This window comes from Gigantopelta aegis, chromosome 8 (genome assembly GCF_016097555.1).
Source record: "Gigantopelta aegis isolate Gae_Host chromosome 8, Gae_host_genome, whole genome shotgun sequence".
Lineage (NCBI taxonomy): Eukaryota > Metazoa > Mollusca > Gastropoda > Neomphalida > Peltospiridae > Gigantopelta > Gigantopelta aegis.
This window is the reverse complement of record NC_054706.1, coordinates 61,363,249-61,507,427: the sequence shown is the minus strand read 5'-3', so window position 1 is coordinate 61,507,427 and position 144,179 is coordinate 61,363,249. Positions and strand designations below refer to the sequence as shown.

Sequence of the window (144,179 nt, the reverse complement as noted above, 5' to 3'; positions counted from 1 at the left end):
CTTTAAAATCCATTATACATGTAAGTACAGTATATACTCTACAGAATTAAGTAAGGGCCTATAGATATTTCAGCATTTTCCTCAAAAATATGGTAAAATTATTTACAGATTTATCTGTTGTAACGTGACAATGTTGTGTCATATGTTCTTAAACTTAATGGTCTAAGCAACAAGTTAGAGTTAATAAAATGATAATTATGTGTATGCATGTACCGTTGTGAAGCAAGATGTAATGAATCCTTGCTGAATGTGCACTTTGATACTAATTTTCATAATCCACCGTGTGCAAGATGTACACATGTAACACAGGACACATTTGACTGTAACAATGTTTAACAATAAATACATAAAGTTTGTGTGGTTTAACACGGCATCACTACGGCACAGAGATTATTAATCATCGGCTGCTGGATGTCGTACATTTGATCATTTTTAACACAAAGTTTTAGAGGGAACCTGTTACATTTTTACATCAGCGACAAGAAATCTTTTACATCAAGTTCCCCCGGAGACAGGACAGCATAAACCATGGTCTTTGATATACAGGCACCAATCCACTGGTCTAGGATGTGGGGGAGGAGGGCAGAGGGAGGGGGGGGGGGGAGCATGTGCCCCTCACTTTTTTTGATCCAGTAGCAGCACCAATGGTTTATAGGGTGTATACTACCAAATCAAATCCCATAGACGACAATAGTAACATATGTGGCTAAAACTCCTACCTGCAACGTATCAACTGACATAAACGCCACAGATATAAATACTACCACCTCTCACACTTAAAGTGAATCAGAAAAAATTGGGGGTCAAGCTGCTCGTTTCTGAGATAACGGGTAGCATCTATGACTACCCTGGTCCCGCACAAAATTCGAGTAATTTTTTTTACAGGTACCCCATACATGTTTCAAGCACCAGGCTACTTGACACATTGGTACTAGATGAAATAAAATTGCATATTTTTTTTAACCCAGATGAAACTATTATTTTTTACAACCAACACACTCACATTTATAACCAATCACAGGACTTGTGGTGTTCACTTCTCTATCAAAAGTTCGGTGCACCTCGAACTTTGACCCAGCCGGAAGTTATTTGGTCTAGTACTACCTATATATATATACACACACACACACACACACACACACACACACACACAGAGTTAAACTCCTCTAAACTGGACACCCTCAGTACCAAGTAAGAGGTATCTGTTTTATAGAGGTTGTCTTCTGTACATATATTTAAAAATGGGCCGCAAAAAACAACGTCTGGATTTCAGGGAATTCCGGTTTACAGAGGGTCTGGTTTTGAGAGGTTTCACTGTATATATGTGTGCCCCCACGTTTTGGCATGGGGCACTAGTTGGGACTGATGAAAAAAACAACAATCAAAGAATGGTTCCACTGAGGTGGTTCGATCCTATGATGCAAGCACTTCAGGCAAGCACTCTACTGACTGAGCTAGATCCAACCACAATGTTTAGAAGTCAATTGCGATCAACTGCTAAACTAATTTTACACTAGCAAAAACTTTACAAAAGGTCTACTGTCCCTCAATTAACATTGTTCAGTGTATGTACTGTACAGATTTACTTGCTAAAGTCATCAGAAAAAAACAAAAAAACAAAACAAAACAAAAACAAACAAAAAAAACAAACAAAAATAATCACAACTAAAACAAAACATTTCTTTAAACTGAACTTCAGAAAGTACACATTCATTTCAGTATATATAGCCAATGATCAAAATAAAATTCCTTTCAAGTGACCCGTGACCCCATTCTCCCCAAATGTTTAACAAGCAACAGCAAGGAATAAATGCCTAACTGCAAAGCCACAGATATATTTGACTTAAAGTCTCGGTGGGCTACAAGCTGTATAACACCATGAGATATAAATATCTAAGTACATGGCTATAGATTCCTGCGAGATACCACCTGCTTTTATACCTACATAAACAAAACCCAACGCACAGGTATTTCTGTATACTATGTACTACATGTATAGGTCTATTATTAAATCCTAGTGGCTGCAAAGTGGCAAGGGCTGTTTCCACAAAAATAACCACAGGGTGGAAAGGGGGTGGAACCAATACCAATATTCACTAACGACAAAATAAACACAAAATACAACAGAAAGCATGGTTTCAATTTTAGAAATTGTTAATAAAATAAACAGATTTATGAAGCAGATGTAAAAAAAACAGAAATGATAAATTTTGGAAATCAGATTTTCCCCTCCCCATCCTTAATCACCCCGTGAGGTAATTTCTGGACCCACCCTAAAGGGGGAAAGTGTTCCAGAGCCAAGTCAGCACATTCCTAAGAAGGTCAGTGACACACATTCGGCTGATCCGGCTATGTATGTAAATTCAATGTATGGTGAACAAGTGACCTGGCACTATAATACCTGGCTGGGCTTGGGGTCTCTTATCTGAAAGGTGGAGCTTTACAAAAATACAACTGTGTTATTTTAAAAACACTAATATTCTCCCAATTATCTCTTCCAGGGGGGTGAAAAGTTTATAACAGTCACTAATTTTTTTTGTTTTGAGAATTATTGCTTTCCTTTTCAAATGAACTCTGTGCCACAGATATTAAATTGTTTTGTGGTTTATGACCTGTCTTGAAATCAAATTAACCCAACAAGATGAGAGGTAAAAGAACTGTGCCTCTTCCAGGGGTCGAAATTAGAATAGTTCAGCTGGTCCATGACCTCAGAATGTTTTGTCAGACTAGAACATTTTGATTATAGTGGTTGGAAAGTATAACATGATAATAATAATACCTACACACATGTAAAGTAGTTTTGTTTATTAAGTGTTAAAAGTGTTTTCAAGTTTATTGTGTGTACATGTAAATTAGTCTTGTTTATTAAGCGTTAACAGTGTTTTCAAGTTTATTGTGTGTACATGTTAATTAGTCTTGTTTATTAAGCGTTAACAGTGTTTTCAAGAGGTTTATTGTGCGTACATGTTAATTAGTCTTGTTAATTAGTCAAGAGGTTTATTGTGTGTACATGTTAATTAGTCTTGTTAATTAAGCGTTAACAGTGTTTTCAAGAGGTTTATTGTGTGTACATGTAAATTAGTCTTGTTAATTAAGCGTTAACAGTGTTTTCAAGTGTATTGTGTGTACATGTTAATTAGTCTTGTTAATTAAGCGTTAACAGTGTTTTCAAGTTTATTGTGTGTACATGTAAATTAGTCTTGTTTATTAAGCGTTAACAGTGTTTTCAAGTTTATTGTGTGTACATGTAAATTAGTCTTGTTTATTAAGTGTTAACAGTGTTTTCAAGTTTATTGTGTGTACATGTAAATTAGTCTTGTTTATTAAGCGTTAACAGTGTTTTCAAGTTTATTGTGTGTACATGTTAATTTTGTACAAATACAAACATTGAGATTGGATTAATTTAGTACATTCTGGAATAATTGAAAAGAATATTTGCTTTAACTTACTTCACCTGCCATGTTAGGTGTACCTTGATATACATACTTATATGTACTTGAAAGCATATTTTCTTTTAATTAAAAATCAATAGATCTTTTATTTTTTTTTATTGTGGCTGCAAAAAGAAGTCAAGTTAGATGGCAAATGCATTTTATGATTGCTTTTGGTAAAATGAATGTTTTCATAATCAACAAAGTGCAGTTCCAGCATGTTTACAAAGATGCATGAAGAAAGATTAACACTTTTTTAAACAAGCACTGGTTTTGTCATTATATGAACATTTTCCCCAACCTCCAAATAGCTTTAGCACAAAAATTTATAAATAAACAGTAACAAATCAAAGATTCAACAAGGCCAATCATAAAACAATTATGTTCTGCAATATAACACAGTAATGTACCAAGAAAGGAAATGTTTTATTTAATGACACACTCAACACATTTTATTTATGATTATATGACGTCAGACATATGGATAAGGACCACACAGATATTGAGAGAGGAAACCCACTGTTGCCCCTTCATGGGCTACTCTTTTCGATAAGCAGCAAGGGATCTTTTATATGCACCATCCCACAGATAGGGAAGCACATACCATGGCCTTTGATATACCAATCGTGGTGCACTGGCTGGAATGAGAAATAGCCCAATGGGCTCACCAACAGGGATCGATCCCACACTGACCGCGCATCAAGCGAGCGCTGTACCACTGGGCTACTTCCCGCCCCCAGTAACGTACCAAGACTTACTTTATATACTTTAACTCATCAGTATTTTTTTGCTTTCTTCTTGAAATATAATTTAAAAATTTAAATACCTATATATAATGTATTCATGTAACTATCATGTAACTATCTGAAATACTACATGTAAGCCCTATAAATTCCTGTAATTTCTCATTCCAGCCAGGCTGTGGTATGTGTTATCCTGTCTATGGGATGGTGCATAGAAAAGATCCCTTGCTACTAATGGAAAAATGTAGCGGGTTTCCTCTCTAAAACTATATGTCAAAGTTTCCATATTTAACATCCAATAGCTGATGATTAATAAATCTATGTGCTCTAGTGGTGTCACTAAACAAAACAAACTGTTCCTGAACTGTCTAGCCAGTGCACCACCACTGGTATATCAAAGACTGTGGTATGTTCTGTCCTGTCTGTGGGACAGTGCATATAAAAAATCCCTAGTGGAAAAATGCAGAGGTTTTCCTCTGTAACATACATGTCAAAATTACCTAATGTTTGTCTTACAATAGCTGATGATTAATAAATCAATGTGCTCTAGCAGTGTCATTAAACAAAACAAACTTGCTATTCCAAAATTGCTCAATACATGTACATGTATGGGTGGGGTGGGCGACAGTTAATTTTATTGCATATCCGCCATCACAAAATTTGTATTTAACCCATGTATGCATAGAAAACAAAACCTGCCTTATGGTGGTGCAGTGGTTAAGCCATCAGACTTAAGGCTGGTAGGTTCTGGGCTCACATCCCAGTACTGGCTCCCACCCAGAGTACATGTACATGTAAATTTTAACGACTCACGAAGGGTAGGTGTATGGCCACTACACTGACATCTCTCTCACTAACCACTAACCCACTGTCCTGGACAGACAGCCCAGATAGCTGAAGTGTGTACCCAGGACAGTATGCTTGAACCTTAATTGGATATGAGCACAAATATAAATATAAATGAAAAGAAAAGAAAACAAAACTGCAGCAGAACCATCTCGCATAGAATAATAATTAAAGTAGCAGGGGCTTAGCATGGTCTGGACCTGGAGGGTGGGGTGGGGTTGGGTGGGGTTGGGTAGGGTTAGGTGGTGTGGGAGATCAAATATAAACCTAGCGGGCTTTTTTGTAGGGTTGGGTGGGGGAGATTGAATATGAACCTTGTGGTCCCTTTTGTCACCATTTCCCTTTAACACCTACATGAATAGCCTAATATTGAACTGTAAAACATGTTTTAGCCTCACCCCACCCCTTAACCCCAACATCCTATGCCCCTGAGTACATCCCACCTTCCTCATGTGATCAATCCTGAAACACCCCTAAAACACTAAGATTACTACAAAGAAGCTGAGAAAACCAACAACAAAAAACTAAATCAAATCTAACCAACTCCCCCTAGCCTATTGTTGAACATACATGTCTATGGCCTAATTTATTCTGTAGCGTATAACAGTACATGTACACGTATGTAATGATAATACAGGATGAAATAAGAGGACAAGAATGTCAAAGTGTACCTAAAATTCCAGTAAGATTCTATGATGACACATTCCACGATCAGCCAAGACCCACATCAAGTGACATCATGACCGCAAAGCCAACAATAGCTCCCCAGGAGGCCAGCTTACCATTACCCCTGAAACAAAAACAAATAAACATGTCAAGTAAATCTTGGGCTTTTCCTCAGGTCTCGTACATGTACATGTATATAAGTTTTAAGAGAAAATTGTTAAAGGGACATTCCTGAGTTTGCGGCATTGTAAGATGTTTCTGACTAATAAAACATTTCTACGATTAAACTTACATATTAAATACATTTTCTTGTTTAGAATGTAAGCATCTGTATATTCAATGTGTTTCTGGTTGTCTTAATATTTGTAAGAAGCCCAAACTGAATGTTGTCTTCAAATAATTTCATACATATAAAAAAACAATATTTTAGGAAATAAAAGGAAATTTAACCTAGTACAAATATAAGAATGATCAGAAACACGTTTAATATACAGCCACTAATATTTTATGCAGAAAAATGTAATTACAATTGTTAAAAAGTCTCTGTTAGCTGATAACATCTTAAAAATTGCAGCAAACTCAGGAATGTCCCTTTAAGGTACCTACCGCAGAAGAAAAATAATTATGCCACATGGGAACATTTTACGACTGTTTAGTATCTAATATACATGTACTAGGTGTAACCATGCTATTAGAATGAGAAAGTTTCGATGGATTGTGATGGGTTTTTCTCCCCAAATACATGACCACCATGCAGATAACCAGCCTTCATTAGCCATGGCTGTATATATACACTGATGTTAAGTGACAAAGCTGCCAGCTTCCATTGCTGTTGTATTTATGGAATTCATCTTTGTACACAATATTTAGCATGATGTGTGTACAATAGTCGACTACACGTTAGTGCATGAAGATCCTTGCAGAGTGTGGCATTGGGTAAGTATATAAAGAAGGCTGTCAGCAGTGCAGATAAAAAGAGAAGCAATACAAATGATTGGAAACAGTTAAAATGACCTTGAATATTATATTATAGATTTCAACATTTAGTCTAGATTGGGAAAACCTACTGCCACCACATAAGCTACTCATACTGAATAGCAGCAAGGGATCTTTTATATGCAGAGACAAAAGTGGATTACACAAAACAAAACAAAAATCAAAGAAAAAACAAAAACAAATGTAGAAATTTTAATATTTGGTGGTCAGGTACTGAGGTTAACACTACAGTTAGGGTTGCACAATGGTTTAAAGTGATGGCCCCTATCAGAATGAAGGCAAAGCATTAGCTGAAACCATATTGTAAGTTTTGAATGGAGAATATGCCAGCAGTTTTAGACAAACAGTGAAAAATTATATACAGATGATTAAAAATCTGGAATTCCAGATAAATCAGAACTTTCATCTCTGTATAATATATGCAGTTTGCAACAGACAGGGCAGCATATACCATGGCATTTGATGTTCTACTTGTGAAACAATGGCTGGGATAGGGGAAAACCCAATGTGTCCATCAAGGTTAATTGATGCTATGATCCACTGCAACTTCAACTTGAAACTAAAATTCTATCAGCCCATGTCCATTCCTCCTCCATATTGGATTCCTATACAGTTATCCTATTGTGTATATCTCATCAGTGGACCCACTGGGCTATTTCTCGTTTCAGCCAGTGCTCCACAACTGGTGAAACAAAGCGCGATTGTATGTATACTGTCCTGTTTATGGGATGGCTCACATAAAAATATCCCTTGCTGCTAATGAAAAAGAGCAGCACATGGAGTGGCTACACAGTGTTTGTTTGTTTTGTTTATCAACACCGTGACTAAAGCACATTGTTTTATTAATCATCAGCTATTGGATGTCAAACATTTGGTAATTTTGACATATAGCCTTATAGAGAGGAAACTAATTTTTTCATGAGCAGCAAGGAATCTTTTATATGCACCATCTCACAGACAGGACAGTATATACCACAGCCTTTGGTATACCAGTCGTGGTGCACCGATACCAAACTGACCGTGCATCTAGCGAGTGCTTTACTACTGGGCTACGTCCCACCCCTTCGGAGAGACAAGGACTGGGATATGGAGGTGGACAGCAAATCAAGTTAAAAGATCAGGAAGAAATGAAAGCATATTCAAAGGAGAGAAAGAAAGAAAAGAAAATCAGGAATATAGACCCATCCCCAAAACAGATGGAAAAAATAGATTGGCCTAAAAGTGACTTATTGGTTGACAAATGACACATTTTACTTCAATGCGCATAAATTATGATGGATTAAATATTTCACGAATAATGCTATGTAAATTGAGATTGAGAAATCTGGTAGAAAAAGTGCAACGTAACAGCTAGGTTAACGTCGGTGACAATGCACATTGTGATCACATGTCTGTGATACAGACATAATTGTGAGTATTACTCATCTATTGTAAATAGGTGAATCTCTAGTATTACAACACTTCCTGTCCTGGACAGAAGAGCTGGCCGAGGCCGGCTCTTGTGCCCAAGACAGGCGTGCTCTACAACAGCTTGCTCTGAATGTGCACATTAACTTCTTTGCCAATTGCCGAGTATAACACATGGGCAACAGTGACAGATTCAAGACTCAACCCTCTTCCTAGCCATGTTAGCTAATTACTTTTGTTTGTTTAAATTGGCTGAATGAAATGTACATGTACATGTATCTGGCTAATAAACAAAAATGCATCAATTATTTTTCCAGAAAGTACTTCAAATTACTAAATATTAAACCAGTAGCAAACTTGGACAATTTATAAAAAGCAAACTAAACAAATTTATATTTGGTTAAAATAAAACTTTGCCGTATGTCACTGTATGCTTTTAAAACAGAAAAAGGTTGATTAAATTATTTGTAACATGTTAGAAAATCAATATTTTTAATGTACGGTATGCTTTTTTGCAGGTAGGGAGAATAGAATAATAAAAAAGCTCCACAAAAAAACCCCAACCCACCAACAACATCCCCCATCTGCAAAAAACCCCACTCTTAATATGTTTTGTGAAGATTTTGACAACTGAAAATACCTAGAAATTTGACTAAAGCAAAATTCCTTCAAGGGTATGCCCTGCTAAACCATACTAACAATGTCTGATTTGATATAAAAATATTTTAGTTTGTGTTATAATCTCCAACACTCCACTCCTTTATTGGGATTTCCCATGCGAAATGAAGCCCATGGGTGTAAAAAATTAGATATTTCACAGTATTTAAGCCTACGGGCTTCAATTCTGATATTTGTCAACAGGAATCTCCCCTAGGTTACAAAAAATATCATATTTACTATTAAAAATATATGAAACTTTGTAATAACAAATTTTACAACTATCTAAAATTAAAGATGAATTATCATAGTTGCTAATGTTATATTTCATTTAGTGATGTTCCAATGATCGATTATAATTGAAAATTGATCGGATTGGCTTTTACGATGTGATGATCGATTATAAAAACCCATAATCGATTGTGTGGGAAAATGTTAACTGTAACTGTTCCTCTAGTTTTGATGATAAAATTGATGTAAATGTACAGTGGTTTGGGTTTGTTTTCATGTGCACATAAAGAAAATAGGTATAAAATAGTTAATAAAGGTACAATTAGCCATATGCAGGGTGCACACGACAGTAGGTACTTGGTCCTTATAATTCAAAACCTTGTTATGGTCATGGAATTCTAACCGATTGTGTAATTGAAAGTTGATCGATTGGTGCCAACCGATTATAACTGATGATCGATGATGAAATCCCAACCGATTCCCATCACTAGTTTCATTATCTTTACATTTAACTGTGATAAAAAATATTAATAATAAAACAAAATAATAAAAAAACCCCATCAAATTATAACAAACATCATATATATACATGTACTGCTTATGTATTTAAATAACTTGATAATATAAAAATTGTAATTTATTGTGCTGCATGGCACTCACTTTGTCAAGAATCTTTAGCTAATTTAATATGAAATTACACATGCAGTAAACATCATGTATCCATTAAAATAACCTTACATGAACAGTTACATTCATAGGTGTCAGAAGCAACATTTTTTATACCCCCTCTTCCCTTTCCTCAGCTATGAAAATTAGGTAGATAGAATGTATGCATATTGCTACATAGTCGATTAACTAAAAAGTCGATTTAATAACTGCCACCTCCTCAGTTATATTCATAGGTATTGGAAGCACTCTCCTCTTCCCTTTCCTCAGCTATGAAACCGAGGTAGATAGAATGCATGTACATGCGTACATATGCATTGCCCCATCTCAATGAAAAGTCGATTTAATAACTGCCCCATCCTCTGATATTGAAATGTTTTGCATGTGACTAAGGTTGTCATGAAATAATCCATGTAATTATTATGGTATGTATTGTACTCAACTGCTGTCCTAACTTACATGTACACCTTTTGTCTTTTAGTTATACAGTGAAACCTGTATAAACCGAATCATGCCATGGGGACCTAATATTTATTTAATTTAGACAGGATCCATTGTTTAGAGCATCACGTTTTAGAATTTAGAAAATTCTTCACCATGAAACTTGGCCGGTTTTGACAGGATTCGTGTTTGTCCAGTGTCTTGTTTTGACAGGATTCCTGTTTGTCCAGTGTCTGGTTTTGACAGGATTCCTGTTTGTCCAGTGTCTGGTTTTGACAGGATTCCTGTTTACTCAGTGTCTGGTTTTGACAGGATTCCTGTTTGTTCAGTGTCTGGTTTTGACAGGTTTCACTATAGTATACATTTTTTTTTTAAACTTCTTAATTTAAGTCCTGTGCCTACAAGTAAATGTAATTTAAGATAAAAACTTTATTTTCTCCAAGGTGCTAATACATTTTCTGTATTTAAGCCCAAGGCTTAAATGCAGGAAATCCTGGTATGTTGTGTGCATTGATAACATATAATTGATGTTGACGTTTCTTCACATATTACAGTATGTAACTTCAAGCATAGTTACATTTTTCATGTGCAACCAAGCCGAATAACTTGAAAGAACAATGAACACCCTGTTACGAACTCCATAACACTGTGATGGATCTTGCACCGATAGCGTGCACACCTCCATGCTCTACCAACGTTTAAAAATAACTGGTTCTTTCATTATTATTCAGCTTAGTTAATTCCATTCATCTTATTTTTTTGAAAATCCATTCATTTTTAAAATCCTATTCAGCAATGTGCTGTAATAATATACATGTACATTCACACAGGTCATGCACCTTTTAACAAATACTGGTTTTTGCTGACATTGTAATGAAAAATACATATACATATACAGGTAGGCCATGCTTGACAAAATATTGGTTAATACGTTTACAGGCCATGTACCTTTTAAAAATATTTCACTGGTTGGTTAGTGTTTTTATTATTACCGGCATTTAATAAGGATGAAAATGACACAGGTCAAAATATCAAAGAAGAATTCTGTGGAACTAAATCACTTATCCTACGATAAATGTATTTGATGTTGCTGATACATGTAGTTTCATCCAAAAAAGTTCATCCCCCAAAATATACTCCCCCCCCCCCCCCCCCAATTACCTTAATTTTTTTAATTTAATTAATTTTAAAATATTTTTTCACATACATCATGATGAACATCCATAGAGGCTACATGTATAAACAAAGTTACGTGATGTACGACTAGGGAGAAATATATCTATACATGTGTAGGGCCGAGTTTACAAAGACTGTTTACATCTTACATGTGTGTAACTACATATATTTACAATGCTTAAACACCTGCGTAAATTCAGCCCATTGTTTTACATTTGGATGTTTTATATGCAGTTCCCACAGACAAGATAGCATATACCACTGACTTTGATATACCAGCCATAGATGCCTGGTTGGGATGGGCTGTGTTAATATCACATATATATAAAGTCACTCTGGGAACAGCACACTTATTGTTTCTTATTTTTAAAAAAGAAAAGAATGAATGAATGTCTTTAAAAAACTAAATAAATGAATAAATAAATGATTTGTGTGTGATCGGTTTGGAATCAATCACTGTTGGTGGGTCCATTGGGCTATTTCTCGTTCCAGCCAGTGCACCATGCATGACTGGCACATGTATATCATAGGCCATGGTATGTGCTATCCTGTCTGTAGGATGGTGCATATAAAAGATCCTTTGCTACTAATGTTGCGGGTTTCCTCTCTAAGACTACATGTACATGTATATAACAAAATAACTAAATGTTTGACATCCAATAGTTGATGTTTAATAAATCAATGTGCTCTAGTGGTGTCATTAAACAAAACAAATGAACAAACAAAATAAAGGATTTAAAAATGAATGAATGAATGGTTTATCATCATGGCCTGTATGAACAAAACACTGTCTATATTGGATGTCCAACAAAGGTACGTGTACCCATAATTTTGTATTTAAGTCAGCTGGATTATGTGAAAATTATATATACATTTTAAGGCTTGTCCCACACTATATACATGTAAGTAAGTGACCCATTTTGTGACATCGTATCTCACACACACACAAACAACACACACACCTTTCTTAAGACTAGTATCCCATGCCCTGGCTTGACCTAGAATGTCGACCAGCATGAGTCAGTGGGTAGGTATGTACAATAACATGCTCTTTTTCATACACTACCTGGTCGGCTTGGACAGGTGAAAGATATACCTGTACGAAACCTGCGACATTAACAAATAAATAAAAAGAGAAAAAAATCTCCTGCGGAGTTACGTGACATTCACGAACAGGGCAAAGTTTGTCTTTGAGTGAGTCTCTCACCTTCTTATGTTACGTCTTACCTTAACTGATCATGCCAACATGTTAGACAGGTAAATCTCTCATATTAAAATAATACCTTTAAAAAAAAAAATTAAATACCTGTGAATAAAATGCACTTCCACACTGGGTATTTTAAATACATTTGTAAATATATCAATACAGCAAATTCCATAATAATCAGGCATCTAGTTTGAAGGGGGACGAGGCGTAGCCCAGTGGTACAGCACTCGCTCGATGCGCAGTCGGTGTGGGATCGATCCCCGTCGGTGGGCCCATTGGGCTATTTCTCGTTCCAGCCAGTGCACCAAGACTGGTATATCAAAGGCCGTGGTATGTACTACCCTGTTTGTGGGATAGTGCATATAAAAGATCCCTTTTGCTGCTAATCGAAAAGAGTAGCCCATGAAGTGGCGACTGCGAGTTTCCTCTCTCAATATCTGTGTGGTCCTTAACCATATGTTTGATGCCATATAACCATAAATACAATGTGTTGAGTGCGTCGTTAAATAAAACATGTCTTTCTTTCTATTTTGAAGGACCAAGCAGGGTTGAATCCAAGATTTGTCTTGAGGTGTGTGTGGGGATGTGTGTAGGGATGTGTTATGGAAGGGGAAGATAGGACTTTCAAAATCTAACAGGGCCTTTGCTAGACATCATATAACCTACCCTCTGGATCTACCCCTGGACAATAGGTTAGTGGTTAGTTGTTAATGGTTAGTGAGTAAGATGCTGGTGTAGTGGCCGTACACCTATCCACTGAACCATTAAACTTGCTCTGGGTCAGAGCCCATAACAGGATATGAACCCAGTACCTACCAGTCTTAAGTCGTATGGATTAACCACTACACCACTGTGTTTAAGCATTGTATATACATGGTGTTACACACATATAAGTCAAAAACAGACTTAAAACTCTAGTAGAAAGAAAGAAAGACATGTTTTATTTAACGACACACTCAACACATTTTATTTACGGTTATATGATGTCAGACATATGGTTAAGGACCACACAGATATTGAGAGAGGAAACCCGCTGTCGCCACTTCATGGGCTACTCTTTTCGATTAGCAACAAGGGATCTTTTATATGCACCATCCCACAGACAGGATAGTACATACCACGGCCTTTGTTACACCAGTTGTGGAGCACTGGCTGGAATGAGAAATAGCTCAATGGGTCCACCAACGGGGATGGATCCTGGACTGACCGAGCATCGAGCGAACGCTTTACCACTGGGCTATGTCCCGCCCACTCCAAGACTCTAGTAGGGTCTGAGACTAATGCCATGGCAACACCATACAAAGTGTATATGTGTGACGTCATTAAAGATTTGAGCCTGGACTCTAAAATGTTATAATCACAGGCCATGGTTGGGATAGGAAACAACCTGGGTACATTGAGAATATTAATCCTATAGCCTAACACACTTTAGGCATATGTTCTACCAGATCATGGGTGGGTGGGAGGTGGGGGGGGTGGGGTGGGGGAAGAGTTCTCATGAACCCCCTAAAATTATCAGAATTATAAACGTGTTCCAGAAACACACCCCTTCAAACTGCACCCAAATGTGAAATAACCCACAGGACTTCTAGATTATGGTAGCCCCACTCCCATGGCTAGTGCTATTCAATGTTGGGCTAGTAAATAACTACTACTGCCATGCCCAACGGCTAGTGAACTTTTTTGGTCAAATGTTGCAGTTAAGCCTATTTTGTAAATATGAATATACTGCCCCCACCTCAACCCACCAATGTTAGTGTTTTTAAGATGTATCTCCCTTTTTAGGTGACATATCTGATTATTATTATTATTATTATTTAGTAAAATTTTATCAACTTAAAGAGAAGTAGGGCTAGTGAATTTTTAATCATGTCTAGTACATTTTTTAAATCACCGATCCCATGGCTAGTGGATTTTATACAAATTCTAGAATCCCTGACCCATAATCCTACATACCAGTACATCTAATGTATATATGGAGGGGTCAAAGATAACCCAAGATAGTGAAGTCAACAGAAAACATTTGCTTCCACACTCTATCACACAAAAATCACAGAAACCCTCTACGTGCATTTCGAGATCCACTATACCTGTATGATCAGTTTCCATATGGTACTGGAATATGAATCAAGCACCAACCAGCCGTTGATGACTTATTAATGGCGTTACAAAAGTTAAAGTCTGTGTTGTTTAATGACACCACTAGAGCACATCATCGGCTATTGGACATCAAACATTTGATAACTCAGAGGAAATCTGCTACATTTTTCCAGAAGGAACCTTTTATATGCATTTTCCTACAGATACATGTAGGTGGGGGGAAACAGGTCGCCTGATCCATTGGGTTATTTCTCATTCCAGCCAGTACACCATGACTGGTACATCAAATAGTACATAGAAAAGATCCCTTGCTACTAATGGAAGGAAATGTTTTATTTAATGACAAACTCAACACATTTTATTTACGGTTATATGGTATCAGACATATGGTTAAGGACCACACAGATATTGAGGGAGAAAACCTGTTGTCGCCACTTCATAGGCTACTCCTTGCGATTAGCAGCATAGGGATCTTTTATATGCATCATCCCATAGATAGGATAGCACATATAACACAACCTTTGATGTACCAGTCATGGTGTATTGGCTGGAGCGAGAAATAGCGCAATGTGCCCACTGACGGGGATTGATCCCAAACTGACCGCACACCAAGTGAGCACTTTACCACTGGGCTATGCCTCGCCCCCCTTGCTACTAATGGAAAAATGTAGCAGGTTTCATCTCCAATAGCCGATCACTAATAAATCAATGTGCTCTAGTGGTGTCGTTAAACAAAACAGACTTTAACTCCTTCCCACAGATAGCACAGCATATACCATGGCTTTTGATATACCAGTCATGGAGCACTGTTTGGGACAGGGGAAATAAAAAAACAATCGGAGAATAAGTCCACTGAGGGGGTTTGATCCTAAGACCTAAGCACCTCAGCCTTTAATGACCTGGTGCACTGGTCAGGACAGGAAAAATCCTTGGTCCATCGATGACGATCGTTTCCAAGGTAATCGCACCCAAGGCGAGCACTCTATCGACTGAGCTAGATCTTGTAGCCCATCCCTCACCCCCCATGACTTAATTGCCGACTGAGGCTGGTGAGTATTAGTCATGTCGTATATAGCAGGTCACTTGATTGTGACTGGAGGAATCCGTGACCACGACTGAACTAACGGCCCTGCAATGTGACACTGGCACCACTTGTCTCTGTGAGTGGGCTAACTTGGGCCAAACACAATGAGATGTCGGTCATCACATGACCCCCTCTTACAACCCCCTCTCCCCCCCACACACACCTTCGTACCCTGATCAGCTGATCAAGTGGCCACTTGTAATTGTAGCTTTGTGGTGGGAAGGTTTACGTCTTAGGTTTCCAGAACAGTGTATACACATATATACTCTTCAAAACAAGAAAGTTGACATTCATAAAAATAATGCTGTTGGATTATTTTTACAGAATCAAAGACATCGTAAAGACAATCAAGTAAGCGAGCGAATGGTGATGCAAAAAGACTATAAAACACATTCGATTCCCATAGTCAACATTTGTACTGAAATGCAAAAGCGCAATCCTCAGAGAAGCACGTCCATCATGAAGTTCTGTAACTTTGCATGCTGAACCCCCCCTCCCCTGTTGGTGGGGCATAAAAGGCCACATTGTAGGTAACACAATAATGCCAAGATTGACGTCATCTCAATGCAATAATGTCACTGGGAGATTGCAAGCAGGGGCAACTCAACAAGCTGTGGCAAGGCACTTTGGCATCTCCAGACAGACCATCTCTGCTTTATGGGAATGGTACAACACTACTCAAAGTGTTAATGACAGGCCAAGGTCAGGTCGTCCCAGAGTAACCACCGCCGCTCAAGACCAGTGCCACGTAACGTTTTGACCCCACATCACTTGTGGTGCCAGTAGAGGGTGAGATGAACACGTGCCAGGTGGAGAACTGGTTTGTTCTCAGATAAGTCTTGTTTTCTCCTGTGACGTGCTGATGGACACACACGTCTATAGACGTGGAGGGGAACGATATGCTCCAAACTGCCTGCAACAAGTCAACCATTTTGGTGGTGGCAGTGTCACGGTGTGTGCAGGAATCCATCATGGTGGTAGGACGGCTCTTGTGCATGTGGCAGCTGCACTAACAGGCATCATATATCGAGACAAGATCCTGCAGCATCACGTCATTCCGCACATGAACATCAACGGTGGAATGTTTCAACATGATAATGCCAGACCACATGTTGCACGTGTTAGTCAGGAGTTTCTGCAGTGCCACAATGTCCAGACATTACCTTGGCCTGCCTGTTTGCCAGATTTAAACCCAATAGAATATCTATGGGATGTACTGGATCAGCGTGTGTGCCGGAGAAATCCACCACCCCAGACACTTCCGCATCTTCTAACGGCACTGCAACATGAGTGGCAAAACATTCCACAACGTGTTGTGCAATGTTTGATTGCTCCATGTATCACCATTGTCAAGCTGTCATTAGGGCTTGTGGTGGTCATAACCGATACTGACATTTTGCCCACCCCTATGACACACATATGCCTGTGTACATGTTTCATGTGGATTCCCAGAGATACTGTTTCGGACATGTACAGAGTAATCCCCTTCCCATGGCGTCTTGATCTTTAGTTGCTTGTATCAAGTCTACCAGGTTTTTTTAATTTTTTTATTATTAAACTTTGAAAATCAATGTCATGTTTCTTTTTTTGAAGAGTATATACATATGTATACAACATGTATATTACATCATACCCTCAGATATAATGGTATTAATTAATACAGACCAAGGAGGTGAACATTTCAATAATTTTAATAGAGCTGGTTAGTTATGTAAGATGTATGCATGCTAATTAAGTGCATAGTTCTATTGTTATAATATCAGGGTTAATCTGAGGGTACCTGATAAAAACAAAACTGACCGTAAGTGCCCCTACTAGGTGGTTATATATTTGAAATGTTTTAAATTTGACCACTGTATTTTGTGCGCTTTGACACAATTTTAAACAGCAGTTCTCTTACTATCATTCAGCTGAAAATCATAAAAACATATAAATTAATTTGCAAGATTTTAGGTTATGTAAATTTTTTTTATTTTTTATTCCACTGTCCCATTTCATTTTACTCCTTTAAATTCTATCTCATTTCTTCCCGACCTGGTAACTCCTACTATCTTTCGCTGTCCACCTCCTCATCCCAGTCCTTGTCTCTCAAACTGTGACAGATGCTTACGTAATTTCACCCTCCAAACCCTCTTGCGGAAATGCTGAGTGTATGTGATCCAAGCACCTCAGGTGAGTGCTCCACCTACTGTTAAATTTTGTTTAACGACACCACTAGAGCACATCAATTTATTAATCATCGGTTATTAAAGGAAATGTTTTATTTAACGACGCACTCAACACGTTTTATTTACGGTTATATGGCGTCAGACATATGGTTAAGGACATCGGTTATTGAATGCCAAACATTTGGTAATTTTTACAAATAGTCTTAATGATAAAACACACTTAATTTTTCCATTAGTAGCAAGGGTTCATTTATATGCACCATCCCACAAACAAACACCGGCCTCGGTGGCGTCGTGGCAGGCCATCGGTCTACAGGCTGGTAGGTACTGGGTTCGGATCCCAGTCGAGGCATGGGATTTTTAATCCAGATACCGACTCCAAACCCTGAGTGAGTGCTCCGCAAGGCTCAATGGGTAGGTGTAAACCACTTGCACCGACCAGTGATCCATAACTGGTTCAACAAAGGCCATGGTTTGTGCTATCCTGCCTGTGGGAAGCGCAAATAAAAGATCCCTTGCTGCCTGTCATAAAAGAGTAGCCTATGTGGCGACAGCGGGTTTCCTCTAAAAAAAGGTGTCAGAATGACCATATGTTTGACGTCCAATAGCCGATGATAAAATTAAAAATCAATGTGCTCTAGTGGCGTCGTTAAATAAAACAAACTTTACTTTTTTTACCATCCCACAAACAGGATAACATATACCACGGCCTTTGATATACCAGTTGTGGTGCACTGGCTGGAAGGAGAAACTGCCCATTAATGAGCCCACTGATGGGGATCGATCCTACGCCAACCACACCTCTGGTGCATATCACAGCCTTTGATATACCAGCTTTGGGACAATGGTATGGACCAGAAAACAAACTTAACCTGTTAGTCAAGGGGCATCGTGGGTGTCTGACCCTATGATCCTTGTACCTCAGGTGTGCACTCTACCCACTCCCCCACCCCCCCCCCCCCCCCCCCCCCCCCCCCCCCCCCCCCCCCCCCCCCACTGTCAGTGCCACTAAGTGCAAGTGGCTGATTAACCTGCCATTAACAATGTACTGGAATCAAGCTAGATGAAAGTGCATGATTCACCACCTAACATGGCCATTATTATTAATAATTTATTCACGAGTACAATGAGATGTCATAACAATATGTTACATTTATTATAGCAGGCATAAGTGACGGAATTTTACACCTATTTTTTTTTTGATGTTGTTGAAGGAAGGTTTGAATTTATTTCTGTTACATAAATCGAAATGAAAAATGTTATTTCGACCACACCTAACCTAGCACAATGATTAACCAGGAAGTGAGTGATGTGTACAGTGTGGTGGTATAGAATAGATACATGTAAAGGCATATCAACTTTGGTATTACATTTTTGATTTGGTTCCATTTCTCACAAACTTTAGTCCCAGATCAAATTTCATGGTTTCTGTAGAGGGTAAAATGGGTATGGCGCCATATCCAATTTGTTTTGAAGATTTTCTATTTTTAAATTGACCTTTTGACAAAATTAATTACTCTTATCATCACTGTAAGATTTTCTTAACCCTATCCCTAAACCTAACCCATTTCCTTTCCTATACCTTCTATCTACTGCGATTGCATTTAGCACATTCATTGTAAATATTCAATTTCATAGCATCATACCCCAAAAATTTCACTGTCAATGAAACTTATGTCAAGCTTACACCTGTAGATGTCTGTCTTAATAAGTGATGAATGAGTATTAATATATTGCAATTTGTTAACTTTTTTTTTCTTTTTAAAATACTCATATACATGTATTTATGACTTTAATTATAAAAAAAATTAACTCAGAAAGTAAACAACAGAAAAATAATAATATACCAAACCAGTGTTCGAAATAAGCACTTATCTGCTTGTCCAGACATGTGAAAATGTATTCGGACAAGCAAAATGTGCCTCGGTGGTTGTCCAGTGGACAAGTAGAACATTTCAATGCAGTTTCATTTTGAGCAATCAAAAACATCATCCTGGTACTTAAATAAGACAATCCATTTATTTGGACAAGTGAAAATATTGGCAGACAAATAAGATTTCTATAGATGTATTTGTCCGGTGGACTAGTAAATGTTTTTTTCTTATTGCTATCAATGCAAACCAATTTACTGTTAACAGAACATGAAATTCTCCATAAAGGTTCTTTCTTCTCCTTGTTTCTAATACATGTACCTACATGTTTGAACATACAGACCAACTGCCTGGCTCTCTGTTCACGAAGGAAGGAAATGTTTTATTTAACGACGCACTCAACACATTTTATTTATGGTTATATGGCGTCAAACATATGGTTAAGGACCACGCAGATATTGTGAGAGGAAACCCGCTGTCGCCACTTCATGGGCTACTCTTTTCGATTAGCAGCAAGTGATCCATCCCACAGACAGGATAACACATACCACAGCCTTTGTTACACCAGTTGTGGAGCACTGGTTGGAACGAGAAATAGCCAAATGGGTCCACTGACGGGGATTGATCCTAGACCTAGATCAAGCGAACACTTTACCACTGGGCTACGTCCCACCCGTTCTCTGTTCAAGACGACCCTCTAAATACTGGATCCTGTCTAAATTGTATAAATATTACAGGTCCCAGTTTCAACAGGTTTCACAGTGTGTAAAACTAAATTTTGATGTTAACTGGTAAACTCTATCAACCTGTTCACCTGTATATGTATATAAAGAGAGAGAAAAAGAGAGAGAGAGAAAGCTTGGTTACCATACATCGTTGTGTGTTTGGTTGACTTGGTGGAAAGATATACTCTTTATTTTGCCCCTCAGTATTTAGTATAAAAAAGTTGATAAGAAATACAAAGGCGACTCATCTTTTAAAGGGACATTCCTGAGTTTGCTGCATGTTTTTAGATGTTATCGATTAACAGAGACTTTTTAACGATTGTAATTACATATCAAATATATTTTTCTGTATAAAATATTAGTGGCCGTATATTAAACGTGTTTCTGATCGTTCTAATATTTGTACTAGGTTAAATTTCATCTTATTTCCTAAAATATGTTGTTTTTTTTACGTACAAAATTATTTGACGACAAAATCCAGTTTGGGCTTCTTACAAATATTAAGATGACCAGAAACACACTGAATATACAGACACTGATATTCTAAACAAGAAAATGTATTTAATATTTAAGTTTAATCGTAGAAATATTTTATTACTCGGAAACATCTTACAATGCAGCAAACTCAGGAATGTCCCTTTAATTGAACCGGAGATGTTGTTGGTCTGACATTCACAGGCAATTCCAGTTTTGGTGAACCAATCAAAATTTTAATATTGTTATTTTAATAAAGATTTCAAGATATACATGTATGAAAAACAATAAAGATGTTTGTAAAGTGATCCCCTAATGTGGAATAAAAACAATTCTGTTCATTTTATTTCCATCTTCATCAAATGATATCGCCAGCTGATAAAAAAGTTGTTTCGTTTTTGTAAAGGCAGTGTATATATTGATAATAATGATAAACACTACCACTTCCGTTGTTTTTATAAGCGGTGATATCCTCCCAAAAACGAAAAGTTTATAATATTTTATAAAGAATTGCTGAATAAACAGAACAACAAATATTACAGAAAGTAAAAATCATCAGTTACAACCAATTAAATCTGCAATTGAGGACAAAATATCAGACAATAGTTAGTGGAAACAAAAGATAGAATGACCGTTCTGATCATGTGACACATTTGGCACCCAATAAGTAGTTTTTCAGTTGGAGACTGCCGAATCGATAAGAAATAAAATGTTTTCATTACTCAAATAAAATATAACTTTTATTGTGTGTATCAAATATACAAATGGATACGGGTATGGGACAACATAGAGGCTGTTAAAATACTGTTATGTTATGGTAACTGTCGTTAGCGGTAACTGTGGTAAGCTAGTTAAGTTTTTCGTCAGTTGCTTTCTCGTACACACAATGCAGCTTGTTTCCTTCGATGTCCAATGTGCAGACTGATCAATTATATTTGTGGAAAAAAGTATGCATTTGGAAATAGTGGGGATAGGTGCTGTAAAACATAAGAGGGTGCAGCAAAATAAAGACGGGCACAGAAAAATAAAGGAAGGTGGCAAAATGCTTAAATGGAGCAGCAAGAACATTGTATTTATGTACGGTACTATATATATATATTTAAAAAAACTATTAAAAAAAATATCCGTATATATATATTTTTTGTTTGGTTTTAAACATAATTTTTCATGGACACTCAGTTTGTTTAGAATATTTGTGTCAAACAGGCTTCACATGTACATGTAGCTGAGAAGGATCCCACTACATGTAATTGTAATTTTAAATTATTTCAAATTTCTTATTACTGGAAATTTCATAGGGATATAAAGTGTATTTATGAAAATGACTCAGTTTACTTAAGACCAGAGATTAACATTATTTTAAATAAAGAAGAGAACTAAGAAAACCCCCAGCAAATAAGCAGGAGATATCACATCTTTATAAATAAACAAAGCCAAGGTCTTGAGCCTGTTCATACATCTACCACCAACTGAATTTAGGTAATATGTTTTGTTCAAACCAATCCTGAGATACAAAAGTTGATTCTGACTATTTGCAAATGAGCGAATCAATCACTGGTTTCAGATATCAAACATTTGGCAAATGTAATAGGCTTAGGAAAAAAAGAAAAAAGTTGGAGAAAACTTGAGTGTTTTTCTCTTTTATAGATACATTACCTGTCCTCAAACAAGGGCACCTCCCGCCCCACGCAAGTGGTCTGGTCCGAACATCCCAACAGCCAATGGGATGGCCTAAATTCTTCTACTGCATACTGCTCTCTAGTTCCGGTCACATGACTGTAACTTCCTTCTTTTTCCCTGAGTGCATCGCACGGAGAACAGGAAGCGGGGAGGCCCGGGCGGGATGAATCTTGAGGACAGGTAATGTATCTATAAAAGAGAAAACACTCCAAGTTTTCTCCATTTCTTTAGACATTACCTGTCCTCAAACAAGTGCAGCATTCAACAGATGGTGGTGGGTGCCGAAATCCGTAGATGCTTGTGATAACTCCCCAACCGGAAAGAGGCTGACTAGTGGAAGAATAAGGCCAACCTTGGTAAGCTCTCCTCCTAGGGATGCCCGTCACAGACCAATGCAGGTGATGTTAGTAACAACAACCAGAATGGTGGCATCGGTCAGCAGTGGCAGGTACGGCTCCCAGAATAAGGACCAGGAGGCGGCTGCCACATCTCATGCTGGTTCTGACAGGTGGGAAGTCGTAGCCACCAGGGATGCAGGTGTTAGGTAACCCTCACGTATTGAAGTGTTATTTTTTTCAATAACAAGCGACAACCTAATGAGGTGCATCCGTCAGAACACTGAACAAAACAAGACCCCCGAGTGTTTTCTGTCTAGTACACCAAAGATCTGTTAGTTCAATAACGACAACCAATAACCACATGCAGTGCAGGGTAAAGGTTATCGAGACAAAAGTTCCGGCACCAGTACGTGAACTGTGCAAAAGAACAAAAGTCTAAGCAATCCTCATCTGTCGATTCGATGGACATCTCGGTATGCAGCCCAGAATCAGACAGACATCAATGGCGACGAGGACGGCTTGTATTCAACAGAGTCTGTGCAGCAACAACCGGACCCAGATGATGGAACCCCTCAACGTCTTCTGTGGAGACATCCCTCAGATAATAGTTGGCGAAGATGGAGTCCGTAGCCCAGAAACAACCAGTGATAATGTGCTGAATGGATGTGTTGCAGTGCAGGGACATCGTGGCAGCCAAGGCACGGAGTTCATGCGGATTAGAAGCAGACGGAGCAGGTAAACCCTCCTTCTGAGAGGCGGTCAGGATAGAAGACTGGATCCAGGTGGCCACCGTGTTCTTGGTAATATCCCTCAACTGACTCTGGTTACAGGAGAGGAAAAGTCTTTTGCGATGTTGTCGAAAAGATCTGGTCCTCTCGATGTACTGGTGCAGGGCTCTAACAGGGCACAACGCCAAGTTCTCAACGTCCGCTGGACCAACGATAGAGGAGAGGGCCTGCACAACATACGAACGAGGCGCTTGGTCTGGTAACTGATTCTTTGGAACAAAGTTCATGAGTAACCTCAAGTTGACTGCACGCTGATCTCGGTGAAAACGTACCAAGTCTACATCAAGAGCATGGAGTTCTGAGACACGGGCAGCCGTGGTGAAACCGAGTAAAAACACTGTCTTCCGCGTCAAGTCTTGCAGGGAAGAGGATTCGATCGGCTCATACGGTGCGGTCGATAACGCTCGTAACACCAGATTCAGGTCCCATCTTGGTGGCCGAAACCGGTGTACTTGATCTTCAAGGCGAAACCCTTTGATCATCTTATGGATCTCAGGAATACCCGATAACTTCGTTCCAGTAGTGACATCACGAACAGTAGTGACATCACGAACAGTAGCGATGACCGAAATGTACCCAGCGATGGTAGACCCCTTCAATCGTAAAGTGGTCCGCAAATACAGCAAAAAATCAGCAAGATGAGGTATCTGAATCGTCTGAGGTTTGAGTTTTTGCCGGACACACCATCGGTGAAGACAAAGTCATCTGACGTTGTAAGCCGCAGTAGTAGATGATCTGTGCGCTTTCAAAATGGCCGCCGTAGACTGTGAAGAAAAACCTTTCTTCCTCAAACTCTTGGAGATAAAGTCCATGCGTGCAGTTGGAACAACTGCGGATGTGGATGGTATAGTCTTGACGTGGGATGCAGCAACAGATGATCCCAGTATGGCAGTGATAAAGGACGTGGATCGGCAAGACGTATTAGATCTGGATACCACATCCTGGATGGCCACATCGAAGCAATGATTAACAGGCGACAATGGTACAGCTGAAACCTCTGAAGCACCCTTGGTGGAGGAAAAGCGTATGCATCCATCTGTTCCCAGCTGATGGCCAATGCGTCGAGATCCAGAGCTTCGGGATCCGGCACCGCCTCAGCTGATGGTTGAATCATGTGGCGAAAAGATCGATGTTTGGTGTCCAAAGTCTGTCGCACACCCATCGAAACACTTCGGGATGGAGCATCCATTCCGTCGGCTGTGGTGACAACGGCCAAGACAGTGCGTCGACTAGTACATTGGAAACCCCTGGAATATGGCGAGCCCGAATTTGCAACGGAATCTCGTCAACCAGCTTGTAAAAACGATAAGTCAACTGCAGCAGACTGCTGGAGTGGGTTCCGCACCGACGGTTGATATAAGCCACTGCGGTGGTACTGTCTGTGGCTACCATGAGAGAGGCGCCTGACAGCATCTCTCGCCAATGAAGGATGACGTAACTGCCAACATCTCCAACAGGCTGATGTGTAGATCAGCTTCATCTGGAAACCACAGCCACCAACAGGGACTGGACTGCAAGGCGACTGGTAACCGGATCAGCAAATCTGCGTTATTGTACTGAATGCATGGATTCAGAAACAAACTGGATACCGCGACCTCTAAGCATAAAATGTTGTGCCGACGTCAAAATTACTCTTGCAATGATACTTCATGAAACAGTAATAGAGTGATTCAGGAATCAAGACATCGGAAACAGCGACCCCGTGATACAGGCAAGAGCCAAGACAGCGTAGCAACTCGCTACGCTACATGCCCGATATACCTGGAAGTGAAGCAACGCAAAACAGCAACCGGCTAAAATCCACGGTCGTCACACCACCCGGTGCAAAACAGCAGCAGAGACCATCTAGACAGCATCGGTCACGAACTCTGGCGGTAACAACAGTGAACGTCAGTGAGTTGATAAGCCGCAATGAACCATAGGAAAACGGTGATGATAAAACCCCCGTACCACATGATGGCAACTGGATAACTTCCGGAACCAGCGGAAGTAGCGACTGTCTTGCATCGCCACCGGATATATAGAGAACGATCTGCCGAATGTCGCTGAACCTTCCTCGAACAAGAGAATATCGGTGCACGGGATCTCAACACAAGTGACCGGACCAGTAGACTGTCTTCATCACCAACCCGGAACGCTTGTAACGTCGAACCCATTCATGGCAAAGAGCCGTATGTAGACCACAGGTCTGCCAAGATTACCGGCTTGTGCTGAAAGTCGAGAATGGATCGCTTCAGGCAAGTTGGTTGATGATAGTGTGCAATTGTAGTGCACATCGACGTCACGGAAGATATAAGGTAGACCAACATCAAAGTCGACGGCTAGAACAAGGCATATCCTCTGGCATCCTGCACATGAGGAGTTATGGTCGCCATGTACATGTACGCTGAACTGAAGCCATCGACAGGACGTGCCAATCTGTAAGTTCTAGGAAGACGTCTGGTCCCGCCGGAAACAGCGTCATCCAAGGCCGGCGCCACACTGTTGAAGGATAGGTTGAAGACGGGATACGTTCGTTGTGACGAATGGGGAACGGCACAAACGAAGTCTACTCAAGTAAACCGACATCGGATCAGTCCTCAAACGGAAACCTTCTAGAATGGTGCCAGTGAACTGTGCAGTGACGAAAGCATATACACCGCAGTGAGACAATCAGTCACAGCCATGTGGGTCACTGCGTCCGGATCTTCTATAACGGAAGGTGCCGACGCATCATCTGGAAAATCGGTCAGTAACCTGGCACAGGCACTTCGATCCAATGTACTGGCTGCAATCGGAAACACGGACTGTGGACGGTCCCGTCAGGAGCCGGTGTAAACCCTGAAGGCCGCATCAGCTGCCGACTGGTGTGGACGGTACGATGTACACGGACCGGCAGTAGCCGGTGGAACCCTGGACGCTGCACCACTTCGATCGATCACGGGACGACGGTACCGAACGGTGAGCCGATGACGCAATTTTCCAGTTCGTTACAGGGCTCCGTCTGCTTGCTGGAACAACGATCCACACGGGCCAGTTACTGGTAGCCGTGTAAACCGACGGGGGCCTGTGGCAGCCAACGATCGAATGGCGACATCTGCCGGTGGAACCTCCGTGGCGATCATCGAAACCGGACCCTTCTTGGCTGAAACAGGTGGATGGGCCAGTGGCGGTAGCATATCAGATATGACAGCCAGACAATCCCTCAGTGACAGGTGGTCCGCCGCATCCAGATCTTCCAGCACCGCAAGAACCGATACATCATCAGAAAGTCACGTAGCACCCGTGAACAGGCCAGTCGCTCTGGTCATGGCCCGATGGAGATATCGGAGAACCAGACCGTGGGTGGTCCCGTGTGGATACCAAGGAACGGATGACCACATCGTCGTTGGATGTGGCAAGGACGGCAACATGTCGTAGACGGCCGCCAAGCAATCCCTCATAGTCATATGGTCCGTAGAGTCGGGCTCTTCAATGACAGATGCCGCAGGCGCTTCATCACCAAAGTCTCGTAGAACTCGAGCGCAGGCCAATCGATGTACCGTAATGGAAGCCGCCGGTTAACCTGGACCGTGGATGGTCCCGTCTAGCCCTCGGAGGCCTTGGAAGCCACATCAACTGAAGGTTGGCGCTGACGATCTGTGGAACCCGTAGGGAGCCATACAGGTCATGTGGAACGGCTACGGTCCCGGCTCCGATGCGCCGAAGAGGACTTCCCCGCCGAAGATCGGTGAGCCTTGGAATCCGTGGAGCGTCTATCTGAATGAGCCGGCTTCTTAGAGGGCTACGTAGAGACTGCAGGCCTGTCATCCGAAGTCTTAGGTATCGGTGGAGCTGAAGAAGCCGCACCCCCTGAAGAGGGCACTGGAACCGGACCTGACCCCGAACCCGCCGGTTTGTGTAAGGTCGCCATTGACGCCACTGTTTCTTCCAGCATGGTCGGTAGAATTGAACGTAACACTTCCGCCACGGAGTCAGCAATCGAAGGCAGAGATTCCACCTTCTTAGTCCTCGCTGACACCACCTTCAGGTAAGCGGCGAACTCGACATCAGACAAGCCCGCACAAAGGTCGCATCTAGAAGTGAGGCCACACGAAACACAACAACCTGGACATAAGTCGTGTGGGTCGCCGCCGGTTCAAGTCAAGCGAAATACGCGAAAGACATACGAAAAGCTAACGAAAATTAAGGTGAAAAACATTTCACCCAAACACAAAGCCAGTCAACACAGACGCCATTTTGCAAATGGCGTCCGACACGACAACCGGCAATATAAACAACATTTCATGTAATTAAACGCTTGGAAAGTCAAGCGAAATACGCGGAAAAAAAACATACGAAAGCTAACGAAAACGAAGGTGAAAAACATTTCACCCAAACACGAATACAAAACCAAAGGTCTTATAAAAAAGTTGACTCCAAACAGAGCCAAGCAAAAGGACGTCCAGACCCTTTATCGAAGAGAAAAAGAAGGAAGTTACAGTCATGTGACCGGAACTAGAGAGCAGTATGCAGTAGAAGAATTTAGGCCATCCCATTGGCTGTTGCGATGTTCGGACCAGACCACTTGCGTGGGGGGGGGGGGGGGGGGGGGGGGGGGGGGGGGGGGGGGGGGGGGGGGGGGGGGGGGGGGGGTTTGAGGACAGGTAATGGCTATAGAAATAAAAGTTTGTTTTGTTTAACAACACCACTAGAGCACACTGATCTATTAATCATCAGCTATTGAATATCAAACATTTGATAATTCTGACATATAGTCTTAGAAAGAAAACCAGCTACATGTTTCAATTAGTAGTAAGGGATCTTTTTTTATGTGCCATCACACAGACAGGATAGCACAAACCACGTCCTTTGACATACCAATTGCGGTGTAATGGCTGACATGAGAAATTGCCCAATTGGGATCGATCCTAGACTGACCGAAAGTGCATGAAGTAAGTGCTTTACCACTGTGCTACTTCCTGCCTAGATTAGAACAAACATCCTTTTAAAATGTCAGCAATTTGTCATGGAGAAATAGCACTCAAGTGTTTGAGATAACGGTATCCCAATATCCCGGGGATACCAAAATTTAATTTTGGATACCAGACTTCAATAACCCAGTATCCCACTGGGATACCATATAATATTGTGGGTTTTTTTAATCCTGCATTTTTATTTTTTGCTGAAACAATGAAAGTCATCATTTACTGGTGAAGTTAAGTAACACTGTCGTCCAAGTTTGTTACTGTCATTTATGAATTTCTTTTAAGAGGGATACTAAATTCTCAGGTGGGATACCAGATTTTGAAATGTTAGTAACGAACTGGGATATTGCCCAAAAAATTTAATCTCGAATGCTGAGCACCATTACCTGTAACATGCCAAAAAAGAGAAAAAGTTCTCCTAACCAATATGTACAATGACTTACATAGCAAGCAACATATTAAATATATTTACCCTAGTTGAGCTTCAGGAATAATGTCATCAACTACTACATAGATCATAGCACCGGCAGCGAATGACAGGGCATACGGCAGCAACGGCTCAGCCACGACTACCGCAGCAGCACCAAACAGACCAGCTATCGGCTCCACCATGCCACTCAGCTGACCATACCTGTAAAAACATTGTTAACATTGTCTCTTATACCCAACGCTATTTAACTGTAAATAAAATGTGTTGAGTGTGTCGTTAAATAAAACATTTCCTTCCTTCCTTTCCATGTCTCTTATAACGTAAACAGCTTTATTATCCACATGGTTCAAAATAACCGAGTTAATAAAATCCATATGAAGCACACATGTACTAGCTCAGACTGCATGTGAAATATGATGTCATTGCATTGTCTCCTTCTAATTGTGGTTGAAACATTTTTAGTAGTCTTATTAGTTGTAAAAAAAAAACCCCAGTAATAATATGGAATATAAAGAAATTATTATTCTCGTGAGTTGTACTGATTGTATGAAACTCGTATCGGGATTCACATATTATCCTTGCTCTCGCTCTGACAATACAAACATTTTGATGCTTGGTTTTTTAATATTAGTATGACACAATAAGCTAGAATAATAATTTCAATTTATGTACCACATTATTCTAATATACAGTTTAAGATAAATTATTTTTACAAGAAATAAGAAGAAAAAAAAAGAAGCCAGGTGAAGACAGAGTGTTGATTATGTTTCAAAGATGGAGTCTGTTTAAGAAATGTTGCTGCCACTATCTACAGAACGATGGGAGTTGTATAATTATAAGCATAAAAAGTAGATAGTGGGGGTGACAACATTCACTAAAAATCGCTGCCTGTCACCTACTAATGAACATATTGTGTTACAAACAAGGAAAAGGCATAAGAGCCAGTGTAGTTAAAACTTGTAAAACTGGGTCCAAAAAGCAGGTTTTAAAGAATTAAAACACAAATCAATTTTGTTTTATTTCAACCTGACTACTCAGTCTTTTGAAACGTTTTGTCTGTACACCTCAAAACATAATATTAATCTGACTTGGTGCAAGAGTGGGCTTCATCCAGTAACTGGCAGAGTCAGAGATTACAAAAAGGGGTGAGCTAGCTTGAACCTTCGGTGGATATTGGCATGTGAAAAAAGAGCACCCTGATCCCTTATAAGGGATGTTCCTGAATTAATCACAGTGGGAGGGGTAAAGAAAAGGAAAGAACTATTGGTTTAACGACACCTCAGATACTTTAATTTAAAATTCAGTTATTTTTACACATCAAGAGAAAGCAAATCTGCTGTTGCCACATAGGCTACTCTTAATGATAACAGTAGCAAGGGATCTTTTATATGTGCTTTCCATTATACAGGACAGTACATAACATAGCCTTTGATGAGGGTTAAAAAAAACCATAACTTTTTTGTGTGCATGTCAATGATAAAAATACAGAAAACAATACAAGATATCATTTTGACAAAATGAGTGAACTTCCCATGTTAGTGTCTCACTGAACAAAAGTCAGGTCAGATATCATTGGAAGTTCACGAGTTTCGTATTTTATTTATTACCCACCTTCAAATAATGTAAAATCTCACCATTACTTTCAAATAAAAAAGAGACATGCGAATAGATAGACCTAAGACAAAAGGAAAATGACGTTGCTTACCGAAATGACGTCATTTAGCAGCTATTAAGCACCTGGTGATCCATACAAAATGTACGACACTCCCAGATATTCACCAGGTGAGTAATAATATGAATGACTATAATATGGAATTTTGTTGTTTTATGTTGTAACTGCTTTACCCATTCATTTCAATGGTGTTTAATAGCAAATCAGTTCAACTTGTGGAAGAATGTTTCATAATGAGCAATAATAATGCTAGTATGCTGGGGTGCTGATGAGCAAACTCTTCTTTTATTAATGTGTCACGTTATTGTAAAGATGTATAAATAAAAACGTTTTGTATAGTCAGACATACCAAAAACTTTTCCATGTTGAGAGTCCAGCTCCCCGCAATGGTAAACTAACTGCTAAACCTTCTGGGAAATTCTGTATTCCAATACCGAAGGCAAGATTTCTGAAAGTAAAGTGAGCAAGTAAAAAGACACATAATTAACAACATTAACTAAGACACTTCCTGAAAAATATTTGTAAATTTAAATATTACAACATACATGTAAATTACAATATTATATCTGTTATTACAGGATGAAATGGCATAAATATATGTGACAATAATTTTCTTCCATGACCAACAGGAAACAATTTAGCATAAATATATACATTTTATTATTTTGTTTTAGACAATACAATGTTCTGTACTTACTGAATTTATAGTAATATTTCAGATCTCTGTGAAAACTCCGAGAATGATAGTTAAAGTTTGTCTGGTTTAACAACACCACTAGATTACATTGATTTATTAATAATCGGCTATTGGAATTTGGTCATTTTGACCTGTAGTCTTAGACAGAAAACCTGCTACATTTGTTCATGTGTAGTAAGGGATCTTTTATATGCACCATCCCACAGACAGGCTAGCACATACCATGGTCTTTGATATACCAGTTGTGGTGTACTGGCTGGAACGAGAGATATCCCAATGGGCCCACCAACGAGGATCGATCCCAGGCAGAGCTAGCTCTGGGTGATCAGAACATTTCGCCAAATTATCTAAAAAATGCAAAACCTAGACCTACTTTCCAACAATATATAAATTATAACACAATATTTTTTCGCCAAATTAAAATAAAACTCGCCAATTCTTGTCAAAATTTGCAATTGGCGAATTTGGCAAGAGGAAGAGCTGGCCCTACCAGGCATCAAGGAAGCACTTTACCACTGGGATACGAACCGGCCTGCAATAATGATAGTATCGGTGTCACTCGTGTAAGTCTTGCCTTGTGTAACCCAGTTTTCATTCACATGTTCAGTTTAGGACTTTATTTATATGGTCATGATAGGTAACCTGAATTTAAATTTTTTTAAATGTTTTTTTAAATGTCTAAAGTCAGTATTTGGCAATCATAAAATAATGAAAACAAGATTTCTGTGAAATTAAATATCCCACCTACTGAAAACTGCTTTGATTGAAACATAATAATTTAAATTCTGACAAAATCATTATCAATTAATTAATTTTAATAAAAATAAAATAGTTAGGTTTTTTTTAACAGTGCACTTAAGTAAATCTCCACAGGTGCAACTATAACCTAAGGTTTATTTATCCAAGACTGAACGTTAGAAGACAAAATGCAAAAGAAAATTTAACACAGAAATACATGTAAAATTTGATGACCCCACATCTCGAAAAGGAACACCTATATATCGATTTCCATTTTTCAAAATTAGTAAGCATATTTACCTGGCATTTTCAAAAGTTGCTGTTTTTGTTTTCCCTATAGCACCAAAACCAACACCTACTGCAAGTCCCTCTGAAATAGAGAAATATTAAACAATCCATTTATTTCACGTACCCTGTAGAATACACACCTTTACGTTTAACAACTATCACTATAATTACATGAAATGCACAAAACCCTTGACAATTGATCCAGTGACTGATCACACCTCCGGTGAACACTCTCACCACTGTGCTACATCAAGTTCCCGAGTTAGAAGGGTTAACAAGAAATAAATAAGAGCAAACAAGCATTCTGAGATTACTGCTGAAGCAATACATGTCCCAAACTAATTTTTGTATCGCCATAAGTCTGTGAAAAATGAGTAAATCGCCATGAAAGTAAAAACTTGATCTATAACAGTACATGATAAAGCTATACAAAATATTTCAGCTCAATATCTTAAGACAGTGGAGGGGGGATACAGATGTTTCTGTTTTTCTAGCTCCTAAGTTCAAGGGACATAACTCTGTGAAAAATGAGTAAATCGCCATTAAAGTAAAAACTTGATCTATAACAGTACATGATAAAGCTATACAAAATATTTCAGCTCAATATCTTAAGACAGTGGAGGGGGGATACAGATGTTTCTGTTTTTCTAGCTCCTAAGTTCAAGGGACATAACTCTGTGAAAAATGAGTAAATCGCCATGAAAGTAAAAACTTGATCTATAACAGTACATGATAAAGCTATACAAAATATTTCAGCTCAATATCTTAAGACAGTGGAGGGGGGATACAGATGTTTCTGTTTTTCTAGCTCCTAAGTTCAAGGGACATAACTCTGTGAAAAATGAGTAAATTGCCATGAAAGTAAAAACTTGATCTATAACAGTACATGATAAAGCTATACAAAATATTTCAGCTCAGTATCTTAAGACAGTGGAGGGGGGATACAGATGTTTCTGTTTTTCTAGCTCCTAAGTTCAAGGGACATAACTCTGTGAAAAATGAGTAAATCGCCATGAAAGTAAAAACTTGATCTATAACAGTACATGATAAAGCTATACAAAATATTTCAGCTCAATATCTTAAGACAGTGGAGGGGGATACAGATGTTTCTGTTTTTCTAGCTCCTAAGTTCAAGGGACATAACTCTGTGAAAAATGAAAAATGAGTAAATCGCCATGAAAGTAAAAACTTGATCTATAACAGTACATGATAAAGCTATACAAAAATTTCAGCTCAATATCTTAAGACAGTGGGGGGGGGGGATACAGATGTTTTTGTTTTTCTAGCTCCTAAGGTCAAGGGACATAACTCTGTGAAAAATGAGTAAATCGCCATGAAAGTAAAAACTTGATCTGTAACAGTACATGATAAAGCTATCCAAAAATTTCAGCTCAATATCTTAAGACAGTGTGGGAAAACCCCCACAAAGATTTCTGTATTTTGTATCTCCTAAGTTCAAGGGACATAACTCTGTAAAAAAAAAAAAGAAAAAAAAAAGGAAAATCTCATCTGTAAGAGTACATGATAATGCTATATACAAAATTGCAGCTAAATATCTTAAAGCCGCACACCCTAGTTCCATCCAGCGAAAATAAATTATAATTTGGTTAATCTACAAACCTGTAACACACTTAGATCATGTTTTTATCAAATGGAGTGAAAAAGCAGGTTTTATATCGATAAATACCATGGGAATCCCCATGTCCCTATTGCTTGAAATAATTTTGAAAGTTAGTATTCTGATGTCACCGGTAGAAGCACAACAATGCCTACTCACAACAAATTTCACAGACTTGGGGTGCGTTCGTTTCACCTCTCCTCTCCTCTCCAACTGTTCTGTCCTGGTTGTATCCCCTCTCCAGATATCGTAAGACTTAGCAAAATTATTGGTTTTAAGGGTTTGTAACGTTTTGTATTGAGACACTTACTTGTCTGAACTTTATTGTTACTGAAAATGTTCACGAACTGTGAAGAAAAATCTCACAAATAAACAACAACAAATCGGATGTTGATTGCGCGAACCGTGCACAGAAAACAAACCGAACCAAAATGATAACGGTCACGTGATATACCAATGTCTGTGACATTTAAAATAGATTGGACCTCACTTGCTTAACGTTTTTTTCTCGACAACACGTTTTGTGAAAAAATGCAAAAAATGCATTTCGTGGTTTTACAAACATCAGGATTACCAAAAAGCACTTCAGGTGAATGGAAATGTGTATTCTAAATAATAAAATGTAAGTAAAGTGCAATTTTATTTGTGAAAAATGGGGTTTAATAGCGAAAATCAACACCGTAATGGTTAACAAATAAACGTAACTAGGGTGTGTCCCTTTAAGGCATTGTGAAAAAAAGTTCAGAAACCTATATGTGGGGCAGACGGACAGATATCAAGATATCATATCTCCTTCTACTAACATCGAAGATGGAACATGTTTCCCTGTATGGCTTGAGACCCCCCAAAATGTAAAGTGAACATATACATATCATAGAATTAATGAAAATGCTCAAAATTTTGACAGAGAGAACAGTACCACATCCTGACCTCCAGTGGGGTTTACCCTGTTTCGGACAAACAAAAAAACACTTTGGGTCAAATGAGACGACCTATTGCTGACTACAGAATTCATGGAGGCAGTAGAACTCCATATTTGAATTTTAAGGAACTTCACAAAGAAACTGATTGTAGAAGAAGAATCTCCTACTAAAAAGAATAATTCGATTTTAAACATTTGTTAAAAAGTGGATTTTCTGAATCTGCCCGTGAGTTACCTGGTATATTATGTACAGTGATGGCGATTATTAACAAGAGTATTCTCCTCCAGCTAGCACTCTTTGCGACGGGATCGAGTGTCTTCTCAGACACTGCCCCGTTCAGACCATTCTGGGTAGGGAATGTCATTGCAGGCTGTTTCTTCCTCTGCCGAGTATCGAGATCTGACCGCGGTCTTCCAGCTTCAAGTAAAAAAAACCCCAAAATTAAAACTTTAATAATGAAGGTACATGTATAAGAATTAGTATTACATAGAGAATATGAATGAATGTTTAACGACAACCCAGCATAAATAATACATCAGCTGCTGGATGTCAAAGTATGTATGTGCATACCAAAGTTAAAAGTTTGCTTTTGTTTAACGACACCACTAGAGCACATTGATTTATCATCCACTATTGGATGTCAAACATTTGGTAATTTTGACATATAGTCTTAAAAAGGAAACACACTACATTTTTCTATTAGCAGCAAGGGATCTTCTATATGCATGATCCCACGGACAGGAGAGCACATACCATGGCCTTTGATATACCAGTCGTGGTGCACTGGTTGGAATGAGAAACAGCACAATGGGCCCACCGACGGGGATCGATCCTAGACCAACAGAACATCAGGCGAGTAATTTACCACTGGACTAGGTACTACCTACATGTATATGCAAGTGTATTGAAACTTTTCTAAACTGGATCAAGTCGGGCATCTTTTTTTCCCCAAAATTTCAACCTATATCCAATTAAGGTGCAAGCATGCTGTCCCAGGCACACACATCAGTTATCTGGGCTGGCTGTCCAGAACAGTGGGTTAGTTGTTAGTAGTTAGTGAGTCTCTCTCTGAGAGAGAAGAGGGTGTAGTGGTCTTACAACTACCCATTGAGTTGTTGAAACTCTCTCTGGGTGGGAGCCGGTACCAGGCTGTGAACCCAGTACCTACCAGCCTTATGTCTGATGGGGACCTAATATTTATCTGATTCAGACAGCATCCAGTGTTAGAATATTGTAATGTACTAACCTGCCACGTCATCATCGATGAGCTGGATGTGAATGTCACTGACCCCGACGTCCTCCATCTTGTAATCGGTCTCCATGGACAGAGCCAGGCTCATGGGATTATTCTGTGCATTAAAGGAAAGGAATGTTTGTTAATGACACCTCAGCATATTTTCACACCATGAATATTTTTGGTGTCTAACGTATTTAATTATTTCAACACTTAGTCTAGAATACATAAAACACACTGCACCCTAGGTCTGTTTTTATCCTGTAGCCACCATTTACCTATACCAATACATGTAGCTTATGATGATCAATTAAAGAGAAGTGATAACTACCATTTACCTATACCAATACATGTAGCTTATGATGATCAAGTACACCATTTACCTATACCAATACATGTAGCTTATGATGATCAATTACACCATTTACCTATACCAATACATGTAGCTTATGATGATAAATTACACCATTTACCTATACCAATACATGTAGCTTATGATGATCAATTACAGAAAAGTGATAACTGCTGACCTGACTTTATTACTTCAACTACATGTAGACTTTCAACTGCATATTTGTTTTCCTTTAGGCCAAAATGCTCCATTTCATTTCATTTTATTTCCGTGCTTATATCCAATTAAGGTTCAAGCACACTGTCCTGGGCACACACCTCAGCTATCTTGGCTGTCTGTCCAGGACAGTGGGTTAGTTGGTTAGTGAGAGAGACCCATTGAGCCCTTAAGAACTCGCTCTGGGTTGGAACTGGTACTGGGCTGTGAACCCTGTACCTACCATACTGTAGTCCGATGGCTTAACCACTGCACCACCGAGGCCCAAACTGCTCCAACTTAAGTGTGCAATTTCCTATAAAAATCATACCTGCAAACTATTCATATTGGGCTATAATTCCTAAGGGAAACATTGCAAATTCCACACCACCAAACCACACATACCTTCCACCTGCCAGTGACTGTGATCCCGCCTTCTCCCTCGCCCAACCCTTGGCATATGCTTAGCTATAACAGCTTGCTCAGAATGTGCACATTAAATCACTTCAAAGTTGAACTTGTATATTCTATACACTATTAATTTGATTACAGTATACAGAAATAAAGTTTTGTGTTGTGCTAAACATAACAAAAATAGCATACTTAGTAATTACATGTATGAGTTTAAATTGTTGGTCTTTAGATGTAAAATGTAACACCTTACAAAAACGTACCATCTGTGGCATAAGTACATCAGCAGCATAGACGAAGATCGCCCCTAGGACAAAACCGATAACAACCGGAATAAATGACCACTGTCCCCTGTCACCATAGAGACCAGACTGGCCTGCATATTCCAGGGCTGGGTCAAGCAGTGACCAGTATGATGCAGCAATCATCACCTGAAATACAGGAATGCATATATTAAAGTCGCAAACCCTAGTTTTAATGCATGAAAACAGATACTAAGTTTGGTTAATCCACAAGACTGTAACACATTTGAATAAGGCTACAATTAGGGTGAAATAAGAGTGGAGATGGGAAAACACCCTTAAAAATAGACAATAGCTGGTTTCCATAACCGTTACTTCTCAGAGGTATGAAAAAGGCATTTTGTGGTTTTAGAAATGTTCACCAGAATTACCTGTTAAGGTTGTGCAACTTTTATAATAAAAGGCTGGTATCAGTCCGGTGTGTTGTGTGAAATACATTTCATTGTTTTCTTATTATTTAGGCCAATTTGACCAGAACAAGAATTTAATATCATAATTAAGGAATGTGGTTTAAAAAATAAATCTTTTCACTGAATATTGTGGATGTTTGATCTTTAGCATATATACACAGTTATACTCTCCACAAATAATTAAGCAACTTATGGTATTTTTTACCCAACTGCACACAATGAATTAACTCTTCCTTGTTTTATCTTACCCCAGCTGCAAACCCAAGACTGCCATCAAGAATCTTCCTCTGAAAGAAAATAGAAGACATATACGGTATATGCATTGATACTACAAACTTGTGTTAGAATTCTATATGCATTTGCATGTACATGCATGCACACTGTATGCTAACTGATGAGTCCTCCAAGTATATGTGTCATAGTTTTTATTATGCCCAGGATTAGTTTGATATATATATTTACCATCAAATGTGTATTGCAATTTGTATTTTATATAGTGAATTAACTGCTGCATTGTACAAACCATGAGCATGAAAGTTAAAGATTCCCAGTCTGGAGCTCCATGTTTGTTTCGCTTGTGCACCCTGCACGTGCTTTCATGTGCTCGACTTGGGGGTTCTTCATTTCATTGTTTTTGTCAGCGAAATGAAGTTTTCTACTGGGATGTATGCGGCCACTGGAACTGATTGAACGCTTCTCGTTTCGACAGCCTGCACCACCAGGTTGGATTCTTTTTTAGCGAGATTCCTTGCCTCCACGCCATTTCTCCGTCTGACTGTCGACTGGGGTTTTTCCGTGACTCATATGACGGCCATTCTGCAGAACGCCACGGTTGTTCGCGTTTAGTCTCTACATGTCTGAGCCTGTCCTAGCAGCACTGGAAGATTGACCGCCCCACTCTAAGAAGAAATAGGAAGTGGGGTCGGCCCCTACTACTCTTTTTCTAGACTTTACCTTGCTTTATAGTGATACCATCTCGTATCCTCCGGAGTCGGGCCTGTCCGCACCACTACTATACCAAACCATGACGACTGGGCTATACCCTAGTCTGATACTCTCTCTCATTCAGACGGATCCGGCTTCTCAAGATCTGTATTTCAGTACAGCACTACACCTTCAACGTCTATCGACTGTCAATCTAGGGGTTTTCTTGACGGGATGCAACCCATCTCATCCCTTTAAGCTGTGCACCCAAACGGCCTTAACGAGGCCACTCACGTGGACATATCGATCGGACTTTAAACTTTTAGATCTGCGTTCAAAATTTTATGTCGCAATTACTTCTTTTTTAAAAATATTATTAAATAGTCCGATCCTCTCTTCTTTCTCTTATTTAATTTTGGACTGTCCTTCTAAAATGCTCCAAATTATATAAATATTCGGCCGAGCAGTCAATTCTTTTTCTTTTTGGCTTGTAACCTTTTTCTTTTTTATTCTATTAACTTTTTTACTAATTGCTATTTTCAACACCCCCCCCCCCCCCCCCCCCCCCCCCCCCCCGAGTCAGGCCACCGATCTTATCGGAGGTCGCACTTGGGATGGGTGTGTTCGAAACCCTAGTGGTATATGGGCACGTTAAACTAGTTATCATCATGAAAGTTAACTTCTTAATTTTAGTGGGGAGACATTTATATACACTTTGGAGTTAGAATAAGCTTGGCATAAACAATCAAGCTCCATAGTAAAAAACATTATATTGAATATTTAGGCATAAACTAAACCAGTCAGACTGAACTACTGGTGCCACTGAATAACATTGGACATTTTCTTAACATATCTCTTAAGCAAAGTCACATCTACTTGTAATTTAATGTTTTCTGCAGTCTTGACTCCTACTCCACTCTTTAGTTTTAGATTGCCCTGCAGTAAACATTTTACTACATTTTCAACCCTCAGTCCTATATATATAACTATATAGCTAGTAACGTTTTAGTCCAAGGTGGACCGAATTCAAACACACCCATTCTTTAAGTCCAAACCACGTTGTTAACAACTACAATAAATTAATTATGTACTCTTCTACGTGCACCTTTAATTACTGTTAGATTTCCCCCACATTTTGTCAAGACAGACATCATGAAAAAACAACTACATTGACATAGATTAAACTGTATCCATGTTCACCTATATCGACTTCGAGATAGATCTCCTAGGACAAAAAGCATGTAATCTGTCACTGTCTGACAATTTTCTTTTTTATGGAATACTCTTGAATTCAAGAGCGGTGGAAGCCTCCGAAGTATGTGATATAATTAATATGACATTATCTTGATTGCCTATATATCATTACCATAATACATAGGGCACTAGCCAAAGTTTCTGTGAGGCTAGTGACTTTTTCTTGAAAACAGTTATAACACACTGATTTTATTTAAAGCTTTGTGTGCTCTCCTAGTACCATTTCAGAACAGTGATCTGCAGCTTGCCTAGCGTAGAATACTCTGCCATTAGAGAGCAAGACGGACCTGACAGACAGCTCCCTCTTTCAATAATGTTCTGGTTAAATATGTCGGTGCTGACGTCTTTGTTCCTGTACGTAGTGTGTGTATAAGTGATTAATAAAAAATGAACAACATAATGGTTTGAAAATTAAACATGTTTTTGCTATAGCATATTAACTCTGGCAAAGATAGCGATTATAACAGTCCAAATGTCCATCTAGCTCTCGAATGGTAGAGTACTCGAGGTACAGTTTGCATTGATTTTAATCCTGGTGAAGACTGCAAATTTTGCATTGCACTGCATGAGTGGAAACTTGTTTGAAGTTGAATTGAGTAAAGTAGGCCCAAGCAAGCATGCTAACACCAAGGCTGTAACAGGATGCATACTATTACTACAACCCCCACAAATCAGAAAATTTTCACGGCAAAAAAACAACAACATGCAATTGAAAAAACCAACTGAATATAATTCAAAGCAAAATAGTGCTGTGGAGACTTAAATACTACTTGACAATCTCCACAGCCAGTATTTGTGCCAGAAAGAAAGTTTTGGGTATGGCGCTATGGAATTGAATGCAACCACAGGCAACAGAGGGTATGGGGGGAGCCTCCCCCAGAAAGAAAATGGGTTACGTTTAGGGTTAGGGTTAAGAAAATGAAGTAGGGCGAGATCGCTGTAAATTCCATATACTGCTGGGCGAAATCGCCGTACTATATATATCTAACTAAAGAGGAATTTTATTATTTAAAATGTTTATATTACTATCATTTACTGCATGAAATGATACGAACAATGTTCAAATCAAATGCGATGTGTCCTTTTTTTCTGTCTTTGCCTGTTAAAGTGTTAGCTAGTGTTTGTATTCTGCCGATCGAAACTGGGCGAAATCACTGTATATCGCCGTAAGGCCCCTGCTGGTTGAAGCTGGGCGAAATCGCCGTAGTTTTGTCCGGACTTAGGCTACTTTTAGGTGTATGTACATAGTGTATGTAAACTGAAGGGACTGTCGCTATTTCTGCTTAATAAATGTTCTAAACAATTAAGCTTGGTGGTTCAACAAGTGAGTCTTCTATGACATCTGCAGGACGGGGTGGTTGTGGAAATATGTCAACCGGATCTTCCACTACGTATGTCGCCTGTAACACATGGGAATACGTTAATTATATAATTAGTTTTAACAATGAACACTCATAATTAACGAGATGGGATTAATCAATTAACTCACACAATAATCTGTGATTATTTATCAGTATTAGTACAATGAATATATCAAATAAGGTGTATGTATTGTAAAGATTGTAGATTGATATCAAAGTTGGTGGAAGTGTGTTAATCATTAAAAACGTAAATAATAAAGCATGTATATATATACACGCGAATATAAAAGCATAACGAATAATATAAACTTATGCAAGCAAATATAATTTCCCTGGAAACTTGTATAGCCTAATTATACAGAAATTTTCAGTAGCCTAAAGTGTCAAAGGGGTTCGTTTTGTAATTAACTAGTATATAGAAAATTGTATGACTAATCAGAGGCGCATTTTTGGGGTAATTTAGTATTGTATATTGTGGATGATTAATTTAATTTAATAATCTGTTTAAATCTACAATGCTGTATTAATTGGAACAACAAACGATGTCGGTGTTTCTTGTGAGTATAGTTTTCTCTAATCAACATATAGACATAAACTGTTATAATGAATTATAATCATCTGTATTACAGTATTAACTATTAAAATACAGAAACAATTTCCCTGTAATGAAACTGAAATCGTAAAATGCTAATAAGCAATATATCTTTATATCTGTCCTTGTATCTTATCTCGTTAGTTTTCTGTTACTGGTAATTTAATGTGATCAGTTCTATAAAAACGTAGATGTAAAGAACATATCGAAAAAATTAAACATACACAAGCTTTTAGTTTGACATTTTATTAATTTGTAACATTAACATGTTCTCAAATATATAAGTGTACTATAAAATGGAACACACAAACATGTCGGCGACCACGCCCAACTTTTTGAGAAACCAATATCAAACCCAAAACATGCACTGAATAATAATAAGCTTAAAGTACTGTCAGTCGGGCCAACTTTGTTGTAAACAGTATGGAAGACAGAAAACAGACAGATGGAGTTTCAGTTTGAATTTTATTAATTTGTTACATTAATATGTTCTCAAACAATAAGTAAGTGTACAATGAAATGGTACACAAAACGTTGGCGATCTCGCACAACCTTGCTGATATGGAGTAAACTGAACAAAAGCAATGACAGAAAAAACAAAAGCTTGGGAATAAAGAACAGTATCAAACCCAAAACATTAATTAAATATTATTATAATAACCAATTTATTGTAATAAACAGTGACATTCCCGTCTGCTTATATGTATATAGAATATGGCGATTTCGCCCAGCAGTATATGGAATTTACGGCTATTTCGCCCGTGACGAGATCGACCGGTGGTGTAATCGCCGGACTCCAAGAAAATCATATATGATACAGTAATGATAAGAGTAATTAATTTTGTCAAAAGGTTAACTTAAAAAAAAAAAAAAATATATATATATATATATCTGCACGAAAAATTTAGTATGATGCAATACCCATTGTGGCAAGACTTCCGAAAGTTCCAGCATTCAGGCTTAAGTTAGGTTTACGTTTAGGGTTAAGGTTAGTGATAGTATTATTATTAATATTAGCATGCATGCTGGGACGTTCGGAAGTCTTTCACGCATTTTACCCTCTGGCAGAAAGCCTGATGGCAGTGGGCAAATGCAAGCTTTGTAGTACTAAAAGCACATCTATAAATAATATTTTCTATCTGTAGCACGACTTTTGATTTATTAACATGCCGGACACGTTTTACACAAAATGATTCTACCTGTCCACTCTGGAAGACGAATACGAGTCCTGCACCGAGTGCCGTCAGGCCCCATGTGAAGAGAGTCCCTAAAAGAGTTTGTACAACAGGGCTGTACCCATCAAGCATTTTCTGGCTGTTTTCGTGTAAATTCTGTTTACGATTATTTTAGACTGTTCGCCCTTCCTCTACCATAAGTCTGCAATGCGCATCACAAAACGTGACCGGCAACCAGTTTTATCAAAGGGACAATACTCTAACGTAATGGCATTTTCTGCAGCATATACTGATGCACAAAAGTAAGGCACACGTTCGTTTAAAGTGTTACCGTATAATCACGGCAAGGATGCATGGCAAGGAATTGTTTAAAATAATATTCATGGCAAGGAATTGAAATATTTTTTTTATTTGTATGGCAAGGAATTGTTTAAAATAATATGCATGCAAATAATTGTTTTAATATATAAATAAAAACTCAGAAAAAAGAAGAAGCATGTCATGTTTTTACAACAGGGGCAGTAAAATGCTCGCCTGAGGTCCTTGGGTAGTAGGATAGCATCACGACGGGTACATCAAAGACCGTGGTATGAGCTATTCTGACCTGTGTATGGGAAAGTGCATACAAAATATCCCTTGTTGCTAATAGGAAATACAGCTGGTATCCCCTAAGAACATGCGTCAGAACTGCGAAATGTTTGACATTCAATAGCCGATGATTAATTAATCAATGTGCTCTAGTGAAGTCGTTAAATAAAACAAACACTTTAACTTTTGTTTCACGGGCAAGTGATTGACACGGGTGGAGCGAAAAAAAAAAACCCTAATCACTTTTCTTCTCTACAATACCTGGTAGATACAGAGACAGACATACAGACTGATACACAGACATAGAGTATAAACGCAGTCATATACGTATTGGGAGGCAAGCAGGCAAAGAGGCATATACATAATCAATAAACATAAAATTAATTTAAATTCATTAAAGAAATGCGATATACTTATGTAAAATTACATTTTGTTTTATTCAACGACACCACTAGAGCACATTGTTTTATTAATCATCGGCTATACTTGTATGTGAAATATTTGATAATTCTGATATAGTCTTAGCGCAAACCCTCTACATGTAATGCATACATCCATTAAATTAGCAGTTTGATCATAACTTATATTTTTTTACACAACAGGAAATTGTAAGATTTTAATTTGATGACATTTTGGAAAGGTGGCTAAATGCTGAATTACATAATTATATAACCACACTGGTTGTCATTATGTTATTATGTAACTCTCAGATAACAGTGAGGCAGGATGTAACTCGACTGAGGTGCGGTGGGTCGCAAGATCGATCGTCTTCTGTGGACTTGAGTTTTATTCTGACCCAATCAGTGTCCCACGATTGGTACATCAATGGCTATGGTAAATACTGTCCTGTCTATACGAAAGTGCGTATAAAGAAAAAAAATCACTTGCTGCTTTATTGTGCTTGTGCTAATTAGTTGATATGTGTGCGCATGTGTGTGAGCGTATTTAACAGGGAGGGAGAGAGAAGGAGACCTAGAGAGTGAATGAGAGAACGACAGAGACAACAACAGAGAGGGGGAGAGAGATGACGGGTAGAGAATTTTCGGTTTGGCGAAAAAATTTGCGAAAGAATTTTTTTCCAAGAAATTTTTTAGAACCAAACATTTTCAACCAGTTTTGTTCAGCTGATCCGCCTCACGGTGTGAATAAGTGCTGTTTGCATGTCCACATGGCCAGTCTACTATTCAGTAGTGTATTGCCAGCTGCTTGTCGTAAAGCTAGAAAACGCGATTAAATAAAATGAAATACTGTTTAAGACATGTTGCATTTTTTATATTAAATGTTTGATTACTAGCGACAACAAGTTTTACTTTTTATTAGTTATGTTTTGTCGTACCGGTTAATGTTGTAAATCTGGGTCACATGGTTGAGTTCATTTTCACGAAGTGGGTGCATTGATGAGGGCGACTTTCTGGAGTGACCAACTGATTGTACCAATTAACACTAATTTCCAAGAATTTTTATGAATGTTGCCGATTTACTTTACAGTAAATTTAGATGTTTAAAAAAAAAAAAAAAATCGTATTGAAGTTAAATAAAAATAAAAATATACTGCGTCCACAGGGACGCACGTGTATGCAATATGGTGCGTCCCATCCATGATCGCTGCATCAGGGACCCTGGACACCGGGTCCGTGAGAACCCTGAAAATGGCAGAGTACTCGGGCTAATAATAGGCTACTGTACTTTTATGACATCGCAGAGAACGTTATGGGTCACAAGTTATGGGACTCTTAAATACTAGTAGTTTACATTCACGTTGCACAGTAGCTACATAATCCGCCAGCAACTGCGTATTTAACTGGAACATTATTGAAAGGGGGTGCTGTCGGGTTTCTTCCTATAGTGTGTATATTTTAGTGATTATTATGTGAACTTTTTAAATCAAGGAACTCGAGAATTATTAATGTAAAGGTAGCTGACGTCAAACATAGGATTGGTGTTGTATGAGAGCGGGAATCTTTGACTACCGTTTGGTAGGCAGATGTCATGTCATGGGGTTTTAAATGCACATTCAGAACAAGCTGTTGTAGTTGGTAGGCAGAGATTGCGCAGAATTTATATAGGTTGGTCTCTGACGGTTAGAGAGCGTTGATAACTGTCCAAATGTCCGTCTAGCTCTCTTACCGTCAGAGTATTCGGGCTACAGGCAGAGCCGGTTTAAGGATTCGAGAGGGCCTGTAACACAAATAACAGCGGGGATATATATTTTGCAACCCTCTCGGGGAGAGGGGCGAAATGACCTGTGTAAAATAAATGTACACATAACCGCGAGGGCCCTAAAACGCGGGTCCCGTAGCACGTGCTACATGTGCTACTAGAATAAATCGGTTCTGGCTACAGGTCGGGCTGCTTGTGCTCTCTTGCACTTGCCAAACGCGGGCGGTCCCCACAGACCACCCACCCCAAACCTTTTCCTGCCCTGGACGAAAGAGCCAGCGTCAGTCGACACCTGTGCCTATAACAGGCGTGCGCTACAACAGCTTGCTCTGAATGTGCAGGTTAAACCCTATGACCTGACCTGACCTTTGACGTAACGTCAACAATGCTATAACGTTTTAATATGCTTATTGATATCAAAGCGATACTACGCACATTCGTCTGAATATAATTTAACTTCAGAAATGTGCGAAAAGATCGCCGTTTGACATTTATAATCATATTTACTTTAAATGTATAAAAATATAACATATCTATGCATGGTCATATATGACAACATCTAACTACTGTGCTGTTCTGTTCCAATATTTACTGCAAATGTTGAGTGATTAGGCCTGTATCAATAAAGGTAAGTGACTGATTGATTGATTGTTTATTTCTTTATCAGGACCGACGTAGTAGGAAGTGGGGAGCGTAGGCATTGGCGTAGCCAGTATTTTATATATTGTGTTGCGGGGTGGTGGTGGGTTGGGTGGTGGTGGTGGTGGGGGGGGGGGGGGGAGAGGTGTCACCCACAATTCAATTTGTTGCATCAGGTTAAGCATACGAAGTGCTCCTGAAGGACCGCAAGCGTAGATCCAAGAGGAAGGTGTTGGAAAAACACGTACTCCCCCACCCCACCTAAATTGGAAGATAAGAATAATGCATTTATTGTATTTTAGTTTGGACCATGATTACTATTGAGATAATACATGTTAGTTAACTTTTGAATACTGTAGATGCCCATTTTAAGCATTGCACTCACTACCTTGAACAATCCTGCATCCGTCCCTGCCATTTATGACAATATTAAAAACCCCAGCTTCACAGCTTCACAGCCTCGTTGTGACCCCTGCTCGATTTCACGCTGGATCCGCCACTGCACTCTCGTAATATAAATGGTCTCTTACCCGTTAACTATTGTGCATACAATTTTGAACATGATGTAAGAACGTACCATTGTTATTTAATTTACAAAATAGCTTCACAGTAATGTAACGCCAGTGACAAACATCAAATGCGCAAAAAGCTATAAAGTACTGAGTCCCTACCTTTCAGTGCCAAGTGTTTTATTATTATTATTATTATTTTTTTGTTGCAAATTACATCTCACATGGACAATTTGTTCCATCTATTTTGTTTTAAAGAACAAGGGCTGAATTTACAAAGCCCGTTTACGTCTTACACGCGTGTAACTACATACATTTTAAACCTTTAAACACCTGTCTTACACGCATGTAACTGCATACATTTTAAACCTTTAAACGCCTGTCTTACACGCGTGGAACTACATACATTTTAAACCTTTAAACGCCTGCATTTTAAAAGAAAAACAGGCTTCGTAAATTCGGCCCGAAATGTTTTAGATGCACTCAACGCATTTTAAATACGGTTACTAGTATATGGTTGCACACATAATGGTCATACATATTTGTTTAACGACATAACTAGAGTACATTGATTTATTAATAACCGATGTCAAACATTTGGTATTTTGACATAGTGCTAGAGTGGAAATCCGCAACATTTTTCCATAACTAGCAAGACATCTTTTATATGCACTACCCCAGGATAGAGCATACCACGACCTTTGATATACCAGTCGTGGTGCACTGGTTGGAGCGAGAAATAGCCCAATGGGCCCACCGACGAGGTTCGATCCTACACAGACAGCGCATCAGGCGAGCGTTTTAACACTGGGGAACGTCCCGCCCGTCAAAATGGGAGAGGAAACCCGCTGCCGCCACGTCATGTCAGGGGCGTCGAAAGAACTTTGACATTGGGGTGGCGGAGGAGGTAGGTGGGGGGGGGGGGGGGAGGCTGTCCCTCTCTTGCTGCAAGGGATGAGCTTATTTTCTACGATACATGGTTATTGTAGCCAACATTTACACACGAGTTTGCTGTTATACGTAGCGTCCACTGACTTGTACTAATAAACAAACTTATAGCGGACATTTTGATGATCTAAGGAAAAGTAAGAATTATCCACAAAAAAACCCCAATAAAAAAACATTAAAAAAACAAAAACAATAATAATAATTTAAAAAAATCCTGCTGTAATATTGGGGAAGCAACTACTGCATCTGTCGCCCCAGATCCGGCGCTCCTGCATAGAGTACTCTATTTGATTGGATGCAAGGAATCTAATTTTGGAGCACTGGCTGGAACGAGAAATATCAATGGAAGCCCCCCACCCCCCTCCACCCCCCCCACCCCCCACACACACACGGCGGGGATCAATCCTAGACTGATCGCGCATGAGAAACACGCTTTACTACTGGGATATGTCCCGCATCTTCCATTTTGTTTTATGCATGCACTGTTTAGAAACCGATCTCCGTCGTGGGCCCATTGGGCTATTTCTCGTTCTAGCCAGTGCACCACGACTGGTATACCAAAGGCCGTGGCATGTACAATCCTGTCTGTGGGATTGTGCAGATAAAAGATCCCTTGCTTCTAATGGAAAAAAAAAGGTAGCGGGTTTCCTCTCTTAGACTATATGTCTAAATTACCAAATGTTTGACATCCAATAGCCGATGATTAATAAACCTGCGCCCATGACAGGCGTGCGCTACAACAGCTTGCTCTGAATGTGCACGTTAAATCCTATGACATAATCAATGTATCTGGTGTAATCGGGTTTCTCTTCCTACTTTATTAACTATTAATTATTTACCATATTGAGTTAGAGAACTGATTCTCCTCTAAAATGTTATTGTCACCTGGACCAGCTTCCGACGTTTGATACTTTTAATGATTGGTGTATTAAACGAAATAACACTTCTAACAGGTTGACATCTAATAGATATACTGCTGGGGGAAAATAAGTGAACACGTGTTTTTTTTTTTAGACCAAATTTAATTCACTGCCGAGTAATTATGCTTGTATAAAATGCAAATTATTATTACACACCAGTGTAAGATATTGCTCATGACATAACAATCACTCAGTATCTAACTAGTGTAATATTGGCGTAACGTAGATCACTTACTGACCCAATTCGTAGAAAATTAACGTGTAGTAGATCTCGAAATCTGCTTACTTTTACGTTGGGGCTTGTTAGCAGTTGGTTTGTAATAAATAAAATACTAAACTAGCTTGCCTGTCATACCATTTTTATGAAACTCGTGAACAGTGTAAGATATTGCTCATGACGTAACAATCACTCAGTTTTAACTAGTGTAATATTGGCGTAACGTAGATCTCAACGTAGACCCAATTCGTGTAGTAGGTCTCGTGAACAGTATTGGTATCTGTCTCGCTTTCGCTCGGCAAATAGCAAAACTGTTCACTCATTTCATAAAAAATGGTATGACTGGCAAGCTCGTTTAGTATTCTATATTTATATAACGTGGAATTGAATGCAAGTAATATGGTATTCACTGCCAATAACACGGAACCGATAGGGTATGTACAGGTTTTGGTTGCAGTAAATAGTAAATCTGTATATTCCGATGTGTGTTTTCATCAGTATATATAAAGAAGGCACGCAGACACAACAGAAGAAGACATACATTTTAAGAACGTGTTTTTATTGGACATTATGCAGAGAAGGAGAAATCTAAACGAACAAGCACAAGTCTCGTAGATTTTAACGCATAACTGTACCCCGTACTGCATAATTGTGTATTCACACATCTGGACGAATAGATATATATATATATAAAAAAACATCCTTGCTAATACAACAGTTTTTAACAATAAAAAACCACATTTTATTCAAGTTATTGCATTTAAAATCTTTTATTGCAACTGCACTAAAATACTGTGTGTATATATATATATATATATATTTATATAGGTAAGGATAAAACAGTAATCTAAATATGATAAGTCAAAAATCGACTCACCATATGTGACTATAAATACGAACAGTACTATTATACTATCTGATAAAACTCGATGTACTGTGTCAGATAAAAAACAACAACTAAAGACTATCCTTAGAAACATATTTGCTAATATCCGACCCACTATCATGATGGCTGATCAGTCGGTAGGATTTTAATATTTAAAATGTATTCATTATAACCGTTTTGTTTTAAATGCTGGAGAAACACAGTCAAATCCACTGTTGGTATTGACGATTTTTACTTATCTGTTGGGTTCAAGCATATTCATTGTTTTCTTTTAGAACAACAGTGACTATGATAACAAATATTATTTAAATACAAGTAAGGACAAATCACTAATTATTTGTTTTATTTAATTGGCAGTCGGGGCTGAAAAACAAACATCATCAACAACAACTGAAATATATTTTCTTTTACCTCGTTTTTGAGATAATGTTCTTGTTTTTTTTGGGTTTTTTTTACAGATCCTAATATTAAACGCATGCAAATTGCATGAATGTGACGTCATTAAATATTTGAGTTTAGACTCTAACAATTTTATAAGCACGGACTCGTTCGATGAAAATGGTATTCTTGATTTTTAGATATTATATGCAAAAATTAGTAATGTTTTAGAATATCATGATTGTCTTCAGGTAGATATATATTCTTTTTATCAGCGGCATTGGTGATTGTCTTTGAATGTTTCTCAATACCTTGCATTAATGTAACACAAATAATCACTGCAGTACAGTTGTATGTCAAAAAGTAAACTGCCCAATTATTAATTTCTAGAGAAAGCAGTATTAAAATAAATGTTTTAAAAACCTCATAAAAAACAAGCAAGTAAAATTATTTTTAACGTGCTAAATGCATGTGTCATACGATCAAATAAAAGGATTCACTATTGTACTTCTACTAATAATACAGAAAACATTATATATTTACAACAAATGAAAAACAACAATAACTTCCAAAAATGCATATGGAATCTTTTAAACTTTGACCGGAAGTTAATGGATCTACTGCAAATGCGACTGCTAGTTCCAATAGATTATATCTGTGCTTATTTTCAGTTTTCAAAACTTTACCCTACTGTCAACTCCTGAAATAGAAACCAAGCAAGTCCATCATGGGAACACAGTCTGACAGACACCCATTGCAACTGGGACCCTAATCTATACAGATATCATGGCATGCAGAACCAGTTCATTCGTGGACAATCTACCATTATATTCTGTCCTATACAAATCAACTGAAAACTCTATTACCGTGCTCATATACCACACGTTTCAGGCATGTCTGTCTGAGGTCCGATCTCTTGCATGGCCAATGGCCTGGCCTGGGACTAACGTATCCTATACAAAGTCCAAGCAGAAGAACCAACGTTTGGTGTGTCTCGGTCAGGTTTGCGGTATAAAAAGTTATGTACAGTAAATGTTTTATTTTATTTCTGGAGAACTAAGCTAACAATGAAAAACTATAAGAACGTATAGACTAAGTTAATTATTTTGTTCTTATAATGACATGAAAGTACAAAAATACACACAGCTAGCTACCATGGTAAATTGGGCACGGGGAGACGAAGTTATCTCCTGTCATATTCATAACCCCTCAACATTTAAACGTTTTTTACAGAACATATGACAACAACCTAGACCTGCATTATTTGATTATTTCTTCTCCCTTTGGCGAGACCAACCAGACTCTTCTTTCTTTAAACATATTAAATGTGTCACTGATTGTGCAGACATTAATTATCCCATCTACGACTTTGACTTAATGACCAAAATAACACCAAAGTAATTTTTCTGTTTTGTCAAGTGAAAAATATTTATCTATGTTGCAGAAACCCTCATTCTGCTGTATAAAGCAGTAATATGGGCTCAATGGGGGTAACAAGGGGAAGGCTATGAACGTCTTTACACATTTGTATTATACCATAGCAAATCCAAGATTATACATTGATTCATTGTACTATAAAAACGAACACGAATGCACTTAAATCAGATTGTGTTAAAAGGTGTATAGAGAACAGTCCTGGGTTTTTTGGGATATCTCGTGACACCATATTCGTTAACTACTAAATTAAGTTTTTCGTATTTAGTTAATTTCATTTTTTTAATAATCTTATTCAACATTGTAATATGACTATACAAAAAACCTGTGTCAAACAGGATATAAAAAACACAGTTGACAAGATTTGCAACAAATGGTTCTTCGTTCATTATCTCCATTATCAACAAACACTAGTAGTCATTCTCATAGCTTAGTCTAAGTATCAAACAGAGCTATCAAGAGACAGCAGTTCAGTGAACAACTCTTACGTTTTGCTTTTCACACATATAAATTATGTTTAGTCATGCATAAATACTGTAGTTACACTTGATCCCCCTCACTCAGCAGATGACATCTATGTCATTTGACCATGCCTTAGTATCATCACTAAAGACATTTTATCATGCTCTTTATATTGTATCATACTCTTCATAATGTATTGTCGAATATCTAAATACTAAGAAACACAGAAACTGCTAACGCCATTGCCTCGTCAGTTTGCGTGTGGCTTTGTAAATCACAGTTACACATCACAATGGCAGTGGTTTCATGTTTTAAAATAAGCTACCATTAGTAGGTAGCATGAGCTTAAGAATCTGGTCTTTGATGGTAAAACCAAAACATATTCCCATCGCACCTCCAAGTCTGCTGTTAATCAAAGTTCGTTTCCAAGTCTACTTCCTTGCCAGATTCAAAGTTGTGAGACTCTGGGTCAGCCATCACATATGATGCATAAAATCCTTTGGTGTTCAGTGTATCATCTGACTTGAAGCGGACCAGCAGTTCACTTCCTGATGAAATAATGTCTTCAGGAATCTGAAGAAAAAACAACAAAGAAATCATAATTATACACATGTAGTATAGGTTTTACAGTTGTGCTCTGTCCTACCTTGGTCTGCTTTGCTCTGCCTTGTCCCACCCAATATATGACTTACTAGCTTGGTTTACGTTTCTTACAGATGTCAATATTTTGACTGATGAAATATGATGAAAATATTAATGATGTTGAAATATTTTACTGCATTGGGGATCATTTGAGCAAGTAAAGAACCTGACATGCAGGAACATAGATTACCGTGTATAGAAACTTGATAAAACTGATGATTTTAAACATCAAAGCTACAATAGGCGTGCTTTTACTAATCAATTTCTTGATATGCTTTATGTTTTGTCATCTGATTAACACCTAAGCACAATAGGGGTGTTTTTAATATGTGTACTAATTAAGTTCTTGGGTTGGCTTTTACTTTTCTCAATAGTTATGCACGAATATGAAGAAATGAAAGATTTTAACAAATTTTACTTACCAAAGATCCACAGTATTTTCCAATCTGTACACTCGAATCGTCGTAACCATCAAACACTTGGACCGAGTCGTACCTACAAAAGAAAACGTTGAAATTAAGAACACGACACACACTAAATCTTTGTCCTAAACGACAACATCAATAATTAAATTAGTATCCATCAAAACTTTAGGTGAATAGGGACACGAAGAGGAGGGCTGGGGTGGGAGGAAGGCACTACCATCAATTACCTGATGCAAGTTGCTTAGGGGAAACAATTTATGGGATTTATAATTACGAATCTCATTAACGTGAATGACAAAAACAGTTATCGTGTTCAAAATCGTATCGAAAGGGCATTGGCAAAGCTATGGTTGATTCCACAAATCGCTGGAGAACAAAGTAGATATTTTTAATTTGTAATGTTTAAAGCTTTATGAGGTTTCTCCTTTTAAATACATAGTAAGGAAGGTAAATCATATTATACTTGGAGTAGATGGGTAGCAAAATTCCGAAAATTCTAATCTTGTTTTATTCTCTGTCTTTGGCTAACAGACACACCAGACCAGAACGCTGATCGAATCACTAGTAAATCCACAATACATTGTTTTGAACATTGTTTGACTTACCCACAGTCTGTCTCGTCCTCTACCTGGAATGCCTGGAACCTCAGTCTAATCCGGAATCCACTCTTCACCTGGATCCTCCACTGACAATCCACTCGGTTGTCATAATTGTGGTCACCATATTTGGCGTGCGAGTAGAATTTCTGCGCAGTCGCAGAAGCTATGAGAGTTGCGCCACAAACTGAATTTCCAGAAACAAACACACAAGTTATCAAATTGTGTAAGTGGAAATTACATTTAAAAGTACAATGGAAATCGTTGTTTTTAGCTAAGATCGATCTAATAAATGTATTTGTACAGTAGGAACGCTTGGAGATGAAGTAAAAATAATCAGTGCCATATAATGCAAGGTGTGATGGATTTAAAAAAAATGATCAGAACATGTTTTACTACATACGATTAATTATAAGAATAGATCAGTCAACGGCCTGTCACTGCAGGTTTCACTATAACCTATACAGACACCTTAACACTAATTTGTCATCAAATTCTTTGAAAGATAAAATTTTACGGATCTACACTGGTCAACAAAGAAATATATTTGTAAGACAATACAAACCAATACTTTTTAATTGAAAAGCAAACAACATAATGAAAAAAAAAGTAGAAAAAAGTCTCCTTTTAGTGACATAATAGCAGATGCGAAACCAAGCATAAAACTTTGACATAAAAAACATGTCAAATGTCAGTGTTCACGTAATCCATACAAATTTTAAAGAACTATATTTATAAGACCTATTCCACAAACCAGCTTTTATCGACATTACCAAAGTGAGCAAAACAATTCTTATTTATTTCAATACCAAACAACCCCCAAAGAACAAGAAAAAGACGATGTCCTTGTATCCAGTCATATCACTTTGACAGCCCCCCCCCAAACCCCCAAACAAAACAACAACAACAACCCCAAAACAGCTCAACCCCCCAAAAAAACCCCACCAAAAACAAAAAAACCCACCAAAAATAAAAACCCACCAAAAAAAACAAACATGCCCAAGTTTCTATAACTCATAGATTGTGACATATAGATCTTAATCGTGTTCAGCATGGAAATCTTTTTTCTGTGTAACTTCTTCAAAAATAAATTAAAATAAAACAAAAACAACATTCGCAATCTTCTGTAACTAGTATAATGATGACATATTCACCTGATTCGTGTTCCGCGTGAAAACCTTTCCTCTGTACAGACGCATCAGAGTAGAAGACCATGTACATCCTGTTTCCACTCGACGTGATGGGCATCGGCTTCTTGCTGCCACAGAACCGACCCAGACTCCTCGCGTTCGAGTCGTCGCCATCGAACACGATGATGTGGTCGTAGGTGCACTCCTGGTGCGGCTCCAGTTCGAAGTCGTGGAAGGCCAGCTTGATGCGGTGGCCCTCCTTGGTGGTGAAGTGCCACACGCAGTCCTTGCGACTCGGGTAGAAGTTGGGCCAGTTGGGGCTGCTGAGTTCACCGTATGGATCTGATATTTCGTGTTGACACCCACCTGTTTCATAATAAAACGAAACAGTGGATGTTAAATTACAAATATATATACACAGTCAAATTTCGTTATCTCAAACTTCAATCTCTCAAACTGGCCGAATTGTTATACAAACTAGTAATAACAGAATTCGAAAACGTAAGTAGTTACAGGAGTGGATCTAAGGGGTGGGTATTTACCCTGAACTACGAAATGCTGCGAAGATCCGCTGTTTAATGGATGAATGTAATGGATTTATTTCTGTTTAGTTTGAGAGATGTCATATTTTGTTAGTCTGGGTGTCTTAGATGCCCTTTCAAATTGCAGCCATCTCTAGAACAATCATTCACCTGACTCCGATTTACACAGTTTAACATAATTCAAATAGATAGTGCATGCTAAAATGAAAAAAAAATCAATTACAGGATTGGAATTGTAAGTATTCCCACAATTAAAACACCGGAACAAGTATATGATAATAACGTTTTAACTCTAATTGTCAGTTGAAGGTACGACCATTCATATCTGTTTTAGAATAAATATGATTACACTCAGTATCATATTGTATTAGCATATAATGTCCTAACGTACCTTCCTTGCAGTCGTGTTGATTCTCATGTAGAGTGTAACCATTGTGACATGCGCACTTGTACGATCCCACGGTGTTTTTGCAGATGTGTTGACATCCTCCATTGTCTATAGCACATTCGTCTTTGTCTACAGAAAAAAAGAAACAATTTGAATTTCTGTTCATTTCATACACAGGAACATAATAAAGTTTTAAGTACCTGAGGTTATAACATTAGACCAAGTTTACAATATAAGACACGATTAAAGCGACTTTATTAGTAAACAATAAAAACATTTGAAATGCATTATTATATTAAAAAAATTGAAACAATAAAAAGTGAACTATATTTACAATATATGGTGAAACAAATAGAAGAAATGGAAATCGATATACAACAGAATCATGCTTATTCAAATCTGGCACCAAATACTGCATGTGCATGCAATTCCCTTTGAAACATAATCAATACGAATTGTGGGATAGAGACCATTATAACATCAGTTAACTGCATAATAAATACATCGATAGAAAATAACGTAAAGAACAATACAAATATTATTTTTAACAAGAACTAATGAATCTTAAAAACGAAACTGATACCATTTACACAATCGTATCTCTGTTCAAAGCTGAGCCTAAAGAATGTGTTTACAAAGTCCATGAATCCGAAAACGTGTTTTCACCTGTATTAAATGTGTTTACAAAGTCCATGAATCCGAGAACGTGTTTTCACCTGTATTAAAATGTGTTTACAAAGTCCATGAATCCGAGAACGTGTTTTCACCTGTATTAAAATGGCCTTTAAAGCCAGTTTTCTGGACCGAGTTGTCAGAGTTGAACTCAATCCTGAGAGTGCTCCCCAGTGACGTCACAGGCATGGGAAGTGTTGACCCACAGAACAAACCATGCAGCTTGGCATCTGTTCCCGTACCACTGCTTATTCTGACTGAGTCGTATTCACAGTCTCGCTGAAATATGCAAACAATAAAAAAAAAAAAAAAAATGTTCACTTTAATAGGGTTTTTTCTATTTAAAACAATTGTGATAATTCACACTAAAATAAAATTTATTTTGATATGAATTTTGATATTGTGTTCGAGTTCGTTAACATGGGTTGTAACAAGGTGACATACTTTCTCCTAAACTATTTATTATGTTTTTAAATAATAACACCAAAGAAAGAACATAAGATATCCAATCAAGCTTAAACTATAATATCTACCTTTCTAGTTATTTGGGCTAACAGACAGAATACACAGCCATGTCTTTAATGAGAAAGAGTTGGGTTTTAACAAAAATAATGTAATGAGAATCTTGCTTACGTTGTTTCCTTCCATATCGAAGTGTGAAAAGTTGAGTGTAATTCTGTACTGTTCAGGGGCGACAATCTGCCACACACAGTTCTTGTTTGGTGGGTACAACTCGGGGAAAGACGGGCTCTGGATTGAACCGGTTTCTTCTTCAATATATCCACCACAGGCATCTAATAATTATTGTAATAAATTAAAATTATGATGTCTAATATTATTACTATTCATATTATAATATATAACAAATGTAGCAAAAAATATTTAACACAGCACATATATATATAAAGTTAACTCTAAATTATTACTTTTATTATATGTTAAATGTCATTTCCACTATGCCTTATCAAACATATGAAAGGAGCTCTAAATTATTACTTCATCTACCTAATATCTGATATATTATAAACACTAAACAAATATAACATTTGCATACAAAATTACCATCGATGCTATAGCTTATAGTGCTTTAAATTTAAGTGCTTTAAAGATGAATACCAAACTTGCCACCTATGTCAAAAACTTAATATTACATTAAAATTGAATTGCTATAATCCCTGCGCGTGCTGTAACCTCACCGTGGTGCAGGGGTGTAACATTCTCTTTGAGAATGGCTAATACAGCAGAAATTGAAGTTTAGAGTAAAAGTCAGTATCTATCTGTGATATTTGTATTTGTATTTTTTTATTTATATCTTGAATTTTTCTATTGATGTTGATCATCACCTTATTTGTTTCCATTGCCATAGTTTGACACCCAATAGCCGATGTATTTTTCGTGCTGGGGTGTCGTTAAACATTCATTCATTCATTCATTCATTCATTCATGCTATAATCTATGTAACTATCATATTTCATGCATAGTAAACATACCATATATTTAGTGCATTAATACCAAACTACTGTAAACTTCATTAGACTATGATATATACCTGCATATTAAATGAATACAAAACGACCACATATTTCACGGACATACCTTCACATCTCTTGCCATCCGAGTGGAGTTCATACCCGATGCGACACTTGCACTTGAAACTACCCAACGTATTCACGCACACGTGGTCGCAACCGTGGATGTCGGTCGTACACTCGTCGTATTCTGAAAAGAAAAAAAAATCATGCAAAAATATTTTAGTTAAAATTACTAAACACGACGCAGAAAATGATGTTCGTTTATTTGCAATCACAATTTCGAAAATATGATCATAGTTAAAATTGCGTCTCTGGCAAATAGTCCTAGTTATACTGTATTTCACTAATAATTGCCAGCAATCACACGAATAAATGATATGAAATTTTCAGAAAGGCGATTGGATGGTACCCAACGACTGGTATATCGTAGGCGACTGTATGTGCTGACCTGTCTGTGGGAAGTGCACACAAAAAAAAGAGAAAAAAAAAGAAACCCCAACAACTATTTTGCTACTAATGGAAAACTTACAGATTTACCAAATGTGTGACATCCAAAAATTCAACTTACAGAAGGACAATTTCATGTAGTAACTATTTAATTTTGTATATACTGCTGTCTGTAGTGTTAATTTCTGTAATGTTTAGTACGGTGTGGATCTGACATGTAGGTCATCACCGTGGAACAGCCAATCAGATGTGCTTAATGTCACCACTAGACGACAGACGTGCTTAATGTCACCACTAGACGACATTGATTAATGAATCATCGGCTACCAGATGTCATATATTAGATAATTCTGACATGTAGTCTTTAGAGGAAACCCTATAAGACAAGACAATACATTTTTCCAATATCAGCAGGTAGCAATAAACCAAATAACTTCCGGCTGGGTCAAAGTTCGAAGTGCACCGAACTTTCGATAGAGAAGTTAGCACCACAAGTCCTGTGATTGGTTATAAATGTGAGTGTGTTGGTTGTAAACAAAATTAGTTTCATCTGGGCTAAAAATGTATGCAATTTTATTTCATCTAGTGCCACTGTGCCAAGTAGCCTTGTGCTTGGAACATGTATGGGGTACCTGTAAAAACAAAGTACTAACATTTTGTGCGAAACTAGGGGTGTTGTAAAAACATCTGTTATACCGAAAATGAGCCATGAAAGGTACCATTTTCTGCAGTTAATACTTTGAGGTAGGGGTTGTAGTACTGATATCTATGGGTCGTAGTTTGGTTGATATATTGCATGTAGTGCTTTAAGCACAGACGTTAACATGGTCGCCTATGGGATTTTATGTGGTATAGTACAACCAGCAATGGATCTGTTATATGCACTTCCCATAGACAGGAAGGCCCATATCACGATCTGTTCATATAATAGTAGTGGGACAATGTTAGGACAGGAAGAAACCAAGTGAAATAATGGGTCCACCTGTCGGTGTGGTTCGATCTTTAGATACAAGCACCACAAGCAGGCGTTCTACCAACAAGGCTTCATGTTTTGACCCTGTTAATGCCTAATTCACATTTGACCTGCGATGGGTCTACGGAGCCCGTATCCTGCCCGTATCCCCCTTTCCGTGCGGCCTCCGTGCGGAGGCAGGAGGCGGCCGTGAGATTTTCGTACGAATTCACGGGCGCCGCGGCCTCTACGATTTTGTTTAGCGAGAAGTTATACAAATTTGAAAAAATCGTAAGCCCGTAGTCCGTAGACATGTTGTAGGTGGCATTGCACAACCCCCGCACGGGCACCGCGCGGAGGCCGCGCGCTGATCGTGCAGAAAACGCAAAATTTTAGGTGGACATTGGGGCCAAAAAAAAATTGTACGGAGATTGTAGGCTCTTGGGACAGTCGCACGGCCCTCGCACAGCTACATGTGTATCGCAAGGTTGCTGCTCGCTGCCCGTGCAGTAACCGTGAAATCGCACGGATATTGAACAGTCATCCAGCGGCAACCCGACAGCGGCCGCACCATGGCCGTTCAGCCGCCTTGAGATAGGCCAAACATTTTTTTGGCATCTCTGTCTCAGCAGGCTGTGGGTCCTTCTTGGACTTCTTTCCCTTTCCCCCTTTGTTTGTTTTAGGTGCCATTGTGTTGTTTCTACACAATGTTAAAAAAAATATCTTTAACTTCTTGATTGTCAATGTGCGATCGGCAAACACAAGCAGAAGTGTGAAGTTATACACAGAGCTCCTCCTGCGGCCGGAGCAAATGTGAACCAGGCATAAGGTAGAACATGTACTGGTTTTTAGACTGTCGTGAACGAATTATGTAGAACAAGGTATGAAAAGGTCAACTTTTGTTGGTAACATTCACGCGAACTCTTGCTAACATAAAAAAGTCAATAAGTTATAACATATGAAGCTTGATATGTGTACACAAATAACTCCAACCAATTACAAAATCTTTAAAATCCATTAGCATCCAGTTTACGATACATTAAATCTACAAAAAGGAGCTCGCCAACTAAAAATAAGTGGAAAGATAAAAAAAAAATCCATTAGATTGTAATTCTGTTCCAGTTAACTGCGGTGTGCAATGTGCCGTGTAATTTCACACATCGATTTCGTCTAAGGTTACACCTGTGTCGGACGTAACTTCCCGACACATAGACATAAACACATCTTAGAACCTCTATGTAACATGTTGTCATGAAATGAAAAAAAGGTGTTTTATGTTTAAATGTTTAAGTGGGGGTTTGTGTCTGATTTAAATCTCCTACGTCTCCATGATTAATGTAGGGGGCGAGAAGCGCCCGCTCGATGCGCGGTCGGCCTGGGATCGACCCCCGTCGGTGATACCATTGGGCTATTTCTCGTTCCAGCCAGTGCACCACGACTGGTATATTAAAGGCCGTGGTATGTACTATTCTGTCTGTGAGATGGTGCACATGAAATATCCCATGCTACTATTCCTTTCTAAGACTATATGTCAACGTAAAAAAAATACCACATGTCGGACATCCAATAGCTGAAGCTTGATAGTTAATACATCAATGTGCTCTAGTGGTGTCGTTAAACAAAACAAGCTTTAGTGTTTAACTTTTTGACTCATTGGGGAATTGTAAGGCCACTACACCAACTTCCCTCATACTAGCCACTAACAACCATAAAATACCTTAACTGGATATAGCAACGAAAATAAAATAAAATTAAATGCAAAATAGACCAACAGCGGTTTTATTATCGAAACAAAAAAAAAAACCCCAAAAAACAACAAAAAAACCCCCAAACAAACAAAATGTACTGCATGTATAATATTCAAGTCAATGACCCTTTACATCTATGAAAGGTAAATGTCCTCGTTTATTGAAACAAATAGCAACAAATTGACGTATGCCTAAAAATGTCCCCCATTATTGAAACAAATAGCAACAATTGACGCATAAAGTGTGTCATACTGATTTATATTAACTGGTTATTTATAAACACCTCCGTGTGTTTGGCGCGATGTGTACTGACGGTATTGAACGAGGATGTCACAAATAAAAGCGAAGAACGATTGATTTGACAATTATCAGATTTGTTTGTTCCAATTATGGCCGAGTCGGAAGCATGGTATGGCGGTTAGGCTGATTTATAATCAATTATCCCGTACTTGAGCGGTAAGCGCTGACTAAGTTCTTAATTTGCACGTCTATTGCTGACTCCGTCTGGCTCGACGCAGAATATATATAGTTTGTCACAATGCGTCTATAACACAATTATCAACACACTGGATTGGATCGTTCATAGAAGATAAAGGACGTACCTAATCTAAATAACTTGTGTTGTCGATAGAGCAGTGAAAACAGTCATTTGTCGGTAACGCTTTCTAGACGTGTTTTACGCAGCACATTATGCCCAAGGCCGTAGCTAGCGGGAGGGGAGGGGGGTGGGAGGGGGTGGGGGTGGGGTGGTGGTGGTGGTGGTGGGGGGGGGTGTTGGTTATAAGTTATAAGGTACAGTTATAAGTTGCATGGTAGCAAAGAAGAATGAATGAATGAATGAATGTTTAACGACACCCCAGCACGAAAAATACATCGGCTATTGGGTGTCACACTATGGTAAATGCAAAACAAAATTGATGATCAACATGAATATAAAAATTCAAGAGTCAAATTAAAACAGTGTAAAGAACTGTGCAAAAAATACAAATATCACAGATATATAAAATTAAAATTTAGAATAAAAGTCGGTATCACGTAAAAATTGTAAAACTAATTCTGGGCAAAGAAGAAAGTTGCGTGTCAAAGTTTGAGGTGCAACGTGAAATATTTACGGAGTAAAAACAGTTGAGGCTCTGATTGGTAGCTATATGTGACATTGATTATTTGTGCAAATACTATTATCCATTGCCAGTAAATAATACACTTTTATTTTTATACAGCGGTTTTAAATGCAGTATACACAATCTGAGAATGAAACGAGTACAAGGTAAAGCCCCCAAAATAGAACTGCCATGTTCAACAAAAATGAAGGTTGCTAATAAAAACATTCAATAAATGTTTTCTTGCAGGTGGATTAAAGGGACAAACCCTAGTTTTTAAACACTAAGGCACATTTTCCAATATTAGAGCCGTTTATGATCACTGAAATCAAACATTACTTCTATTTTATTGTTTAGATTATCCATTTCCGTACAACCGAAGTGTTTCTGATCATCCTGGTGTTTCTAATACCACAAAATGCATTTTTTCTCCTCATATTTTTAAAAACGCATATGCGTCTGAGAAGTAACGGTTATGTAGTCCAGTTTTACTCTATTTTAAGGCTATTTCAACGTCACAGACTCTTGTTTCACTCTGTTGTATCCACATTTGTTACAGGTTTGTAAATTAACCAAACTTAGTGTCCATTTTTACGGGTTGAAACTAGGGTCTAGGTGAAAAAATATGCCTTAGTGTTTCAAAACTAGGGTCTGTCCCTTTTAACGTGATGTGCCACACTTTTTATTGGTACACTGCCTGCGAGTGTTGAGAAGCTGATTATATCGGTTTTATTAGTAAAAGTTTACATTATCAGTAATAGGAACTGATTTTGTACATTAGAATCTATCCGGGGGTATGTTCAGATCGTTTGATAGACTGTGTTTTGAGCATAACGTTAAATGAATGTGATGTGACAAAAACCTACAGTACCAGTCAAAATGTTTACAAGTGCTTGGCCTCCAGAACAGCTACACAAATGGGGCAGTTATGATAAACTCTAATAAGGCTAGACCGGCCTCGGTGGCGTCGTGGCAGGCCATCGGTCTACAGGCTGGTAGGTACTGGGTTCGGATCCCAGTCGAGGCATGACATTTTTTATCCAGATACCGACTCCAAACCCTGAGTGAGCGCTCCGCAAGGCTCAATGGGTAGGTGTAAATCACTTGCACCGACCAGTGATCCATAACTGGTTTAACAAAGGCTATGGTTTGTGCTATCCTGCCTGTGGGAAGCGCAAATAAAAGATCCCTTGCTGTCTGTCGTAAAAGAGTAGCCTATGTGGCGACAGCGGGTTTCCTCTAAAACAATCTGTGTGGTCCTTAACCATATGTCTGACGCCATATAACCGTAAAATAAAATGTGTTGAGTGCGTCGTTGAATAAAACACTTCTTTCTTTCTTTCTAATAAGGCTAAGAATAAACTCTAATAAGGTTAAGAATAAATAAAATATTCTTGAGAATAATATTTTAGGATACTTCCAAACTTTCTTTACAGGACTGGTAAAATTTACATAACTGATCGAGCATGTTCATTTGCATACGACATATGGCGGAACCTGGATTTTTTTTTAGAGTAAGGTGCAACTCATATAGGACATTTTCTGGCCTCGGGTTGCATTAAAAAGAAAGTTTTTGTGTAACGACATCACTGGAGCACACATATCAATTAATCATCGGCTGATGGATGTCCAACATCGGATAATTCTGACATTCATTCGTCGACTCAGTCCACCCTGACTTTTAGGCACTTTCTGCTTGCGTCGCTCTTAAATAGTAAAGGAAGGAAGGAAGGAAGGAAATGTTTTATTTAACGACGCACTCAACACATTTTATTTACGGTTATATGGCGTCGGACATATGGTTAAGGACCACACAGATATTAAGAGAGGAAATCCGCTTTCGCCACTTTATGGGCTACTCTTTTTCGATTAGCAGCAAGGGATTTTTATATGCACCATCCCACAGACAGGATAACACATACCACAGCCTTTGATATACCAGTCGTGGTGCCCTGGCCTTAGCGAGAAATAGCCCAATGGGGGAAGGAAAGGGAAACAATGGTTTATTTTCTTTACGGTTATATGGCTTCGGAAAAATATTAATGGATGCACAACCCTAGAATCCACTCCATGGAGCCTCTTCTACTGTACCAACAAGCTAACTACTAGTACCTTTTACAAATGTTGCTGCGAAGCCAGCTTTTTGCACCGACCCATCGGAGACGAACTTGACGTAGAGTTTGTTTCCAGTCGACTTGATGTCCTCGGGTATTTTGTAGCCGCAGTACTTGCCGATCAGCAGGGACGTCTCTTCGTGGCCGTCCCGCACTTCCAGGTAGTCGTACACACAGTCGTCGTGGTTCTCAATCTGACAATAAAACACAGATATGCTGAATAGCATTGGAAACGCACCAATGAATTTCTCCCTCTTAATATTAATTTTCAGTATCTAAAGCTTGCAGTATTGAAAACATTATTTAGTCAGTCTTAGAGTACAGAAATAATTTTTGTAAAAGTTTATCCTTTTGTCCCCCCACCAAAAATCCAATAACAACGCCCCCCTCCAAAAAAACCCCCAAAAAACACCCAAAAACACCAACAACAACAACAAAACAAATAAAACAACCCCAAAAACAAACAACTAACAATAACAAACAAACAAAAAACACCAAACGCAAACCAACGCCCCCCGAACACACCCCCCCAACAACAAAAAACAAAAACCCAACAACAAGCAAGAACAACAGAACGACAACAAACTCCCCACAACAACCAACAAATAACAAAAACCACACAAAAAACCCCACACAACAACAAACCCCCCTCCCAAAAAACAACAACAACACCACAACAACAACCCACCATTAGTTAATTAATCTAAAAATAACATACGTTGTATTGCTGACGCGTTTTCAATACTGTTCATTATAATAAAAATATACATGTATGTTACACAGAGATTTTAGTGCCTTCTTTGTCCTAAATTCAAATATTCCTGCATTCCTCCTATGTTTGTATCCGAATAAAAAAACACAAACAAAAAACCAACAAAACCCCAAAACCCCCCCCCCCCCCCCCCCCCCCCCCCCAAAAAAAAAAAGAGCACAAAACAAAACACCAACGGCTAAAATATATTAAGGCTATATTATGTTTATGTGTAACTGTTCTAAAAGACGATAACAGAATATTAAAAGAAATAAAAATAACAAACACTATGTCCCGCTTCACAGACGTGTACTACACATAATCTTAATTGTTATTAGCAATGAGATTTTGCAGGACTGTCGGCCTAATTGAAAATAACGATTTAAAGCAGATGAAAAAAGCTTGCTCTGGGCAGTCGCAAGAAAGATAAGTCAGTCCAGAAAACAATATATCTAACCCACATGTTAAGCCACGGGAGCTCCAGACTGTAAAATCGAATTAGTTTTAATGGTAGCGCTGTTAATTAAAACAAGAATTAATGCGCGAGGAACGCGGTTCACTGCTGGTGTTCGCCGGGGTGAGCACATTTGTCTGTAGTTATACATGTTGAAAACAACGTGCATCGCCATCAATCCTACTCGGCTATGCTCTTTATTTTACTTTAATTATTTTCGCAAATAAACAAAGATTCTTTATTTACGTGGACACAAATGTATAATAGGAACAAGTGTTACTTGGCAACGGTCATAGTGTTTAATTTCACAGGTAAGTATTTAAAATATAATTTTAAAATAAATCACTTAATATGTCATTTGGAAAGTGAGTTTCAAAACATCAAACTGATATATCAAAGGCCGTAGTATGTGCTGTCCTCTCATTGGGGAAGTGCATATAAAAACACCTTGCTGCTAATGGAACAATGAAGCGGGTTTTCTCTAAGATTATACGTTAAAATTGTCAAATATTTGACATCCAATAGTCGATGATTAATTAATAATATGCTCTAGTTGCCTTGTTCTAGGTGTCTTGTCTACTAGAACTTTTAGTATTAATGTGATATTTATACTTTGCACAGCTTTTTACATTCCAGCCAGTGCACCACGACTGGTATACCAAATGCCGTAGTATGTGCTATCACGTCTGTGGGATGGTGTATATAAAAGAACTAATGAAAAAATGTAGTGGCTTTCCTCTCTAAGACTATATGTCAAAATTACAAAATGTCTGACATCTAATAGCCGATGATTAATAAATCAGTGTGTTCTAATGGTGTCGTTAAACAAAAACAAACAAACTTTAGCTCTGTACACTGTGTTTTTAAATGTTATATTGATGTTGATCATCAATTCATGATTTTACCATTGTTTTACACCTAATAGCCGATGTATATTTGTGCTGGGGTGTCATTAAACGTTAATTAATTAATTAATTTATCAATCATTGATTGATTGATTGACTCCTTCCTTCCTGCCTTCCTTTCTTCCTTCCTTCCTTCATTTATAGTTGTCTTGTTAAAAAAAAAAAAAACACTTTAACTTTAGCATGTACATGTATACTGTATTTGTTTTATATTTTACAATTACATGGCAACAGTCTAACATACGTTTATTGAATATATAAACACATACATTACATAAATAGTCTAGATCGTTAATTTTTTTCATATTCCTTTTTTTCTTCAAATATTTATAACGAAACATATCAGACCTATATTTAGATAAACTATAATACTGCATATAGAATATCCTGTTTAATACACTCGTAATCACAACGTTTGATGTATACTGATGTATACTGTATTCTATGAATGAGGAACCATTACGCCATTATGACCCCATTGTTATCAAATATATCCTCTCAAGTAGAGTAAAGCCCAAGCATATATTTCAAAACCTATTTATTTTATGTCTGATCGAAAACAATAACCATCGATTTATCTAGTTTTAAGATGTCTACAACATTACAATGCGTGTAATGAGTCAGATAATCTGTAATAAATGCCACTTATGCTAATTATGGTACAGCTGTAGAAAAGTACCGTTATGGAAGCTAGAGGAACATATCCAGATACAGGTACATTAAAAGTATATATAGACAAAAAAAAGCGAAATAAATAAGAAAAAATGTGAAATAAATAAGAATGATGAAATTCAAAACAAAGCGAAAAACCTCACCCACCTAAAAACTCCCCCCCCCAACACCCCCCCCACCAACAACCAATAAACAAATCAAAAACAAATACAAAAATCAAACAAACGAAAACACAAAGCAAGCAACCAAACTAAAATATAATCCCACAAAGAAAAGACACCCCTCACCCCCCAAAAAACCCCCAACAACAACAACAACAAAACAAACATCAACAACAAAACAGTATTACGTTGGTGATTCCAGATCCACAAGAGAGCTTACGTATTTGAGGTCAGGCGATTTGCACGTGAGACATTCTCGTTAAATATAATTTTGCTTTACTACGGTTAAATGAGCGTACATTTAACATAATAATACCTCAAATGACTGGAATTTGAGAGCCACCGAGAATGTCTCTGGAACTGTTATCTTCCAAACACACTCCTTGCTGGGTCGATAATCATCCGGGTAGTTAGGACTCGTCAGATGACCTTGATTCTTCATGATTTCACCGCCACAGATTGCTGAAAGAAAGCATATCATTTCAGTGTGGAAATTGCGAATGCCACACAACAGCAGCAGCAACAAACCAGAAGCAATCACAACAACAACAACAACAACAACAAAAAGCAAAAGCTATAACAAAACAATAAACATTACAGTCTATTCAGAAAATGTTACTTCTTGAGGACAGCATTTTCAAAGAGAAAAGAAGAAAAAAACCCAAAAACTGTAGTGAACTTCGGTGTTCACAACTGCACATTTGAATAAGGCAGTCTTTAAGGATATGTCAGCGACTTTCTTCTAGCCAAATGAACAAAGGAGAAAAGATTCAGCTCTTTGGAAGTTTTGGAAACAAATCAAGGGAAGGATTTGTAGCAATATACCAGTTTTAATGTCATATATTGACAAAACTATATGAAATAAATTTAATGTGTTACACAAACAATAAATTTGTTTTTTGTTTGTTTAAAATCCACAGAAAACAAGACCCCGTTCCTAAAGAACTACTATGATTTTAAAAATCCATTCTTCTTCATCTTCTTCTTCTTCTTCTTCTCGTTCACTCTAAACATGACTGTTGAGTTCTAAATAGGTTGCTTTTCTAACTTAAACGATTCCACCCGGCATCAGGGTAAACTGGGCAGTTTTCTTAAGGTGTTATTTGTCGCCATGTAATTGTAGGCAGGCTATATCTGGTCTCTTTAAAAATCCACTTACCTTCATATTCAGCAGTGAATCCTTTTCCTTCTCCTTTCTGACTTTTGAACTCTATCCACATCCGGGTATCACTGGATATTAACGTTTCTGGAATCTCGATGCCACAGAATCGACCTGAAATAAAATAATTACATCGAAAACATGATAAAAATGGCAATAGCATATATCATAATAATGTCTAATATTATAACATATTATAATAAAAGTAATGTCTCTGCTTAAAACCACAAGTTTTAAAATCTCAACATTTCGTCAACTAAAAGTTGACATTGTCAGGAGAAACCTAAACATAAAAATAGGAATTCAAAATTTAAAACCAGTAGGATAAAACAGGAGGGGAGTGGTGGAGAAGGGCGGGTTTTAGCTTAGTCGGTTAAGCGCTCGTCTGACGTGCTTGCGTCACAGGATTGAACCACTTCAGTGAATCCGTTCAACTGATTGGTATTTTTTTTGTTCCAACCAGTGCACCACAACTGGTCAAAAGTCTTGGTATGTGCTTTCCTGTATATGGGAAAGTGCATATAAAAGATCCTTTTCTGCATTAGGAAAAATGTAGCGAGTTTTTTCTGGTGACTACGAGTCAGAATTACTAAATATTTGACATGTAATAACCGATAATTGATTAATCAAAGTGCTCTAGTGATGTCGTAAAAAAAAGGTTCAAGTGAAACACCAGAATTAAAAGATTAACCACATTTCAAGATAAGCTGACTGGGAGGACTGACAAAATAAGGATATAAAAACAGTTCGGATGCCAAAAACTAGAGTTAACTAGAGTTATAACATTATTGCAACCTTTCTTTCAAATGCTACTCAGTAATTTGAGTTAGAGATTTTAAAACACTTTATAACAGTTTTGTTCTTCACGATTGCCAGCAGTAATCATTAAGAACAGACGGTCGACATCATTTGCGAGAACAGAGTACATATTCGGTTTCATGTTTTTCTTTCTTCTTCTTCAGATAATTAACACAGTTCGAGATTTTATGAAAAAATGTGTGACATTAGTTATCTTTGCATGGAATAATAATGATGATGGATGGAATACATTTGACATTCTTCCTGTTTATTCTGTTATCGTCTGTGAGGCGAATTCTTTCTGAAATGAAGGCTTTGCATTCTTGCATGTATGGTGTATGAGATGAATTCGTGTTAAAATCTTTCTTGAGTCTATGGTGTATGTTTAGAAAGAGTATGTTTTGTAATCGTATTACTCAGATGGAGTATTTTGTACTTGTTGGAATGGATTCTCTTTGGAAGAAATGAAACACAAAATATCAAAGTGGAACATGGTACATTGTTTAGCACAGAAGTTCGCGGTTGCTCGTGACTGATTCAATGTAATATATGCTGAATGCACTGCAAGCACTCTAGATCGCCCACTCTCCTGAACACTACCACGCAGGAGGGAACGAAAACATGGGACCACCGGTCTTGGTGCCGTGTTGGTTAACTCTTAGGCCTTCAAGATTGAAGGTACTGTGTTCGCATCCCAGTACTGGCTCCCAGCCACAGTAGGTTTTAACGACTATCATTAACGTTTGTCCTAGATATACAACCTAGATAGCAGAGGCGTGTATCCAGAACAACGTGCCAGAATCTTAAATTGATATAATCATGTTTTTAATGAAATAAAAGTGAATCTGTACAACAAAACCGTTATTCACAATCAAGACAGTATCTCTGAACAACACAGAGTTGAATGGACATGTGGCAAAATAGTGGTTGACTCCATAAATCTCTATCTAGTGCCCCGTCTATAGGAGGACATCCACATCCAAAATAGTGGTTGACTCCATAAATCTCTATCTAGTGTCCCGTCTATGGGAGGACATCCACATCCAAAATAGTGGTTGACTCCATAAATCTCTATCTAGTGCCCCGTCTATAGGAGGACATCCACATCCAAAATAGTGGTTGACTCCATAAATCTCTATCTAGTGCTCCGTCTATAGGAGGACATCACATCCAAAATAGTGGTTGACTCCATAAATCCCTATCTAGTGCCCCGTCTACAGGAGGACAACTACATCCAAAATAGTGGTTGACTCCATAAATCTCTATCTAGTGCCCCGTCTACAGGAGGACATCCACATCCAAAATAGTGGTTGACTCCATAATCTCTATATAGTGTCCCGTCTATAGGAGGACAACCACATCCAAAATAGTGGTTGACTCCATAAATCTCTATCTAGTGCCCCGTCTATAGGAGGACAACCACATCCAAAATAGTGGTTGACTCCATAAATCTCTATCTAGTGTCCAGTCTACAGGAGGACAACCACATCCAAAATAGTGGTTGACTCCATAAATCTCTATCTAGTGCCCCGTCTACAGGAGGACAACCACATCCAAAATAGTGGTTGACTTCATAAATCTCTATCTAGTGCCCCGTCTACAGGAGGACAACCACATCCAAAATAGTGGTTGACTCCATAAATCTCTATCTAGTGCCCCGTCTATAGGAGGACATCCACATCCAAAATAGTGGTTGACTCCATAAATCTCTATCTAGTGCCCCGTCTATAGGAGGACATCCAATCCAAAATAGTGGTTGACTCCATAAATCTCTATCTAGTGTCCCGTCTATAGGAGGACAACCACATCCAAAATAGTGGTTGACTCCATAAATCTCTATCTAGTGTCCCGTCTATAGGAGGACAACCGCATCCAAAATAGTGGTCGACTCCATAAATCTCTATCTAGTGCCCCGTCTATAGGAGGACAACAGCATCCAAAATAGTGGTCGACTCCATAAATCTCTATCTAGTGCCCCGTCTATAGGAAGACATCCACATCCAAAATAGTGGTCGACTCCATAAATCTCTATCTAGTGCCCCGTCTATAGGAGGACAACCACATCCAAAATAGTGGTTGACTCCATAAATCTCTATCTAGTGCCCCGTCTATAGGAGGACATCCACTCCAGGAGAGATCCTTTACTAGACAATACTTAGTTCTTGCACCGGCGAAAGAGGACTGCCACTCCCAGTTTAGTTTACTAAATCAAACCTAGTACAGGATAGAGTACATTGGAATAAATTGCGCCTAAGATGTATTTACACCACACATTATATATGTTCTGTAAAATGTGAATATTACTCCGTTATTTCATTACCTTCTTGTATTTGCGCCAACATGAAATAACAATTAAACATATAATTTAGTAACTGACCTCTCATTTATTTTCTATATGTAACAAGTCAACCGCCACTGAGGGGATTCGAACCACAGACTCTCAGTACCAACTGAGCTAATAGGGAAAACCCCACTAGCTACTACCAGTAGGAACACTTTATACCAACACTATTATATATATATACCTTCTCAGGACATAATAATGAATACAACACTACTATGATCATAACATGCTACGTACTTCGGCCTTGCGCTTACCAAGTAAAGGTGATTTAATGTAATATCCGTCTCGCACCTCTAAATAGTCAGATGCGCAGTTTGACGATTCGGGGATATCCAGTTGGGTGATGTTTAAAACAATCTTCTCCCCGTGGGTGGCAGATATTCTCCAATGGCACGTGCTGCGTTGGTTTTCCGTCGGCTTGTGGGAAAATATATCTGTAGATTCCTGCAGAGTTCTGCCACATTCTACAAACATGAAATTAAAAATTATATTTTATATATATATATAAATGGAAAGTGCGCCTAAAGACAAAAAGACTTATCCCTCGTCCGCTACCGACCCTGGTCGGGCTGCTGGTGCTCTCTTGCACTTGTCATTATTACAAACAATTCTGCTCCTCCTAAGACTTCTATTGTGTATATATGTTTTATTCGTTTTTATTCAGATATTGTCATCTTGATGTTATTTATGCTATGTTATTTATGTATTCCTCTGATGCCATCGAACGATGGCCACGAGTGTAATAAAGTTCTGTTCTGTTCTGTCAAGCGCGGGCGGTCCCTCCTTCCTCCCACCCCAACCCTGTCCTGTCCTGGATGGAGGAGCCGGCATAAGTCGACACCTGTGCCCATGGCAGGCGTGCACTACAACAGCTTGTTCTGAATGCGCACGTTAAGCCCTATGACCTGATCTGACATAAAGACTTAAAGGTATTATTAATTGGTAAAACTTAATATTTAAAACTATGGTAGATCACGAGATCGTTATACCGGCAATCTCATTATAACGGCAATACATGCCTAGCACAAACATGTCCGTTATAACGAGAATTTACTGTTTATATATAACGCGAACATTAACTTAGATTGCTTTAATTTATTTAAAATTATTCAGTTTGAATGATTCCATTAGTTTTTATTTTATATCTATTAAAATGGTCAATGTCTTCTAAATATTGTAGGCCCATTTTGAGAGTCTATTTACGGAATTAATTTTATTGTGAAAAAACCCACACATTTAATTTGTTGTGCAGTGTTTTTTTTATGTCAAACTTAAATGCTGATAACGTACACATGCTGGTTATTTAATGGCTGTTTCTATTCAAGTCATGCCTAAGTTCAAAATAAAGATTTTTGGAGATATTAATTACGTTACCCTCCGTTACGTTTCGTTACCCTTCACTTGGTCACACATAGATAATACAGCTCCTGTTAGGTTCCATGCAAAATGTATTATTTTTTCGATTTTGTGTGTGTGCAAAGATAAAAGTTTCAAATTAAATACAGCTAGTTGTGCGGAACCTGTCTATGATCCTCACGTAATCTTTAAAGGGACATACTCTAGTTTTTAAACACTATGACATTTTTTTTTTTTCACTATTAGAGCCGTTTGTGATAAATGAAATCATACTTTACTTAGATTTCATTGCTTAGATTATCCATTTCCGTACATTCCAAGTGTTTTTGGTCATCCTGGTTTTTTTAATATCACAAAATTCATTTCTCATATTTTTAAAAACGCACGTACGTCTGAGAGGTAAAAGTTATGGAGTCGAGTTTTCGTCTATTTTTAGAGGGTATTTCACCATTTCAAAGTCACAGACTCATGTTTCATTCAGTTGTAAATTTATCCAAATGTGTTACAGGTTTGTAGATTAACTAAACTTAGTGTTAATTTTCATTGGCTGAAACTAGAGTCTGTCCCTTTAACACGGTCGAGCTGTCTGAACAGAAGATATATTACGTCTATTTTATTTGTTAATTTATTTTCCTCTTTCACATTTTGTGCGTGCTCTTCTACAATGGTTGTATTCGCCGATATTGTTATCGTTGTTTGTGATTAGGAAAGGGCATCGTAAGTTTGATGACTTGTTCCCAATTATTTGATATATTATATGCAATCAAATATGTTTCAATCAATACAAATATAGATTCAATTATGGTCTCACGTTTTGTTTTAATTAATTTAAATATTCAACATATTTTAATAAAAATATGTCATTGACAATTTTACTTCTCTTTTCCATCTTTATTTTTAAAGTTATGAGAACCTCAAATATTGAATGTGCATTGTTTTAGAATATGAAATCGTTAGATTAGAAATGAAACAATTGGCAAAATATAATACATCATAAAACTTAAAGGCATACAGTCACGGATTTAAGGACCTTATTTCTCTAAAAATGGATAATAAATAAAAATTACATTAAATTTTGAAAACCAAATCTAGCTATCGCATCACTTTAATTGAACAATGATGGAGCGAAATCCATGTCAATATTTCTTGGCAATTTTAGTTTTTGAATTATGGACCATTGCCATAATTAAATTATTTTCACAAAATATCATTAATAAGTGAAGTATGGGGGTTACGTAGATGTATGAATAAAGTACATTTAGGGGAAAATTAAATATATCTTTGTTCAGGTAATACTTTGTTAGGCCATTTAATGGGTCAGTTGTGTGTGACAATATGCCTTTAAATGGCACGTGTTTGTTTTACAATAACCATTAACCGTCCATAAAATTATGGTGATGATGATGATAAGATGATAAGGATGCTGATAAAGAAGATGATGATGATGACGAAGATGATGATGATGATGATGATGATGATGATAATGACGATGGTCATGATACTTATAATTAACAATATAAAAATCAGCTGATTTACTTGGACACGTGTATAACTTGTTGGCTTGTCGTATGTCTCCCGGACTTAGACGAACACGTTGTCCTATTTCCGGCCTGACGAGAACACCCGATTTTCTCCGAGGCAAAATGGTGTCGAGGTAGGTGTTTCTCGCAAACGTGTTGCGGGCGTAGTGCATGATGCTGCCGTAGTCGTACTCTTCTCCCAGTGAATTAACTTCATTCGCCGTCAGTTTGTTGAAATTATATTCCTGCCCTGTTAATAGTATATATACTCATATATGAGAAATAATGTAAATAAACCATATATTTGAAGTACTACCATTAAGATGCAAAAAGAAATGTATTATTAAATTTACAAATTACCGGCCATAGTGGTGTAGTGGTTAAGCCAATGGGCATGATGCTGGTAGGTACCGGGTTCGTTTTCCGGTACCGGCTTCCACCTAGAGCGAGTTTTAACGACTCAGTGGGTAGGTGTAATGCCACTACACCCTCTTCTCTCTCTCTCTCTCTCTCTCTCTCTCTCTCTCTCTCTCTCACTAAACACTAACTTTCTGTCGTGGACAGATATCTTAGATAGCTGAGATGTGTGCCCAGGATAGCGTGATTGAACCTTAATTGAATATAAACACGAAAATAAGTATAAATGAATGAATGAATGAATGAATTGTGTACAGTTCCATAGAACTAGGATAATATACATCCAACACATCAGTATACCTTTATTTATTGCATTTTTCAATAATGTAAGCTAAAAAACACAGGGCCGTAGCTAGCGGGGGTGGGGGGGGGGGATTATAGAAACTTAAAGAAAATTCTCTTCTTAACCGTTTAAAGAGTTTTAGACTAGTAACTACTCAGTTGCCCCCCCCCCCCCCCCCCCCCCCCAACAAAAAATCCTAGTTACGGCCCTGAAATATACTGTGACTTTTTATATAATCGAGGCGGGACATAGCTCAGTGCTAAACTGGTATGTGATCGGTTTAGGGTCGATTCCCGTCGGTGGGTTCATTGGACTATTTCTCGTTCCTGCGAGTGCTTTACAAATGGGATAATGTTGCATGTACTACAGCATGTACTACAGCATGTACTACAGCATGTACTACAGCGGGATGCTGCATATTATAATATGTCCCTTGCTCCTAATCGAAATAGTAGTCGGTGAACTAGAGGCAGTGGGTTTCCTCTCTCATTATCTGTGTCATCCTTAACCATAGGGGCGAGACGTAGCCCAATGGTAAAGCGCTCGCTTGATGCACGATCGGTTTGGGATCGATCCCCGTCAGTGGGCCCATTGGGCTATTTCTCGCACTATCAAAGGACGTGGTATGTGGTATCCTTTCTATGGAATGGCGCATATAAAAGACTCCTTGCTGCTAATCGGAAAGAGTAGCCCATGAAGTGGCGACAGTGGGTTTCCTCCCTCAATATCTGTGTGGTCCATATGCCCAACGCCATATAACCGTAAATAAAATGTGTTAAGTGCGTCGTTAAATAAACCATTTCCTTCCTTCCTTAATCATATGTCCGACACCTTCTTTATAACCGTAAATAAAAACATGTTCTGAATTTGAAACCAATAAAATAGACAGTGTATTAATATATGCATACGTAATACGTATATCACAGGTCTGAGATAACTATTGTTATTATGTTCTGTAGTTCCTAGGAATAAACTTTCAGCACAAACCACTGACAATATTATACATGCAAATTGCACTAAATTAGCCCTTGCTATGTTGTGAGATTCTTCTAAATGGGTTTACGTCGTTATTCATACAGACGAATTTAGTTTCGTGCAAATTGGCAGGTGATGACAGAATACAAAACATCGCGCTCATTATGCCCATTACTGGTATCGGTTAAATCTGCAAAAGCGACATGTTACATCGGTGACATTTTTATTTCCTTCTGGGATGAATTTTTAAAGGTCAGAGGTCATGTTAATGATGTGAGCGGCGCACTGATTATATCTCGTTTGTTTTTGTTAGGACGACCAGCCTACCTGGGGCAAAATAGACAGACGGGCCACCGATGCGCTTCTTCGCAATATTTATTTACCCCGGGAATGTCCTCAACTTCCGTTTTATTGCTTTCACATGGCGGAATAAAATTCTTGTATTCTCGGCGAAGAAGGCCAGATTTCCCCCTTGAAAAACATCTAACGAAAATCTCAAAGACTTATGACGTCCAACTTTATTGGACAGTTTCTGTAGACAAAGGGGAAAAAATCTTTGAAGTATTACGGTATATTACGGTAAATAAATGTGAGAACGTTAAGTGCGCGTAATGCGTGTATGTCTTTTCACGGCGCGTTGATCACGTCATCGTAAACAGCGCGCACTTAAAGGTGCGTTGTTAGTATACGACTTACGTTAACCATGATATTGTGTTGCATTTTGAGTGCGTGTAAGTTTGTCATTTTAGCAAGCTTATTACTGTTTTATATATATCTTAACAAAAACATTAGCCATAACAAATAACATACTACACATATAAAGTATAGACCCTGTAGTATAATTTTTGTTGTTTTCAAAACTTTTATCCTTTTCTCTTATGTTAAAAACGTAAAGAAAAAGGTTTTGACGAGCAATACTTTTGTGTAGGCTGGGACTGAGTATACAAATTATGGAATCAAAATGCCTGACATTCTTCCTATTACGTCTGCTCAATCGTAAAAGTTTCAACCGGTACACAGATAGTTACTCCAGATTGCCCCGTGTGAAAGCACCTTAACGGACATAAGTGATGCTATTTATTTGTTATCTTTCTGCACGTCCACCGGAAAATCCATTTCCACTGAGGCATAAACAAACCGACTTATTGATTCCACGAACATTATGTAATGTGATAATTGAGATGCAGGGGATATAATTATGTAGGTTGTTGACAACAGATGGCGTTACTAGATTTCAAGCGTATCGTCTTTCGTTCTTCAGTGATCTTCGCTTTGTACAAGACGATGGAAAGTGAAAATCTCAGAAGCCCATTACTGTGGTCATGCCGCACGGCATGGAGTCCAGAATTAAATAATCTGAGTGAATGAATGAATGAATGTTTAACGACACCCCAGCACGAAAAAATACATCGGCTATAGGGTTAAATAAACAGATCTGCACTGAAATGTTTGGTAGCATTCATATACAATAATGTTATTACTTACGTGTATTTTACATTATATTTACAAATATTTCTTTTTATTTGACAGATAGTGTGTTTGTTTTGTTTAACGACGCCAGTAGAGCACATTGATTTATTAATCATCGGCTATTGGATGTCAAACATTTGGTAATTCTGACATATAGTCTTAGAGAGAAACCCGCTACATTTTGGAGCTTATATAAACACCACCATTAAAGTGACATACCCTAGTTTTTAAACACTATGGCGTACTTGTCACTATCAGAGCCGTTTTTAATAATTCAAATCAGACATTACTTAGATTTTATTGTCTAGAATATCCATTTCCGTACATCCGTAAAAAATTATAATAAAAAATAATAATAAAAAAGAAGCATTTGAAAATTTAAAAAAACCCAACCCACATGTACGTCTGAGAAATAACTGTTTTTAAGGATATTTCGCCATTTTAACGTCACAAGAAACTTGCTTTTTATTTCTCTGTTGTAACTTTATCCAAATGTGTTACAGGTTTGTAGATTTAACGCGTTGAAATTAGGGTCTGCGACTTTAACAATGGGAGCTTCTGAACATTTTGCACCTAGCGCAAAAAAAAAAAGAAACCCGCCCCAACTTAATAAAAAAGGTAGTTTGGCAATATCCGACGCCATATAACCGTAAATAAAATGTGTTGAGTGCGTCGCTAAATAAAACATTTTCTTTTTCTTCTTCAGTTTGGCAATAATGTTTTCACATTTTATCGCTACTTACCCGGCATTATATTTTTATAAATAATTTGCACGTGCTCGTCTCTGTCGGGCCGCGTGTGCTCGTGCCAAAATCCAATCACGTGACCCAGCTCATGAACCACGATCCCAAACTTGTCGCAGTTTTTGCCAATAGAAATTGCCTGGGGTCCGTTTCCTCTTTTACCAACAAAGGAACAGCACCTAGTAGTAACAAGATGTCTTGTTATAACAATAACATAAAAAGAAAATCTGTCTTGTAATAATACCAAACTACAATAACAGATAAAAGATAAACAGATAAATATTCCACATATGGAACTGGATGTAAAACGTGTTACATATATGTACAAACAAGACAAGCCCGCAGGAACCGGGTGGGGTGTGTGTGGGGGGTGGGGGTGGGGGTGGGGGGGGGGGGGGTGGTGGAGTGGAGAGAGAGGGCGGGGACCCGAAGACGAAAATTACGTTTTGTTCCTATCTATATAAATAATGAATATGTAAGCTATTTAAAAATGTTAATAAAAAAAGTATAGCAGATGGGTTCACCCTGAACCTATTTTAAAGCCTTTTTCCAATTCTGGGTTCCAGACTATAAAAACTAAAATGTTGCCTGTGACCCCACTTCACCCCACCCCACCCACCCCACTTGAGGTTGTGCCCCCCCCCCCACCCCCAGACATCGTTCCTAAGGACCTGAAAGATGCATACAAACACTATACCAATCTAAAGGCTAAATAAGGATTAATTATTAGTAATATATGCATTATCATGCATAAGCTTGCATACATCAACTGGTCATGCTGGGTTCTGGCTTTATTTCATAATGAATATAATATTTAGTTGCGTACTCATACATGTAAATAGGTAACTATGGAAAGTTAGACATGTAATTTAGAATGTATACATATTGCGATGCATTGATGTGCATTTTAAATTAAACTGCAGTGGTCACATAAACATTCTTTCACTGGAATAAAGGATTTTGTATGACGCCCAATCTCTATTATCAGAAGAAGTAATTTAGTAAATGCTTTACGGTTTTCTGGATGCATACTTTGTAATACGTATTCTAGTTGAATATTCTGTTTATATAATTTGTGAGTTCGCATCTTGTCACTGGATGCATCTGTTTTGACTAAAACTACAATATTAGAAAGAAAACAATGCTGTTTTGTCGACAATACAGTATTTTTCAACATGTAAGAAATTAATGGCAGATAAAAATTAAGTTTCATTTACTACACACACACACACACACACACACACACACACACACACACACACACAAACAAACACTCGCACATACACAACAAAAACACACAGAGCACACACACAGAGAGAGAGAGAGAGAGAGAGAGAGAGAGAGAGAGAGAGAGAGAGAGAGAGAGAGAGAGAGAGACGGAGAGAGAGAGAGAGAGAGAGAGAGACATACAGCAGAGAGAGAGGGGGGGGGGGAGGAGAGAGAGAGGAGAGGGAGGAGGTAAAAAGGGATATATATATAGAGACACAGAAAGAGAGAGAGATGAAGGAAGAGGTAGACAGGCATACGAAGAAATAGACACACAGACAGACAGACAGACAACTATAAGATGGACTGCTAGTACACACCCACAGTGTCTCTCGGTGAACTTGATGTAGTCGGCGTCCTCGTCCCTCTTCTCAATGAACGTCACACACGTGTAGTTCTCCCAGTGCCGCATGGCTAGTTTAAACAACGCCTTGTTCGCACCTGTAGGAAACAATGGCAATTAATTAACCTAATTAACACCATCATCAGTAGGCCTAAAAAACAAAACCTGTTTCAGGGAACGTGCCGAAAAATATTAGGTAGGTAGGTTGGCTAATTATTATTATTATTAAAACAAATTCTATAATAATTCCTACGAGCTCACATTATATTATGTATGTATTCTTTCTATATATTAATATAAAAGAACCCATCAACGCCAACAACCCCCAAACAATCATTGAAAACAAATAGGTCAGGACCTTTTTCTAGGTAAGATCGAGTCCCCTGAAAACAAAATTTCCTTTAGGCTTTATACATATATACAGTCAAAGTGCAGACAGGTATCTAAAGCGTTTGGATAGAACCGAAACAACAACAACAACAACAACAAAAACAACAACAACAACAACGTAATTTACAAATGCTAAAAAAGGGGAAAATATTCATTCTTACAATGCTGGTTTAATAATAGTCTGGTGAATTACATATATTTTATAAATCAAAGTATTCGTACTATTGCGTTTTAACCAAATATGTTTGAAAATACCTAACAATTAAAGCGATTTTTCACAGAAAAATCAGAACGGCTCATGAGTCTTGTCGTGTCTTGTCTTATCAAACGAGGAGTACTTGAGCGAAAGATAATAATCCCCAATGAGCGGCACTATCATAGATAGACGAAAGGGTATCATTAGAACCTCCTGTCATGGACAGAACTCTCTGGCATAGTCAGCGGTTGTGCCCACGACAGACGTGCTTGAACAATTCTCTGACGAAAGCATTCTAAAAACTACCCACATTAGAACTAGCAAATTATATACTACACTGAAAGTACCACACAAGCGTATGATAATGACTATCAGTTTTGTGGTTCATTGGTGTTATGATTGTTTGTTTCTCACTTTGCCTCAATTTATTTCAGGTGAATGCTGTTCAAAGCAACAAAAACAACACAACTTCAACAACAACAGACGAAAAAGAAACATCCTTTGATTTGTTAAGTTATTGTTGTTATAAATACATATGCATGTTTATCACAAATATTTTATCTACATACATTTTGTTAATCGAATTCTCATGTGTGTGTGTGTGTGTGTGTGTGTGTGTGTGTGTGTGTGTGTGTGTGTGTGTGTGTGTGTATATGTATGTGTATGTGTATCTGTATGTACATGTGCATGTGCATGTGCATGTGCATGTATATGGATATGTATATGTATATTGTCATATATACATACCTACATGCATTTTGTTTATCGAATGCTCGTGTATGTATGTGTATATATATATATACTACTCAAAAGAATTTAAGGGTCAGACGATATTTTCGACATTATTTTCTGAATGTCAATTATATTAGCTAGACCATAATGTCACGCATGGTATTGTTCCATTTTGACGAAAGTGGGTCTAAGCAACCCATAAATGAATTAAAATCCACTGTCACTGACACTGTCGACTAGTTCTAATGGCGAAAACATGCTTACATTTGCACGTAAATTAGGGCGAAAGCGAAAGGTCTGCTAAGTGCCCATAACTTGCTTTTTCACAAAGCGCTTCATTTGCACGCTTTGCATGTGTATTCCATGTTCCCAATGCTGAATTTCCGTATAATTGGAGATTGCGTTCGTGTATGGTGCACACTCCAAATTCGACAATGGTACGACGTCAACTGACTATCGAAGATCGAGGAAGGGCTATTGCTTGGCTTCAGGATGGCAATACGCAAAGAAATGTTGCTCTGAGGCTTGGTGTCAGTCAGAGTGTCGTTGGCCGACTGTGGCAACGGTACCAAGCAACGAATTCTGTTCGAAATCGTCCACATTCGGGAAGACCCCGAAGCACTACAAATAGAGAGGACCGCTACATCACCAATATGGCTCTACATCAACGCACAACCACTGCACGCCGATTACGTGACAATCTGCGGACTGCGACTGGAACTCGAGTGTCTGATCAAACCATACGCAATCGTCTGAGGTCAAATAATCAACGCTGCCGTCGCCAGGCTGTTCGACCACCACTCCTACCACGTCACAGAACGGCCAGACGTCACTGGTGCACACTTCATCTGCGGTGGCAACGTGTTCAGTGGGGTCGAGTGATGTTCACTATAGTCCAGGTTTAGTCTCCAGTTCAACGATGGTCGGGTTCGTGTCTACAGCCGTCCCGGGGAGCGCTTCGCTGACGTTAACGTTAGACAACGTCACCGGTTCGGTGGTGGCAGCGTCATGGTGTGGGGCGGCATCTCTATCCACCACAGGACCCCCCTCTATGTGGTGGATGGCAATCTGAATGGAATCCGCTATCTGAATGAGATTATCCGGCCGTTGGTTCTCCCAGGCCTTCAGCAGATTGGCGGCGGGGCAGTTCTGCAGGATGACAATGCCAGACCCCACCGCGCCAGGGTGGTAACGGACTTTCTCAGACAACAAGGTATCGCCAGGATGGATTGGCCAGCATATTCGCCTGACTTGGCCCCAATAGAGCACGCCTGGGACGAATTAGGCAGGAGAGTTCGGGATAACCATGCCCCTCCGGCCAACCTTCATGATCTGGGTCAACTTCTTATGGCAGAGTGGCAGGCCATTCCCCAAGATTTCTTCAGACGTCTGATCAACAGCATGAGGCAACGATGTGTCGAGTGTATTCGCGCCAGGGGTGGATTCACACACTATTAAACGAATGTTCTAATGTGTAAAATCCATGTTTGACAACCTTCAACTTTGACAGTATGTCATGTGACTTTCTTGTATACAGTGACGTTTATTTGTGGTTTTTTGTAAATATGGAACAATAAATTAACTTTTTGGTGTAGTTTACATCATCAATCTAATACACTCTGAAACTTATTTGGTTGTAAATTTTTTACCCTTAAATTCTTTTGAGTAGTATATATATCGTGTGTGTATATATGCCGTACTGACAAGCTTGTAGCTTGAACCAATAAATTCTCATTACACAGTTAGCTTCCGTGTCTGAGTTTTTAAATCACATTATTACGATTACTGCCTTCCTCAGCCAAAAAGACGATTAAATACGGCCTCAAAATGCGCCCTTGACGCAGCACGGTTTTCGGTTCATCCTCCTAGTATGCGATGCTAAATATTCGGTGTTCACGCTGTTTCCGAAAATGAATTACACATGTACCGTCAAATTAAATTCTTTTAGTGAAGCCTGACGAGTACAAATCGTTTCAGGTCACAAACTCGTAGTAACAGAGTGTGTTTCTTGTTCCGACTTATTAACTCATCATACTGGATCAGAGGAAGACGAATCACAAATGTCTTGATCAATAAAATATATGTGCAAGTGAAAAAAGAAAAAGAAGAAGAAGAAAGAAAAAAATCCATGTTAAACAAACAACAAAGAAGAAGACGATTAAAGAAAAGGAAACGTAGAACACTGAAAAGAAACACCAACAAAAAACAAAACAAAAACAAAAACAAAACAAATCCACACACACAAACAAACACACACAGACACACGCACACACACACACACACACACACACACACACACACACACACACACACACACCAACAAAAGAAAATACCTGGTATAAAATACAATTCGTGAATATATTCTTTTGCTGATTTTAGACATATGTAGTCACAGATAGAAGAAAACGACGGACACGCACGCACGCACACACGCAGGCACGCACATACGTACGTACGACGCATTCACACACGCACAAAGAAAGGATCGTATCAAATGATTATTTCGACACTTGATCAAGAGAGAATCTAGAAATAACATTTTATGTGCACCATCCCTCAGTCAGATAGTATATACCACAGCATTCGGTACACCATTTGTCTGGAAAGAGAAATAGCCCAATGTGTCCATCGACGAGAATCGATCCATGAACGATCGCGCATCAGGCAAAGGCTTTACTGGACTACTCCTGCCCCCAACTGGGGTTTGACATTCGCGTATATAGGACTGATATTTAATATTTTAAAGAAATAAAACCACACCTTTTCTGTAGAACAAAAGCAAGAAAGTTACAACATAACAAATGTTTATGACGCACCTACCTGAAAAATTAGCCTCGATTTCATATGGAATGACGCCATATTCCCACAACCTGTTAGCTTTTGCGGTGGCAGCGCGCCTGCGCCTTCCGGCGTCATAACTTGGTGAGCCTTTTGATTGGTCAGTTGTTTCCTCATACATGGATTCTAAATCAATGTACAACGTTCTATCTCCTTTTCTACGTTTCTTGTAATATTTGTTTTTCTTAAGTGCCCCCCTACATTGGCGCACCTCGTCGCGCAATTTCCTCCATTTCACTCGTAATTTACTTATTTCCTCTTTGAGCTGTTGTCTTTCTTTTCTACATAGTCTTTTATCTTTCCTGTAAAAGAAAGAAAGAAAGAAAAAAAAAAAAACCCAGATGACGAAATGGAGTGAATACCAGAGTTTAGAAAAATATAATAAAAACCCCATATAGCCCCGCCAAACCCCCCCAAACCCCCAAACGTCCCACCCCCAAACCCCCCCCCCACACAAAAAACCCCAAAAACCTCCAAACCTCAAAAAAAGAAAAGAAAAAAAAAGAAAAAGACAAACAAGGAGAATATTTTAATTAGCGTAAATTTGATACCAAGCATATAACGTGGAATGTCATGTCTTACATCATCAACATTTTGTTGATATTCCATTATATATGTAACAGAATAGAACAAAACAGAACAGAACAGAATTAGTTCGCCCAAGGCCTCTAACCGGTAGCATAAGATGTTTATATAAATATAACAAATAAAGAAATAAAAACATTATTTGTTATTTATTGTACTAAAGTGTCGTTGCAACATGATCTGTTACAGGAAAAATCCAACCGGAGATGGCTGTTTCCGATATAGTCTATAACACACATATTTGTGACATGCTATTAATGTTCTTTCGGTATACCTAGCCATCTACATTTCTGTAGCATGATATAATATTGAAAAACAAACAGTGTCAATTGGCAAGATTCGAACCTACTGCACCGATTCACTTGGCATTTGACAGCCCGCAGCCGTAACCACTCTGTCAACCAAGTGTTCCACAAAAAATGGAAGCCCAATTAACAGTAGTTAGGAAAACGTGCTGACAGACCCTCGGTTCGAAACCAATGAACAGTTTGTGTTAATATACAGCTATGATAACTAACCCAGTCCGCCTGTTACCGACTCCGGTCGGACTGCTGGTGCTCCCTTGCACCTGCCAGTGCAGGCGCTCCCCCTCTATCCCACCACACCCCTTTCCTGTCCTGGCCGGCTGAGGTCGACACCTGTGCCCAGGACAGGCGTGCGCTACAACAACTTGTTCTGAATGTGCACGTTAAACACTCTGACCTGACCTGACCTGACCTGACCTAACTAACCCAATTGATAGTGGGTGGAGTGGGGTCCATCCTAGGAACCAACACATCTCACGCGACATTTGTAACAACTTTGGGCGAGACGTAACCCAGTGTTAAAGCGCTCGCTTGATGCGCGGTCGGTCTAGGATCGATTGCCGTCGGTGGGCCCAATGGGCTATTTATCGTTCCAGCCATTGTACCACGACTGGTATATCAAAGGCCGTGGTATGTACTATCCTGTCTGTGGGATGGTGCATATAAAAAATCCCTTGCTACTAATGGAAAAAAATGTAGCGAGTTTCCTCTCTAAGACTATATGTCAGAATTACCAAATGGTTGACATCCAATAGTCGACGATTAATAAATCAATGTGCTCTAGTGGTGTCGTTAAACAAAACAAACTTTGTGTTGTAACCACTGAGCTAATGTTGTCCCAAAGACACACCAAAATGGTAATTGTGTGTAGTCAGAACCCACCAACCTGATGATTAGAACCAGATGACGAGAGAGGGAGACCACTGGGAGACCGCTTGATGTTTTAATGTTCCAGTTTACTCAGCGCCATTAGTAAGAAGAACGTCGCCAGTTTAACCCAACCCTCTAAACTCAACTCATATATCCGTGAAATCATTTGTCTAGCTCTGCCGGTAGAGTGGTCGCCTGAGGTGCTTGGGTCGTGGGGTCAAAATCCCCTAATGGAAACATTCCCTGAAATATGCTTTACCGTAACTGAACGTAAACGTGGAACTCGTAGAGTTAAAGGGACATGCCTGAGTTTTTGACTAATAAAATATTTCTACGATTAAACTTACATATTAAATATGTTTGCTTGTTTAGAATATCAGTGTCTGTATATTCAACGTGTTTCTGGTCGTCTTAATATTTGTAAGAAGCCCAAACTGGATTTTGTCTTCAATAATTTCATACGTACGAAAAAAATTTTTTTTTAGGAAATAAAATGAAATATAACCTAGTACAAATATTAGAACGATCAGAAACACGTTTAATATACAGCCGCTAATATTTTATGCAGAAATGTATATTTAATCGTTAAAAAGTCTGTGTTAGTCGATAACATCTTAAAAATTGCAGCAAACTCAGAAGTGTCCCTTTAATTATTTCAACCTTCACTGTCGTGATTCAAACCATGGACTCTCAAGTCCAGCACTCCACCAACTGAGTTAATAGGGCCATTCCCGCTAGCTGCTGCCAGTAGGAGCACTTTATACCGACACTGAATCAAGCAAACAAAAAAGGAAGGTTTGTTTTGTTTACCGAAACCACTAACGCATCTTAATTTATTAATTCTCAATTAATCATCGGCTGTTGGATGTCAGACATTTGGTAATTGTGACACGTAGTGTTCAGAGGAAAGAAAAGGAAATGTTTTATTTGTCGACGCACTCAACACATTTTATTTACGGTTATATGGCGTCAGACATATGGTTAAGGACCACACATATACTGAGAAAGGAAACCCGCTGTCGCCACTTCATGGGCGCAGCAAGGGATCTTTTATATGCACCATCCCACAAACAGGATAGTACATACCACGGCCTTTGTTACACCAGTTGTAGAGCACTGGCTGGAACGAGAAATAGCCCAAAGGGCCCACCGACGGGGATCAATCCCAGACTGACCGTACAGCGAGCGAGCGCTGTACCACTGGGCTACGTCCCGCCCCTACTTTATACCAACACTACTACATAAAATATGACCTGAATCGAGCAGACAAAAAAGGAAGGTTTGCTTTGTTTAATGAAACCACTAAAGCACCTTAATTCATTAATCATCGGCTATAGGATGTCAGACATTTGTTAATTGTGACACGTAGACTTCAGAGGAAACCCTCTACATTTTCCCGTTAGGTAACGTCATAGGTTTTAACGTGCAGATTCAGAACAATTTGTTGTAGCACACGCCTGTCATGGACGCAGGTGTCGATTTGCGCCGGCTCCTCCCTCTAGGACAGGAAAGGGGTTTGGGGGAGAGAGGACCGCCCGCACTTGGCAATTGCAAGAGAGAACAAACAGCCCGAGCAGAGTCGGTACCGGGAGGGGGTGTTTGTTGTGCTATTGAATTTTGAAAATGTCCCATAAGATTGTTTTCCCATTAAACGGACATACCCTAGTTTTTAAACACTATAGCCATATTTTTCACTATTAGAGCCAACATAACTTATATTTTATTGTTTACATTATTCATTTCCGTACAACCGAAGTTTTTCTGGTCATCCTGGAGTTTCTAATACAAAAAAATAAAAATAAAAATAAAAATGCATTGTTTATATTTTAAAAACACACGTGCGTCTGAGAAGTAACACTCTATTTTTAACGGTATTTCACTGTTTCAACTTCACAGACTCTTGTTTTACTATCTTGTAACGTTATCCAAATGAGTTACAGGTTTGTAAATTAACCAAAATTAGTGCGCCTTTAAAATAATGGGATCTCTTATACGCATCATCCGGTGAAACACCTCAGGCAAGCGCTCTACCGTCTGATAGAGACCCCGCCCTTCATATTAGTCCCTGCCAGCAGAGGCGCCTTTATTACATCACTACCACATACATATGCCCTGAATCTACCACGCAAATCAATGGTATTGTGTGAACAGCGTGTATTCAGAAAAATCATTAAATCATTTAGTTACAGAGTTGTTCCCAGACGTCATGTGTGTTACATTACGACTGGAAAACAATCCCATTACACACATTATGACGCCCGAGTCACGAATTTAGAAACAAATCGCGGCGTGTAAAAACACACCACGTTTTTGTTTATAGGTTGGCGGGTGACAACAATGCCAGGAGAATATTGTTCTGTTCTACTAGTATTCGTATATAGCTGAATGAAAAGACGTGTGATTCAATACATATCTGAAAGCTGGTTCCGTGGTATGTAAAAAACGAAACACCTTGAGATTCAAAGTTGAAGGTGTGCAGTGGCGGATCCAGAAAATCCATGGGGTGGGGGTGGGATGGGGGTGTTGGATGAGGTTCAATGACAATTAGTTGTTCCTCGGATTCTTCAAGGTAAAAATAAAAAAAATAAAAAATATATATTTTGAACATATTTTAAAAATATAACTTTAGAGGGGGCTGGTATCGCCACAGGTGTGTTACATGATACTGAAAATTATATATCTTTACACATGTTCGAGTCTTGGTGCAGTTGTACTAAAACATGACACAATGGTGCACCAGTTGGAAAAATATGTTTTCGATTTATAATATTATACAAGTTTTATTGCTGACTTAGTGATATACTAAAATGCAATGTTTGTATAACGATGGTTTTGTTTTGTTTAACGACACCACTAGAGAACATTGGTTTATTAATCATCGGCTATTGGATGTCAAACATTTGGTAATTTTGACATATAGTCTTAGAAGGGAAACCCGCTACATTTTTCCTTTTCCATTCTATATGCACCATCCCACAGACTGGATAGCACATATCACGGCCTTTGATATACCAGTTGTGGTGCACCGGCTGGAACGAGAAATAACCCAATGGGCTGTGTAAAAGTCTTCGACTTGAGTTAGCAGATCCCGCCGTATAACGGGAGCTATCACTGTTGCTCCCTATTACTCCCCTGAAACTTATGTTCAGGAAGAGTATTATTTAGCTCCCCATTGTCCATTTATAGAAATATTTTGATATTGGCGTCGAAATTATAGTGGAGTTGTAATTATAGAAAACCAACGATTTGTGTAGGTGGTTAACTAATATGATATCAATGAAACGATAACTTACTCAGACAACGTGTAATGAGTGTTATGCCAGTCTTAGACTACCAACTGTCACGACGGGGTTGGCCAAATCGCCGATATCTGGACTTCTACTACGACCGTCCAGTTGCTAGTCTGAGAACTCTTACAACTCGATTATCGTCGTATACAACTCCTACGACCGATTAGTTGTTAACCTGAGCGCACCCAACAAACAAAAACAAAAGTTGACATTTGGGGAAATTACAACGCAAACGTCGAGTTGGCCAACTTCGTCCTAACAGTTGACAGTCTGAGACTAGCATTACTATTATCTGTAAAATACTTGAAGCGAATCAAATATTCACTAACTACTTCTGTTTAGGGCAAATAGAAAAAGATAGCTGAGGCATATGAACACAAATTAAATTAAAATTAACCTCTTTAGTCTCGCCTGATTCACGAATAAATATCCAAGGGAACTAGACGCGTGTGCCCGCCACAGACATGCTTGAACCCTCAGTGGCTGTAAATCAAGTGCCATATAGCTGTCTTGATTTATTTTAATGAAACCCAAATCAACGCCAACAATGCCAATAACCGGTTCGCTGGTCTAACTCGCACCACGTGTTCGTCCCAGTGGCACGCTTCCTGTTCCTCTAATTGAGGTTTATGTCTTCATCTTCCGCCAGCAGTGCCAAACAAATAGCAATTAACCGTCTTGTTAGTCAAACAGATAATGTTTAGTGTTATTGAATGGCCGTACAGGGCCGTACCTAGCCTAAAATAAGGAGGGGTTGGGGGTATCAGAACTAAAAAGTTAATGTTTGTTTTGTTTAACGATACTACTGGAGCACATTGGTGTATTGATCATCGGCTGGTTGTTGGATGTCAAGCATCCTGTTACGGAGCTTGTAGGGGAGTGGCAGTCCTCCTAAGGACGAGGACCTGAAATTGGATCATGGAAGCAATCACGACTTTGCCTAACATCCTTTCTACTCTGCCTTATGCAGAGATACGATTTGGATATGAGAATACGGTTTTATCGTTCAGATTTTGTAATTCCGACACGTAGTCTTAAGAGGATCCCTGCTACATTTCCCCATTATCTGCAAGGGATATGTTACATGCCATTTTCCACAGAGAGGACATTACTTACCACGGTCTTTGATAAACCAGTCTTGCGGTACTGGTTTGGACAGGAACAAAAACCCAGTTATATATTATAAATCTAGAAAGTTTCGTTTTTTATCCGGTAAAAACAAAATAGATATGTTTTGTTTTTATCTGGAATGAATTCTAAATTCTAACTACTACTACTACTGCTACTGCTGCTGCTGCTACTGCTACTCTTACTATTACAACAATAATTAAATAAATAAATACATGAATCAATGCATGTATGAATGAATGAAAGGATAAATGAATAAATAAATAAATAAATAAATAAATAAATAAATAAATAAATAAATAAATAAATAAATAAATAAATAAATAAATAAATAAATACATTAAATAATTAACTTACCGCGTTCTACACATTCTAATTTCTTGAACTTTTTGCTTGATAATCTTTTTAACGTATTTTTTATCCTTTAAAGTTTTCGAACTACAGACAATGTTTTTCTTGTAATTGGAGTTAGGGAGGTTGTATCCAGTCCCCGGGTCCTCCACCTGCAGCTCGTACATACTGTTGTTCCGGTGTTTCATCTTCCAGATGACGTCCTTGAACTTATTATACTCCGCATCCGATAATGCTATATCACCCCAGAAGGCGGCTGGAAGAGAAGAAAAACGAAACTATTAACGACCAGATGTTTCATCCATTCATCAATTCCTCCAATACATCTATCCGTTCGTCCGTTCGTCCGTCCATCCGTCCAACCAACCAATCAACCAACCAACCACCCAGCCAACAACAACCATCCATCCATCCATCCATCCATCCACTATTCATCCATCCATCCATCCATCCATCCATCCATCCATCCATCCATCCATCCATCCATCCATCCAACCAACCAACCATCCATCCATCCATCCATCCATCCGTCCATCTATCCATCCACTTCATACATCTATCCATCCATCCATCCATCCATCCGACCATCCACTATTCATCCATCCGACCATCCACTATCCATCCATCCACTATCCATCCATCCACTATCCATCAATCCATCCATCCTATAGCTATCCCTCATGGGCGTTCACAAGGAGGGTAAGGAGGCACTTGCCCTCCCCCAGATTTGTACCTGAAAATTGCTTTTGACGTATACTTGCCAGTTAAAAGTATTATGTTAGCTCTACATATTTAAAATATTGACATTTATCAATAGTTGCCATAATTAATTTTACTTGTAGAAAGCAGGAACATTTATTTTAGAACATCAAGTTTTAAAAAATTTCCACGGAAGTATAAATGTGTCGAACCCCTTTAAAACTGATCCAAAAGTGCTACCAAGGGAGTCAAACCAGAAACCCGCTAAAGGTTTTAATACAAAGTCTCACATAGTAATTCGATTGTTTGTTATTAATATTAATGATATTTGTGGTTATAATTTTAACGAATTATCTGATTGTATCATACAATTATTCATTGTTAATAATTATCATTTGATCAAACAATTTGGTATAGAACTATGGTGTTTATGTATTCAGCGCATACAAATGTTATACGTCGTGCCAAAAAACCCCAACAAAAAACCAAAAAAAACAACAACCCCAAAACGCCCCAAAAAACATACCCAAAAAACAAAAACAAAAACAAAAAACATTTTAAGTGTTGAATTTATAATGATGAATTTTAGAAAATTTAGTTTTTAATCGTATGGCCCAAAACCTTCTAGAAAATCGTGCGGACCCAATCTCAATCACTCAACCCCCCCCCCCCCCCCCCCCCCCCCCCCCCAGCCCAAACATTTTTTTATTTACTTTCAACGTGAATGCATATTCCTGACCATACCTATATTTTATTTTATATATGCCAACATATGCTGATAGCTCCTATGACGCCACTGGATGTCAAACATTTTGGTAATTTTGGCACGTAGTCTTTAGAGAAAACTCGCTACATTTTTTCAGTAACATCAGTGGATCTTTTTAGGCACTTTCCCCACAGAAAGGACAGCACATACCACAGTTTTTGATATACCAATCGTGAGTCAGACTATAGGACGAGAATGAATCCAATAGGTCCGCCGAGGAGGTTCGATTCTAATACCAACGCACCTTAAGCGAGCGCTCTACCGACTGAGCTAAAATCTTACCTCACGCTGGACTGTTAGAGTGCAAGGCAAGTCTGTTTGTTCATTTAAATATGACGACTCAATGACGGAATGCACTGCACCTGTTCACCGCCGTGAACCCGCACAGTGCGTCTTACCATTAAGTTAAAATGAGAGTTCTCGGCGAACTTAGACCCCCAAAGGAGGGATATGGAATTAAATTATTTCTGACGGTCTGATTCCTCTTATTTTAGTTTAAAGTTGGAGTTGCAAAACCGACTCCGGTAGGGTAACTGATTAAGCCACACCGGACATGAGACTGGTAGGTAGGTTCGCATACCGGTACCGCTCCCACCCATATATCAGCGGGGAGGTCAAAAGCCATTAAAGCAACTTCTTTCTCACTAACCATTAACTGTATTTAACAGGCAGACAAGATAGCTGAAGTATGTGTGTCCAGTGCAGCGAACATTAATTGGATAGAAGCACGGAAACCAAACCAAAATGAACAATAATGAAAAGGTAACACCAGATGGAAAAGGTGACGGTGATGATCATGATGGTGGTGATGGTGATGATTATGATGATGGTGATGATGACGATGATGGTGATTATGATGGTGGTGATGGTGATGATGTGATGATGGTGATTATGATGGTGGTGGTGATGATGATGATGTGATGATGGTGATTATGATGATGGTGATGATGTTAAGATGGTGATTATGATGGTGGTGATGATGATGTGATGATGGTGATTATGATGGTGGTGGTGATGATGATGATGTGATGATGGTGATTATGATGATGGTGATGATGTTAAGATGGTGATTATGATGGTGGTGATGATGATGTGATGATGGTGATTATGATGATGGTGATGATGATGATGATTATGATGGTGATTATGATGATGGTGATGATTATTATGATGATGATGATGATGATGATTATGATGGTGGTAACGATGATGATGATGATGATATGGTGATTATGATGATGTCTCAACATATGTTTTCAATTATTATTTGTCCTTGGTTTTGAAGATATCTGTTAACGACTGGTTAAGTTAATCAACCTTTACACAACTGGCTCCTCGTTTGAATGGGGAATATATAATTATGACCTTCTAAATGAAGATCCCTCTCTCTCTCTCTCTCTCTCTCTCTCTCTCTCTCTCTCTCTCTCTCTCTCTCTCTCTCTCTCTCTCTCTCTCTCTCTCTCTCTCTCTCTCTCTTTTAGAAGACTGACGATAAATTGCGCTAATCTAATACAACATTTTAAAAGTGATTTATAGAAGTCGTAACATACATGTCTTGTTTAACGAGACCACTAGAGCACATTGATTTATTAATCATCGGCTATTGGATGTCAAACATTTGGTAATTCGTAGTAATTGTCCATTACTAGCCAGAGATATTTTATATGCACCATCCCATAGACAGGATAACACATACCACAGCATTTGATATGTCAGTCGTAGTGCAGTGGCTAGAACAGGAATTAGCCCAATGGGCCTACCGACGGGGATCAATCCCAGACCGACCGCGTATCAAGAGAGCGCTTTTCCACTGGGATACATCCCGCCCCCATACATGATTGCGAACCTGTCATTAACATATTCAATACTGTATCTCTGCACAAGACTGGTTTCAAAAGAAGTTACAGCAGAGTCGTGAGAGTACGCAGCCATGATTCGCTGTTAAAGGTTTTATCTACATAGAAAAAACAGATCTTGATAGCGATATATGGTTCCAACTCCGTCTGTACTACCACTTTATAGCGCGAACCAATACAGGAGCAAAGAAACGTTTTACATCTTCCATAAACGGGCGTGACGTAGCTCAGTGGTAAAGCGCTCGCTTGATGTGCGGTCGGTTTATTTCTCATTCCAGCCAGTGCACCACGACTGGTATGTCAAAGGCCGTGGTATGTGTTATCCTGTCTATTGGATGGTGCATATAAAAGATCCCTTGCTACTAATGGAAAATTGTAGCGGATTTTCAAAACAAACTTCTTTCTTCTTCCATAAACAGAGAGACGCCCGAAAGTTCAACGTTTGTTTTGTTTAACGACTCCACTAGAGCACATTGATATATTAATCATCGGCTATTGGACGTCTAGCATTTGGTAATTTTGACGTATAGGCTTAGAGAGAAAATCCGCTACAATTTTCCATTAATAGTTCAGATCTTATATATGTACCATCACACAGCCAGGATAGCACATACCACGGCATCTGATATACAAAGCTTGGTGTATAGCTGTAACAAGAAATAGTCTAATTTCCCAACGACGGGGATCGATCCCACGCCGACCACGGATCATGTGAACGCTTTACCACTGGGCTACGTCCTGCCCCTAGAACTATAAAAAGTTTACAAAAATATCGCTAAGATTTTTTTGAGGCCTAAAGACATTATATTTACTGAAAGTTAAATAAACAAAGAATGACGTTTACCCTTCTCACTTACACTTAAACAAGAAAGGTTGATGAATTAAAATTGTTTTATATCTTGTAAATACGATTTAAAAAAAAGCAATTTGTGGCGCTGTTGGCCTCTATTACATAACTATCAATCAAAGGCTTACATATAATCATTCGGAAAACGCGCTGTTCTCAACCATGGAGTTTAATGAGGAACATCAAATAAAAGTTCATATGTCATTTATTCAAGTTGAGGATTCCGTAAATGTCAAAACAAGAGATAAGGGTTGGGTTTTTTTTATATAACGGTACACTGTAATGTGTGTTTTGCATAATTGCGTTAAGCTTTGTTTTTATTTTTAAAAAAAATGTTAGTATAAATAATTTCTCGTGATTTCAGTATTAACATAAATATCTGACGCTACTGTGAAGTTAATTGTATCTAGAATAATAATAAGAATTAACCGCATTTCGTTTGGTTTTAACTGTTCAGCACATATTCGAGATTGCAGCTTTTGAACATAACTGACTGGAAAGAAGGAAATGGTTTATTTAGCGACGCACTCAACACATTTTATTTACGGTTATATTGCGTCGGACATATGGTTAAGGACCACATAAATATTGTGGAAGGAAATCCGCTGTCGCCACTTCATGGGCTACTCTTTTCGAATAGCAGCAAGGGATCTTTTAAATGCACTATCCCATAGACAAGATAGCACATACCACGGCCTTTGATGTACCAGTCGTGGGGCACTGGCTGGAGCGAGAAATATAACTGACTGAGCAACAATCGAGGGGGATATATGCGATTTGATGCTGAAACCAAGTAAGGTTCAGGGGCCTGATTCACAAAGCTCTCTTAGGCTCTGCTAGACAACAAAGCATCCTCTTTGTAAGTCTTAGCATTGCACTGCGAGATCGCAAAGTTGCGAAAGTTTAGTGAATTATGCCACCACAACCTTAGTACACAGATATATACACAAGCGCAGGGCCGTTCCCAATGGAAGGCAATGTGGGGGTGGGGGTGGTGCCATATTTGTTCTCTTTTTTCTAGTTCTGTCTAACGCTTATATTACTGTGTCCCAATCCTAATGTTACTGATCCTGGGTTAATTCAGACTAAGGTATGGACCCCGAAGCATCTCGATGTAGTAGAAATATCGCACTTAGTGATTGACAGCGATGAGTCACAAATATGATCAGACGATTTGATTGAGCATCTTCCCGAAGTACAATATTAAGAACAAGGCGTAAGTGGATACGAGCTGCGATTATTCGCAACTCATCACTATGACTAATGATACCTTCGTCATCAGCAATCGACTGACACACAGTGATGCACTAAGAAACCGGCCTCGGTGGTGTCGTAGTTTTGTATTAAGCCATTGGACATAAGGCTGGTAGGTATAGAGTTCGCAGCCCGGTACCGGCTCCCACCCCACCGCCCAGAGCGAGTTTTAACGACTGAATGGAACTTGCAAGGAGGTATACAAACGTAACTGGTTCCTGCCTCACGTCGACAGTTGAATAGCTTTTTTTAATAAGCCTTTCCTTGACACCGCCTCATCGACCTTGGTGGTGTCGTGGTTCAGCCGTCGGACATACGGCTGATAGGTATAGGGTTCGCAGCCCGGTACCGGCTCCCAAACCCAGAGCGAGTTTTAACGACTACACCGACTTCTCTCTCACTAATTACTAACCAACTAACAGCTAACCCACTGTCCTGGACAGATAACCCAGATAGCTGAGGTGTGTGCCCAGGACAGCGTGCTTGAACCTTAATTGGATACAAGCACGAAACTAAGTTGAAATGCAATGAGGCAAGGAGTTTTTTTTAGTGCAACATTCATGTTCGTTAATTTATACCGGCCTCGGTGGTGGTGTGGTTAAGCCAACGTACATAAGGATGGTAGGAACTGGGATCTGTTCCCGGTACCGGCTCTCACCCACAGATGGAGGTTTACGACTCAGTGGGTAGGTTTAAGGCCACTACATCGACTTCTTTTCTGAGTTAAAAAGTTTAAAAGGTTCTTTATAAAGAGAGAGAGACAGAGAGAGAGAGAGAGAGAGAGAGAGAGAGAGAGAGAGAGAGAGAGAGAGAGAGAGAGAGAGAGAGAGAGAGAGAGAGAGAGAGAGAAATGGAAAAGACTCTTACATTATTAGTCCTCTGATTATTTTTAAATTTTTTTTACAAGCCCCTTATTATTTTCGGCAAGATGAGGCCATACAGAATTAAACACAGTTCTACCAGTTACTAAAAAAACCCCTGAGAAATGCCTGAAACCTTAGTGGTATAGAAAGGAAGGACATGGTTTATTTAACGACGCACTCAACACATTTTATTTACGGTTATATGGCGTCGGACATATGGTTAAGGACCACACAGATATTGAGGAAGGAAACTCGCTGTCGCCACTCCATGGGCTACTCTTGTCGATTAGCAGCAAGGGATCTTTTATATGCACCATCCCATAGACAGGATAGCACATACCACGGCCTTTGATGTACCAGTCGTGGTGCACTGGCTTAGTGCATCCACATAACCGTGCAGTTAGTCTCGGACACTGCTAACTTTTCCTTTTCATTTCAACTTAAGTTTCGTACTTATATCCAATTAAGGTTCAAGCACACTGTCCTGGGCACATAGCTCAGCTGTCTGGGCTGTCTGTCCAGGAGAGTGTGTTAGTTGTCAGTGATTAATGAGGGAGAAAAAATGGGTGTAGTGGTCTTATAACTACCCACTGAGTCGTTAAAACTCGCTCTGGGTGGGAGCCGGTACCGGGTTGCGAACCCAGTAACTACCAGCCTTATTATGTCCGATGGCTAAAACCACGACACCACTATACATGTTCCCGCGGTTTCGTAGAACAGTAGCGAATTGTTTTCCCATTCAGTTGGTGTCGTTTCATCCTTAATGTCGCTGTCTGGGACAGACCACTTACCACGAAGTGGCTATCACGGTGACGGAAAAAACACAGGAAGAATTCACCGAGTGATACACGCTCTGTTCCGAGCCTGTGTGGTTTGACACGCATACATGTACAACAGATGCATGACGCAACAAAGCTCCTCTGTTGATGATGAAAGAACAGAAATATTTGTTTAACGAAACTTCAGCACAACTTTAAAACTATAACTATTTGGTGTCTTTAGCACCGGCCTCGGTGGTGTCCTGGGGGGGGGGGGGGGGGGGATCACATTGGCAATGGCACCCCACAATCGAACCTTTTCAAAAAAAAAAAAATTATTTAATTAAATTTTATGAAATCATACATACATAGTATGGGTTGCCCCCCATATAAAATCCTGGCTACACCAGTGAGTAGATTAAATATGAAGGGCCACACTTTTTATATGTGTACTGGCTGAGTATGTTGATGTGATTATATTAGTTTTATTAGAAACTGTTAATATTATTGGCCAAGAGATATAAATTCGTCCAGTAACACGTAGAACCAAGAGCTAACCGGAGGTACAGAAATGAATATTGCAACCACTAATCTAAATGTTTAAACAATAGGTAAGAGCAAAGTTTTTAAAAGCATTAAAGGGACATTCCTGAGTTTGCTCCGTTGTAAGATGTTTCCGACTAATAAAATAGTTCTACGATTAAACTTGCATATTAAATACATTTTCTTGTTTAGAATATCAGTGTCTGTATATTCAATGTGTTTATGGTCATCTCAATATTTGTAAGAAGCCCAAAGTGGATTTTGTCTTCAAATAATTTCGTACGTACGACAAAAATAATTTTTTAGGAAATAAAATGAAATTTAACCTAGTACAAATATTAGAACGATCAGAAACACGTTGAATATACAGCCACTAATATTTTATGCAGAAAACTATATTTGATATGTAATTACAATCGTTAAAAAGTCTCTGTTAATAGATAACATCTTAAAAATTGCAGCAAACTCAGGAATGTCCCTTTAATTTCCTTTCCTGTAGTTAGTAATGTGTTTTGTTTTATGGCGAAAAGACAATATTAATAACCAGTCTAACCTTTGTAGTAAATATATAACTGATATATCTAAATATTATCGCTGGTATAAACGTTAATGCCAACAAGTTTGTTTACAACTTGTCAACAGGCAACATTTTAGTTTTGAGCTTTGTCTAAAATTTACTTTAAAATACCAGATAGACAGATAATTTATTAAAATTTTACCTTATGTACACCAAATATATACTATGAAAAATAAAGCGATAAAAAGTACGTTAGACATTATTTATGGAATTATTAGAAGCAGTATATATCTGAAATAACACAGGTATGGGCAATTAAAAAATACAAAACCCACACCCCAAAGCCCAAAAGAAAAAACATAAACAAAGATTTTTAAAATTAAAAATAAACACACTGAATATAAAACGTTTATACGATGTTGTAAAATACAAACTACAGATTTTAGCATGGTTAGGTTCGGACATTAAAACATAACCCATTCTAAATGCTCAGGTAACAATAAACTATTTTTAATTATATATAATAATGTTGATACAAATAAAGACAAATATCCTGCCAGAGAACTTGAATTCACGGAACTTAATTAATTCGTCACACAGCAAAATTGGACAAGCCCTACAACGCACGAGTTTTGAAATAAATCTGCGTGAAACGATAGGGGAAAACTTGGGAGCAATTTCCCGTGTACGTTATAGCGCCGAATAATTAGATGGATAGCGATCAATATATCCGGCCACTTCGTCCATGCCTAGTTCAGTTTTACCGAAGCGTGATTAATGCAAGACGTGATTTAGCCGCACTAAATGTTAATTGCTCTAATTTGAAGGATATTCATAACCAGCTCAAATAGTCTGGGGCTGTGACGAATGACCTCTTTCAGAAGATGAAATGAAAAAGAGGGAGAGAGAGCGAGAGAAGCTTTGTCCCCGCTGTTTAAGAAATTGGACATCTAGTCTTGAAGTTTTGACGAAAATTCTGGAAAATTTGAGACCGCTCTTTTGTTGGTCAAGCCAGACGTGCCTGAACCTTTGTTGTTAGCAACATGTTAAAATAATTTCGTCTGGGTCCCGAGACTTAGTTGAAGGCCGAACACGTCGTTGCGTAATTTTATCGCTCACAGTTAACCAAAGGCGGGGGGTGGGGTGGACATGGATTCCCCTTAATCACACCTTTCCCCCCTCTGCATCATACACTGGCCAAAAACCACATGTACACAAAATTCCGAGAGGGAGACACTGGATAATGCCATTGTGGATCATTTCCTGCAACATTGTTGCAACTACCAGAACCAGAGGAAGGAAGGCAGTCTGGCCTTCAGATGAACCCTGAAGAAGAAATTATTCAGCCCCAAGGAAAATCTGCAGCGCACTGTAGCATTTGTTCGAGCTACTGGGGTCCCAGTATGAGCGTTCGAAGAAGAAGAAGAAGAAGAAGAAGAAGAAGAAGAAGAAGAGAAAGAAGAAAGATAAGAAGATGATGACAAAACAGAAGAATACATTGACCTGTTTTACGATCCTAACAGGACGTAGTAGGATTAGGGTGTGTATGATTCCCCTAAATATATATTCCTGATTATGCCAGTGCTTTAAGTCTTGACAAGAACCAATAACTGTGTTGAACGTGTAATTTTGTATCAAGTAATTCAATAACTATGTGAGATATAGCTCAGTGGTAAAACTCTCGCCTCATGTATCTTGGGTCATAGGAACGATCTGCCACAGACCCATTGGATACGTCCTTGTTCCATGCATCATACTTTCTTTGTTGATGCAACTTTGACAGCCTGTATTCGTTAAACATTATTCGTTCCATTATTCATTCATTTTATTTTATTTTTGGCAGGAAGCAATGTTTAATGATAAACAAACTAATAATTATTTAACGTCAGCCTAACATTTTAAAATGATACAGTACAAATAATAAAGTAATAAAATACATTACTGTGATATTTGTATTTACCACATTGTATTAGGTTTGACCACAAAATACTTAGTATTGTCTTTTAGAAATTTATCAGTTTAATACACCTTACAAGGTATCAATTGTTTTTGCATTTATCATAGTTTGACACCCAATAGCCGATGTATTTTTCGTGCTGGGGTGTCGTTAAACATTGATTCATTGATTCATTCATTCCTTACAAGGTATAGATCAGAATTGGGGTTGATGAGCCAAAACGACTAGAATACTCCAAGTTCCTCTACAAGTAATTAGTGTAACTCGCGATCATCTGTAATACATGTTAAAATCGTTATTACAACTCTCACCATGAAACCCAACCGTTATCAATTAAATAACTTTTATTTATTGCACCGTTGGCCATAAACAACCTGCCACGCTCCCAGTTCCCCCAAAAACAGCGCATAACACCAACGACGATTCACCATTAAACTGACGCACGAACAACTTAAGATGAAGTGAAAATGCACCATATTTTTCTACGATGAACGTACGCCGAACCGCCGAAAATTGGCACCAGTCCTAATCATTTTAACAGAGAATACATCGCGTGTTACGCCGAGTAAAACACCACGTGCTAGACTGGTATTGCAATAAGAAAATTGAAAACAGAAAACGTTGTAATCTTGGGGATTGACGTTGGGCGTTAGACATGGGATATGCACGAGCGAGAACATGGTTTTGGTCTAGCAGAAAGACACAGATGGCCATTGTCTTGGACATTGCTGTGGGCTAAAACGACTTATTGTAGATTGTCAGAAGGGCATGAGCAATTCTGAGCTGCAAGATACACGTGTTCTAACAGAACTTCACAGATATAGTTCAGATTTGTAGCTTGCAATTTGAATTAACAGATTATTTTTAAAGAATATTTATTTTAATAACATGTTTAAAGGCATATTCTGGCTTTATCAAACTTTAATTTCTTTTATAAAAGTTAATATCTCACATTTTGTCTAACATAACGCCCATTTATTGACGCAATAATATGAATGCCACTGCAGCTAAATGTAACATCAGGTTTCTACAATCAGTATTTGGCACTAGTTACTGTCGCCATTCAAAGATAACCTTTGCTTTGCTATGATTTAAATACAATATTTGCACAAAACAATAATAAAAACATTACAAATTCGACTTTTATGAAAATGATTAGGGTAATATTTATAAGCCTCGACAAAACAATGCTTGTTCTAGAACGTCAGCGACTTATTGCAGTTAGCTCGAAACTTTTTGTCTTCTTAAATTAAACGTCTAAGGTGGGTTTTTTTTATTTTTTTTTTTATCCCAACCAGTGCCCCACGACTGGTATATCAAATGCCGTGGTATGCACTGTCCTATCTATGGAAAAATGCATATAAAAAAAGGAAGGAAGGAAATGTTTTATTTAACGACGCACTCAACACATTTTATTTATGGTTATATGGCGTCGGATATATGGTTAAGGACCATACTGTTTCAGTGAAGAAGATCCTATTTTACAGTGTCCAAGGACACAGCAATTTTGAAAGGATTTTGCCTGTAGACAAAATGCTAATCTCCGTCAATTGTGCACCCGCCTAGAGCAATTTTAAATTAGTAAGTTTTGTAACAAATACAAACCCCCAAAAAGTATCAGTCTTTTCAACAGACGGCAATAATTTGTATCCAGCGGCAAAAACCTGCCATCGGTAAAGCCCCTGACCTATGCATAGAGATACGGGCTCCCATTTTTGTAGGGGGTGGGGGGTGGGGGTGGGTGGGGGCAGGCTGATTTGTGCCCGAATTAAACGAAAATGTCCGAATCTGGATAACAACATTTACTCATATTTAGCATTACCGCCAAACAGCTAAACAGGATTACAAACAAATCACTATTATGGATTACAATCAATTTTGAGGGTAGAATGACGGAAATACATATTAAAAAGGTCTCAGGTTAGCACATTTCGCCCGAATATCTATATCTGTTTTGCTCGAATGTGAAGTTTTTTGTTCGAGCACTAGTGAGCAGTTGCCACCCTCCGTCTTGTACGCTTGGGACCTATGACAATCGAATAGCCGTCGATATCGTCGTTAAGTTCAAGACGCTCACCACAAACATTATTCCAGTCTAGGTAAGGTATCAGACGCACTTCAGGAAAAACATTGTGCTTATATCCAATTAAGGTTCAAGCATGCCGTCCTGGGCACAACACACCTCAGCTATCTGGGCTGTCTGTCCAGGACAGTAGGTTAGTTGTTAGTTGGTTAGTGGTTATTGAGAGAGAAGAGGGCGTAGTGGCCTTACACCTACCCACTGAGTCGTTAAAACTCGCTTGGGTTGGAGCCAGTACCGGGCTGCGAACCCTGTACCTACCAAGCCTTATGTTCGATGGCTTAACCACGACGTCAAAGAGGAAGAAGAACAAAGCTCAGCTCACACCTATCAGATAATTTGCAAACACTGCGTTAGAGGCGAAGCTAGGAGCAACAAAGAACACACCGGTGTCAGATATCGTCTGGCCCTCCACCGTGCAGCAGAAACATTCCTTCAACACGCCCGTTCAATCTGTCCTGACGTCTTCTAGCAGGAACGGGTCAACGAGTGTGTGGCTGCATCCAGGAAGAAAAGAGATAATCTTTAGTTGGGTGAAGACACCTTTAGTTTGTTTACGTTCAGGCTGGGCCTCTATTACAACATAAAGGGAGAGGGAGATATGCAGTAAATTGGTGCGTCAGTGGCCTTTAGACCACCAGAATCTTGTTCTGAAAAACTGATGTCGATGGTCAAAATAATAATAGTAATAATAATAATACTAAAATAAAATAAGGTAAAAAAAAAAAAAAAAAAAAAAAAAAAAAAGGTTTTGGATCCATTTTATATTATTTTATTGTCTAACCATTTTTTTTTCTGTTGAAGGATAACAAGAAAAGTCATTCCCTTTCAGAACAATTAGATATTGGATGTCAAGAGCTTTTGTTCGAGCACATAAATAGAGAATAGGTTTTTACATGAGTGGCCGTTAGATACCATTCATCTCACAACGAATTGTTTTAAAATGTATCTAACGAGCGAAAGCGAGTTTGGTACGTTTATAAACAACTCTGTCTCTGTCTCTCTGTCTCTGTCTCTGTCTCTCTGTCTGTCTCTCTCTCTCTCTCTCTCTCTCTCTCTCTCTCTCTCTCTCTCTCTCTCTCTCTCTCTCTCTCTCTCTCTCTCTGATATGTGTATGTCTCTGATATGTGTATGATTTACACATATCCACTGAGTCGTTAAACTTGATCTGGGTGGGAGCCGGTATCGAGAAACGAACCAACCCAGTACCTATCAGCCTTAAGTCCGATGGCTTAAGCACTACACAACCGATGCCGGTGTAATAAAAGTAACGTTTTTCATATACGCTAACATAAGACGTGCCTTTATAGGTTGACGTCTTTAAAACCACACCTGGTTTGCACCCAGTAACCAAAAAACCCACCAACCGATCATGATATAATTCCCCAACTGACGTCAACAATCGTTTTAAAGACACAAGTCAAAATAAATAAACGCCTACAAAATCGTACGAGTAACGTAAAGCCGACACACATTGTAAATGTACTCCATTTGCTTACTTAGCAAGAATAACAGTTTCGAGTAAAACTAGTGCTCTTAGAGAAATGATATCATACGTGGGGGGTGGGGGACAATTATTTTAATAATATTAACTAGTGAAACCTAAAAGCGAGCGCAAATGAGATAAATTAAATACGCTGTATAAATACACGCGCGCGCACGTGTGTGTGTGTGTGTGTGTGTGTGTGTGTGTGTGTGTGTGTGTGCCCACGGGCGTTCGGTTCATGGTGTATGGGTGATTAGTTAGTACTACTCGATGTAACAAAAGTTAAAGTTTGTTTTGTTTAACGACACCACTAGAGCACATTGATTATTAATCATCGGCTATTGGATGTGACACATTTGGTAATTTTGACACATAGTCATAGAGAGGAAAACCACTACCTTTTGCTATTAGTAGCAAGGGGTCCTTTATATGGGCCCACGGACGGGAGTCGATCCCAGACCGACCGCGCATCAAGCGAGCGCTCTACCACTGTGCTACGTATCACCCCCATTTCACTATTAGAGTCGTACATTACATCTAACAGCCGATTATTAATTAATCAATGTGCTCTAGTTGTGTCGTTAAACAAAACAAACTAATAGTGAAAAATACGCCATTAATGTTTAGAAACAAGGATATGTCACTTTAAGGGGGACAAGGGCAGGACGTAGCCCAGTGGTAAAGCGCGCGCTCGATGCGTGGTCGGTTTGGGATCGATCCCCGTTGGTGGGCCCATTGGGCTATTTCTCGTTCCAGCCAGTGCACCACGACTTGTATATCAAAGGCCGTGGTATGTACTACCCTATCTGTGGGGTAGTGCATATAAAAGATCCCTTGCTGCTAATCGAAAAGAGTAGCCCATGGAGTGACGACAGCGGGTTTCATCTCTCAATATCTGTGTGGTCCTTAACCATATGCCTGACGCCATATAACCGTGAATAAAATGTTTTGAGTGCCTCGTTCAATAAAACATTTCCTTCCTTCCTTTCTTACTGTCACGTTAAGGTTCAACCACGCTGTCCTGAGCACACGTCTTAACCACATGGGTTGTCTCTTCATGTCAGAGATTACTGGTTACTGAGGATGTGGTTTGGGATCCCAGGACCCATCAGAAGAGTTTAAGTTTGTTTTTGTTTAACGACACCACTAGAGCAAATTGATTTATTAATCATCGGCTATTGGATGTCAAACATACGGTCATTATGACACCGTCATAGAGAGGAAACCCACTACAATATTTCCATTAGTAGCAAGGGATCTTTTATATGCACCATCCCACAGACAAGATAGCACATACCATGACCTTTGATATACAAGTCGTGGTGCACTGGCTGGAACGAGATATAGCACAAATGGGCCCACCGACGGGGATCGATCCCAAACCGACCGCGCATCAAGCGAGCGCTTTACCGTTGGGCTATCTCTGCAACTCAAGTAAATCATGATCCAGTTCATTTAGTTCACTTTCATTTTCTGATTACGTCCAGCGAAGATTAACGCACATTGTGGCACGTTTGTCCTGAACGAGGGTTAATGGTTAGATTTTAGTGGGCTACGAGAGTTAATATTTGTTTTATTTAACGACACTATTAAAACACACATTAATTAAGTGATCATCGGCTATTGGATGTCAAACATTTGGACACGTAGTCAACAGAGAAAATCCGCTACATTGGCAAAAAAGAAGTTTGACCTAATGCAAATACTATGACTATCAAAAACACGTTTAAATACAGTATACAACCACTAATATTTTATTGAAAAAAAATAGATTTAATATGTAACTTCAGTCTAACTGGTAATGAAACATCCGTCAAAAAGAAGACTGAAACGCCCAAGCTTGACCAGTATGTCCCGAGATCTAAACAGAGTCCATATCCCAGAGCTACCAGAGCCTTCCCCATCATTATTCACACCTCCACACAAAGATGAACAAAAGTACAAAATCTCCACTGAAATTCCTGAAATAACAGGAAAAAACTCCCTCTCAGATGCAGTTCTAGGAGCCTTAACACTAGAATTCCTGGAAGAAAGATACCTGCCACGACAGTGGATTCAAGCCTACACAGATGGCTCAGCATGCGAAGCTACAAGAAATGGTGGTGGTGGAATCCACATCAAGATCCCAAATCTGCCCACAGTCAACATATTTATCCAGACTGGGAAAGCATGTACAAATTACAATGCAGAAATCAAGGCCCTCGAGAAAGCAGTAGAAGTTCTGAAGGATATGCCAATCACCGACAAGCAAAACGTTGTACTGCTCACAGACGCAGTTTCTGTCCTGCAACCTCTCTCGCAGTACAGTGAAGAACTCGTCCAACTAACAACATCACTAAATCAAATCGCAGCAAAAGTCAACAAGCTCATTATGCAGAGGATCCCTTCACAGTAATGTACCAGGCAATGAAAAGGCAGACCAAATGGCCAAGGATGGTTCCAAATGGACATCAAGACCAAACACCATCCTCATACAAAGAAATTCAAAGAGGCCAAACTTCAATCCAACAGACCCCATCAACAACCTCAGTCGAGGGGAACAAGTTACAATCTTCAGACTGTGCACAGGACACTGCAGACTGCGGTCCCACCTTACCAGGATTACACATGTCCCCTCTCCAATCTGTCCCTGTGAACAAGCAGCAGAAACTGTTGATCACATCCTACAATATTGCCAACAACACAGCCAACTCAGAGATGCCTACTGGCCAACACCGCAAAACACAGAAGAAAAGGGATTATGGAGACCAGACTCCATATTCATAAACGTACTTAAGTGAATGTATGATACTTATCTGTGTACTTTAAGTATGTATTTAGGTATCATACATTGACTTAAGCACGTTTATTAATACGGAGCCAGGAATCCCTCCGTGTCACTGTGAGATTCATCCTGGCAGCAAACATCTCCCTGTGATATCATTCCAAGAAGGAACGAGAACAAGAAGAAGAAGAAGACTGGTAATTGTGAAACGATTAGATTCTCTAGCCCAAAGGTTCGACTCTACGGCCGAAGCATCTCGGGCGATAACTCTACCAGCGGAGCGAAGAAAACAAAACAAAACACCAAAACTTCCAGTCTTAAGCCTTATTTTCATTTCAACTTTATTTGCTTATATCCAATTAAGGTTCAAACACGCTGTTCTTGGCACAGACCTCAACTATCTGGGCTGTTTGTTCCGAACAAGCGTTAGTGGTTATCGTGAGCTAGAAAGAAGAGTGTATGATGGTTTTACAAACCTTCCCACTGATCCATTCAAATTCACCATATCTGGGAGCCTGTACCCAGATGCGAACCCAGTGCCTATAAGCCGATGATTTAACCACTACACCACCGAGTACCACTGTGTCAAGTAGCCTTGTGCTTGGAACATGTATGGGGTACCTGTAAAAAAGTGTTGTAAAAACATCTGGTTATACCGAAAATGAACCATGAAAGGTACCATTTTCTTCAGTTAATACTTTGAGATAGGGCTTGTAGTACTGATATTTATGGGTCATAGTTTGGTTGATATATTGCATACAGTGTTTTAAAACACAAACGTTAACATGGTCGCCCATGGGATTTCATTTGGTATAGTCATACCTACAGACGCCAGCCACCTGAAGCCAATAGCCCTAAGCAATCACTGGACTCGCTGAGTGGTTCAGAGTATACACACTTGTGTGCGAGACCGTCTGTAAGTGGAATACAAATGGCCTCCACTAAAAGAGGCCAAGTCTTCTAAAAACTGAAACAACTAGCGGCAAATGTGAAAATAAACATATCGGAAAGGGAACTGTATTGCGGACGAATAAACAACAAACATATCTTCCATTTTTTTGGTAACACGTGGATGCTCTGTACAAATATTGTGATATAGGTTAAACACCTAGGTTGTAGAGTTAGTATGTCAGAGGTATAGATGTATGTACTACAAATCCTCACCCTTATAGTAAATCAGAGAAAATAGTAGCATAATTTATTTATAAACATTCTATGACACTAAGATATGCTACGTAACTCATCAGTCATTGAATGGCTGGCACGGCAGTATTTAATACTCTATTTAAAGTTAGGTGCACTTCGAATTTTGACACGGAAAAGTGTCATGTAGTAACCTGGCGATTTTGTTCATCCACGACATGCATCTTAATGATTTTTGGGGGCTGGCTTTGTCAACTCTTGAATTTATTGATATCAAAGCATTGCCCTTGTGATACATTTTTTTCTTGTTGTTACACTGAGATAATATTGTTAACAGGTAACTGTGCTGAATAAATATCTAGAAATTGTTTTTAAAGGCGCAGACCCTTGTTTTAACACGTTAAAAATGGACACTAAGTTTGGTTAAATTACAAATCTGTGACACATTTGGATAACGTTACAAGAGTGAAACAAGAGTCTGTGAAGTTGAAACGGTGAAATACCGTTAAAATAGACTAACACTCGACTCCATAGCTATTACTTCTCAGACACACGTGCGTTTTTTAAAATATAAAAAAAACATTTTGTGGTATTAGAAACAAAAGGATGACCAGAAAAACTTCGGTTGTACGGACATGGATAAGCTAAACAATAAAATATAATTAAAGTTTGATTTCAGTGATCATAAACGGCTCTAAAAGTAAAAAATATGCCTTAATGTTTAAAAACTAGGGTATGTCCCTTTAACCCTCAAACCATTTTTATGACCAGACATAGTCTCTGACCTTACACCTGGATTAAATAATATAAAAACACATCATGTCTGATAGGGTTATGTGGTTTAAAAAATGTCTTAGTTCATCTAGTATAACGATATAAAAGGCTCATCATAATTAGTGATTTTATTTTATGTTTAGATAGACCGATCATGTTATACGTTAAAAGACGATCAACAACGCATTCCAGTCTATTTTATTTTTTTAAATTTTGGGCATAAATAACCAGCCACGTTTAAAATGAAGTCTCCCTCTAAATAAATCCACATTTTATATATCTTTGCGTTTGAGATTCCTGAAAATATCACCAGTCTGATTAACCTTGGGCTTTGAACCATATTCGTCTCTACTATCCACCTCCCCCAACCCCTAATTGCACTAATCCCAGGATCAGCAGGAACGCTAAGAACAAAATTGGCTGTTCAAACGATCTAACCAACCGTTTACCTGGATAAACGATACCATTACCCCAATTTTAACAAATATACTGAAGGCCAAAAGAAACTTTACCATTTTCAATTTGGAATTTAAGAAAAAATGAATTGTTTTTTAAAAGTAACTCAATCCAAAACACATAGCCCAAAAACAACAATAATGTATGCAGAAAATTATACCCGCCCACTGCACGTTTTGGGTGGAACACACAGAAAAGTGAAAAGCTCGTGCACTATGAACAACAGCAATTGCACGTGCAATAAGGGTATAAAAACGGTTTAGACGGCATGTCAGACATCCACACAGATAAAAAAAACCCACCATAGGAATGCCCGGACTGACACCAGAACAACGCGAGAGAGCCCTGGGTATGATACAGATGGGAGCCACTCATGCCCACATCGCCAGAACCTTCGGTTGTTCCCGTGTTACTGTTACAAACTTGATGCAACGCTACAGGCAAACAGGGCAGACATCAGACAGGCCAAGAACAAGCAGACCCAGGGTGACTTCGCCCCGTGATGACCGGTACTTGCGTACCTTGCATCTACGAAATCGCTTCCTGACAGTGACGTCATCAGCAATGAATGCCTTAGGTCACAGGGTTAGTAGACAGACAGTGGCCAGGCGACTCAGGACTCATGGAATAAGGGCTTACAGACCATATAGAGGACACTTACTAACACCACAACATCGTCGTTTGAGATTGACATGGGCTAGGACTGTACGACGTTGGCAGCGACGTGATTGGCTGCGGGTTCTTTTCACTGATGAAAGCCGGTTCTGTTTGTTCAGAGTTGATGGAAGACAGCGTGTGTACCGCCGTAGGGAAGAACGAGTGGCGGCTTGTTGCGTTCAGGAGGTCGTGCCATATGGTGGAGGGAGTGTCATGGTGTGGGGAGGTATCTGTGCACAGGATAGGATACCATTGGTCATCGTTCACGGAAACTTGACAGCTCAACGTTACAGGGTTGACGTTCTTCGTCCAACTACAATACCATTTCTCCAACGGCAGCCACGTGGTGTAATTTTTCAGCAAGACAACGCCAGACCTCATACAGCCAGAATCGTACAGAACTTCCTTAGAGCCAACAACGTAAACGTATTGCCGTGGCCTGCACGCTCCCCAGACATGTCCCCCATAGAACACCTCTGGGATGTTTTGGATCGCCGTGTTCGACAATGACCACACCCTCCAGCCAACCAACAGGAACTGATCCAGGCCCTTCAAGAAGAATGGCAACGTGTCCCACGTGACCTCATCAGACGACTGATTTTTTCTATGCGTCGGAAGAATTATTGTTTGTATTGGGGCAAGGGGTGGTCACACACGCTATTAATGTGACTTGTTATTGGACTTGAGTGATTGTATGCTTTGCATGTCGTCCATGAAGTTGAAAGCTCGATTTGTGTACACCACCTCGCTTTGGGAAAATGTGACGTCATTATCAGATGCTGAATGACACTCATTTTTAGTTATGATAATGTTGACATATTGATCTAGTCAATATATTTTACCTCATGCGACTATCTTTTGTTGTTTTTACACCAGAATGATTTAAAACTATGGTAAAGTTTCTTTTGGCCTTCAGTATATCTACATTATGGCCCCATTTCAAATTGATGCCCTTCTGCAATCCCTCCACGTTTTTTTTTAGTAATCCTTGCTTTAGTACCTTTGCTTGCCATTCCTCGCGCCAGCAAAGATTACAGTTGGCTGGCCGAGGCATTGTTTATGCAGTTAAATGGTTAATTTACCTGCATAAACGATGACCTCACCCCAATTTTTACAAATGTCTACACCCCCCTCCGTTTGAAGTCTGCAATCTCTCGATATTTTCGAGTAATCCTTGCCTTATGACCTTCGTCACTCCAGCTAAGATCACATTTGGCTGACAAAGGCATCGTTTATGTGTTAAATGATTGGTTTTTATATAAACAATAACCTTGTGCTTACACGCTTATTCTCATGTACATCCTCCCTCACCCGAGCCCCTACCCCACTCTCCCCCGATTCCTCGCACTAGTCCTAGGATTTGTGTGAAAGTTAAGAACACAAATGGCTATTATCCCAATTTTTACAAATGTCTACATTTTGGCCCCAAATGAAAGTTGATGCCCTTCTGCAACCACTCCACATTTTTTTTTTTTTGAGTAATCCTTGCCTTGGGACCTTATTCTTCTTCGCTGCCATCCTTCGCCCCAGCTAAACACACAACATGCTGGTCAAGCAGTCTGTCTAAAAACGAACCATTTCACTGAACAAATGGTCGCTTTGTTCTCCACACATGTACATCGCACATGCATTCCGAAACAATGGTATGCCTGGAGGTATTTGTAACACGGAAGTAAGGAAATAACGGTCTGACAGGGCAAACCATTGGTTTAATTCGACAGCAGCATTTTCAGTTCTGCTCGCTGCCGAGTTCCAGCAGACTCCATCTGTTGAGTCAGCTCCAACGGCATGCAGTGGAAACCTGTAAGTCGTTGTGACAATGTGAAGAAGAAGGAAGATTTTTTTTTTTTACCTAGATAAAGGTGCGTTATAGCAGTACCATTAGTAGTAACGATCATTGGTAAAGTTAAAGTTTGTTTTGTTTAACGACACCACTAAAGCACATTGATTAATTAATCACCGGCTATTGGATGTCAAACGTTTGGTAATTTCTGACTCATAGTCATCAGAGGAAACCAGTTACATTTTCCCTAATGCAACATGGGATCCTTTTATATGCACTTTCCCACAGACAGGAAAGCACATACCACGGCCTTTGACCAGTTGTGGTGCACTGGCTTGGAACGACAAAAACAAAACAATGGATGGATCCACAGATGTGGTTCGACCGTGCGACGCAAGCACTCAACCGATTGAGCTAAATCCCGCCCCTATGTGGTAAACAGGACATGATCTAATCGATTCAACCGGCCTCGCTGGTGTCTAGGTTAATCCATCGGATATAAGGTTGGTAGGTACTGAGTTCGTAGCCCGATACCGGCTCCCACCCAGAGCGAGTTTTAACGACTCAGTGGGTAGGTATAAGACCACTACACCCTCTTCTCTCTAACCACTAACAATTCACGACTAACCCACTGTCCTGGACAGATAGTCCAGATAGCTGAGGTGTGTGCCCAGGACAGCGTGCTTGAACCTTAATTGGATATAAGCACGGAAATAAGTTGAAATGAAATTTAATCGGTTCAGCTACCTCTTAGCTTGATTTGATTAACTAAAGTCGTTATGATTTACACGTTTTCACAGCACAGGGCATCCGTGTTAGAAATCGTTATTGCTAGTCGCAACGTGTCAGTGCATCTTAACACTTCCTTTAGGGTGTGATTTTAACAAGTTCACCAAAAAACCCAGGTTTCAGTTATTTACAAAGGGCGTCCCGTTTGACTTAATAATTGTTATGATGTTTAGTCTGGGTAATATCCTTAACAACATGCCAATGCAAATTACAAATTCAACTTCTGGTGCATTGCTGAGGTTCTGGAGTTTTTAGATCAAAGATCCCAACAGCGTCTCTGACATAACTGTCTGAACACCAATTTTTGTGGGGATATAAATGACTATGATCATAGCAAGACAAACAGAGGATGAAAATAGATTTTTCAGACGACACACTGTGATTTATAGACTGACAGTTTTCCCACATCATCAGTACGATAGCTTTCAAACTGTAATTGTCTATTCATTCCAACGCGTTTACATAAATATTTTAGGCCAACGATTAATGTTGCTATACATCTCTGCCAGATCAAACATTTTGAAATAATTAAAGTGGAATCTTAATTAAATATTTTGACAACAAAGACCAAAACCACTGTTCAACATAGCTAAACATTTTCAGTAAAACTGCAATCATATCATAATTAAAGAGTATAGTTTATTACAGGCACAGACCCTAGTTTCAACCCGGACAAATGGACACTAAGGTTGGTTAAGTTACAAACATGTAACACATTTGGATAACATTACAAGGGAGTGAAATAAAGAGTCTGTGACGTTGAAACGGTGAAATATCGTTAAAAAAGGGACTAAAACTCGACTCCATAACTGTTATATCTCAGACGCACGTGCGTTTTAAACATATGAAGAAAAAAACATTTTGTGATATTTAGAAACACCAGGATGACCAGAAACACTTCGGTTGTACGGAAATGGATTATCTAAATAATAAAATATAAGTAATGTTTGATTTCAGTGATCATAAACGGCACTAATAGTGAAAATTATGCCGTAGTATTTTAAAAAACTAGGGTATGTCCCTTTAACTGTTTTGTTTAACAACTCCACTAACCAGAACACATTGATAATTAAGCGTCAGCTATTGCATGTTAAACATTTGGTAATCCTGGCATGTAGTCTTCTGAGAAAAAAACGCAAAAAAGAAAAGAAAAAAAAGAGACTGTTAGTATCAAGGGATCTGTTATAATTATACACTTTGCCACAAGCAGAACAACGCGTACCATGGTCTGGAAAAGTGTAAGGTACATTTTTGTTTCTTTAATTTCTAGAGCTTTCTGGCATAGACATGAACGTTAAAGATTGCTTTGTTTAACGGCACCACTAGGTCACGTTGATTTATTCGTCATCGGCTAATGGGTGCCAAACAATTGGTATTTTTGACATAATATAATCCCAGAGAAAACCAGCTATATTTTCCCATTAGCAGCAACGGATCATTTATGTGCACCACCCACTGACAGAACAGCACACACCACGGACTTTAATAAATATTCAAATCGTGGGGCACTGGTTGGAACGGGAAAAACCCAGTCAGAGAATGGGTCCACGGAGTGATTCGATCCTGCGACCAACGCACCTCAGGCGAGTGCTTTAAAATGCGAGACATCCAATGTTTGCGTATTTACACGTTTTTTCTATTGGCATGTGTCTAACCCCAAACGTGACTAAGCGGATATAGCGACGTAAGAGAATCGTTCGACTTTGTAGCGAGTTGTGAATCTTGATTTCAAACTAGGACTTCGGTGCAGCGGAAATGACAGATCGGAAATGATCACCGTAGTAAGGTCATACCATAAATGCGGTTAGTTGAAAACAAACCTAAAACAGGATCAAACAAGGCAAAGCAAGGCAGGACAGGGCAGGACAGGACATGACAGCACAGCACAGGGCAGGGCAGGGGGCAGGGCAGGGCAGGGCAGGGCAGGGCAGGGCAGAGCAGGGCAGAAGCGCACAGCACGACAGAGGTTATGGAATGGCGGGATAGCACAGCACAGGGTAGACCAGGGCAGGACAGCACAAAACAGGGCAGAGCAAAGCAGGGCAAACCAGGACAGGGCAAGGCAGCACAGCACAGTGCAAATATTAAGAAATGCAAAAGTAAATACACACAGCCATATAATTATAATTGAAAATAACCATCCACACCAATTTGTTCGTGAATATATATTTAGGAAAATATATAGTGTATGAAACCAAACTGAGAAAAACACGACAGTACAGAACATGATACATTCTATAAGTGGGTCTCAGGGGAATAGCTGAGATAAACTATAATTGTTTGTGTAAATTATTAACCATAGATTTCTGCCAGTCAGACAATTTGTGTCTGAAAATATTATATGCAGCAGATATAATGAATCACTTTATTCCGTTGATACCCTTAATCTATATATGTCTCCAAACACCTGCACAAGTCACAACCCTCACACGTCTGAAAAATCAATTACTGTTATATCACTTGGGGTTCCATTTCAGTTGAAAACCCGGGATGGATCGTTGGCGTAGCCGAAGGGGTGGGAGGGGAGGGGGCATGGGGGCATGGTCCCCAAACACAACTCTTTGTTTTCCCCTATCATATTTTATATTTTGCTGTCGCCCCTGAAATCAACTTATACACAGAATGTTTGTATCTATTCAACAAACACTTGACCAGCCAAGAGAGATACAATTATGTGCCTTTGTTTACAAAGCCAGTGCACCACGACTGGTATATCAAAGGCCGTTAGGTGTTATCCTGTCTGTGGGATGGTGCATATAAAAGATCCCTTGCTGTTAATCGAAAAGAGTAGCCCACGAAGTGGCGACAGCGTATTTCTTCTCTATATAGCTGTGTGGTCCTTAACCATATGTCCGACCGCATATAACCGTAATTACAATGTGTTGAGTGCGTCGTTAAATAAAACATTTCCTTCTTTTCTTGTTTACAATGTCCATTCTGTTGTTTTTCAGTTGTGGTTTTATTAGGGAACGTATAAGCCCTCGAGAGGAGGTGAACACACGAGAAACCCTGAGTAAGCGCTCTACTTAACAGCCTGTAACAAATCGTTACCACACGTCGTGCCGTGTGATCGCACCTTTATTAATTATATATTTTTTCTTCTTCTGTTTGCCACACTTACGCGCGTTGCTTATCGCAGACAGTATGTTATACGAAACTGTTATTAACACGAAGGATCACGTATTACGGCGTATGACCCCAGACTGTGTAACATATTACATTTACACGGAGACCTATGTGGTGAAAACAAACACAACACGGCAATGTATAACACGTGGTCGTATTCTACCCCGGTAATACAGAAAACGTGTAAATAACACGAGATAATAAGCAAGCTTTCTCTCCTAGACCTAAAGTTAAAGTTTGTTTTGTTTAACGACACCACTACAGCACTTTGATTTATTGATCATACACTGCAGGTTATTGGATGTCAAATAGTTGGTAACTTTTGACTCGTAGTCTTCAAGGAAACCCACAACATCTTCCCATTAGCAGCAAGGAACCTTTTAAATATAGATTTTCCCCACAGACAGGACAGCACATACCACGGCAATGGATATACAATTGGTTGAGTGAGGGAAAAACCCAATCAGAGAAGAGGTCCACTGAGGGGGTTCGATCCTTCGATGCAATCACCCCAGACGAGCGCTCTATCCACTAGAATCCGCCCCCTCCTAGACCAATGAAATATTAAATTATAGTGAACATTACTCGTTAAACTGGTATATCAAAGATGATGGTATGTGTTATTATATTTGTTAATCTAAAATAAAAGTGATCTATAAGGTGGAAGAATAGCTTTTCCTCCATTCGCTAGTCAAAGTATGACAAGCCCCTTGACCCAGCAACAGTCCCCAAAACATATAAATATTTTTAAAACGCATACGTGTTCGATAACCTTGACTTTTGAGGCAAACATTTGTCAATGTTAATACCTCTACATGAATCGTGATTTTTTTTTTTTTTTTATGTATGATACCAATTTTATCATCACACATCTTATGGACTCTTTCTTGAACAGAAGTACGGATTTTATCATATTTAATGTTGTGTAGTTCATATTTTAAAATGTTTCATTAACACCTTATAATTTAGCTAATCCTATGACGTAGTTAACTAGCATAAACAAAGAAAAAATAAACAGTGTGAAAAAACAACATTGGCTTAGGATAAACACTGTGTGATAAACATTGGCTTAGAATAAAAACTGTGTGCTAAATATTGGCTAAGGATACGAGTCATAAACCAAGAGAATAACATGGTGCGAAAAACCATTGGCTGAAGATACGACTACTGTCAGACACGTTCGCAATAATTAACATGCATCAGCATGTTTTTATATTAACGATCCACGTTTACGAAGTTGTAAGAGTTTCTTATTATATCCGGCAAAGACTATTTTCATTTAAAATAAGTAAATAAAAGCACAAGCCAAATACAACATTTTTAATTGTTTTATTTATTTACCAAGAGCTCCTGTATCGTCGCATCTATTAAGATATAAAATAACCTTCAGCATTTGAAACTGTCTGAACGTGACGTGTCGTGTCGTGACAGTTACAACACGTGTGCGACATTCATTTAAATATACATGTGTAACGCATATTACACTGAGTATATTTAAGAGTTGATAACAAGGGATCACATGAGGGTGGGGGTGAGGGGGTCAGGCGAGGTTATTTTAATACCCTCCCACCACCGAATATGACATTATACAACTTGCATTCACAGCGCACGATTAAGAAAGACCGATGAATGGGTGTATGTAGATGTGTGTGTATATATATATATATATAGTGAAACCCCTCAAAACCGGAAACCCTTGGGACCAATATAAATGTCCGATTTTAAGAGGGATCCGCTTTAGAGAGGTTCTGTACTGATTTTTAAAACGGGATTCCGGTTTACAGAGGGTCCAGTCTTGAGAGGTTTCACTATATATATATATATATATATATATATATATATTCGTGCTCTAATCGATTTTATCATTGTTTATGCTAGAGTATTTATATTATATTGCAGTAAGCTTAATATAGGCACAGCAGTTTCCATCTTTCTCCTCCCACCAGGTCAATCCCCATCATCCAACCAACAATTCATCCATCTATGCATACACCCAGCCACCCGAATTACCGTTCACTCCATCCATCCATCCATCCATCGATCCAGCCAACCAGCCAGCCAGCCAGCTAAACAATCCATCCATCTTTCTATCCATTCATCCGCCCGTCTGACATTCCGTGTGTGTGCATCCTTCCACCCCTCCGTCCATCCATCAATCCCTCCCTCCCTCCTTCTCCCTCTCCCTCCATCCTTCCACAGATCCATCTATCCAATATCCATTCACCCATCCATCATCCATCCATTCATCCATCTATTCTTCCACCCATCCATACGTCCGTTTCTCCACCCGTCCATCCATCCATCCATCCATCCACCCATCCATCCATCCACCCATCCATCCATCCATCCATCCATCCATCCATCCACCCATCCATCCATCCACCCACCCACCCACCCATCCATACATCCATTCATCCATCCATCCATCCATCCATCCATCCATTCATTCATCCATTATTCATCCATCCATCCATCCATCCAGTTCACTACAACACAACACTTACCAGCTTTACACGGGTCCATAAATATATCATTGGACGTCCTGTGAGGTACGAGCTGTCCAAACACTGCACTTCCAGAATGTAATCCAAAATGCGAATCAAAGACAACACACAGCACAGTCTGTAGAAATAATGCCACTCTTGATATATGTGGCTTCTCCATTCTATCCAACACAGTGACAGAAAGAGCGAGAAAACAATATATAAATCATACAAAATAACAAATAAATAATAGTGCTCCGAGTTGCTGACGCTATGGTCTACTGCATCCCTCGGTCGTTATTGTAAATACACACACACACACACGTTGTACAAAAGGTAGGGTCGGTAGTTAGGTTCGGCGGACGGAAAAAAACTTTCATGAGAATCAGCTGTTCTTTAGTTGTTCATATTCTTACACACTTGTGTTGTCTGAGTGAGAGAACATTGGAAATTGTCTGCTTTCAAAATCACTGACAGAGAGAGCGAATGGAGAGTGAGTTATCCGATTATGACAGAAGCTGCCAATTACAATTAGTCGCTGACCAATGAAAGTTAATGGGCGGGGCTACTCACCCACGGAGAGAGTTGATAGTAGTACCACGTTTGACGTAGTGGAGCTATATTGTAAATATACAAGTTCGTTTGTCTGTCAGTCTGTTTGTCTATATGAGTAACGGTGACTGTCTGTTTATTGAGTACATTTTACTATAATGTATGTCGCTTTAATTGACTGTTTAACCCCCAACCCCCACCCCCCTCTCCCTCCCTCTCTCTCTCTCTCTCTCTCTCTCTCTCTCTCTCTCTCTCTCTCTCTCTCTCTCTCTCTCTCTCTCTCTCTTTCTAACACACATACACTCTCTCTGTCACTATATCTCTCTGTCTTTCTCTCTCTGCTTGTCTCTCCCTCTGTCTGTTTCTCTCTCTCTCTCTCTCTCTCTCTCTCTCTCTCTCTCTCTCTCTCTCTCTCTCTCTCTCTCTCACCATCTCTCTATGTGCCTGTCTCTCCATCTATCTCTGTGTTTCTGTCTTTGTTTCACTCCCTGACATGTCTCTCTCTCTCTCTCTCTCTCTCTCTCTCTCTCTCTCTCTCTCTCTCTCTCTCTCTCTCTCTTCTTCGTCTATCTATATCTCTGTTTTCTCTCTTTTTGTCTCACTCACTGACTCTGTACACGTCTGTCTGTCTGTCTTTCTATCTCTCTGTCTCTGTCTCTCTGTCTCTGTCTCTCTCTGTCTCTCTCTCTCACTCACTCATATGTATCTCTCTGTGTGTCTGTGTTTCTATCTCTTTGTCTCTTTCTGTGACTCTCTGTCTCTCTCTTTCTCTTTTTCCATTTACTCAGTGGCTCTGATTGAATGCCAGCCCGCCTTTCTGTCCTACCTTCTGTCCATCTACGAATATCAATGAACATTTGCCTGTCTACCTGTTTATATATTTTACAAAGATATAAAATTTTAAAATCTGTTAACTGGTGTAAAATGACATTAATGAACTACCACGATGTACGTATTTTAAGTTGTGCACTGACGTATCAAAATGTCTTAAGTGTCTAAACAGACATCCATCTTTGAAGATGTGGCGCGGTGAACATGTGTTTTAAATCATCATAAAGTGTTTAGTAACGGCGCACTCTCTGTTTTGTGCGCGTGTGTTTAAAATCACTCGGGGTGCTATATAACGATCTTTGTCTACTATGTAGAGATAGCGAAGAGTTTAACTTTGCCATACAGTAAAACGGAACAGAACTGAACAAAACAGAACGGAACAGAACAGAACAGAACGGAACGGAACGGAACAGAACAGAACAGAACAGAACGGAACAGCACGGAACGGAATGGAATGGAATGGAATGGAACGGAACAGAACAGAACAGAACGGAACGGAACAAAACGGAACAGAACAGAACAGTACCGAACTTTATTACGCTCAGGGCCATCGTTCGATGGCATTTGTGGAATACAAATATACATATATAACAGCATCAAGATGTCAGGTTTTAAAAAAGAACCCAATTCATAAACTGTAAATAATGAAAGTCTTAGGAGGAACAGAACTGTTTGTTGATAACAGTTATAAATCTACACAAGTTTCTAAGGGTGCCTATATTTTTACAATTAAAAAGCTGCTTAAATTTGTTTACATTTGGTATTGTAAAATAATATTTGTGAATATCTTTACATCTATCTTGTGAAAATTTTGTACATATAAATAAGTAGTGAAATTCATCACCAACATCATCACTAGCACAATAGATACATTTCCTGTTTTCATATAAAATATTGGTCCATCTTCCTGTTTCAATACGTAAAAAGTAATTAGCTATACGAAATCTAAGAAATGTATTACACATAGTTTTATCAAGTATATTGTCATTGATATATGTTTCAAACACTAAGTTCTCTTAAATAGTCTATACGTTAAACCTTTATTGGATTTTCCCCTGCGTGTGCTGTAACCTCACCGTGGTGCAGGGGTGTAACATTCTCTTTGAGAATGGCCAATACAGCACAAAATTGAAGTTTTGAGTAAAATTCAGTATCTGTAAAATTCTGTGATATTTGTGTTTTTACACAGTTCTTTACACTGTTTTTGTTTAAGTCTTGAATTTTTATATTGATGTTGATCATCACGTTATTTGTTTGCATTACCATAGTTTGACACCCAGTAGCCGATGTATTGTTCGTGCTGGGGTGTCGTTAAACATTCATTCATTCATTATTGGATTTTGAAATGTCACTTTGCCAGTTCTGTAAAAACTGGTCTGGTCTGTTTGACTAACACTTTGACTTCTATACAAAGTTTTAAAATATACTTACCTTGATTTTATGTATTGTATTATACTTTTCACCCACAGCTCGCTCCTTACACTGTTTTTTTTACATAAATATATATAAATAATATTTTCATATACTTACCATTTGTGACACCCAATAGCCGATGTGTATTTTTGTGCTGGGGTGTCGTTAAACATTCATTCATTCATTCATTGTTTGACTAATGTCTTTAACTATGCTACTGAGCTAAACATTTGCCTGTCCCAGATAGTATGTAGGCCAAGCTTATAAAATATATCTCTAACACTGATAATCCATTTATGGTTTGTTCCACATTGTATATAGTCATGGAATAATAATGTGTAGATCTGTACTGATAGCTTGGAACATTTATCTGTAAGAAGGCGAGCCTAAAAACACACAATACGCATGGATATTATAAGCAGTTGTGGTTTTCTTCCAAACTCTCTATATAACGTCTATACAGGTGTGCTTTTTCTTGCATTTGCTAAATATCGTAAAAACTGGATATGTACACTTTCTAATATATTGATATTTTTAATCCCCAGATTTCACAACCATAGTAATAGTAATATAGGTACAACACTGCATCGAATAATTTAAAACAATATTCAATTGACAATTTGATTTCTTTAAAATATAAAACATGACTTTGCGAGCCTTTTGTGCTGAGTGAGTTGGTGTGTGGTTTTTTTTGTGTGTGTTTTTTTTGTGTTTTTTGTGTGGTTTTTGCATAAACTGAATTTATTTTACAGTGTAAATATTTATAATGCAGTTTGTTTAACTTTTTTTCCTACATGAAATTTTAGCCCGTGTCATATCAGATTATTTTATTGTAACCTTAATGCTAAAAATGTAACACTGGACACTGACACTCTTAAAGGCATAAATTCACAGAAGCTGACCTATTAAAGGGACTGTCCTAAATTTACAGCCAATGTAAGATATTTGCGATAACAGAGCCTTGTTGGCGACTACAGACAGGATAGTACATACCACAACATTTGTTACACCAGTTTAAGAGCACTGACTGGAACGAGAAATAGCCCGCCCCTACTCCCCTCTGTCGCTATATACGCTATGTGTAACGTGGAATTTCGTCAAACAAGACAGCTGAGCAGTTTGAAAAAGAAAAAAAAAAAGGAAAAAAAAAAAGCAAGATGTGTGTTCATATTTTTAGGGAAACAAACGGAAGTCTCGCTAGGGCTGAAAACCCAAGATAGGCCCTTTAATATCGGAAATACTCGAATTGACCAAGGCTGTGATTCTATGTGTAAATTATATATTGCGATTTTAACCTAACTGGTATTATTGGCTTTTCACAACTTGACCCAGACGTAATCAGTACAAGTTTTCGGTAAACTAGTTTTTAGACTACTTCCAGGCGATGATCAAACATTGACCCTAGAATTGATTTTTAACTCGGTAACAATACTGTGATCGTCTTAAAACGTGTAAAAAATAATTAAATTAATAATTCAAAGATTTTTTTCTTTCCGAGTTCTCTTCGCACGAAGATGCTGGATGCGGGACCCACTAAAACACGCAACTTGTCTGGACGCCGAACTAGGTTTCTGTTAATTTATTAATTGCAGATTAGCTAAGCTTCTCTATGTTATTATCTCTGAGGAGATATATATTGTTCTGTGACTCTCGTGGGACAGATTCTCGAACAGCCGTTGCACCAAAAAAGCAACCTTACACAATATTATGACAAGAATGAAAGTGAAATGGCTGAATACATGTATATAATATAAAACACCTACTGTGTTTACATCATTAGATCCTTGATTACTGGGTGGTGTATTTTCCAAAATAAAGTATTTTTGTTGGCAGTAGTTTGAATCCTGTGAATATATAGCTACTAAGTTCATTTGGTGATAATCGATCATTTGCAGGTGTAACAGAAGTATACTAGTATATTAGTAATTGCCATGTTATGGGCAGGAAAATTGTCTTGGTTGACAAAATGCAATTATAGAGAGATAGGAAATGGGAATGCTAAAAGTATGATTGGTGACTGAAAAGTTCTCAAACTGACTGTGATGGACTGCGTTGACGGAGTTGATTGATAATTATTTTTCAACATAATCCTCTTCGAAAAAAATAAAGTAAAGTTTGTTTTATTTAACGACGCCACTAGAGCACATTGATTTTTTATCTTATCGGCTATTGGACGTCAAACATATGGTCATTCTGACACTTTTTTTAAATTTTAGAGGAAAGCGGCTGCCGCCACATAGCCTACTCTTTTACGACAGGCAGCAAGGGATCTTTTATTTGCGCTTCCCACAGGCAGGATAGCACAAACCATGGCCTTTGTTGAACCAGTTATGGATCACTGGTCGGTGCAAGTGGTTTACACATACCCACTGAGCCTTGCGGAGCACTCAGGGATTGGAGTCGGTATCTGGATTAAAAATCCCATGCCTCAACTGGGATCCGAACCCAGTACCTACCAGCCTGTAGACCGATGGCCTAACTACGACGCCACCGAGGCCGGTCTTATCCTCTTCGAGGTCCAGACACTGCTGCCAATGATGCTGGAGTGCCTGGATCCCATTGGTATGGAAGCCTTCCTGCTGGTGGTGTAAAGAGTCCTACACAGCAGAAATGACGTCATTAGCATTTGCATAATGCTTGCCAGACAGTTTTTTCTTCAAGTTTGGGAAGAGGTGGAAATCTGGTGGGCCAAATCTGGTGGATGTTCCGGTGAGTTCAAAGCCAGAGTCATGAATTGCAGCCATGGCAGCAACATACTTGTGTACAGGTGCATTGAAACCCAGCATGCTGAAATGTTTGTCATGTCCGGTTCCTTCCTCAGAATGTTCTCAACTTTCTTATTGGCTACGTGGCTTGTGTATTGGCTACCTGGCATGTGGCGACTTGTCGACCATCCTTGTAGTTTATCAACAGTTTCCTTTATGGTGGCAGTTGAATATCTTCCTTGTCCTCTTGGACTCTGCTGCCCACCTCTTAACAGTGGCAAAGAAAGGAGCATCATCCCATAAAGTTGACACCAAAGTTGAAGTTAGTCATTTCAGAAGCCAGTTTTGTCCATTTCCATCAACTGGGAATACCTAGTCACTTTGATGCCTGCAAAATATGCTACCAGGTTCCAATGCAGCCTGTAGGTGTAGACCGTATTGTACAGAATACATGCACACTGTCAAGGGTCTTCTATACATCATTCGTAGTTAAACTTTTCAGCCACCTGTAGTATAAAATTTAATCATTTGTGAATTGCGTGCATATGCCCATTTATCATGATAGCAAGGTGGGCATTGTAAATTACTTGGTCTATGCCAATCAACTTTATATATGTAGATATTTTTTAGAAAAAGAGAATTGGTTTACCCTTAAAACTTAACAGTTTCACAATGATTGTTTTAGGTGATGCTAAACACATAAAGTGGTCATTTCTTTGTTTTTGCAACCATTGTGAACATTGAATTCAGGCAATGATAAAATATCTCTGTATTAGAACGTTATTGAGAGAATTCAAATGCTTGCCATATAGAAAACCCTGTTTTTTAAAGTATAAATTACTCTTGGGGGGAAATATATAGAATGTAATATATGACCACTTCTTATTGTTGGCGGCCATTTTCATGGCCATTATCGATTTAATTCATGATGCAATATCTCACTTAGCATGAAGTCTTTATAAATGAACTCCTTTGCCCATAAAATTAAGTTAATAACATATACATTTCTTCCTAGTTGATGATAAATTATGATTTCCTTGTTCTAGCTGATACATTGTCGGCCAACTTGGATTAAAATGATGTTGCAATGCCTTAATTAGCTGGGAATAATTCATAATGAATTCCTGGTGAATGTTGACAAGGGCATTTCAGTTTAAATTTAGCTATATAATGACATACATATTAATAAAGAGAAATGCTATTAAATTTTCAGAAAAATACCCCCTCTTTACTTAAACTCAATTATTTTTACCTTAAGCTACCCTGCAGAAAAGTCCATCATGCTGTTTTGATATCAAGATACATACACCTATCACAAAAGCATAGTTAAGTTTGGTGCCCTCGGATGGTACCAATTGGTCAAATGTGGGGTCTCGGCTCATGGACTAGAGAGCTAGTTCATCGATTACGATTAATAAAACACTCTTGGATTAATTCAACAGAGAGATGCGCCAAGCCACTAAATCTAAACAAATAAAACAAGTAACCGACACTTTTGCTATCATCCATTCCTTAAAGTTACAAACCCTAGACTTTAAACACTTCGACATATGTTCCACTATCATCGTCGTTGTTAATAATTGAAATCAGATATTACTTAGATGTTATTGTTTTGATTATTAATTTCCGTACATCCAAATTGTTTCTGGTCATCCTGGTGTTTTTTAAATCCTAATTCCACAAAATGTATTTTTTTTAATATATATATTTAAAAACAAATCTACCTCTGAGAAGTAACAGTTATGGTGTTGGCTCTAGGCTATTTTAAGGGTAGTTTTTTTAGTTTAGCTCTGTCGGTTGAGTACTCATTTGAGGTGCTTCGTCGCAAGACTGAACCACCTCTGTAGATCCATTCAACTAACTGTTTTTTTCTCATTCCAACCAGTGCACAACAACTGGTCAAAGGTCGTGGTATGTGCTTTTCTGTCTGTGGGAAAGTGCATATTAAAGATCCATTGCTGCTAATAGGAAAAATTAGCGGGTTTCCTCTGATGACTACGTGTTACCAAATGTCTGACATCCAACAGTCGATGATTAATAAATCAATGTGTGTCGTTAAACAAAGCAATGTTTAACTTGTTTCAGTATAACAGACTCTGGTTTCACACTATTATAACTGTATCCAAATGTGTTATAGGTTTGTAGATTAACCAAACTTAGTGTCCGGTTTTACGAGCTGAAACTAGTGTCTGCGAATTTAAGGCATCGCACCACCATTTGACGTGTCTTTACTTTGTATGGCAGCTTAATACAATGCGGTTTAGGAAATAGTTCTCCATTAAAAACAACAATAAAACATACTGAAATGCCTTTTCATTCTTTGATGATTACAAGTAGTTTGACTTCTATAATATTCAAATAACCCATTGGTTTGAAGTTACTTGTTACCTTTTTGTTCTAAATGAAAACAACCGCGCACGTGGTATGCTGCTACTGGTATAATAGCAAATTGAGCTAGTGCACTGGGCTTAGGGTGGATAACCTAAAATATTTGTCGTCAGCATATATTGAATTTGTTTTTAACATGGTACTTGCTACGTGATTGTATTTCCTAAACACAAGTCTCGTTATCGTAGCCTTCTCATAATTTTAACAGACTATATTCTGAAATAGAAATTGTATTGGAAGGAAGGAAATGTTTTATTTAACGACGCACTCAGCACATTTTATTTACGGTTATATGACGTCAGACATATGGTTAAGGACCACACATATATTGAGAGAGGAAACCCGCTGTCGCCACTTCATGGGCTACTCTTTTCGATTAGCAGCAAGAAATCTTTTATATGCAACATCCCACAAACAGGATAGTACATACCACGGCCTTTGCTACACCAATTGTGGAGCACTGGCTGGAATGAAAATAGCCCAATGGGTCCACCGACGGGGGTCGATCCTAGACCGACCGTGCATCAAGCGAACGCTTTACCACTGAGCTACGTCCCGCCCCAAATTGTATTGGAGTGCATACATGCAAACGTGAATGGTAGTGAGCAAACTTAAATGAATACATTGGGAATGGAGTGGGGAGTTAACAGAATTGTATTTAATACCCACTACTAGTAAACTGAACTGAATTATATACAGCTACCCAATATCCATATGTATTACCACTAAATACACACCTTGTTATGGAGTACCTTTTTATTATTTTAGGCATAAGAGTCTGTTATGGCAAAATATAGATTTTTCTTCTCTGATGTCTGCTACATCAATTATATTTATTTACCAAAACACAGGCATACATATATTATTTACTGACTATAATAATGTTAACAGACGGGGGTAATAAGCATAATGTTATATAGAATATATTACGTTGCACGCCAATAACAGATGTTGTGTTAAGTTGTCAATGTACAGTAGTTGAATTAGTTTTAATCATTAATGTTGATGGTTTATTGTAAAACATATGTTTAATGTATCTGCCTTTTATGGTACTGTTAAACTAGGATCAATTGGTATTCGTCTTCTACAATATTGCAGGGCCGTACCCTGATCAAAATCCGGGGAGGGGGGGTTATTACTTTTTATAAACAAATGAAACACTATACAAATTAAATCCTGAGATGTGTATTTTCAGGGGGACACCCCCCACCCCCCACCCCCGGAGAGTACGGCCCTGTATTGTCTCAGTGTAACATTTACAACTATATTCAAATGTAATTTGTATTTTAGCCGTTCATGTCCGATTCAATTAATTGCTATTGTGTCACCTGTCGATTATGCAATGACTTAGTCTTTAGTTAATCAGGGGCTAGCAATCAGACCAATTAGTGTGAAGCTAAATTACAGCAACCAAGAACACTATGGTATTTTAGTTGTTGACCCCAATTTATCAGCTAAGAACAATAACCTATGGCAATTACGCGTCAAGAAACATACGTATCTTCTAAATATTTTTTTTTCTATACATGAAAATAATATTATATTGGCCCAGAGAAACCATCAAGTATAGACCTAAGTATAGACCCAGAGAGACCCCCAAGTATAGACCTAAGTATAGACCCAGAGAAACCCCCAAGTATAGACCTAAGTATAGACCCAGAGAAACCCCCAAGTATAGACCTAAGTATAGACCCAGAGAAACCCCCAAGTATAGACCTAAGTATAGACCCAGAGAGACCCCCAAGTATAGACCTAAGTATAGACCCAGAGAAACCCCCAAGTATAGACCTAAGTATAGACCCAGAGAGACCCCCAAGTATAGACCTAAGTATAGACCCAGAGAAACCACCAAGTATAGACCTAAGTATAGACCCAGAGAAACCCCCAAGTATAGACCTAAGTATAGACCCAGAGAAACCCCCAAGTATAGACCTAAGTATAGACCCAGAGAAACCCCCAAGTATAGACCTAAGTATAGACCCAGAGAAACCACCAAGTATAGACCCAGAGAAACCCCCAAGTATAGACCTAAGTATAGACCCAGAGAAACCCCCAAGTATAGACCTAAGTATAGACCCAGAGAAACCACCAAGTATAGACCTAAGTATAGACCCAGAGAGACCCCCAAGTATAGACCTAAGTATAGACCCAGAGAGACCCCCAAGTATAGATCTAAGTATAGACCCAGAGAAACCACCAAGTATAGACCTAAGTATAGACCCAGAGAGACCCCCAAGTATAGACCTAAGTATAGACCCAGGGAGACCCCCAAGTATAGACCTAAGTATAGACCCAGAGAAACCACCAAGTATAGACCTAAGTATAGACCCAGAGAGACCCCCAAGTATAGACCTAAGTATAGACCCAGGGAGACCCCCAAGTATAGACCTAAGTATAGACCCAGAGAAACCACCAAGTATAGACCTAAGTATAGACCCAGAGAAACCACCAAGTATAGACCTAAGTATAGACCCAGAGAAACCACCAAGTATAGACCTAAGTATAGACCCAGAGAAACCACCAAGTATAGACCTAAGTATAGACCCAGAGAAACCACCAAGTATAGACCTAAGTATAGACCCAGAGAGACCGAAGGGGAGACCCAAGGAGGACAGATCTGCTGTTCTTTCCCTTGAGGTTCTCAGTCGCAATGTCAACTCTATCGGGAGACGTGTGTCATTCACACAAGAACTGAGACTTATATATGATCTGTATCACCATGTTTTTAACTTGTTAATCATATTTCATGTTGAAAAGGAAAATAGAAACTACATCACCAACTTGCGTCTTCTGTTCCTTCATTACATTCCAGAAAAACAACACAAGAAAAACCTACACTGTGTTAATAAGAAAAAACTACACTATGTTAATTGGCGGAGATCCGATGGCAAAATCTACCTTATTCTACAGTCAAGCAAGCACAACGAAGTAGATGGCAGAGTTGAGATTTTTGATGGCTACAGCGTATTTCAATTCTATATTACCTAATGTATGAGTACACCAAAATCCACATCGACCTACAGCCAAGCCAGTACAATGAAAATCGACCTGATTCTACAGCCAAGTATAACTGAACCAAGTATAACTGAGTGGAGTACAGTCTTGCGAAAAAGAACTTTGTTTAATCAAGATGTGACATAAATAGAACTTAAGAGCAGTTGGACCAACAGAAATGCATCAATATTCGTGTCAACGAAAACCAAAAATCCGGACGACTAGTTTATCACGAAATTCTACAAAACGGAATTTCCCAAGCGTCAAAGTCTGTAAAAACGTTAATGGGTTATTTGGCAAAAGATATTGTGAATGTTATTCAAATCTGTTCGATTACACATTCTCTGTTTAAAATTTTCTTTTCTAAATGATAGCTCAAATGTACATGTACGTATTTCAATACCTATCAAATTTTATCATTAATTATCAATAACAAGTAAATTAAAATTAAAATGTAAGCTTGACATTCATATAGTCAAAATCATGTATGCTTTTATACAATCACAATCACCGACTAGGAATGGATTCAAACTTAAAATGCCCATCTACAATTGCCCTAGACAACGTGAACGCTAAGCAACTGACTCTACGAAATTACGGTACAAGCGAAAAACCTGTCGGATGGATGAATTAGTTTATTTGTGCTACAACATTTCGGACACGGGACAACTATTACAAGCACTGTATACGAACTTTATCTTAACAAATTTATATACTACACACGAGGACGTGTCTTTCTTTAGACGGGGGAGAACTGTCACAGTGTAACATTTACAACTATAATCAAATGTAATTTATATTTTAGCCGTTCATGTCCGATTCAATTGATTGCTATTGTGTCACCGGTCTTTATGCAATGACTTAGTCTTTAATCAGACCAATAAGTGTGAAACTAAATTACAGCAATCAAGAACACTATGGTATTTTAGTTGTTGCCCCCAGCTTATCAACAATTACGCGTCAAGAAACATATGTATCTTCTAAATATTTCGTTTCCTATACATGAAAATATATAGACCCAGAGAGACCCCCAAGTATAGACCTAAGTATAGACCCAGAGAGACCCCCAAGTATAGACCTAAGTATAGACCCAGAGAGACCGAAGAGGAGACCCAAGGAGGACAGATCTGCTGTTCATTTCTTTGGGGCTCTCAATGGCAATGTCAACTCTATCGGGAGACGTGTGTGTTATTCACCCAAGAGCTGAGACTGATATATTATCAGTGTTTCTGCCAGAAAGAAATATTTGGGTATGGCGCTATGGAATTGAATGCAACCACAGTCAATAGGGAGTATGGGGAACCTCCCCCAGAAAGAAAATGGGTTACGTTTAGGGTTAGGGTTAAGAAAATCATACAGCAATAAAAAGAGTAATTAATTATATATAAAAATAAAATAAAATCTGCCAAAATATTTGGGTGTGGTGTCACACCCGTTTTACCCTCTGGCAGAAACGCTGATTATCTGTATCGCCATGATGTTAACCATGTATCTCCATGCTGTTGTTCATATTGGAAAGGAAAATAGAAACTACATCACCAACTTGTGACTTCTGTTCCATAATTTATATTTGTCAGAAAGTAAGAAAAGAAGAAAATTACTCTGTGTTAATATTCATATTAACCAGCACGAACAGACAACACACGGTCTATGTACAACACACTCATAATGTTGATGGTGGTAAAAACCACATTTATATCTATTTCTTTGAAGATAATTTATAATAATCAGTCATAATTTATGTTCACGCGTTTTATCCATTAAGTTTCAAGAACGCCATTCTTGATATACAAATTAATTGCCTAGGTTGTCCGTCCAGGACAGAAATTTATAAATCCACGTTGAAGAAGAGAATCTACTATCGCCACATATATGCTGCACCTACCATTTACCACCAAAGTAAAAGGTTGTTTTGTTTAACGACACCACTAGAACACGTTGATTTATTAATCATCAGCTATTGGATGTCAAACATTTGGTAATTCTAACATATAGTCTCAGAAAGGAAACCTGCTATATTTTTCCATTAGCAGCAAATCATCTTTTATACACACAACCTCACAGACAGGATAGCACATACCACCGCCTCTAATATACCAGTCGTAGTGCACTGGCTGAGAGAGACATGGGTGTATAATTGTCGCCTTACAACTTTCCATTAAGCAAACCCACCACTACAAGCCCAATAAGCCGATGGCCAGCTGGTAGCAATTGATGGATGAGTGTTAACTTGATCAAGTGTCATTTACTGCAGGCATCTTCGGTAGAATCGATACTGTTTGCTAATTTCTTATTTCCCGCCACGATCTCCAAGTTTTACGGAGCAGTACAATATATACTATTTACCATTCCTGAATGTCTTTTTGTTATTCAGTTAAATCTTCGCTCGATCATTTCCAGTATATTTATTCTTTAGTCTTCCCGCGAGGTCGAAGTAAATATCTACTTTAAGTTAAATATCAATTAGCTACATTATTAGGGAATATTAATCTTTGTGGTTTTGTACAACTTGCTTATTTATTATATCGAGTGGTTGGACCTATTCAAAGGCAAAGCAACGCGATTGGCTGAACCGGACACCCGTATTTGATCTACGCTTGTGTTTAATATCGGCGGTCCTGATTGGTGATCGCTCACGTTTGACTAGACTAATCAAAATCTCGGACATAACGTCTCGTTTGCCTTGACTGATGATAATGGCGTCTAACCCCGGGCACCTCTCTAGATGGACAAACCGAATTACATATCGACCGATTATGCTCAGGCGCTACAGATTTATTGATCATCACGGAGTTGCAACATTTTCCTTTCTTATTGCGAGGAGTTGTTCAAATCGTTGGCTTGGAGCAGTTAGTGCTTCGTTTGTAATAGTGTAACATGTTAAAGATGTTATATGTTTGGTTTTCAAACTAGCTGTTAGCCAGAGAGCCACACTAACAATTACACTACGAGACTAAAATATGGAATAAAAAAATCATATTTACTTAATATACTGACACACAATGAAAACGCAAAAACAACTTTTCATTGCAAATAACGACAAACTATTAATGAATTGATGGATAATGTAATATGACATTAATGACTGGTATTCATGAGATACATTGACATGGAAACATGGCCAGTTATCATCAGTAATCGAGTTGCATTTGTAATCGAAACGTTCAACCCCCCCCCCCCCCCTCCATATCAAGGTCAGTATCTGGTGTGTCCACCATTGGCCCGTGAGCATGCATGAAGACGACGGGGAAAGGATTGGCACAAACATCTCAAATAATCCACAGGATTGTTCCTCCACTCCTGCAACGCCTGTGCAAGCTCAGCGACGTTACGCGGTGGTGGCTGGCGGTGACGTACACGACGTCCTAACTCATCCCACGTGTTTAATTGGGTTCAAATCCGGTGAAACAGCGGGCCAGTTCAACACGGTGATACCGGCTTGTTGCAGGAATGCCTGGGTAATTCTTGCAGTATGTGGACGGGCATTGTCTTGTTGAAACAGAAGGGGACCTCCTGGTCTTCGGTAATGGCGCAAAAGTGGCCGGAGAACTGGTCTTAGAATAACATCAACATAACGCTGGGCTGTAAGGGCATCGTGGGCAATAATGAGATCACTCCTGAAATCAAGGTTGATTGCCCCCCCCCCCCCCCCCATAACATCAGTCAACCGCCGCCAAACCGATCACGTTCCCTCACACATCCGTCAGCGTACTGTTCATGGAGTCTCCTGTACACACGTGCTCTTCCATCGGCAAAGGAGACAGAGAAACGGGACTCATCTGAGAAAACAATACTCCGGTAAAAGGCTGGTGGATGATTACCATTCTGGAGAGCAAACTGTATTCTCGCAGCACGATGTCGCGGTGTCATGATGTTACCGTTGTACGGGCGTCTGCATCTGAGTCCAGCCGTTCTGAGTCGATGGATGACCGTCATCGGATGGATAGGCCTTCCATGACGTCCTATCGTGTTGCTTGCTGTCATCGTAACGGGACGTTGACCAGGTCGAGGTCGATCATGGACACTCCAGGTCTGTTGATGACGTTCAACAAGTCGTCCAATAGTTGATGGATGGACTCTGAAGGTCCTAGCAACTTGGCTTTGCGAAGTCTCCCCTTGAACCATGCCCAACGCTCGCTCCAACTGTTCTTCTCCGAGTCGTGGCATTCTTAATGTGACGAGGAATATGACACCGTTACATGACTTTTATGTGTCCACATACTGGTATTTCACGTGAATTGCATGCAGCATGATTGAACATGTAGTGAACGCATTTTACACCATTTTGTGTGTTTCTGCTATTGTATGTGTAACGAGAACAAAACCAGGATTAAGACCCAGACAAAAGTACCAATCAATGGCTTCCTCTCATAAATTGTTATTTTAAGTCTAATAAATATATTTTTCATTAATCACAACAAAATATTGAAAAATATTTGTTTTGCGTTTTCATTGTGTGTCAGTATATGTTAGAATATTTAACTGATGAGGGATCGTCTAAAAGAGGATATACCAACTCGGTTATAATGAAAAGTTAGTGTTATAAATAAAAACCGGCCTCGGTGGCGCAGTGGTTAAGCCATCGGACTACAGGCTGATAGGTACTGGGTTCGCAGACCAGAGCGAGTTCCTAAGGGCTCAGTGGGTAGGTGTGAGGCCACTACACCCTCTTCACTCTCAGTAACCACTAACCAACTAACAATTAACCCACTGTCCTGGACAGACAGCCCAGATAGCTGAGGAGTGTTAAGGAAATAAGCACGAAAATAGGTTGAGTCAGTCTTGTAAATCAAATAAGTTCTAATCAAAACTTAAGTCGTGTAATGCAACTCAGATGTAATGACGACTTGGTCTTGTAAACCGGCCTCGGTGGCGTAGTGGTTAGGCCATCGGTCTACAGGCTGGTAGGTACTGGGTTCGGATCCCAGTCGAGGCATGGGATTTTTAATCCAGATACCGACTCCAAACCCTGAGTGAGTGCTCCGCAAGGCTCAATGGGTAGGTGCAAACCACTTGCACTGACCAGTGATCCATAACTGGTTCAACAAAGGCCATGGTTTGTGCTATCCTGCCTGTGGGAAGCGCAAATAAAAGATCCCTTGCTGCTAATCGGAAAGAGTAGCCCGTGTAGTGTCGACAGCGGGTTTCCTCTTAAAATCTGTGTGGTCCTTAACCATATGTCTGACGCCATATAACCGTAAATAAAATGTGTTGAGTGCGTCGTTAAATAAAACATTTCTTTCTTTCATTCATGGTCTTGTAAATGCTAGGCGGCGGGATTTAGCCCAGTCTGTTTAGTGCTCGCCTGGGGTGCTTGCGTCGAAGATCGAACTACCTCAGTGGATCCATTCAACTGCTTGAGTTTTTTCTCGTTCCAACCAGTGCATCACAACTGGCCAAAGGCCGTGGTATGTGCTTTCCTGTCTGTGAGAAAGTGCATATAAAAGATCCCTTGCTGCATTAGGACATGTAGCTGGTTTCCTCTGATGACTACTATTCAGCATTAACAAATGTTTGCATCCAATAGCCGATGATTAATTAATCAATGTGCTCCAGTTAAACAAAACAAACCTTTTAGTAAATGCTGTTTGGTGTGTTTTGAAAACCATTTTGACGAAAAGCTAATATAGTTTATTCACGAATCCATCCACCACTTTCAGGCGAGTCTGTGTTTAAAGTAGCATTAAAAACCTCCCAACTTTATAAGAATATTTGGAAATCCTAGATGGCCATCATATGCAACAAAAAACAAAATATGTCTAAAACACTCTCCATTTCCTCAACTCATAATTTAAACTGTATAGCTCCCTCGGGCATTTATTGACACACAAAGGGACAGACCCTAGTTTTTAAACACAAAGGCATATTTTTCACCTAGACCCTAGTTTTAACCTGTAAAAATGGACACTAAAAGTGTGTTTAGTTTATAAACCTGTAACACCTATGGATACAACAGAGTGAAACAAGAGTCTGTGACGTTGAAATACCCTTAAACATAGACTAAAACGCGACACCATAATCGTTACTTCTCAGACGCACGTGCGTTTTTAAAAATATGAAAAATGCATTTTGTGGTATTAGACACACCAGGATGACCAGAAACACTTCAGTTGTACGGAAATGGATAATCTAAACAATAAAATATAAGTAATGTTTGATTTCAGTGACCATAAACGGCTCTAATAGTAAGAAATATGCCTTAGTGTTTAAAAACTAGGGTCTGTCCCTTAACACGTCTATAGTAAACATAATCTCTTTAAAATCTGTTTTACTTAGAAATAGTTTTTCTTAAATAAATTTAGCGATCTAAAACAAAATTCTGTCTTTTTTTAGTAATCAGGTTTTTATGAAACGTCCCAAATTGATGCAGACATGATCGTAGTCGGAAGATACGTAACACCAGTTTACATATTGAACGTATTTTTCGTATACGAACCCTTGCAGTAGCGATGAAAACAAACAAAAAACGTTGATGTTCACCTAATGACGTTGGATTTCCTCAGTTACGACTAATTTACGACACCGAAGAGGCCAGGCACAGCGTTTACAGTTTCTCGGTGCTTTTCTCATAAGCTTGTTTGCGTAAATGTTGGTATCTTGCCCACGAACGTGAATGTGAAGAAAACGTTTTGAGAGATTATCGTGTAATATCTCTGTTGGTGCAATTAAGTTAAAAAAAAAATTCGCTACATTAAAAAAAAAAAAAAACCCCAAAAACCCAAACAACATAAAAAACCTCTCGAAACGTTTCACCTGTTCAGATAATCAAGAGGTTACGTTGGTGTAAAGCGTTTACATACGTACATAGCGCAGTCTGTGGTATGCGTTGTCCTGCCTGTGGGAAATGCGTATAAAGACTAACCATGAGTAAACTATGTTGTGGTAGCGGGATTCCTCGACTCTACAGGGCAGTACCCATCCGCAAGTTATTTGGAGGATCGTTCCAGCCAGTGCACCACGACTAGTATATCAAAGACCGTGGTATGTGCCATCCTGTCTGTGGGATGGTGCATATAAAAGATTCCTGGCTACTTATAGAAAAAATGTAGCGGGTTTCCTCTCTAAGACTGTATATCAAAATGACCAAATGTTTGACATCCAATAGCCAATGATTAATAAATCAATGTACTCAAGTGGTGTCGTTAAAACACCCCACTTTATATCCAATCAAGGTTGTGGCAAGTTCACCCTCTGGCTGTGCAAGTGTCTGAAAACAGGGCAGGGTTATGGAATGCAAAGTTTGAGATGGGCGGAATTTGGAATATCAAGTTAGAAAATAGGTCCTAAACCTAAAACCAAACGTCTCTGCGATCAGAGATCTGGAGAACATATAGAGGCAAAAATAAAAGTTTGACTGCTCAGCCAAAAAGGATGAAAGTGATTTGAGCTTTAGGAGACAGAAAGACAACACAAAACAGGACACCGTCTAGCAGAGCCTAAGAGAGCTTTGTGAATTAGGCCCCAGACCTGAAGGAGGCGAGGGGGGAGGGGGAGGGGGAGGGGGAGGGGTTCGGTTGTTTTGGTGTTGATTGTGCCTGTGCCTGTGCCTGTGCACTTCTCTTGATGCCCAAAACATTGATTTGTTTTGGTCCTACCACAAATTGCATCGGGTTTGTCAGTGGCAGTGCAATATTTGCTATTCGCTATAATATATTTTCTTTCACAACAATGCCTTCGCCTGTTTATGCTAACAATGCACATTATAATAGCTAAAGGAAATATTTATGTGTACCGACTGCACGTGAGAAGATAAAAACGGTCTACATGGAAAACGTATACACGAAACAGCATAGAGCAAGAATGATTTGCATCAACAAGCGTGTGTTGCTTTGGGCACGCGTTGCGTTACTGCACCAATTCCTGAAATATTTGCCAATAAAATAATATTTAATATCTATTTCTGTTCAGCTTACAGAGTAAACACTGCGCGGCAAGATATGTATTTTGCAGTAATTTTCCTCAATAACCAGCCAAAGTACTCAACGTATCGGGAGGTAGAAAAACAGAATGCACTGATTGGTTAATGATGTTAGATACTGGTATTCTAACATTGTTTTGTTGTATTGTGTTTTATTTGTTAATGACGAAATGACATGGTGATGAAAAACTAAATTGAAGGAAGTGATTAACTGTTCCACTAATTTAGATTATGGAAAGCCATTTAAGATATTATCTTATTTCCCTTGATAATTATTCACTGTGTAGTACTATGTGAGAAACAAATATCACAGCCTAAGGCGAGATAATAATCAGTCTCCTTGAACTAGTCTCTGGGGAGTGATGGGGAGCTAGAGCTCGTCTCCATAACCGTTACTTCTCAGAGGTAAGTGGGTTTTTTAAATATGAAAAATATATTTTGTGGTGTTAGAAGTACCAGAATAATCACAAACACATCGAATGTATGTAAATGAGTAATCTAAACACTAAACTGCTCTAATAGTAAAAAAAACCCACCCACCGTTAAAAACTAAGATCTGTCACCCACATATATTACAAAGTTTGATTAATTTTGGAACAAACAACTAAGTAAAACATACACGCAGTATCCAAGGTCGTACCCCCCGGGGGCGGGGGGGGGGGGGGTTGGGGCAATTGCCCCCCTGAGAATCTCTCTTTTTTCTTCTTTTTTTACTACAGAAAATAGCATACACATATCAGGGTTTAATTTGTATAGTGTTTCATTTGTTTCTAAAAAGTAGTACCCCCCGCTAGGATTTTGATCAGAATACGGCCCTGGTATCAAGTCCATTTCATTTCATTTATAGTTATTTCTCGTGCTTATATCCAGTTAAGGTTCAAGCATGCTACCTTGGCTACGCACCTCAGCTATCTGGGCTGTCTGTCCAGGACAGTGAATTAGTGGTTAAGTGGTTAGTTAGTGGTCAGTGAGAGAGAAGTCGATATAGTGGCCTTACACCTACCGATTGAATCGTTAAACTCGCTCTGGTTGGGGGAGACGGTACCAAGAGGCGAACCCAGTACCTACCAACCAATATCTTAACCACTGCACCGGCGGCCAAGTCCATGATTAACATTATCTTTTGCATAATGGCGACTTCCTGCCAAAATTATTTATTAACATTTGCTTTGAAATGTAATTGTAGGCATTAAATCTTTCACTATATGATCATAAACATTGTAACTCAATAAGTTCATATTTTAGTAAGAAAAATATTGGAGAATTTTTAATGGGCTACTGACGGAAATGGAAGGAGATCTTTTATTTAACGACACACTCAACACATTTTATTTACGGTTATATGGCATCAGACATATTGTTAAGGATCACACAGATATTAAGAAAGAAAACCCACTGTCGCCACTTCATGGGCTACTCTTTTCGATTAGCAGCAAGGGATCTTTTATATGCACCATCCCATAGACAGGACAGCACATACCACGGCCTTTAATGTACTAGTCGTGATGCACTGACTGGAGCGAGATATAACCCAATGGGCCCACTGCCGGGGATCGATCCCAAACCGACCGTGCATCAAGCGAGCGTTTTACCACTGGGCTACGTATCGCCCCTATATTCCCCCAGTATCGCAACGTAAAAACTAACATGTTATCAGTTTTCTCCTCTTTTTTTTTTTCTTCGTCACGGGTCATAACCGTATTTCGTACTTGTTCGTTATTAAGCTCACCACAGAGATAACCCGCGACACTGCCTAACATAAAGAGGCGATATAAGTCTTCTCCGACAGGTAAATTGTAATAGGTTTGGCCACTGCCCAAGTCGGGTGATAGTTTTTATGTGTGCACAACCTTATTAATGATGGAATCTAACACAGGTGCACAACACACGATCAAAGAAACTATATGGACCAGTATTTAAGGCGCTGTCAAACGGCGAAATTTGTCCTGACGTGGACGGAGAAGCCGGCGGAAGTCAAAACCTGTGCCCATGCCAGGCGTGTCCTACAACAGCTTGTTCTGAGTGTGCACGTTGAATCCTATGACCTGACCTGACTTGACCTGACCTGGCGAAATTTGGGGAAGGCATTTAAAGACATTTTTTGTCAAAAATCATTGAAACAGTTTTGTACTGCCATGTCGACTGTAGAGAAGATTGTTGTCTCTATTTGATGATATATGATGTGGTATTATGTCAGATCATATCAAAAATCCATATTGGCTGCTAAAATAGTCCCTTTTTGCATGTTTTGGAATAAATGAGGATTATCATATTAAATAATATGGAAAGCAAACTTTAGGGGAAAAAAATTTAAAAAAATAAAATGTTGGTCTCTGGTCAGACCAAAGTTCCAGAATTGATGCGGCGATGCAGATTTTTTTTTTTTTTCAATTTTTGTTGTTGAAAGCATGAATTGCACAGAAAAGGTGGGTATATTTGATACCGAAATAAGGGGCATATTTAAATTGAACTCAGAATGCACGTCCTATTTCATGCGCGATGGCATTTTGGCTCCAAATGCGGTTTAAGAAAATCCCGGCAAAAATCGACGTCATACCTGGGGAATTTAGATTTTTTTTTTTGACGCGCGGGAGTCAAAACCGACGCGCGCGCTGACCAGAGACCAGCAATCTATTTTATTTGGCCTTAACTATTACAACAATGACGTCAAAATCAATGTTTGGTTTATGGAACTTTAACGCTTTTCGTTCATTTTATTTGCACGCTTATCCGATGTTTGCTCGATGACAAGTTCATTCGTATTTACATGTGTTATCTGTGTATATATTTAAAACCATAATAGTCATCGTTGTAGATTTATGCAGTCTTAGAATCGTTACAACAGCATTTACGCGACTATGCACTCTTTTAGAATGCAGTATATGCATAACTAAGCTAAAGGCTGTGCCACACGATACGAGCGTCTTATACGAGAATAACCGATTGCATAGCAACCTATGAAATGTTGGTTTATTGATTTTTGGCATGCTTCCATCAGAGAACTGTTCAAGCACGCCTGTCGTGGGCACAACCTCTGACTTCGCCAGAGAGTTCTGTCCATGATAGGGACCTATGAAGTCGTCATGTTTGCCTTTTCACAATCGAGTATTGTTGTACGAAGCACTCGTATTGTGTGGCGTCGCCGTAAGGTAACACAGTCGATCCACCAAAAACCGTACTATATATATAGCTGTTCTACCAAGTGGTTGCAACCAGTTACAAACCAAATTTAAATTACGTGAACACACATGTATTTTAAAACACTATTATTATCTAGGCTGCAATTTGACGCACAACCTTCCGAATAGTGCGTCGCTACTTTCCACTTTGCGTCGAGTTAACCATTAGACCATGTATTCATCATCAAACAAGCATGTAGAATACACCTTTTCTCTCATCCTCAATTATATGGGACAGAGCTATCTCATGAAAGAAAGCTGGGGAATATGAAAACTATTCTTACACACAATTAACCGCCTATAGCGAAGCACTGTTTATGACGTCAAAACGTACCTAGGGGAAAAAAAGAAATGTTTTATTTAACAACACCCGCTGTCGCCACTTCATGGGCTACTCTTTTCGATTAACATTAAGGGATCTTTTATATGCACCATCCCATAGACAGGGTAGTACATACCACGGCCTTGGTATACCAGTCGTGGTGCACTGGCTGGAACGAAAAATAGCCCAAATGGGCCCACCGACGGGGATCGATTCCAGACCGACCACGCATCGAGCGAGCGCTTTACCACTGGGATACGTCCCGCCCCTGTATCTAGGGGAAGAAATGTGGGGTGGGTTTTTTTTTTCCTAGAGAAAGATAACTTTTCTTTCTCGACTTCTCTCTGCCCATGAGGTAATAAATTTCTTGTTTGCCCACTAGACTGAATTAGCCAGCTTTTGCACGGTGCTAGAATGAATGAATGAATGAATGAATGAATGAATGAATGTTTAACGACACCCCAGCACGAAAAATACATCGGCTATTGGGTGTCAAACTATGGTAATGCAAACAAAAAAGGTGATGATCAACATCAATACAAAAATTCAAGAATTAAACAAAAACAGTGTAAAGAACTGTGCAAAAATACAAACATCACAGATAGATACTGACTTTTACTAAAAGTTTCAATTTGTGCTGTATTGGCCATTCTCAAAGAGAATGTTACACCCCTGCACCACGGTGAGGTTACAGCACGCGCAGGGGTGCACGGTGCTAGAAAAATCGGTCTAGGTTTACCGAGGTCCTTACAAAAACATTTTTGTCCCGAGGGTTGGAATTGCCTTATCTATGTGTATACATCACAACGGTGATAGAATCGTTTTCTTGCCCATTTAATTACAGTAACAAAACATTAATTATATAAGCTACGTACTGTTTGTTTATTGTAGAACGTTTCGTAAAGATTTCACCTACAAACTCATTTAATATTTAACACATGAATTAAACACGGCAAATATGATAGTGTAGTTTATTTAGGATAATATGGTCAAATAAAAAAAAGTTACTTGTTCAGGCATCGTTTGTCTGTTCGTGTAAAATAATGGTTTATTTACCGAATGAACGAGAAAAAAGTGACTCCATCATATGCAAGTCTCGTCTCAGATCGAACACCCAGTAGCCGATGTATTTGCTGGGGTGTCGTTAAACATTCATTCATTCATTCATTCGTTCGTCTCAGGTCGAAATTTCCACCACCTTGGGTGTACCTTTTCTATCCCACATGACCACCTATGATGGAGTCTTATAATAAATCAATATTGGAGTCGATCAATACACAATGAAAAACAAATCGATTACATTATCAGAAGTAGTGCCCATGTTGACCGAATGACACGGTTATTATTGCTAATATTAAAGGGACATACCCTAGTTTCAACCCATAAAAAATAACACTAAGTTTAGTTAATCTACAAACCTAAAACACATTTGGATAAAGTTACAATTGAGTGAAACATGAGTCTGTGACTTTGAAAATGGTGAAATACCCTCTAAAAACGGACTAAAACACGACTCCGTAACTGTTTCTTCTCAGAAGGACGCGCGTTTTTAAAAATATGAGAAATGCATTTTATGATATTAAAACCACCAGGATGACCAAAACCCCACTTCGAATGTACGGAAATTGATAATCTAAACATTAAATCTAAATAAAGTATGATTTCAGTTATAAAAAACAGCTATAATAGTCTAACATATACCTTAGGGTATGTCCCTTTAATGATACTTGTCATTGTGACTGTAACGAAAGAAAGAAATGTTTTATTTAACGATGCACTCAACACATTTTATTTACGGTTATATGGCATCAGACATATGGTTAAGGACCACACAGATTCTAAGAGGAAACCCGCTGTCGCCACTACATGGGCTACTCTTCCGATTAGCAGCAAGGGATCTTTTATTTGCGCTTCCCACAGGCAGGATAGCACAAACCATGGCCTTTGTTGAACCAGTTATGGATCACTGGTCGGTGCAAGTGGTTTACACCTACTCAATGAGCCTTGCGGAGCACTCACTCAGGGTTTGGAGTCGGTATCTGGATTAAAAATCCCATGCCTCGACTGGGATCCGAACCCAGTACCTACCAGCCTGTAGACCGATGGCCTGCCACGACGCCACCGAGGCCGGTCGTGACTGTAACGAATTGTTCCATTATATCGTATTGTTAATTTTGTTTTAAATAGGACCCAACCATTTGACACATGATATGACTATAATGATGGAGTTTGTAATTTTCGAACCTTTAACGAAATTCGTCACGAGCGGTCAAAACAGCAAGGGATTAAAAACCTATCCCAAATATGACCGACCCAGCATGTGTTGGGATTCTTGTGTTTTATTAAACAGCAAGCATCTGTATCGGTTTACCGATTATCTAACATTAATAGCGGAGATAATATAATATATTTTACTAAATTATAATATTACGTTAACGCTAAATAGCGGTGTGATTGGGCAGTTTGTGGTCTTAGCCGGTGGGTGGCCGACCGGTGTTAAATGTGTTTACGGTGAATGTGCGTGATGAGGTCGCCCAAGTGACCTTTACAGCGAAAGTCACATCTAGTGACTTTAATATCAAGGTTTGGCGGCACCACATCGTAGAGGCACACAATCGTGTTCTTGTTTCGCTGCCAAAAGCACCGAATGACCTTTCTACTTAAACGCAAAAGATTGCATAAACGCGTAAAATAAATGTAATCAGCAAGTTGTGCCTGCTTTCATATGAAGTAGGTTTTAAAAAAAAAAAAAAAATCTTATCCTGTTCACGGACGAATCTCCAGTAAAGACATAGATCAGTTTATGAAATAATAATGAGATGAAGGGTCGAATGAATAAAGAGAACAAAAGTCAATAATAAAAAAAAACTAGTAGAAATGTTTCTACACACGCATACAGGCATGTACGCAACTGTGTGTACGAAATAGCCTCAAATGCCATTCCCAGACATCTGGAGAGGAAAAACCCAGATTTGTTTCAGATGACAACTGTTTTGCTTTTAAAGGGACATTCCTGAGTTTGCTGCATTGTAAGATGTTTCCGACTAATAAAATATTTCTACGATTAAACTTACATATTAAATATATTTTCTTGTTTAGAATATCAATGTCTGTATATTCAATGCATTTCTGTTCGTTGTAATATTTGTAAGAAGCCCAAACTGGATTTTGTCTTCAAATAATTTCGTACGTACGAAAAAGATATTTTGGGAAATAAAATGAAATTTAACCTAGTACAAATATTAGAATGATCAGAAACACGTTTAATGTACAGCCACTAATATTTTATGCAGAAAAAAATACATCTGATATGTAATTACAATAGTTA

The 144,179-nt window shown here is 38.8% G+C and overlaps 2 protein-coding genes across 2 annotated transcripts in view; both read right to left on the bottom strand.

Annotated features, from left to right (window-relative positions):
• The window catches only part of LOC121380008 (zinc transporter ZIP11-like), a 50,315-nt gene extending 6,721 nt beyond the window's left edge, over positions 1-43,594 (bottom strand). The window contains exons 1-9 of the mRNA XM_041508723.1: positions 43,242-43,594; positions 38,160-38,198; positions 37,463-37,630; positions 36,254-36,356; positions 35,242-35,424; positions 32,479-32,548; positions 31,093-31,191; positions 29,114-29,272; positions 5,692-5,810 (exon numbers count right to left, since the gene is read on the bottom strand). Of these exons, the coding sequence (XP_041364657.1) occupies positions 5,732-5,810; positions 29,114-29,272; positions 31,093-31,191; positions 32,479-32,548; positions 35,242-35,424; positions 36,254-36,356; positions 37,463-37,630; positions 38,160-38,198; positions 43,242-43,349 (1,008 nt within the window). The 5' untranslated portion in view covers positions 43,350-43,594 and the 3' untranslated portion in view covers positions 5,692-5,731. The remainder of the gene's footprint in view (positions 1-5,691; positions 5,811-29,113; positions 29,273-31,092; positions 31,192-32,478; positions 32,549-35,241; positions 35,425-36,253; positions 36,357-37,462; positions 37,631-38,159; positions 38,199-43,241) is intronic.
• A 6,142-nt stretch (positions 43,595-49,736) lies between these two features.
• Positions 49,737-119,045, bottom strand: LOC121378818 (bone morphogenetic protein 1-like). The gene is made up of 18 exons (XM_041507146.1): positions 118,571-119,045; positions 90,955-91,204; positions 84,402-84,721; positions 80,241-80,361; positions 78,655-78,833; positions 74,783-75,016; positions 72,145-72,354; positions 68,749-68,862; positions 67,906-68,051; positions 64,645-64,840; positions 58,350-58,472; positions 57,387-57,547; positions 56,849-57,032; positions 56,085-56,210; positions 55,176-55,517; positions 54,031-54,208; positions 53,423-53,495; positions 49,737-52,931 (listed from the first exon to the last, which is right to left on the bottom strand). The coding sequence occupies exons 1-18, from the start codon at positions 118,728-118,730 to the stop codon at positions 52,767-52,769; spliced, it is 3,282 nt and encodes a 1,093-aa protein (XP_041363080.1). The 5' UTR covers positions 118,731-119,045; the 3' UTR covers positions 49,737-52,766.
• Positions 119,046-144,179: the final 25,134 nt, after the last annotated feature.

Excerpts from the sequence above, each read along its gene's own strand:
- LOC121378818 (XM_041507146.1), bottom strand. The coding sequence starts at position 118,730 with ATGGAGAAGCCACATATATCAAGAGTGGCATTATTTCTACAGACTGTG. Across the intron at positions 57,548-58,349 it reads GGATGGCAAGAGATGTGAAG|ATGCCTGTGGTGGATATATT; the intron begins GTATGTCCGTGA and ends AATAATTATTAG. Across the intron at positions 54,209-55,175 it reads TCACGCGGAACACGAATCAG|TTTGTGGCGCAACTCTCATA; the intron begins GTGAATATGTCA and ends CTGGAAATTCAG.